At 44.4% G+C, this 135,396-nt stretch overlaps 1 protein-coding gene and 1 pseudogene across 1 annotated transcript; both read left to right on the top strand.

Moving 5' to 3' along the window:
- Positions 1–3,488: 3,488 nt before the first annotated feature.
- On the top strand, positions 3,489–4,125 carry LOC101003393 (annotated as a pseudogene).
- A 10,547-nt stretch (positions 4,126–14,672) lies between these two features.
- On the top strand, positions 14,673–116,434 carry SLC16A2 (solute carrier family 16 member 2). The gene is made up of 6 exons (XM_003917894.5): positions 14,673–15,272; positions 102,960–103,104; positions 106,958–107,408; positions 108,348–108,491; positions 111,754–111,982; positions 113,868–116,434. Exons 1-6 carry the CDS (start codon positions 14,849–14,851, stop codon positions 114,086–114,088), a joined length of 1,614 nt encoding a protein of 537 aa, XP_003917943.2. The 5' UTR covers positions 14,673–14,848; the 3' UTR covers positions 114,089–116,434.
- The last annotated feature ends 18,962 nt before the right edge of the window (positions 116,435–135,396 follow it).

The following is a 135,396-nucleotide window of genomic DNA, read 5'->3' as shown; positions in this document are numbered from 1 at the left end:
AAGTGCTTATGTGAGCTCTGAGGAGATACTTATATGGCCTAGGATATGGAGAAAGCTTCAATGATAAGGTGACATTTGTGTAGGACCTTGAAAGTAGAATAGATTTTTAGTAAATAAAAAGGGAGGTGAATCACCTACCAGAATGGTAAAAAAAGTAAAAAAATGACAATTCCAAGAGGATAACTAAATGTTTGATAAATACATGAAAAGATACTCAACCTTTTAATCAGGGAAATGCCACACTGTCATCTGCTACCAGCATAGATAAAATGAAAAAGACAATACCAAGTATTACCAAGGATGCGAAGCAACTACTAGTGAGGGTGCATATTGAACTAATCACTTTAGAAAACTGTCAACATCTACTAAAATGCAGATATGCATGCCTTATGACTTAGTTGTTCTACTCCTAAATATACATCCATATGTATATTTATGCATACATGTGTACAACATACATGCATTGTTGTACAAATGCATACATATGTACAACAAAAGACGTGTTTATAGCTGCACCATTCATTACAGTCAAACATTGGAAACAACACAAATGTCCGTGTCCATGTAGTACATTCCTTCAATGAAAAATATGCAGCAATCAAAATGTATGAACTACTGCTAGACACGACAAGGATGACTCTCATAAACTTAATATTGAGGGAAAGAAGCCAGACACAAAAGATTACACAATGTTTGATTCCATATATAAAGCATAAAAATTGATACAACTAATCTATGCTATTAGTATAAGGAGGATGGTTACTGTTGCAACAGAAGAGGTTGTAACTGTAAGTAGGCAGGAAGGCGGCTTCTAGGATGCTGGTAATGCTACATTTCTTGATATGTTTGCTAGGATATAGGGATTGATTAAATGGGAGTGTTCCATTTGTGAAAATTGAGTGAGCTTACATATCCACTTTTCTATTTTTTTTGAGACGGGAGTCTTGTTTGTCACTCAGGCTGGAGTGCAGTGGCCAGGATCTCAGCTCTCACTGCAAGCCTCGGCCTCCGGTTCACGCCATTCTCCTGCCTCAGCCTCCCAAGTAGCTGACTACAGGCTCACCACCTCGGGCCTCGGGCTAGTTTTTTTGTATTTTTAGTAGAGACGGGCCACCGTGTTAGCCAGGATGGTCTCGACTCCTTTCGACCTCGTGATCCGGGCCTGGCCTCGGCCTCCCAAGGTGCTGGGATTACAGGCTTGAGCCACCGCGCCCGGCCCATATCCACTTTTCTAAATAAAAGAGCTAGAAATAAAAAAGTAGGAGCGAAAACAATCAAATGGGGAAATGTAAGTCTTTTCAGCAAATGGTACAAGAATAACAGGCTATCCATATGAACAAAATGAACCTCAACTGTTACCTTAAACCATATAGGAAAATTAATTTGAGATGGAACATAAGCCCAAACATAAAAGCCCAGACATAAAATCTGAAGTCATAAGGCTTTGAGAGGAAAACATAGGAGCATATGACTTGGGAATAGGCAGATTTCTTTATTTTATTTTATTTTATTTTATTTTATGTTATTTTATGTTTAGTAGAGACAGTCTTGCTATGTTGCCCAGGCTGGTCTCAAACTCCTGGGCTCAGGTGATCCTCCCTCCTTGGCCTCCCAAATTTCTGGGATTACAGGTGTGAACCACCACACCTGGCCGAAGATTTCTTAAACAAGTCACACCCAAACAAGAAAAATTGAAAGACTAAATTAGACTTCTTTAAAATTTAAAATGTCTGCTCATCAGAAGACATTGTCAAGAAAATTATTATTGAGTTTGAGAGTTCTTTATATACAAATTATTTGTCTGATATATGGTTTGTAAATACTGTATTGTCTCCTCACATAATTTTACTCATGTATTTGTGTGCTCTATGTCACTTTCTATCCTGTATTTTAATTTTTTTTGAGACAGAGTCTCGCTCTGTTGCCCAGGCTGGAGTGCACTGGTGCAATCTCTGCTCACCGCAAGCTCTGCTTCCTGGGTTCAAGCAATTCTCCTGCCTCAGATTCCCGAGTAGCTGGGATTACAGGCACCTGCCATCATGCCCAGCTAATTTTTGTATTTTCAGTAGAGACAGGGTTTCCCCATGTTGGTCAGGCTGATCTTGAACTCCTGACCTCAGGTGATCTGCCCGCCTCGGCCTCCCAAAGTGCTGGGATTACAGGTGTGAGCCACCGCACCCAGCCCTTGTATTTTAATATTAAATATATTTCTTCTAAAATAGACAAACAATAGACTGAGAGAAAATTTTTGTAAAACATATCTGACAAAGGAATGGTATCAAGTATATGTACAACTCAATAATATAAAACAAACAACCCAATTTTAAAATGCACAAAATATTTGAACAGATGCTTCAAAAAAGATGTATGAATGGCGGGCCAATAAGGATATGAAAAAAAATACTTAACGTTATAAGTCATCAGGGAACTGCAAGTTAGAATCACTACACCCCACTAGAATGACTACATTTAGTTTTAAAAATGAAAATACTATGCATTAGTGAGGATGTGGAGTAACTAGAACACTTATGTATTGCTGGTGGGAGTGTGAAGTGGAACATCTTTTTAATCGGTTCTGGCAGTTTCTTACATAGTTAAACATACACCTTAACCTATGACCTGATGGTTCCAGTTTTGGGTATTTACCCAAAAGAAATGAAAATATGTCCATTAAAAGACTTGCATATAAATGTTCTTAGCAGCTTTATTTTTAATAGGCCCAAACTAGAAACAACCCAAACGTCCATCAATTGGTGAATGGATAAACAAATACAATGGAATTGTATTCAGCACAACATGGATGAACCTCAAAAACATTATGCTGTGAAGGATCTCAGACTCAAAATGCTACCTACCTACTGTATAATTCCATTTATATGGAACACACACAACTAATACATAGTGGTTCTCTCTGTAGGATGAGGTGAGGGTGAATTTGACTGAGAAGGGGCATGAGAGAAGTTTCTGAGGATGATGGTAATGTTTAATACCTTGACAGGGGTTTGGGTTATATAGGTGTATGCATTTGTCAAAATTCAGCAAATATTCCCTTAAGATTGTGTATTTCAGGCTGGACGCGGTGGCTTATGCCTGTAAACCCAGCACTCTGCACTCTGGGAGGCCAAGGCAGGCAGATCACCTGAGGTCAGCAGTTCCAGACCAGCCTGGCCAACATGGCAAAACCCCATCTCTACTGAAAATACAAAAATTAGCCAGGCGTGGCAGTGTGCACCTGTAATCCCAGCTACTCAGGAGGTTGAGGGAGGAGAATTGCTTGAAACCGGAAGTTGGAGGTTGCAGTGAGCAGAGATAGTGCCACTGCACTCCAGCCTGGGCAACAGAGCAAAACTCGGTCTCAAAAAAAAAAAAAAAAAAAAAAATTGTATTTCAGTGTATGTAAATTTTAGCTCAAAAGAAAACAAATGCAAAAAATGGAACTCTAGTTAACAATATACATACACTCTTCCTAAGCCAGCGCTCAGCAAGGAGAAGACTATGTTCAGTTCAAGGGCCAAGATCGTGAAGCCCAATGGCGAGAAGCCGGACGAGTTGGAATCCGGCATCTCCCAGGCTCTTCTGGAGCTGGAGATGAACTTGGACCTCAAGGCTCAGCTAAGGAAGCTGAATATTACTGCAGTCAAGGAAATTGAAGTTGGTGTTGGTTGGAAAGCTGTCATAATCTTTGTTCCCGTTCCTCAGCTGAAATCTTTCCAGAAAATCCAAGTCTGGCTAGTACACGAATTGAAGAAAAAGTTCAATGGGAAGCATATTTTCTTTATCGCTCAGAGGATAATTCTGCCTAAGCCAACTCAAAAAAGCTGTACAAAAAATAAGCAAAAGCATCCCAGGAGTTGTACTCTGACAGCTGTGCATGATGCCATCCTTGAGGACTTGGTCTTCCCAAGCGAAATTGTGGGCAAGAGAATCCGTGTGAAACTGGATGGCAGCCACCTCATAAAGGTTCACTGGGACAAAGCACAGCAGAACAATGTGGAACACAAGGCTGAAACCTTTTCTGGTGTCTATAAGAAGCTCATTGGCAAGGATGTTAATTTTGAATTCCCAGAGTTTCAATTGTAAACAAAAAATGATTAAATAAAATATATATTCACAGTAAAAAAAAAATACATAAGTATTGGGGGAGGGATGTGTGCCGATATCTTCAACTTACTTTGAAATGTATAAAAAATAAGTGGCTGGATCAATGGAAAGGTGGATAGATGGACAGATATGTGATGAAGCAAATATGGGATTTTTTTTTTTTTTAATTGAGAAGGAGTCTTGCTCCGTCACCCAGGCTGGAGTGCAATGACACGATCTCAGCTCACTGCAACCTCCGCCTCCTAGGTTCAAGCAATTCTCCTGCCTCAGCCTCCCAAGAAGCTGGGATTACAGGCATGTGCCACCATGTCCTGCTAATTTTTGTATTTTTTAGTAGAGGAGGGGTTTCACCATCTTGGCCAGGCTGGTCTCGAATGCGTGACCTCAGATGATCTGCCCGCTTTGGCCTCCCACGGTGCTGGGATTACAGGCATAAGCCACCGCGCCCAGCCAGGAAATTGTTAATGGTAGAATCCAGTGGTGAGTATATGAGTGATCACTGTAAATTTCTTTTAATTTGTTGCAGAGGCAGAGGGAGCAGTTAAGAAAAAGAAGACCAAGTAGACTTGGGGATAGTGACGTGGGAGAGAGCTCTGGGAGACTTGGGCTTAAATCTCATTATGGGAGGTAGTCTAGGAACCAATTGGAGAGTTTAACAGTGTCAGGATAATTAGGGTCCCAAGGTGGCACAAGAGTTCGGACTTTACCCTCTCAACAGTGAAAAATCATCTTAGATTTTTAAGCTGTGTATGGCATAATAGGAGGCAGTATGGCATGGAGAAATGTAGGCAGTTAGGAGCTAAGGAGACAAAGGTTCTGGTCCCATTCACAGTATGTCCTTGGGTGAGTCAATTAATATCTCTAGGTTTCAACAAAATGTACTCTTCTTCCTTTGTCCCCTCCTCCATCCAAAAAGAGGCCCTGGAAAAACTAAGTTTAATTAGGCACAGAAGGAACTTCGTAAATATATACCCAAGGAGAAAAATAAACTACCTCCTCCTTGTCCCTCCGCTCCACGCGACTCTCTTGCCCCTGCCCCTTGCCCCCTTGCCCCGATCCATTTGAATGATTTTTCTTGCCCTTTAACTGGCTTTCCTCATCTGCAGGATCAGCAAGTTGGACTTGAAACATGGCCCTTGGGACAGAGCATACTAGTTACTCTACTCCAGCTCAGCTACTGATACCTGATTCTAGATTTAAGGCCCAGCAATTTTCATTCTTCTAGCTCTTGCTGTCTAGAAACTTACTGTGCAAGGGTCTTGGGGTTCCTCAGGCCCTAGGTCTGTGGCTGTCTTAGAGCCAGAGAAGTCACCCTTAAAGAGGTGGGCCAGGGTCTGAGAATGCAGGCACACAAAGTACATACACTACTAGCCTTTCCTCAGCTATCCTGAGCCCCACCGTGCCCCATCCCCAGGTCTCCCCTCATCGTTCCCTCCTATGGCCTGTTTAGCAGTTAGTGTCTACCGAAGACCTGGTACCAGGGGAGTTATCTTTCTGGATGTATATAATGACTGATCTTTTTATTTAGACTGTGACTTCTTAGAAGGCCAAATGAGTGGGAAATAGGCAAAAGGGTGTTGTAAGGCCAGGATACTTCCTAAATTGAAAAAAAAAAAAAAAAATCCTGCCAAATGCAATACCCCAAAGCTTTTACTAAAAGAAACCTCTCCAGATGGTGAGGGACTCCAGATTTTATCATATCTCTGGCACTTCACTTTCCCCATGAAGTTTCTCACTGGCTATTCTCCTTTAACTGCCTGGCCCCGGCATGGGCACAGAACCTCGTGCTCCTTAGAACAGATAAGACTAAGCTGAGGCCGGGCACAGTGACTCACGCCTGTAATCCCAGCATTTTGGGAGGCCGAGGCGGGCGGATCACGAGGTCAGGAGATCGAGACCATCCTGGCTAACATGGTGAAACCCCGTCTCTACTAAAAATACAAAAAATTAGCTGGGTGTGGTGGCGGTCACCTGTAGTCCCAGCCACTCAGGAGGTGGAAGCAGGAGAATGGTGTGAACCTGGGACGTGGAGTTTGCAGTGAGCCGAGATTGCACCACTGCACTCCAGTCTGGGAGACAGAGCGAAACTCTGTCTCAGGAAAGAAAAAAAAAAAAAAAAAAGAAAGAAAAGACTAAGCTGAAACACTAAATAAGACATTAGTAAAGAGAAGGCGATAACATAAGGCAAATGAACACTAATAGCATTACAGAGCTAGATAACCTGGCTTCAAAGATAAGGCCTGCTCCCTGGGGCTAGCAAGTCCTGGTGTATAATAGGTGCCGAATACATATTTGTTAAATAAATAAATAACTATCCACAGTGGAAATCACACACTTCCTGCCCTCAAGGAGCTTAAGTTCTAGTGGGGAGACATGTCAAAAGGGGCATTTTAATATAATTGTATAAGTGCTGTAATAGAGAAGTATAATGGTTAAAAATCACAGACTCTGAAGCCAGGCTGCTATAGTGTGAATCGTAGGTCCTTGGGAAAATTATTTAATTTTTTTCCTTGTCAATTTCCTCATTTATAAAATGATGTCCCTAGCTCATATATATGTCTGTATGTTGTATCACTTTCCACAATGATTTGAGGTAATTACAAGGAAAAGTGTAGATAATTTAGATGTAACGTTAAGTAAATCCTTTTCCCTCTTTAGGCTTCAGTTTTCCCATCTGTAAAATGAGGAGTTTGGACTTTGTAGAAGGTCCCTTCCAGCTCTGATGCACTATTTTAGATTTTGGAATTGGACCAATGCCAAAGAACATACCAGGGCCGGGCGCGGTGGCTCAAGCCTGTAATCCCAGCACTTTGGGAGGCCGAGACGGGCGGATCACGAGGTCAGGAGATCGAGACCATCCTGGCTAACACAGTGAAACCCCGTCTCTACTAAAAAGTACAAAAAACTAGCCGGGCGAGGTGGCGAGCTCCTGTAGTCCCAGCTACTCGGGAGGCTGAGGCAGGAGAATGGCGTGAACCCGGGAGGCGGAGCTTGTAGTGAGCTGAGATCCGGCCACTGCACTCCAGCCTGGGTGACAGAGCGAAACTCCGTCTCAAAAAAAAAAAAAAAAAAAAGAACATACCAGGTTTTCTTTTCTCTTTTCAATAAAAGCTATCTTCAAACTATCTTATTGCTAACATTTATTGAGCACCTACTACATGATGGGTGCTGTACTAGGTGCTTTCCATACTTTACTTCTAATCCTCACAACAAACCTAAAAGATAGGCCTCATCTCTATTGTTTCTCGATGAAGAAACCAGGGCTTTATTACATCAAGTGGAGACATCAATTTATTTATCTACATATTGAACACCTTCTTTGTATAAGGCATCATGTTAAATGCTAAGGATACAAAAGCAAATAATGCTGATTCTATGCCCAAGGTCAGTCTATCAGAAGAGATTGAGATGTAGTAAGGGCAAAGCCCATCTTTATACTGCATCGTAACCATGTACCCAAGTCACCTCTGTTCCAGTCCTACAAGGGTTCCACTTTTCAGAATGGGGAAATTCTTAGCACAATATTTAGCACATAATCGGCTTTCAATAAATATCTCTTAAATTATTTTTTATTTTTTATTTATTTTTATTTTTATTTTTTTGAGATGGAGTCTCACTCTGCCACCCAGGCTGGAGGTGCAGTGGTGCGATCTCGGCTCACTGCAAGCTCTGCCTCCCGGGTTCACGCCATTCTCCTGCCTCAGCCTCCTGAGTGGCTGTGACTACAGGCGCCCACCACCACGCCCAGCTAATTTTTTGGATTTTTTTAGTAGAGATGTGGTTTCACCATGTTACCCAGGATGATCTCGATCTCCTGACCTCGTGATCCGCCCGCCTCGGCCTCCCAAAGTGCTGGGATTACAGGCCTGAGCCACCGCGCCCGGCTGAAATTATTTCTTGAAATGAATTAATAAAAGGCTAAAATAAAATTCATTAAATTTCTCCCTTGGATAGGGTCAAGAAACCAATACATCACACATTTTCTCTCACTTCAAGCTCTGCTGTTCTATACTACCCTCAGAGGGTTAAGTATTTTCTATCTCTTTCTTTTCCATAATGCTCCTGCTGCTTCCGTCATCTTTCCCCCTCTATGCCTGCTCTAATAATAGACAAACTATTAAGCAGACTGCTTCCTTGGCATTCAGGAAGCAGGCTCCATGCACATAGCCAATTGATTTGTTTTTAATGTACCTATTATTATGAATAGGCTTCTGGCTCAAGCTGAAATCCGGCTATGTCCAATATCCTTTACCCTCCATGCTTCCACTTTGGCCATCTAAAGGTGTTGACGTTCGAATCCATTTCCCAGTAACATGGGTTCCTATCAGTACTCTTCCTGATTACAGGTAACAAAACCAAAGCCTTCTCTGTCTTTGGACTTCTTTTGCCACTATCAGAGCATCCTGGCTCCTTCTCACAATCCATCCCACTTGGCTCTTGAATCCAAGGTGATGCTGTGTCATCAGAACTCTTAAGTTACCCTTATAAAGATGAATCAATAAAAGGAGTAAAGGATAGAAAGATTATGTACTCATCTTCTTGAGAATGCTCTCATCATCCCTTCTCAAGTAGTTAGAATGATTTAGGGACAGGGCAGGGAGATGATGTGAATGATCTAGTGAATTCCATTCCAGCCAGAAAATCCTATTGGAGAATAGGAGAGGCCCAAAGCAAAGATGCCTAAAATAGAGAACTTCAGGGATAGAAAGGACTTTCAGAGGTCATCTGGTCCATGGAATCCCAAGCACTAATCTGCATACCCATGACAGTCTGTGACATTTTCATCAGTGTGCTGACACCCACGAGAAAAATTGTTATCAACTGACATATCTTGAGAAAGCCTTTTCTGAGTAAAAGACTGTTCTTTCCACACTTTCTAGATTTTGATGTTAAAATATCATTTCAGTAATAACATGATAGTGAAGAAACATGTCTTTACATGACAGAAAGTTGGCATTACGTTGGTCCCCAAAGTTTCTGGAGAAACTTTAGAGAAATTTTACTGGTCTTTCAGATTGAAATTTTGGGGAAGCATTGTTTTGGTTTTCTGGTTTCCAAACCTGGCAGTGCATTAATATTACTAGGGGCCTTGTCCAAACTATGTATTCCTGGGTCTCACCCCAAGATATTCCAATTCAGCAAGGGTAGAGTAGGACCTAGTAGCTGGTGCTTTTAGAAAAGTCTCTAGGGGATTTTTATGTGCAACCAGGTTAGGGAACCACTGCTCTGCTTTACCCTCTAAAGTGAATAATCAAGGGCATAAGTAATTGGAATGATTCCATTGCGGGCTCATTTCTGTTAGAGACAGAAGGAAAGCACATTCTGTAACCTGCAATATGAATGAGAGACATCTGCTAGGGTTTTTCCAAGGTCCACAGTCAGACAAGTAAAATAATGTAAAGGGCTACAGAAACCATGCCTTACTTACTTGTGAGCATGAGCCAAGCTGATTAATCTACACATGGTAGTAGTATTCTCTAAAGATCTGTTGTTGATGATGTTTATTGATCAAGCATGATTTAGAGATTTATAGAGGAAACTTCATGCATCTTAAGACACTAGCCCTATTTCTACAACTTTACTCTCAACCTTGTCTCATCTTTTATATACTTCTATCTCAAAATGTCTTCACCCAATTTAGTAGAGTTACATTCAATAAATGGCAGTTATAATTATTAGTAGTTTCTACTACAATGTAAGCTCCATGAGGACAAGAACCATTGTACGTCCCCAGTGCCTAATATAGTGAATGGTACACATAGTTGCTTGATAACTATTTGGGAAATGAATGGCTGAGTGGTATGAGAAAGGCAAGTGACATGCTTCCTCAGTTCAAGACTAACTCTGCTGTCTGTTTTGTTTAACCTACTCTGGAGAGTCAAGAAAGGTATAGAATCTCAACTGGAAGATAGTTAAGGGAATGGTTGGTGAAGGCTGAGAGACCAGCAGGTGCCCATAAGTCATGAAATGGTGGCTAACCAGTGTGTTGTAGCATGGTATGAAAGGGAGAAAAGGATGGGAAGAAAATGACAGGGAGTAATGCTAGAGTGGTTGAATATGAGCCTATCAGAAACAGGCACAACGTCTTTTATGTTTGTGTTTGGTATACAGTACAGAGCCTGACACATAGAGGTTCTCAGTAAATGATGAATGAATGAATGAATGAATGAATGAACAAATGAGGTTGGTCCCAAGGCACAAAGGACCTTTCATGCCTGGCTGAGGAATTTAAACTTGAAAGTCAAACGGAGAATCATTGAAGATTTGTAAAGTAGAGGAGTGTCATGATTAAAATAGTATTTTAGAGTTATAATTGACAGGATTGTTTGGGGGCCAGGGGGAAAGAGACAGGAGGCCACAGGCACTTCAGAACTGATTCAGCTCCTAATTCCCAATCTCCATTAACACTATACCATCCTTTCCTTTACTCAAGCAAAAAACGTCAGTTTCTTCCCTTTCTCTCATTACACAAATCTTTTCTGTCAACTCTACCATAACAATGATGGACAGAGATATCCCTTTGTCTCCATTTCCATAGTCAGTGCCCTATTTCAGATGATCAGCAATTTTTTTTTCTTTTTTTGAGACAGAGTCTTACTCTGTCATTCAGGCTGGGGTACAGTGGCTTGATCTCGGCTCACTGCAACCTCTCCCTCCTGGGTTTAAGCCATTCTCCTGCCTCAGCCTCCACCATGCCCTGCTAGTTTTTGTATTTTTAGTAGAGATGGGGTTTCACCATGTTGGCCAGGCTGGTCTCGAACTCCTGACCTCAAGTGATCTACCCACCTCGGTCTCCCAAAGTGCTGGGATTATAGGCATGAGCCACTGTGCCCATTCCAGATCATCAACTTTTTTTTTTTTTATTTTTTTTTATTTAGTCTATTGGTTCATTTCCTTACATCTTGTCTTTCCATGCCATCATCTAAACCAGCAGTCGCCAACGTTTTTGGCATCAGGGACTGGTTTCGTGGGAGACAATTTTTCCACGAAAATTGTCCCAGGGGTTGAGGGGGATGGTTTCAGGATGAAACCATTCCACCTCAGATCATCAAGCATTAGTTAGATTCTCATAAGGAATGCGCAACGTAGATCCCTTGCATGTGTAATTCACAATAGGGTACGCACTCCTATGAGAATCTAATGCTGAGGCAGATCTGACAGGAGGCAGAGCTCAGGTGGTAATGCTTGCTTGCCTGCCGCTCACCTGGTTCCTAACAGGCCATGGACCTGGTATCAGTCTGTGGCCCGGGGGTTGGGGACCCCAATCTAAACTATCACCAAAATGTTCTTTCTAAGATGCAGTTCTGATGTTATTCTCCTACTCAAAAATCTTCAGTGGTGATCTTGCATTATATATCAATAATAAAGCCTTTACCTCTTAGCATGGCATTTAATAACTCTGCAAAGTAGTTTGTAGATAAACTGAGGCTCAGAAAGGGAAAACAAATTGCTTAGGATCATACAGGCATGCAGTGGTAGAACCAAGGTTAAAACCCTGGTCTCCTGATGCCAGTGATTTAGCCATTATAAAGCACCTTCTAAAGAGGGGAGAAATGGCAGGTATTGCATATGTTACTAGAATGGTGAAATGGCAGTTACATAATTCTGTCTTCTGGGTGGGGCACATACTTTGAAACTCACACAAATGAGCAAAGATCCCTGTTCTACCTCTAACTAGCTTTGTAGACTTAAAACAAGTAACTTAGTCTCTTGGAGCCTGTTTCCTCATTTATAAAATGGGAACAAACCATCCCAATCTTATAGTAATGTTATGAAGATTATATAAGATCTCATATATAAAGGGCCTACCACAGTGCTAGATTCATAGGAGATTCTCAGTGAGGGTCATCACCCACCCATACTCCCATTCCAGTGATCTAAAAACCAGTTTAAATAGTGAGGGAAGTAGAATTAAGATAGTAGGAATCTAGATGGGTGCAAGATTCCAGGGTCTATTCCTAGTTCTGGGGTTGGAAATAACTATTTTTAGGGTCTCAATCAGGTTCTCTGCAAGTGGATACCAAACTAGTGCTCTCCTGGGGCAACAGGTGGTCATATGTATGGTGAGACCCCTGATCAAAAAGCAAACCTTAAGCCCTGGTGCTTGTCACTCCTCGTAGCTGAAGCATTATGGATTTTTATTAAAATGCAAATGTTTCCTAGGAGAGGCAGACGCCATACATATTAACTTTCTGGCCTGATTAGCCTTCACTTCCCTCTTTCTGTGAGTAGAGTCTATGGCTCTGTGCTTTGAGCTCAAGGCATGCTCTGATGTAGGGGACCACCTTCCCCCACCCTTGGCCTTTTAAAATCCTACTCAGCATTCCAGGCCTTGCTGGAACGGTGGCTCACACCTGTAATCCCAACACTTTGGGAGGCCGAAGCAGGTGGATCACTTGAGGTCAGGAGTTTGAGACCAGCCTGACCAACATGGTGAAACCCCGTCTCTACTAAAAATACAAAAATTAGCGGGCGTGGTGGCGCACGACTGTAATCCCAGCTACTTGGGAGGCTGAGGCAGAAGAATCGCTTGAACCAGGGAGCGGCGGTGGCAGTGAGTCGAGATCATGCCACTGCACTCCAGCCTGGGCTACAGAGCGAGACTCTGTCTCAAAAAGAAAAAAAATTTCCAAGCCCATCTTGAACATCACCTCCTCCAGAAGCCCACTGTGATAGTTCTGCCAGATCCTGCCTTCCTTCCTCTGTGATAGTTCAGCCAGATTCTGCCTTCCCTCCTTTGTCTCCTCCCAGGGAGCCTCAAATCTTAGAGTCCTTTGGTGAAACAGGGAGCATGAAGTTTCGTTATATGGAGACCTGCCTTGAATTCTAGCTTGTCCTTGACTTGGCCCATTATCTTAGGCTAATAAATGCCTTGACCTCGTTGAGCCTCAGTTTTCGTGCAAAAAAAAGCAGGCAATAATAAACCTTAGGGCAATAAGGGACGTGCTCTATTTGGGCGATGCCTTCCCTGCTGAGTAGTGTGGCCCTGTGATTTGTGAATTTGACTGATTCCTCTTATATGGCACCGCAAGTCCCTCAGGACATCTATATCCTTCCTCCCAGCTGGGCCAGCCCTCAGGTGCTTAATGACTGTATTTACAGGCTTCTAGCTCAGCCACGCATCCCCGGAGCTGCATCACCTCTGGCTATGCAGTCTTTCACTTATCAGGAGTGTTAATGAGATGCAGGGTAGAAAGGTCTTGCCACTCGCCCGCCCGCTCGTGGAAGCCGAGTAGATTGGTAACCACACCACGACTTCACGTTTACTGCATTAGACGCGCAGACCCTTAGGGGAGGCAGGGCTTCCCAGTATCGCGGAGCGGGCCCTGAGTGCAGAGGCTGGGCGCCCCTGCACACCCCTGCTGAGAGCCTGGCCACCCGAAAGACAGATCCCCCACCTTTCCTTCTTCCTGACCCGGCGCGCTTCCTGGGGAACAAACTCTCCCTTACCCTCAGCGGGGCTGGGGCCTCAGTCTGCGACATACAGTGGGACTCCTATGTCTGCATGCCTGAGGTGGGCGGAAGGGGGCGGTGGGTGCTGGGAAGACATCCGTCCGCTTGCAGCTCCGCTGAGTCTCCAGCACCTGAAAAGCCGCGGCCAAGGCCCGAGGGACCAGCCCAGCCGAGATATTGGGGGCGGGGCAGCCCAAGCCCAAACTGGCGGCTGGACCCGGCTCCAACTCGTCCCTCCCCAGTCCGGGACAGAGAGTCGGGAGGAGCTTGAACTGAGCTTCGGCTCCCGACTGGGCCTGGGCCCGGCTCCCACTGGTGCCACTGCACCTCCCTCCCTTCCTGGCCCAGCTCCTGGCCCACACTCGGCCCTAGCCCGGCCCAGACCCGGCCCTCTGCGGCTCCTCTGGGCTCCAGGTTGGCGCAAACAAAGCCCTGATTGACTGCCCGGAGGGGCGGGCCTCGCTGCATGGCCGCCTCCTCCCCTCCCAGGCCGCCAGGGATTTGCCGGGAAGGGCGGGGGCCGGGGTAGACTCCCGGGGGTGCGCAGGACCGCAGGGGGCCGAGTCCTCTGGCTCAAGAAGATTGTGTTCACCCGCTGTCCGAGGCCCAGGCTGTCCCCTCAGGTCGTCCTCCTCAAGTCCAAGGAGGGACATGGGAGCTCCTGAGGGCAGGGTGGGGTTCCTCGCAGGCCAGCTGTCGTCCTAGGGTCCCCGGGGCCACCTCAGTTGCGGGCTGCTTGTGAGGAAGGAGGGAATGGGAGCAAAGAACAGGAGGGGTCTCCCCGAGGCTAGGGGTTGATCAATGTCGGTTCTAGAGCTTGCGGGAAAAAGAGGACAGGAGAACAGGATAGTTTGTGCTCTTTCTTTCCATTTTAACTTTTCCTCTAACGGGCGTCCGGGCAAGAACAGGGTTCAGTAGTTTGGGAAGGGAGCTCGGAGAGGCAGTGGCGGCTGGAGTAGGTAGGCGAGTAAAAGGAGGAGGAAGGGCTGGGGAGAAGAGCGAGGCTCTAGCGGCTGCCTGTTGAGGGAGGAAGAGGTGGGGGGTGTGGAGGAGGGGGAGGAGAGAGAGATGACATGGGGAGAGGAGGAGGGGGTTGGACGTGGGAGGAGGAGGAGAGGGCTCGAGGGACCGTCTGTCGCGGGACGGGCTGGCCAGCTGGGGCGCGGAGCCTGGAGGAGGAGGCAGCGCCAGCGGCAGCAGCAGCCCTCCGAGCAGCAGCAGTTGCAGCAGCAGAAACAAGTACCAGCCACACAGCGGCTCCTCTGGCCCAAGCAGCCACAGTCCCCCGGCCGCGATGGCGCTGCAAAGCCAGGCGAGCGAGGAAGCAAAGGGGCGCTGGCAGGAGGCAGACCGGGAACGGCCGGAGCCGGTGGGTAGCCCAGAACCGGAGCCTGAGCCCGAGCCTGAGCCCGAGCCCGTGCCGGTGCCCCCGCCCGAGCCCCAGCCGGAGCCCCAGCCCCTACCGGACCCCGCACCCCTGCCGGAGCTGGAGTTTGAGTCCGAGCGGGTGCACGAACCCGAGCCCACGCCTACGGTGGAGACCCGCGGCACCGCGCGCGGCTTCCAGCCTCCCGAAGGTGGCTTCGGCTGGGTGGTGGTGTTCGCTGCCACCTGGTGCAACGGCTCCATCTTCGGCATCCATAACTCTGTCGGGATCCTCTACTCCATGCTGCTAGAGGAGGAAAAGGAAAAAAATCGCCAAGTGGAGTTCCAAGCAGGTGAGTGGCCCCGCACACCCCACTTGGCATTTTGGGCAAAGGTGGCTGCTCCCGCTGCCACCGACCCCATACCTCCCGGTCCAAGGCGCGCCTCCAATGCACTTCTCCGACTCCTCCCCTTACCCCTTGCCCCTTGCCCCTTTCCCCTTTCCCATGACTCTGCTAGGGTGCGGGTTGCGGGGCTCTGGGCAGCCTCGACTGGGGAGACTAGGTGCAAGGCTTCCCGGGGGTACGAACTGGGACATTCATTGATCATTGGCAAGCAATGGACTTTTTTGGCCCTGGGACAAATCCAGATGCACCTTTCGGGTTTGTTTAAGGTACCTTTGCCCGTGTGTGCTGGGGGAAAATATTTGCAGGACTTTTTTTTTTTTTTTTTTTGGAGGTGGGGAGAAGTCATGAGGAGAGGAGAAAGTTGAGAGGCGGGGCGGGGTCTGAGAGAAGCACTGTAACGCGGATCTCCGCAGCAGCCCCCCACCCCCACCCCCCGGTTCCTTTGGGGAAGCGGAGGTGTTTTCTGTTAAAAACACTTTAGGAATCCTGATGACTATGAGCGAAGAGTCAAACACATGGCAGGCGTGCGTGTCTGTAGGAGAGAAAGGGAGGGAGGGAGTTAGAGTGGGGGTGTGCGTGCTTCTCTGGCTGCTGCAGTTACGGCCCAGCCGTGCCCGGCAGTCCTCTGCCGCCCGGCAGGAGTGAACGGATCTCCGTGCCCTATGAGCCGAGCCCCAAAGCGGGTGGGGAGGCGGTCTCCGCAGTCTCCTGCCAGAGAGGCGTGAGGCGGCAGGCAGACTGGGCCCTGCTGCTCACTCCGCACCGCCCCCAACCTCAGCCCTGCCTTTCCCCGCACCCCGCGCCTCTCTGCTACCGGTGGGGTGCCTCGTTCGGCCTACAGCCTGAATGCCAGACCCGCCACTCCAGCTTTCGCCTGGGGCTGACTTGATCTCAGAGTTGGGGGGCATAGCCCTCGCTCTCCAGGCCAGTGGACGCAAGACCCCAGGCGTGCGCGCTCTTCGCATTGAGGCCGCCTGTGAGCTGCGAGAAGTCAGAGGAACCATCTCGCTTTCCCAGCAAAGCCGCTGGCGAAATCCCTCAGCAGTTCTGGTGAGGGACTCAGACGAAGACGGGGGATTGGGATGCCCTCTCTGGCAAGGCTTGCTCCCTCTCGTGGCTCCTCAGGACAGCTCGACTCTTGCCACCAGCTCCAACTTCACAACTCGGAATATGTGGCTTTTCGTAGTGTTGCCCTAGGACTGAGGGGTTCCTTCCTCTCGCCAACCTCCAACCTCCACGTATTTCTCCTGCCATTTGAGGGGACCTGGGAATTACTAAGTGAACATAGAAACCTTGAATTCTGTAGTGTCCACCTGTGAATTCCCTGGGCCTTCTCCCACCAATTTCAACTGAGGACTTGTGGTTTTAGTTTGCAGCTTTGCTGGACTTCCCTGGCGGAAGGGGCTTTGGGGATCTTGGTGCCTCAGACCTTGTTGATTCATTGGCACAGCAGCAGTGTGCAGGCCCCGCTGAAGATAGTTCAAGTGTGCGTCAGTGGCTGTCAAAGGAAGTCTCTTGACTACCCAGGCCCACTGTGATGCTGGAGTGGAGGGGTCCTGGGCCAGTGTAGAGCAACTTCTGCAGGGAAGATGGCTGCCACACTCACCCCTGGGATCACCTTTTTTCCTGCTTTGATGCAGTTCAGGGGCCCTTGGGAAAGCAGGCAGTGTAGGGACTCATGCTGTTGCCTAGGTTACCGCCAAGGGCACCTGCTGAGCATTGCCCTGTGGTTGAAGGCAGGCTGTTGGCCTTCAGGATCAGTGAGTGGCAAAGTCTGAGTGAAACTTGATGAGAAGCAGTAGAGGCTAGGCTGAAGCTAGGCCCTGGCATTTATATGGTGTGAGGAGGCCTAGATCTGTGATCTTAGGAGTGTATAATAAAACTTGGAAAAACCACTATTTTACCAGGAAGAGGCTCACTGCTGGGGAACAGACTTCAAAGTAGGTGATCATAGGGGACTCAGGGGGAGGGCTGGCTGGGACTTTCCGGTCAAGACCTCACAGTGCAGCTAGAGGGTGGGGGTGGTAGTGGGGGTGCAGTGGGATATGCAGAGGTGTGGCTAGTGCATACTCTAACACAGACCAGGTCCACTGAGGGGCTGAGGTCACTGGTTTAAAGTATAGTGAGTATAGGTCAGGAAGAAACAGAAAGGAATTTGGTATGTCCCTAGGGTCTCAAAATACTTTGACTTGGGTCCTTGCTGTAGTGTATCTTGAACTCACTGACATTATTTTTGATACTAGAGGCTCTCAGGGATACCACAGTTTTTATTTCGGAAAAGTCAGGAACACTCTACCACATTATGGAGCTCCTAGAAAATCTCATCCTCAGTACTACCTTTCTTGAGCCCTTCAACTTTCCCAAGCAACCATTCAGATCCTGAGATTCTGAATGTGTCTTTGCCTGAAGACACTTTCTGCTGTTTACTCAAAATTTTCCCAGCCATCTGTGCCACAGCACTGGTGTCTCAAAGGGATAGAAGAAGCTAATCGAAGTTTGTATCATTTTTATCAGCCAGTATTTGTCCAATAGCCATTCTGGGAGAAACAGAATGTACACCCCCACACTCAAAGAATTTGGTGTGTAGTCCATTTTTATTAATGTCTGACATGACTTCCATCTCTAAAAGTCTATGAATTTAGTGTTTGGAGGCACCTCGTAACCCAATTTCTCTTTGACTAGGCCTAATATCTTCACAGACCTAAAGCTGTGTTGATTGGCTTAATGGGCGGAAGGTCCTGCAGATGATTGGGATTGTTGTGAGGAAGCCCCACAGAAAGGTAGTTTTTTGTACTTTATTTTTAGAGATGGGATCTTGCTCTGTTGCCCAGGCTGGAGTGCAGTGGCACAGTCATATTTCACTACACCCTCAAATTCCTGGGCGCAAGCAATCCTCCCACATCAGCCTCTCAAGTAGCTAGAACTACAGGCATGCACCACCACCCCCGGCTAATTTTTATTTGTTATTATTTTTTAAAAAAACAGACTCTTGCTGTGTTGCCCAGGCTGGTCTCAAACTCCTGGCCTCGAGCAATCCTACTGCCTCAGCCTCCCAAGTAGCTGGGAAGAAAGGTAGTTTTGATGTTTGAGGAACAGCTCCACATCAGAGTGCCTCTGGGCATGGGAAAAAGCCACAGAAATTAGAAGGGAAATGGGATTCAGGCCTTACTAGAGCATACAATGTGCAGTTTTTGTGGATCCTTTGATGTATGCAGTTTTGTGGTGTCACCAGCTGTATATCTTGTCCCCTCTCTTCACCAGTTTTGGAGGAAAGCCAACTTTCCCTGGGTCCTAGGCTTGGGTGGATTGGCAGGCAAAAGGTTCCTGAGAGGGAGGCAAGTAATCAAAGTCTGGTTTAGTGAAAAAAGAGAAAAGATCAGGAGGGAAATGAGCCTGTATTTCTTGCCAAGATCATGGGAAATTTGGGAGTTCCCCAACCCAGACCAAATAGCAGACAGGACAGGAGACAACCAGGCAATTCCGTGGAAAGTAGAGGCCCAAGCATAGCTTCCTAGGGTGGTAGGAGGGCCTTTTTGGAGAAAAGAGGGGAAAGAGAAGCAAGATGCCATTGGTTGTAGGCCCCAGCTCAATATTGGGAGCCTAAGTGAGTTGGAGCTGCAATAGGGTTAGGATTGGGAGTTCAGAAGACAAGGAAGAACAAGCCAGAGTTGCTAACATTGGCTCTATGCTTAAGTCTTTTTAAAAGTACTCCAGAGTAAAACTTGACTGCCAGTCCACCACTGAGCCATAAAATATGGAAGGCAGGCCGGGCGCGGTGGCTCAAGCCTGTAATCCCAGCACTTTGGGAGGCCGAGATGGGCGGATCATGAGGTCAGGAGATCGAGACCATCCTGGCTAACACGGTGAAACCCCGTCTCTACTAAGAAATACAAAAAATAGCCGGGCGAGGTGGCAGCGCCTGTAGTCCCAGCTACTTGGGAGGCTGAGGCCGGAGAATGGCGTGAAGCCGGGAGGCGGAGCTTGCAGTGAGCTCAGATCTGGCCACTGCACTCCAGCCTGGGCGACAGCGCGAGACTCCGTCTCAAAAAAAAAAAAAAAAAATATGGAAGACATTTTTTTGTTGTTGTTGGGCAGTTTATAAGCATGGTCCTTGTAAGCTCCCAAGGGGGGTCAAGGCTGAGGCTTTCATTACCAGAGAAAGGGACAATGGTCAGGAAGGTTCACTACTAGGCACAAGATAGTTCAGGCTGATGCTCCACTCTGATGGAAACAGAATTTTCTAGGCATGGGGAAGAATGATACACACTGCCTTTGGGTGAACCAAGGGTCCCAAGGATGGGTGGGGCCAGGTAGAGCAGGCTGTCTTTCTCCTTCCCACCTTAGAGATTCATTGCTCAGTGTCTCACTGGACTGTAACACTAAATTGCTGACTTTGGGAGCAAAGTATATTTTGAGCAAATCTGCCCATCTCTTGACTTCAGCTGAAGGCTCTTGACTCCTGTCCAGCAGAGCTAGATCAGGTTGTCTTAGCACCTGCTGTGGTGCTTCAAGCCACACAGCCCTTGGCCAGGCATCTCTCAAGTTGTTCCCCTGCCTCCTTTCCAACCAAACGGGATCTTGAACTATGACCATGACTCATACTGAAAGGGATGAGAATAAGAGATTGGGTCATTTGGAGGCCAACCAGGAGGATGCTTGTTTGAGTTGGGGTAGCTGGTTGAGGCTGGATGCCTGGCTCACTGTCCAGTGGCCTCAAATGCTCATTCTAAGTCTAAAAAAGCAAGACCCAGGGCCAAATCTGGACTCCCCAAAGCTGGCGGTCTCAGTGATACCAACTAGGTAGTAACTATGACTTACACAACTTGTGCCCCTAACTTGTTCTGTGACTTTGGACAGGCACTTCACCTCTCTGTATCTCAGTTTATCTATCTATAAAATGAGAGGGTTTGACTAAATAAACTTTCTATCCTTCTAAAATTATGTGATATCTTATTCTTTACTATTGATATGTCATACATTTTGACTCATTTAAGCAAATAAAAGTTTGTTAAGCTGCCTGAATGACAGTGAGGATGGGTTGGGAGAAGATTGGGAAAGCAAGGAAAAGCCATCATTTCCCCACGTCATTTGTATTTAAAGACTATGGGGCTGCCCATGGGTATAGATGTGTTTAAAATTTACCCATTCCTTTTTACTCAGTATGTAAGGGCAACCCTGCATGTGGAGCTGCTTCTTCTAGAGTGTCCTGGTTGGTATGGAGCTGGGTCTCCAAGAGAACTCCCTCAATTTGGCCTGCTACAGGCAAGCAGGGTGGGTCTGTATGCTGCTGTTTTCCAGCATTTGAACCTGTTCCTCAAAAGCATTAAATTATAAACATTTCCTCAAGCCGCAGTTTGGACCCCTCTTCTGAAATTTAATTTCTCACAGCACAGTCTTATTTCTCTGAAATGCATAGTCAGTGTGACCTTGATTTGCTGTTACTTCCAGCTAGCAGAGGAAACGGATTCCTAGATGGGGTTCCCTTCAGAGGTCTTCAAACAGGGCATTTTGTTAGCTGGCTCAGGGCCACTGCCTGGATCCTGCTGTGGTGGGGTTGGGAAAGGTTGCTACTGTGATCCTGGAGAAGGCCCCATTAGATGTCCACAATCCCTGGTCAATTGCAGCATCAGGGCTTAACTGAGAGTGTGCTTAGGGAAGTAGTAGGCACAGAAGTCTCTTTCCTTTTCCTTGGATGTCATTGGCAGTATTGCCTCAAGCCCATGAAGAGTAAACAAGCAGCTGGACTGTCAACATTTGTAGAATTACATAAAGCATGCCATCTCAACCTTTCGAGCAGAGCAGTTTCCCAGGAAGATGCACTGCTTTTCCCACCAGCCTCATTTTATGGTTTTGTTGCATTTTGAAAAGGTAAAAACTATTCTTTTCAGATTGTGTGAACTATGGAGCGGGACGTCCTGTCTTGAAAGGAGTTGTCTCACCTGAGATTGAATGATTGAACCCTAGAGAAAAGGCTTTGTTCTACACATATACACATGTGTGCACGTGCACACACATACATACACATCCTATGCCCTACACCCTAAGCCATAGATTATGAATATTCTATCTGAAGTAAGTCATTTCTCATCTGTTCATGGAATTAGGTGTACCAGAGGCTTCTATAAAGATTATGCCGGGCCGCCGTGCTCAAGCCCTGTAATCCCAGCACTTTGGGAGGCTGAGTGCAGGTGGACCAGACCATCCTGTGGGCTAACACACAGTGAAACCCCCGCCTCTACTAAAATACAAAAACTAGCTGGCTGTGTGGCGGTGGCCTGTAGTCCCAGCTACTTGGGAGGCTGAGGCAGGAGAATGGCGTGAACCCGGAGGTGGAGCTTGCAGTGAGCTGAGATCTGGTCACTGCACTCCAGCCCGGTGACAGAGCAAGACTGGCCTCAAAAAAAAAAAAATAAAAAAATAAAAAATAAAAAATAAAAAAAAGGTCACGAGTGGCTCAATGCCTGTAACTTCAGCACTTTGGGAGGCCCAGGCGGACGGATCAATGTTGTCATGAGGATCGAGACCATGGTGAAACCCCGCCTCTACTAAAAATACAAAAAATTAGCCGGGCGCTGTGGCGATTTCAGGGTCCCAGCTACTCAGAAGGCTGAGGCGGTGAGAACGGCTGGAACCCGGGAGGCGAGTTTGCAGTGAGCCCAGATCGCCACTTCACTGCACTCCAGCCTGGGCGACAGCGCGGGAGGACTGGCCTCAAAAAAAAAAAAAAAAAAGATTATGCTGTACTAGTGCAAAGGAACCAGACTAAGAAGCTTGCTAGGTGAGGGTGATGAAGAGTATGGCCAGCCTGGGTTGTACCTCTTGAGTTGGACCCATTTGCAACTCCCCAGCAGTGGGACTGGGAAACTTTATTGCAAGTTTTTTTCTGCCTTCATCCTCCTGTATCTCTCCCAGTATTCAAAGATTACTGGGAAGCGGGTTTAGGCAACCCCAGCTCTCTCTGGCTTTAGGGGTGACAGAAGACTAAACCTAGGGAGATTTCATCACCTGCCTGAAGTTGGGTGCTACGGTAGATAATGTGAAATCGCTTGACACCTCCTTGTGGGTGGGGAATGTGGCCTGTTTGGGTAGCTTGAGGAAGTGCAGCCTCTTCACCCTAGGAGTCTCACCCTCTTTTATCCTCTGCTTCGCTCCAGTTTCCAGCATTGGTGGGAGAAGGGATGAAATTGGCTGTCCCAATCACATATTTTCTCAGCTTCTCCTACTTCCACAATGCATTTTTTATCATGTTTGCTATATGTGCCATACCCTTTTCTCCCAGTATTGTTCTCTCTCTTCTTTTTCTTCCTACTGCTCAGTTAGAGGAACAATTGGGGTTTGGGATGTTGTATAGGCCCAACTCCTGCCAGAGTCACAGGCCCACTCCTACACATCCTACAGAGGCCTCCCTTCCCCCTTTCCCCTTCCTTTCCTCTCTTACTTTCCATTTTCTGGGTGAAGGGTGACTTTTGATGGAGCACTCAAGAGTGTGGAAGCCATCACCTCTGGATTTTTTGCATTAAGATAGCTGCTATGACACCTTTTTTGTCACTTCCACACCTCTTTCCACAGCCCTAGTAACCCAGCTCAGGAGATAGTATTGTAGAAAGTCTTACTCAATAATATTCAACAAATGTCCTCATTACTTGTGTTCCTTTCTTTTCAAATCCTGACTATCATTGTCCCCCATCTCCTGGGCCAACTGAACTTCCAGAGATTTCATATTGGTTTTTGGTAGCTTCAGTGTTTCTGGTTCATTCTGTTTTGAGCCCCCGACATCTATTTTCTTGCCAAAACTGCTGCACAATTGGTTGTAGAGGGGTCAGAGAAGGGAGAAGACAGACATTTAAGTCCTAACTAGAGTCAAAAGTGCCTTTACAGGAAGACTGCTCCAGCCCAGGAGGTTGAGGCTACAGTGAGCCATGATCACACCACTGCACTTGTCTCAAAAACAAAAAGAAAGAAAAAGAAAAAAATAAGCCGGGCCCAGTGACTCAAGCCTGTAATCCCAGCATTTTGGGAGGCTGAGGCAGGAAGATCACTTGAGTCCAGGAGTTTGAGGCCAGCCTGGGCAACAAAGGGATACCCTGTCTCTACAAATTTTTTTTTTTTTAAATCTAGCCTGGCATAGTGGCACATGCCTGTAGTCCCAGGTATTTGGAAGGCTGAGATACTAGGATCACTTGAGCCCAGGTAGTTGAGGTTGCAATGAGCCATGATCACACCACTGCACTCCAGCCTGGGTGACAAGTGAGACCCTGTCCAAAAAAAAAAGTGCCTTCAGGGAGGGTGGAGCTGGAGGAGCGAAGCTCCCAGTTTAGTTGCTCTTCTGCTTTTACACAGCTGAAGGGGAAAAGGAAGGGAAATGTTGCCAAACAAGCAGTGCCCACACCATCTTTTTCCTCAACTTAACCCATGGATCTGCTCACCCACCCGCTTATCCAGACTGGAAGGATATATGCATGCACTCATGTGTCCAGACCTATGTGTGTGTGTGTACAGCAGGGTGTGCGATGTCTGTCCAAGCCAATTAGCACAGTTACTTAGAATATGGTGCCTATGAGACTGAGGTCACAGGTTCAGTCACTTGTTCAAGTAACTGAGCTTCATACAAAGAAAAGAGCTATTCCTTTGTTCATGGCCCATGTCACTTGTGTGGAGCTGTCACTAATGCTAGGGGAGACCAGGTAGAAGAATAGAGATGACTTCTTATAAGCCTTCCCTGCTACTGGGAAAAAAATGTGAAGCACACAGCCTAATGATGGCTGCTCTGCTGCATTCCACGGTGGAGTTTTGCTGACATTTACCTCCTTACATCTGCCTAATATTCACTCTAATAAGTATAATAATAGTGGTGGTAGTAATAGTAATATTAATTGCTAACATTTATTTTACATTTAGCAATTAAGTCTGGGCAAGGCACTATACTAAGCACTTTACATGTACCAACTCATTTTAGTTCTCAACAACCTTATGAGGTAGGTACCATTATTTCCTCTATTTCACAGATAAAGAGAAGCACACAAATTAAGTAACTTGCTCAAACTCATAGCAGATAATGGCTGAGCCAGGATTTGGACCCAAACAGTCTGAGTTTAGAACTCTTGCTTTTAGACCTCACCTAAGACATAGTGAAGATGTAGGGGGCAACTACCAAGGGAGTTGCAGTTTTTCATTCCTGTACCTTCCGGCATCCTTATGACTCAAGGATAAAAAGAGATGACCAAGAAGGGGTTAATAAATCAAAAGATTGATAGTTTCATGATACATGGCATACTCCTCTAACTACCCAGTTTACTCTACCCAGATTTGTATGCAAAGGGTCATAATTCTTGAGTCCAAAAAGTCCATAGAAACTCTCTTCAAAATGCAAATCAAAACCGCAATGAGATACCATCTCACACCAGTCAGAGTGACTATTATTAAAAAGTCAAAAAATAACAGATACTGGTAAGGTTGTGTAGAAAAAGGAACATTTATACACTGTTGGTGGAAATGTGAATTAGTTCAGCTGGAAACAGTTTGGAGTTTGCTGTTGTTGTTGTTGTGGTGGTTGTTGTTGTTTTGAGACAGTGTCTCACTGTCGCCCAGGCTAGAGTGCAGTGGCGCGATCTCAGCTCATTGCAGCCTTGACCTCCCAGACTCAAGGGATCTTCCCACATCGGCCTCCCAAGTAGCTGGGACTACAGGTGCACACGACCATACCCAGCTAATTTTTGTATTTTTTGTAGAGATAGGGTTTCTTCATGTTGCCCAGGCTGATCTCAAACTCTTGGACTCAAGCCATCCACCCTCCTTGGCCTCCCAAAGTGCTGAGATTACAGGTGTGTGCCACTGCACCCAGCCTCAGTTTAAAACAGAACTACCGTTTGACCCAGAAATCCCATTACTGGGTTCATAGCCAAAGGAAAACAAATCATTCTACCAAAAATGACACATGCCTATGTATGTTCTTTGCAGCACTATTTACAGTAGCAAAGACATGGAATCAACCTAGTTGTGGTAGATATACAACATGAAATATTATGCAGTCATAAAAAGAATGAAATTATGTCATTTGCAACAACATGGATGCAGCCAGAGACCATTATCTTAAGTGAATTAACAAACAGAAAACCAAATACTGCATGTTCTCACTTACAAGTGAGAGCAAAACATTGAGTATACATGGACATAAAGATGGGAACAATAGACACTGGAGACTACTAGATGGGGAAGGTTGGGAAGGGGATGAGAGTTTAAAAACTACCTATCAGGTACCATGCTCGCTACCTGGGTGACATGATCATTCATACGCCAAACCTCAGCAACGTGCAATTTACCCATGTAACAAACCTGCACATGTACACCTGAACCTAAAATAAAAGTGGAAAAAGAAACTGTCTCTTCTTGTTTAGCCCTGAACAAGTCACATAACTTTCTGGGCTTCAGTATTCTTATCTACAAAATAAGACAAACAGTATCTACTTTAATAAGACTATGAAGGGTCAAATGAAAGTGTGAGTATGTGAAAGATCTTTGTAAATTACGAAGTGGTTATTATTATTATTATTATCCTTTTCCAGCCTCTAAAAACAGAGTCCCTATACATTTCTCTAAATGTTTCTCTAAGTATTTCCTCCCCATCTCCCACCTTCCCACTCCATATTTTCCATCTCCCCACTGTATTCTTCTGCAATTTGACCCCTGTGTCCTGTAGCTAAATACTAGCTGTTTTCTTTGTTCCTCAGTTCTCTGAGAGCCCAGGGAGAGGAGGGGCCAAATCCTAGGTCATATACATTCAAGGAAGCAAGGCATGTTGAAATATTTACAGCACTTGGCAGGAGCTCACAAACCTCCCTACAAGTCAAGGACTGAGTTTTTTTAGTAGGAGTTGCTAGGGGTTGGGGGCAGATGGTGGGGTGGAGTTAGGGTGTCACTTCCTCCCGAGGATCTCTCACAGAGCCTCTGTTCTCCTGCAGGTAATGAAGAATAAGGAAAGGGATATTTAGGGTCAGAAGGTCTGGGCCAGGGGACATCAAGCATAGAAGGAGCTTTGCTCCTTTGTATTCAGCTTTGGAGTGGGCCAGTTTCCTTGTGTTCTAAACAGGATAGCCCCAGAGAACAGAGGCCACAGAATTGTGGCCTTCACAAAGAAGGACTGCAAAAGCAGTTTTGATTAAGCATTTCAATGGCCACTAAGGGAGTTTTCGTTAAGACAAGCTAGTAGGCAAATCAGAACAAAAATGTTTTGCTTTTTTGTTGCAAACAACAAAACAAAATTCCTAAACCCGTCTTTAAGACTAAGATTTCAAATATACTAGGACTCACCATATTGATTTTCAGTAATTTAAATGCCTTCTGATCTGGAAGGCATTTTAGAGATCACATAATCTTACTCCCTCTGGTTCCCATCTTAAAGGTGGAAAACAGACCTGGAAATACGTGACTTTAATCAGCACTGTGGGTAGACGTTGGTTTGTCAGAGGACTGGGGAATAAGGGGTAGGCTGCTGTCACATTAGGAGTTCCCCAACTCAATCACTGGCATTCTTCTTCCCTTTCTCTCTCCCTGAACTTTTCAAAGTCAATCCTCAGGCACTACTTTGTGGAAAGAGACGGAGACAAAATTCAAAAGGTATGATGGTGAAAAGTCTCTTTCCCAGTCCTATCTCCCAGCCACCCTGTTTCCCTCCCTAAAGGCCACCAGTGTTATCTGGTGTGTCCCTTCAGAGATACTCTGTATACGTACAAGTAATTGTGTGTGTGCACACATGTGTGTGTATACTCTACCCTTAATACTTTCAACTTTTACTATAAAGAGCACACAGGCCAGACGTGGTAGCTCACACCTGTAATCCCAGAACTTTGAGAGGCCGAGGTGGGTGGATCACTTGAGGTCAGGAGGTTCAAGACCAGCCTAGCCAAAACGGTGAAATCCTGTCTCTACTAAAAAATATAAAAACTAGCCGGGCACTATGGTGTGCACCTGTAATCCCAGCTACTTGGGAGGCTGAGGCAGGAGAATTGCTTGAACCCAGGAAGCGGAGGTTGCAATGAGCTGAGATTGTGCCACTGCACTCCAGCCTTGGCAACACAGCGAGACTCTGTCTCAAAAAAAAAAAAGTACCCGTGCAGATTTCTTACGTGGGTAAATTATGTGATGCTGAGGCTTGGGGTCTTAATGATCCTATCATCCAAGCCATAAGCATAGTACACAACAAGTGGTCCTTCAGCCCATGCACCCCTCCCTCCCCTGTCTAGTGATCCCCACTGTCGATTGTTCCCATCTTTACAATCATGTGTATTCAATGTTTAGCTCACACTTATAAGAACATGTGGTGTGCCCTACTTTTAAAGTACAAATGGTAGGCTACCATCCACCTTATCCTCCAGCTTGCTTTTCATACTTCGAACTATATTTTGGTACATTAAGTTCATAAAGTTTTCACTTTTTTAATGATTGTACCATATTCCATTTTATGGCCATATCACAATTTATTTAATAAACACCTTACATTCAGGCTGTTACTAACCTTTGACTATGGGGCTTTAGTGTCAAACAGTGCTAGATTCTGCTTACTTTCCGAATGACTTGCCTTGACAAAGTTTTTAAACTTCTTGGAGTCTAAGCTTTCTCATACATAAAATAAGTATAATAATACCATCTGTCATTGCTGGTGTGGAGATTAAATGAGATGAGGCATGTAAAACATCTAGCATACAGCCTGGCATGTACTAGGTGTTCACTAAGTGTTTGTGCTCTCCCTGCTCACAAGCCCTCCCTATACCTTCCACCTCCAATTCAATTAATACTGGTTCAATTCAAGTCAATAGGTCTTTGTTCTATGTTAGGCTGGACCTTGGATGCACCAGAGAAGGAAAAGCGTCCCTCAAGAAGTGTATGATTCCTTTGAGAAGACATAACACACCAAACAACTACAGTTGTGCTAAGTAGTTAAAAAAAAAGTGTGTATATTACACTGAATGCAATTTTCATGTGGTGATCTAGAAAAAGAGAAATGATTGTGAGGGCATGAGGCATCAAGGCCCTGGTAGAGTTGGAATTTGAAATAGGATTTAGCTAAGTGGAGAATTGGGCAGTGGCAGAGTCGGGGCTGAGAACTGGACAGTTCGGCTGTTGCTTGGATTCTGGGTCTTTGCCCTCTGGCAGCCTAGTGAGTCACTGTTCCCCATTAGGCCTTACCCAGCAGGTGGGGTGGAGTGGCATGAGGAGAGGAAAATACTGAGGACATTTGGGGAGAAGGACATGGGGAGGGGGAATGTTTGGGCACTGGGCCACAGAATGAGGTGCCTACAGATGGTTTGTGGCACAGCCCACTCAGCCCACACCACCTGCTCTTCCATGTCAGCCACCCAAGTGCATTTCTAAGAGGTCCAAGGAAAAGAAGAGCATAAGTAGCAGCAGCTCTCAACCCCTCACTCTGTGTCCCAAACAGGTCCCCAGACCCGTAAGCCCTAGGAGAGGAAAGAATATTGAATGATAATAATCCCCTCTGTGTGTGGGATATTGTAGTTTACATCTTAGTTTGCATTGATACTTGCAACAGAGGCAGTTATGAAATAAAATACCCAATTGAATTTCATTATGTGCCAACATCTTTGGTCACATCAAGTGCTATGTTGGGAGTTTCTGGAAAATGAAAAGTCAATGTGGTTTGTATTAGTTAGGGAAAAGTTCACTGCAGTGAAGGACTGTATAGAGATTCATATTCCCACTTTACGGTTGCAGAAAGTGGATAGCATTTTCATTGAGGGCAAGTGAGTGCCCTGAGCTAATACATTTAATATTTAACAGATTGAGCCCAGGAGTTTGAGGCTGCAGTGAGCTCTAATGATGCCACTGCACCCTAGCCTGGACAAAAGAGCAAGACCCCATCTCTAATATTGGATCTGGGACTACAACCCAGGCTTCCCAATTCCATGTTCTATTGGGGGAAGAAATGTAGAAGCTACCTGAAAGGTGTAATAAAATTTTTCCTAAACTTAGTAGTAGCTTAAAGTTTAAGTGTATGGGTAAGAAGCAGTATAGTATGATGAAACAAAGAACTGAGAGTCTAAAAGTTCAGGGGCTCATGAAAGGAAAGATCTGGGCATAAATAATGCCTGCTGGCTGGGATCAAGAAAGAGCACTGGACTAAGAGTCAGGAGACCTGGGTTCTTGTTCTGGCTCTGTTACTGGTTATTTTTCTGACCCTGCCAAGTCCCTTCTCCTTTCTCAATTTCAAATTTCTCCACTTATGAATTGGGAAAGTTGAACTTCCCAGAGACTTCGTGACACTTAGAACCAATGGTACCTGTAAACCAAGGAGGCCTTGGGAGCTTCCTGACAAGGGGCTGAGGGTGATGGAGAGTGGTGAGGTCGTGAGTGGAAGAGAACTTCTCTGATGAAAATGGAAAACAGATCCTCTCAAATTTGAGCAAAGGTGAGTTTTGGAAAGGGTATCTATCTCATAGTCTCTATCCTATATCCTTGGAGAATTCTATCCAAGAGAGGGGAAAAAGAAAGTGTGTGTGTGTGTGTGTGTGTGCGTGTGTGTGTGTGCAAGTGAGCAAGAATCTCAATGCGAAGCTGATATTTGGTGGGACAGATTGTGATATGCTGAGTCAATATCTCTGGAAATCTCTCTTTAATAATCTCCACTTTAAGATCACTTTTCTAAGATGTTGGTTTTACTTTTAGAAAGGGGTTTGTGTCTTATGGGTAAGATACTATTGAAAGTCCCCCTTTCATGGAGCCCACTTGAGTGAGCCACGCTGTCTGGATTAATCCTGGCTCCACCATTCATTAGCTGTATGTTGTGGTAAGGCACTTAAACTCTCTGTGCCTCTATTTCCTCATCTGTAACAGGAAGATAGCAAGAGTACTTACCGTGTAGAGTTGTTAAATGAGTTGATATCTGTATCTATATATGTATCTTTAGCTAGCTAGCTTAGAACAGTGCCCGGCATATGCAAAGTACTATGTAAATGTTTCCTATTCTTATTATCTACTGAGTAGACTACACCTCATGCATCTATACAGCTGGGTTTCAGAGAGCAAGTATGACCCCCAAGTGAGCCCAAAGGAGCTCAGTATTACGCAGTCAGAAATTTAGGGGGTTGGGGCTTGCTTATCAAGGTACCTTCTGGGCTGTTCTGATGTTGGCCACACCTAGGACCAGATTAAGATCTTTAGAGGTTCTAAATACTGTTTTACTGACGGCCAAATTCTGAAATAATTAAATCTATGTTTTTCTCATTTGATGGTGGTCCTGCTTCACTGGTGCCCTAAGCTCATGCTCATCCATCTATTGGATAATCCTGTACTGGCCACGCCAGCCTGTATGCTCCTCCCTATGCTCTGGAGGGAACCAATGACTAAGAGGGGCCTACACATTCACAAAGAACAGTTTTGAACCCAAGCAACTCCATCCACAGCGGGGTGCCCTGCATCCCAGCTTCTGAGAGCTTAACCTGCCAAGCCTCGTGACCTTCTTGCCGGTTGGGACCTCCCATCCTGTTACTTGGAAGGATGGTTTATCTTCTGGGGCCAGGGGAAGAGAAGGACAAATGCCTGGAAGTCCAAATAAGGTCCCCTGCAGGAAGCTCTAAATATTAGCAAGTTAAAGTTCTAGTGACAAGTTCAGATGACTGAACATGGTCATGATACAAAAGAGGAATGTGTGAGGCTCTTTTGCCTCCACATGACAAGGAGATCAAGCTTCTCCCCTGAACCCTAACTTGTTCAAGGATTTCAGATCAGTGTTCCTGGAAAACTTGGAGTCACTATCAGTATCTTCATTACCCTACACATCTTCGCCAGGTTCTAACCATCCAAATGGTGAAGAGCACAGTTTTATGTTCCAAGAGCCAGTGTTTTTTGCCTTAACCTAGATATTTTGCCTATGGAAAAACTAGTCAAAAGCAAGGTTTCCTTAGATCCACTGACCAAATAGCTGCAGGGACCTGGTGGCCTGGATAAGGGAGGTCAGCAGGACTCCAGACAGGTTTATGCTGCCTTGCCCAGGGATGTCGCCACTTACATTCAGGCCTGCCTTCCTCACAGAATATCTCAAACATGGAAAGCTCAAGTGAAACCGGTCAGACCAGATGTTGAGAGCCTGCAGCTTTTAGGAAGAGAAGATAGATAGATCCACAGGCAGCCAGAAGAGAGAATAGGGAGGTAAAAAACCTAGTGTTCCAGCTCCTAATCACAGGACCCCCACCCCCATCACACACCTATGGGCTCCAGCATATCACTTGCTTAAGAAGGCAATGGCTCATCTGTGTCCCATGAGTACATCTGGTTATTATCTTCAGGTGAGACCACCCAACCTAAAGGCTACTTTCCAGGCCATGGCTCAACAGAGACTAACATTTGCCTTGAGGCTCTCTTTTTAAAAATGGAATCTGTTTTTAGCACTAACGGAAAAGTTGGCCTTGGAGTGGGAAGTCATAAAGAAGACCCCAACGTTCAACTCTCCTTTGCCTCACTTTTCCACATGCTTTGTGGTATAGGGTAAGGCACAAGATCTTATAACAGACAGACCAGTGTTAGAGTCCTGGATTTGCCATTTACCTGATCTGCAATCTTGACTAAGTCTGAGCCTCACTCCCTATCTGTGAAAAAGGGACAACGGGAGCATCATAATCCCTACCTCACAGTCTTATGATGAGGTTCAAATGAAAAGATGGATGTGAAAGCCCTTTGAAAACAGCTTTGAATTATCATCATGATTACCACATACATAAGTTTATCTGTAGACTTGCACATGTGCTTATGCATGTATAGCCAGATTGATATACCACCCATGACACACACATGCATAAGCAACCACTTATATGTACAAAACTACACATACATCTGATCTTAAGCCTGAACTCATGACATAGACAATTAAAAGTGCATACACATACACATTTATCCACGTGGATATCCTTTCTCCTTCTCTCACACACATATACTCACACAGACAAATGTATATGTATCTCTGTAAGTGTGTGCGTGCATATGTGCATACATCTACAGCCTCATAGCTATACATGTGAGTGTACCATACCCTTCAGCTTCTCCCTAGACAATCCAGTTTTCTGGGGGTCTGACAAAGGCCCTGTTTGTAAATTCCTCCACTTGATACTGATAATATCCCTTTTGCCCTTGCTGACGCTCCTTCTCTGCCTCCACTTTGTTTGCAGAGTAGCACAGCTGCTGCAAAAATTCAAGCTGCAGTATGTGACATACACATGTCTGGAGAACATGGATCCTTGTCCAGTTGCTCTTTGAATAGCACTACGATTCTAGCCTGCACAACATATTTATAGCCATGTTTGCAAAGAGCTGACAGCATTTTCAGACTTTTTTCAAAACGTTGTTAATCCAGCCACAAAAATAGTCACTGGCCCACATGCCCCAAAGCTAAAAGAAATTGGGCAGCATGCCTAATGAAAATTAGTCACAGAGCCTCAATGAAGTTGAAGTTGAATCAAGCTCTCTCTCTCTCTCTCTCTCTATCTGGCTTGCTCTTTCTTTTATTTTCCTTCCTTCCTTCCTTCCTTCCTTCCTTCCTTCCTTCCTTCCTTCCTTCCTTTTTTTTGAGACAGGGCTCACTCTGTCCCCCAGGCTGGAGTGCAGTGGTGTGATCATGGTTTACTGCAGCCTTGATCACCTGGGCTCAGGTGATCCTTCCACCTCAGCCTCCTTGTGTAGCTGGGACTACAGACATACACCACCATGCCTGGCTAATTTTCTTTTTTTCTTTTTTTTTTTTCTTTTTTTTTTTTTGTAGAGATGAGGTCTCACTGGTCTCAAACTCTTAGGTTCAAGTGATCCTCCTGCCTCAGCCTCCCAAAGTGTTGGGATTACAGGTGTCACCCACCACACCCAGCCTCACTCTTGCGCTCTCTCTCTCTTTTCCCTTCCTGCCCTCTCTTTGCCACTGCTTTTTATTCTAAGGATCTCTAAGCCTAGGGTGTGTGTGGTAGCGGAGTGGGGGGTGGTACCATGAAGTATATTTGCTTCAAAGAGGTGCTGGGGTCATTAGAGCCTAATGTTTTGGAGAGACAGGGAGGAGGAAGAGGGAAAAAAGAGGGAAAAGTAAGGGTATTGAGGATTATAAACAAGAGGAACATAGTTGGAGTATTAAATGAGGTGAGACAAAAAGGAGAAAAGTTACACCCACTTTGAGGCCAACTAGAATTTTGGTGGCTGGATAACTTCTCAAACCAAATGGCAGAGTCCTTCAGCCTCCCCTCAATCACTAGAATGTGGGCTAGAAAATTGTTTTGCTTATTTGCAAGGTTGGAACAAAAAAGAATTCTTAGTGATAGAGCTGAAAAGTTAAGCATGGTTAGAGAGCAAGATGGTTTCTCAGGAAGAGAGAGGCCTGGGCTTCATGTAATAGGCTCATCTTAGATGGCCCAGCCATGACCAGGGTGAGGAGGGTTTTAGAGAGGGAGTAGGATTATCATATCATTTATTGTCCAAATTGGGACACTTTTGAGGGTAAAAGAGAACACTATTAATACTTTTGTTGGAACCACAGGCATAAACTAGAATTGTCCCAGGAAAACCAAGATGTGTGTTCACTGTAAGTTTAGAACAAATTGCTCCAGCTTGCCAGGAAAGGGCAAACTATAAGGGCTCCTCGCAAGACGTCTTTTAAAAAGGTGCGTATGTGTTTTGTTTTGTTTTGTTTGTGTGTATGTGTGTGTGTGTGTTGGTTTGGGCAGTAGAGAGTAGGGCAGGGAGATTATTCAGCTTTTTCAGCCTTGGGACTGGAGATTGTTTACTCTGAATATAAATTTCTTTTTCTTTCTTTTTTTTTTTTTTTGCTGCTGTACATAAATATGTAATGGAGCTCTTAGCCAAGTGTGTTTATTTCCTGGTCAACTTCAGAAGAGAAGAGAAGAGAGAGAGAGTCAACTGTGGTGTGTGGTTTTGTGTATTGTGTGTATGTGTTTGTGTCAAAGCTGTGAAAGTATGTATGTATATGAATGGGATTATAAGTATATCCAATTGTGTGTAACTATGGGCATGCATGTAGATGTGGATGTGTGTGGACGTGAACATGGATGTGGTAAGAATAAATGAGGGGGTGTGTGTGTGTTTGTGTGTGTGTGTGTGTGCACCTGCATGAGCATGGATAGGGTAGAGTCAGGTCTGACCCCTGGTTCACTGAGTTGTGGACTCCTTAACTTTCAAAGAGCAATCACATAGACGACCACTTCATTTTACACGTGAGGTAAAAGGCATGTGTAACGAGACCTACACACTTTGGTTTTTTTTTTTTGAGACGGAGTCTGTCTCTGTTGCCCAGGCTGCAGTGCAGTGGCACGATCTCAGCTCACTGCAAGCTCCACCCCCTGGGCTTTTTTTTTTTTTTTTTTTTTTGAGACGGAGTCTGTCTCTGTCGACTAGGCTAGAGTGCAGTGGCATGGTCTCGGCTCACTGCAAGCTCCGCCTCCCCAGTTCATGCCATTCTCCTGCCTCAGCCTCCCGAGTAGTTGGGATTACAGGTGTTCGCCACCACGCCTGGCTAATTTTTGTATTTTTAGTAGAGACGGGGTTTCACCATGTTGGCCAGGCTGGTCTCGAACTCCTGACCTCAGGTAATCCACCTGCCTTGGCCTTCCAAAGTGCTGGGATTACAGGCATGAGCCACCACACCAGGCAGAGAGCTACACACTTTTACAATTTGCTTGGCAGTGATTGAGAGTATACTAGCAGCAGTCACAATAATCCTGATTGGAAACCAGCTGCTAATCCATGCATTGGAATAAAAGCCCAATATTTATTTAAGGTTTCTGCAAACAATGGGTGCTTGTCAAGGTGGAGTGAGGGAGCTGCCTAAGAGTAAGCTTGAGGTGTCTATAGGCCTAGACTTGAGCAGAAGGAGATTTGACAAATGGCTGATCCACCAGGCCTGTCTCCCTGAAGGACCATGTCCAGCAGTGGAAACTTTCCAGGGCTTTGAATATATTCAACTCTCCACCTCACCAACACCACCACCTAGAGATGTGGTTTGCCTTGGAGACAAACCTTGATCTCTATTAGAGATCCACTAGAGGCCTTCACAGGATGCAGGCCAGACATAAGCTGAAAGTGTCCCCAGACTGGGCAATAAAAGACAGGAAAGCCTCCCCTCACCCCCAGTCTCTGACCTTCCTGTACCTGTCCTCATCACTTCAGGTTCTGGGACAGGGGAAATGGCTAGAGATGCCCCAGGAGTGTCAGGGTTGGCTGTTGAAATGGGAATTTGCAGCTGGGCGTGGGCATGCCTGTAATCCCAGCACTTTGGGAGGCCGAGGTGGGTGGATCACCTGAGGTAGAGAGTTCAAGACCAGCCTGACCAACATGAAGAAACCCCATCTCTACTAAAAATACAAAATTAGCCGGGCGTAGTGGCGCGTGCCTGTAATCCCAGCTACTCAGGAGGCTGAGGCAAGAGAATCGCTTGAATCCAGGAGTCAGAGGTTATGGTGAGCCGAGATCACGCCATTGCACTCCAGCCTGGGCAACAAGAGTGAAATTCCATCCCCCCCAAAAAAGAAAAAATAAATAAAAGAAATGGGAATTTGTGCCCCCAGGAGAAGGGTAGGTGGCAGCCATTAGCCTCATTAGTGTTGGCCGAGGAATTGGTCATGCAAGGTAGAGTAGCCCATTGCTAATGAAGCTGAAATCCAAAACCACAAATGTTCATTTCTCATCTGAACAAATTCATCTTGCTTGAACCTCTGTTTGGGATGTACCCATTTGTCTGACCAGTCACGCAAAAGATGAGACAAAGGAGTGTGGGGTACTGCAGCATAACTCTGAGAAAATAGTCCAGGTCTCATGCCCTAGTGATACACCAGTTCAGGTTCAGCCAATATTTATTGAGCATTTACTATGTACCTAACATGATGTCAGACTTTTACGTGTATTAATTATTTCATTGAATCCTTACAATAGCCCTGTGAAGTAGGATTAGTCCCATTAAGACACTCCAAGAGAGCCGGACACGGTGGCTCACTCCTGTAATCCCAGCACTTTGGGAGGCCAAGGCGGGTGGATCATGAGGTCAGGAGTTCAAGACCAGCCTGGCCAATATGGTGAAAGCCCGTCTCTACTAAAAATACAAAAAAATTAGCCGGGCGCGGTGGCACGCGCCTGTAGTCCCAGCTACTCGGGAGGTTGAAGCAGGAGAATCACTTGAACCCAGGAGGTGGAGGTTGCAGTGAGCTGAGATTGTGCTACTGCACTCCAGCATGGGCGATAGAGGGAGACTTCGTCAAAAAAAAAAAAAAAAAAAAAAAAAAGAAAAACAAGAAAAGACACTCCAAGAGGTGAAGTGGCTTGCTCAAAGTAAAACAGCTAGGAGTGGGGAATTGAGAATTCAGTCTTAACTCTGCTTGACTAAAAGAAATTACTGAGAGCCTACTGCTTGCTAGACATTATGCTAAAATGTTTCCATGGGTTATCTCACTTAGGCCTCAAAATAGCTTTATGAGGGGATATTCCTCCCTTTTTTTTTTTTTTTTCCACACATCAGAATATTGAGGAACAGAAATGTTAAGTGACTCATTCAAGGTCAAATGCTAGTATTCACAGTAGATCCAGGATTCAAATACAGACCTGTGACTCTCAAGCCTAGGATCATCTCTTCCCTGCTCCTCTGAATATCTGATTCCATATCTAGATGATTCCTAAGGCCCCTTCCAGCTTTGACATTCCAGAGGTCAGCAACTCTATGGTAATCCTTCCCCATGAACTCAAGCAGCCTTGGGTCCCTTGGCTGTAATCTGCCATTCTCTCCTCCCCACTAGGCTCTCTCCATGTGTGGCGTAGAAGAAGAGTGGGCGAGTGGCTCCCAGTCAGCTTGGGCTGAGTTGGCCTGGGGATCTGACTCAGCTGCCTCACTCCTGGCCCCAGGACCCAGGTGAGGTACTTCTGTAACAGTATCCAGAAGGTGCTCTGGGTTCTAGGCCTGGGCCCTGTAACTATCTCCTTCCTGAGAAAAACAGGAAATATCTCCTTAAATTGGTAAATGAGAAATTCCTGCAAAATGGGCCCAGAGAAACCACTCCATTCCTTGTGTGATTGTGCCTGTGTTTGTGTGCATCCTTCTGTGAGTGCATTATACAGCTAGGAGGACTTGCAGACAGAGGCTAACCTTGATTCTGCATTGTCCACGGCCCTCCTGGGTGGGCTGAGATGAATATTTCTTCCCCTGCCCATCCCATCATACCTTTTCCTCTTGGAAGCTGCTGATGGATTTTCTATCCCTTTCTGCATCTTGAGCAGAAGAGGAAGGCAGCTTGGCTCACAAAGTAATACTGACCAGAGTCTGGTACCAGGTGTGTATGTGTGTGCATGTGTGTCTGGGGGCAGGGGCAGGAGGAGGTGGTGGTATTAGGCTGGCTCCAGCAGAGCACTGCTTAGGGTCTGGAATAAGCTAAGTTGCTTGTGGAGGCAACATCTGAGGGAAAGGAGTTTCCCTGGGAGACCCCTGAGTAGCACTTAGAAAATTAATATGGGGAAGGGGCTGTGGTTCAGATACAAAAACCACTCCTTCTTCATCTTCCCTCATCCTCATGCTCTCTGTATTCCCTCTCCATACTGCCTCCCTCTTCAATCCTGGCTGTCCTGGCACCAGATCCCGCCCCTGACTCCTCTACCCCTGTTATTTGTTACAGGGGAAGGAGCACACCACCAGGAATCAGAAAGCTTGGGTTCTACCACTATCTGCAAATTTTACCACTATCTCCCTCCCTGACTTTGGGAAAGGTGCTTTACTGCCCTGAACCTCAGTTCTCTCATTTGTAAAGACCAGCCTGGTTTTTAAAGTTTGACACAGGGTTAAATGGGGAAAATATATGGAAAAAACATCTAGGAGATTTCTGTTGCTTGTTTTGAAGATCAGATGAGAGAATGACCTTGAAATACTTGGTGAGCCCTAAAGTGCTGTTCAAAAAGGAGGAGTTGTTATTGTAAATATTCCCTGCTACCTGACTGCCCTTCCATATACACAATAATGCAAATTTACTCAACCTGGTTAATGTCCTGTCTGCCTCCACTGTTTGCTGTAAGGACGAGGTGATCATTTGCTTCTGTAATGTCTATGTCCATGACAGAGAATCACACAGGATTCTCACAGAGTCCTCTTTCCTCTTCCATGGACAAACATAGCTGGGCTTTTCTGCACAGAAAGGCCTTGTCATCACACCCACAGGAGCAGTGACAACCTCAAATCTATGCAAACCAGTAAGAGAGATCTATTTGGGAAGATGCAACTTGTCTCTGGATATTATTATTAGCCTATTATTTCAGATAAGGAAATTGAAGCGAAGAGAAGTGAAGTAAAGGGCACATAGATAATAAGTGGCAAGTTCTAAGTTGTGTGTGTGTGTGTGAGTGCGTGCACATGTGTGCATGCATTGAGGTGGGTAGGAAGTTTTTCTGGAAGCATATGAGAGGCAAGGGATCTGGATTCGCTATTAAGATAACCATCAGTCTCCACGAATCAAATAAAACCAGGCAGCAAGCCTAATAAAAATTAGGCAATGGATCAAAAAGATACTGACTGTGCACTACCTTTCTGCCTCCTTCTCTATTCGACTTGTGTTCCTGCAAGAAGATTTATTTCATTTCACTATATATAGCACATTTTGCTAGATGCTATGATAGGAGTGGGTTAAGGGGAGATAGAGAACGATGTCTCATGTCTGTATGTCTTATGTTATACTCAGTTGTTAGCTCTTACTGTTAGAGCTAACAATTGAGTATAATGCTTTATAAGGAGAGATATAGTGGTTCTAGCACCTAACACAATACACTATACATCATCAGTGCTTGATAAATTTGTACTGAAATGAAATGAGGGCCAGGAGTGGGAGAACATGGGCATGTTTCGGGAAAGGCATTGTGGGCGAGAGGGGCCAAGTGGTTCATGCCTCTCACTCCAGGCATGCTGGGCAAAGCCAGGATCCACTGCTGACTTCTCAGACCTTATTTGCAAGGCTGCTTTAACGGTGTTTTGTGTTTGGGTTTGTTTTCTGACATCATTGTTCTTAGCAACCAAGGTCAGATTTTTAGCTTTTCCTTTGACTGCTAACCATGCCCCTCTGCCTAAGAAATCCCACAGGAAACCTCCAAGCTTCACTTTGCTCCTAGACACCTGGCAAATGACTCTCCTACTTCCTTGCCCTGTCTACAGACTCTGATTTTAGTTGTGGGGGCCAAGATTTTTTTGCCCCCTCCTCTTCCCCTGGGACCAATCAGGTTTCTGAACTCCAGGGTAGAGCCACACTCTCACTGATCCTCTGTCCAATTCTAGAATTCCCAAAGCATGGTCTGCCTCATCTGTGCTCCAGGTGCAACTGGGCAGGATAAATTTCTCACACATTGGTCCTGTCCTTCCCTGGGAAGCCTGGCCTTCCAACTACCACTTAGCTAAGTCAATTCTCTGCTTTAAGCCTGGGCACGGTTGCGCACATGTGTAATCCTAGGACTTTGGGAGGCTGAGGGTTGAGCCCAGGAGTTTGAGAACAGCCTGGGCAACATGGCGAAACTCCATCTCTGCAAAAAAATACAAAAATTAGCCAGGTATCAGCACATGCCTGTAGTTCCACCTACTTAGGAGGCTGAGGTGGAAAGATCTCTTGAGCTGGGAGATCGAGGCTGCAGTGAGCCATGATCGTACCACTGCACTCTAGCCTGGGTGACAGAGTAAGACCCTGTTTCAAAACAAACAAACAAACAAACAAACAAACAAACAAAACAAAAAAACAACCAAATAAACAAACCAAAATTCTCTGCTTTATTCCCCTTCGTGAGAAAAGCTGGCAAGGTGAACAGACTTCTCTCTTGCTAGCCCACTGCCATCTTTGGATAGGTCAGGCAGATAGAATCTTGAGTTCCAGTAGATTCTGCCACATAATTATCCAGGATTCAATAATTTAAGCTTACCTACCTCTTATGCAAAGACCAGGGTACTGATGAAGTAAACTTGCAGCAGAAGAAAATTAAGAAAAAGAAAGAACTTCTCAACTTAGGATTCTAAAGCACCGTGACAGATACAGTGCTCCTTAAGCCTTTGGGTTCAACCTTCTGCCTCTGGCCACGCCAGAGAGATGAAGTTCTCTGTGGGAAGTTCAAATTTTGGCCTAAGGCCTGGGTGAAGATGAGGATGACAGAATGACGGAGTTACCTGTTTGCAACAGAGAATGCATTCCTCCCCACCCTGTCCTGCCCCAACATGTAATTGAATATCTTTCCTTTTGCCACCCCTCAACAGGCTTTTGCCCTTCTCTTCCTAAATAAGGTTATTAAGTTATTGACTTATTCAAATAAAAGATTGTCCAATATTAAAGAGACATTAAGTATGTTCTTTGAGTCTGAACACGTGGTCAATTTCAATCTTTGTGAGTTTTCACAGAGGCCCACTAACTCCCTGTGTGAAAAAAGTACCCAGACGTAAGTCATATGAAGGGAGTCGCATGATAAAAAGCTTTTTGGAGGCCTGGTGTAGTGGCTCATGCCTGTAATCCCAATACTTTGGGAAGCTGAGGTGGGAGGATCACTTGAGGCCAGGAGTTCAAGAGCAGCCTGGGCAACATAGCGAGACCCTGTCTCTACAAAAAAATTTAAAAAGTAGCCAGGCATGGTGGCTCACACACCGTAGTCCTAGCTACGCAGGAGGCTGGGGTGGGAGCATTACTTGAGCCCAGGAATTCAAGGCTGTAGTGAGCTATGAAGGCACCATTGCACTCCAGCCTGGGCAACAGAGTGAGAACCTGTTTCTGTGTATTTAAAAAAAAAAAAAAAAAAAAAAAAAAAAAAGGCCAAGCACAGTGGCTCATGCCTGCAATCCCAGCACTTCGGGAAGCTGAGGTGGGTGGATTTCTTGAGGCCAGAAGTTCAAGAACAGCCTAGCCAACATGACAAAACCCCGTCTCTACTAAAAATACAAAAATGAGCCAGGCATGATGGTGCATGCCTGTAATTTCAGCTACTTGGGAGGCTGAGGTGGGAGAATCACTTGAACCTGGGAGGCGGAGGTTGCAGTGAGCTGAGATCCCACCACTGCACTCCAGCCTGGGCGACAGAGTGAGACTCTGTCTCAAACAAACAAACAAACACACAAAAAAACCTTTTGGACAGTGACAGTGACATTGATATGATAAAGTACTTGGTCCAAACCTGCCATACAGGGCTAGAAAGTTCTCAGCAGTCATCCACCCCAACAGTTCCCAACCCTAGCTGACTATCAAAATCATGTAAGGAGTATGTTGAACATACAGCTTCCCTGGGACTCATGAAACCTACTGAATCAGAATTTCTGAGTTAAGGCCCCAAAGTCTGTATTTCAAACAATCTCATCAGGTGATTCTGATAATAGGACAGGTTTGGGAACTATTCGTCTGGTTGAATCCTTTGGATTTTTTTTTTTTTTTTAATGAGGAAAGCAGCCTCAGAGGGGCAGGAGCCTACAGCAAAGTGGCCAGACGGGAAAGTAAGGGCAGAGCACGTCTGCCTTGCTTCTCATCATCTCCTCTTTGCATAGAACACCTATATTATGTTCTCTCACCCTTTCTGATCAATTACTTGTCCTTCCATGTCTCTAGAACTGTGAGTACTTTGATGGTAGGACCACGTCAGATCCATCTCTGAGGACTCAGTCCTTGAGCTTGATCCTTAAAGCTAGGCTCCCAACTTACTAGGCAGGTATACATTCTTAGACCCTATGCCTCTGTTTCCAGGGACTATGGGTTGGGGCAGGAGTCATAGTGTCCCCTTTCCTTCAAAAAGCAAGGCAGGCTGCAAAGTTTGAAGTATGTGTGCTGACAGATCTGTCCAGAGCTGTGTGGGAGCTGTGTGGGAGGCCAGTTTTTGTGCCGAGGGAGCTGGAATGTCCAGTGGCACCAGGTTACCTGAAGCTTGGGCTGGGGCTGAGTGTTGATCTCAGGGGAATTTTGGCATCATTCCCATTACTATCGCTGGCAGCAGCCTTACGGGCAAGGATAATGGCATGCTTTGAAGAATGCCGCAAATGTCAATTACCCAGCATTGAGACAGCCTCTAGGAGTTGTTCTTTCATGCCCACATCTTTAGCTGTGCTTATCACTCTCATACCACTGTGTTTCACCCTGCCTAATTGTGCAGGCCTGTCCGGAGCCTTGGTCTTCTGTTCTTGGAGCCAGGATAGGAAGTAGAATAAAAAGATGGCTGTGGGTGGCAAGGCAGGACTAACTGTTCGGTAGTTTGCATTTTTGTGCGTTGAGATGAGCTTGTGCCAAACTGGGGAGGGAAGTATGAAAGAAGCATTGACTGTCATTAGACCTGGGTTCTTACCTGTCATGTTCATTTGCTGTATGGCTGTGGACTAGGCCCTTACTCCTCTAAGCCTCCATTTCTGCACCTGTGCAATGAGTAGCTTGGACTCACAACCTTTCTGTTCTAATTGAGTGATGCTTATTTAAGAGCCAAGCTGGAGGGTCAGGGGTGGGTACCTAATGAGTGATGCTCATTCCCTGCCCTCATTCATCGCATATCTTGAATCCAGTCTTGGAAAAGATATGTTGTTAGCCCCAAAGTCTCAAGATATAACCTCCAAAGCAACTTGCATAGTATATTTGCACCCTGCTGTGCTGGCTTTGTGCTGACAATGTCTCAACACAGCCTGGCTCCACTGCACTCTGGTTATGTCAACTTCTCAAAGGCAGTCAGATGCAATTGAAGACTGCTTTTCCCACTGGATGTGGGAGCCTGACAATGTAACTAACTCTGCTTTTCAGGGTCTCCTCCCTGGTCCTCTCTTGTTCAGCTCTGCAGCATCTGTGGGGCTTCTCAGTGCATTGACTCCTTTAGCCACATATCCCTCTAAGTAGGTTACCTACTGGCACTGGCTCAGTGCCAGCAGGCTGTGGTTTCTCTGACTGGAAAGGCCTTGATTCATCCTTGTTATGCGGAACTCTTTTAAGTTTGGCAGCTGTTTTACTCTGGGAATTTCTCCTCTGCCTAACCCTTCTCCCCTCAACAACCTTCCTTCCCTTCTTCCTTCCCACCTCCCTCAAAATCCCCTAGGGATAATGGGATGATCTTTGTCTTGAAACAGGGCACCACAGACTACCAGGAAGATCCATCCTTCCTCCACCACTACTGACAGCAACAAGGCTAACTTGGGGAATTTTAGCAACGCTCAAAGCCATGACTAATAAATAGATAATTTAAGCAAAACTCATGCACTTGCTATGCTAGCAAGCATCAAGACAAGTCCTTTAGTCACCTCCTTCCAACCAAATTGCTTTCCCTAAGCCCTTTCTATTGACAAATTATGGACCCTCCACCCCCATTATATGCCCCAGGGCCTAGCACAAGGGCTGGTAGGCACATAATAGATGCTCAATAAATACTTGTTGAATGAATAACGGCTGAACAGATGAAGACTAAACATACCTAAAAGCTAAAGGAAATAATGCTAGCTGAGTCAGGAGACCTGGATCAGCCACTAATCCATCTTGTAACCTTGAGTATGTTCCTCTCTTTGGGTCTAAGTCTCTTCCTCTGTAGAATTTTGCACTGAACTCAGTGATCCTTTAGGGGTCTTCCATTTCTGGCAGTTCATAATTCTGTGATCCATACTCTTGTACCAAATATCACTTGGCGCCACCACCCCCACCCAAAGAAGTAAAAGAAACTTCCATCTAGTCATCAGATAGTATTGGGATCATGTTGATAGGGAAAAGAATATAACTTGGGGTTTTGGAACAAGCCAATATCAGAGAAGCCACTGCTTCTCATTATGCCAATGGGGATTGCTGATTAGGTCTCATTCCTATGACTTAAAGGCACAACATTTAAAGTCCTCCGCTCCTTGCCTCCTCTGCCTTGTCTTTGATGTCCCATGAGAAGTATGTTGACCAAACAATGTCCCCTGGGCTCTGGTAGTGGTTGGAGTCAGTAGGCTGTTGGAGATCTGGGAGTCCTAGTCATTGCAGAACAAAATTCTTGTCCACTGTTATAAGCACATAGGTCTTGATTTTAAAAGTCTTATGCAATCATAAAAATATACACAGACCAACCTGCCGGGGATTAAAGGGAACTAGGCAGAAAACCAGAAAAGGTAACAATCTCTCTTAGTTGGCCTTTCCCTTCTCGTCTCTCTGAATTGGGTTTCCATGGGGCCCTATGGGTAAAGCATACGAACTTTAAATACTTTTTTAAAAAACTTAAAACGACATTTAAGAGACCTCCAATATTGGAAATCTTTTATTCTCTGATTCAAAATATGTAATCGGTAGACAGGTGGTTTGTTTTGTGTGTGTTCTTTTAGTGTGATGAGTCAGGCTGAAGCTGGGATTGGGCAGTGACTATGTGAGTATGTGGTAAATTTCAGAGGGCAAGTGCTATTTCAGGAAAGGCAAGCATATTTATCAGACAAAGAATGTATGAAGCCTAAAACATGTGTTCAATAATTTGAGAAACTGGTCACTCATACCTCCCTCCTCCTTGACACATACAGTTAGGCTTCATGATCAAACATCAGATTTAGGCTAGATAATCTTTGAGGTTTGTTCCAGTTCTGATGTTTTTTCTCTGACTGTGTGCGATTATTCAGACTTGCAAGTGCACTTTTCCAATGAATCCCCTGTGGTTACTTTCAATGTTTTATTCCAGGCAAGGAACAAATGACTGTAAAGTGGCTAAACCTCAGTAGGCTTGGCCATAAAGTAATATGGAAAATTGATAGTTAGTGATGGGCCATGAACTATGAAGTAGGGAGAACCCTTTGGATCCTCAAGACCCAATAGCTCAAAAATAGATCAAGAAGGAAGTGTGAACATGAGGGAAAATTGCTTATAGTGATGTGCCTATTTGCATTGAAATGTCATCCCCTGGGGGGGTCCCCCCACCTGTCATGGGACAAATGTCTTATAGGAGAATGTGACAGCAAATGTGCCACACTGATCAAATGCTTTTGGCATACTTGAGCCTTCCTGGTGTTATAAATAGGAGGGAATGAGCCTGGATTTAAATATGTCATGCTTTCAGAAAGAGAAGGGATATACTACCATTAGTAAGGGGCTTAGAGGATCCTATAGTTAAGAACCAAAGAGGCCCTCTATTTCGAGAAGGGAAAAGTTCAATGACCCTGTCCACTATCAGAGCACAATACGAGCTAAATTACTAGCAGTGGGTTGGTCCTTAACCCCTTTGGATTACAGTGAAATGATGATAATAGAGTTGGCAAGCCCCCAAGGCGCCCTCCAGACTGGACATGCATTGAGGTTGGGTCAGCCAGTTTCCACCACACTTCCAATTGCCAGTGTACTCTCCTCCTTGAAGCATTACCACTACACTCTCAGCAGGGTGGATTTGGGAAGTGGCCTGGAGGATGGCAGGCCTTCCCTCTCATCCTGCTGGGAATAGTCTTGTCCGTGCCCATTCTAGGAAAGAGAAGCAGAGAGATGCCCATGGCTCAGGTACCCTGTTGAATCGGAGGGTGAGCAGTGAGCAACACAGAAGAGTGAAGGCCTAGGGCATATGGGGACTTCAAAGGTTATCTGGTAAAATGTTTTCAAAAATGTCCATTATAACCCATGAAATTAATTTAGAAGGTCACAATAGGCATTTTAAAAATAATATGCATTAGAAAATTTCAGAGTTTGTCACGCAGAGTAGGGATAATTAGTTCTGTGAAATTTGCTTGAGGTATATATAAAGATTATATATATAGTTTTAAATATATATCAGTTATATATGTGTACATTTTACATCATGACACATACATGACATATACATATACATTATTGCATATATAACTATACACAGATATATAAATATACACAGGTCTTCCTTCACTAATGGTCACTGACATAGTTTCAAGTGTCCTCAGTTTACAGTTCACTCTCCTCTGGACACAGTCAAGTTGATTCTAAAGTATGGGGTCCCAGAACCTCAGTAGCCCTTCAAGGTATAGTCTACTCAGAGCAGAGGAAAACATGACTATCTCCTCATTTGTTCTGACCAAGTACATTTTGAACAACTCAGTTCAAGATTTCCAATAAGGTAGAATCTCACAACTTGATACTCATTGAACTTACAGTTGCCTAAAACTCCTAGGTATCTCTCACACATGTCACTGCTAAGCCCGAGCTCCCTTATCCTACTGCTGTGCAGGTTGCTTTTGTTTTTTTGTTTTTTTGTTTTGTTTTGTTTTGTTTTGTTTTGTTTTGAGACAGGGTCTCTCTCTGCCACCCAGGCTGGAGTGCAGTGGTACGATCTTGGCTTACTTCCGCCTCCTGGGTTCAAGCAATTCTCATGCCTCAGCCTCCCGAGTAGCTGGGATAACAGGTGCCATGCCTGGCTAATTTTTTAATTTTTGGTAGAGAAGGGGTGTCACTATGTTGGCCAGGTTGGTCTCGAATTCCTGACCTCAAGTGATCCATTCACCTCAGCCTCCCAAAGTGCTGGGATTACAGGCATGAGTCACCATGCCCGGCGGCAGGTTGCTTTTTAATCCTAGTACAGAAATTGTCATTTATCTTTGTTAGAGTTTACCTTTCACCTTGACTCACCTTTTTAAAATCCATTTACACATCCCATCCATGACCACCTCTATGCTTATGTAAATCTGGTTTCATTGGCTCAGAGGGAGCTGCATTTAAACCCCACATAGCTCTCTCGCAGAAGGTCATATTTATTTTTTTCAGACCATTCCCTTTAAAAAAAAAAACTGTTTTTTTTCTATTTATTTATTTAGAAATAGGGTCTCACTATGTTTCCCAGCTTGGAGTGCAGTGGCTATTTATAGGCACAATCCCACTATTGATTAGCATGGGAGTTTTGACCTGCTCCATTTCTGACCTGGGCAGGTTCACCCCACCTTAGGCAAGCCAGTGGTTCCCCGCTCCTGGGAGGTCACCATAACGATTCCAAACTTAATGCAGACACCCAATCGGCACCAAGTGATCTTCACATGCCTCCCAAGTAACTGGGACCATAGGCATGTGCCACTGTGCCTGGCTTTTAACTATTTTTTTATTGATACATAATAATTGTACATATTTATGGGGTACTTGTGATATTTTGATATATGCATACAATGTGTAATGATCAAATCAGGGTAATTAGGTCACCTAAGACATTTATCATTTCTTCCTATTGGGGACAGACCATTCCTTTTATTGCTCATCTACTATTTTTCTGACTACCACGATGCCCCCATTCAAGCTAAGCCAGTGTCCTCTCTGTTTTCTTTCCTGTACCCGAGACACAATTCTACCACTGGGCTTTTGACTACACTAAGCCTTCACTTATGATACCCTCTTTGCCATAATCTGTCTTTCATGACCCAACTTAAGTCATTATATCCTCCATGATTCTTTATTCAGTAGCTCTAGATCATATTGATTTATCCTCTGGATTTGTAAATTTCAACTGTATTTCTTGTATATTGCATCACATTTAGTTTTGTATAAGAATATATATATATATTCTTTTTTTATTTTTTTTATTTTTTTTATATATATATTCTTATAAAAAATACATATAAATGTCTTATTATCTGCATTGTAAGTGCATGGCTGAGTCACACAAGTGGGCACTCCAAAACCAGAACGCCTGGGTTTGAATTCAGATGTACAATTCTATAATTTAGTAGTTGCATGTACTTGTGCAAATTACTTAATCTCTGTATGTCTCAGTTTCTTCAAAATCAGGATAGCAATAGTATGTGTTGCATAGGTTTGCTTGGTGTTTAAGGGAATTGATATATCTGAAGTACTTCAAACAGTGCCTGACACATATAAACACTCAATAAATATTAACTATGATTATGATTATATACTATATACTTTCATATATTTTATCTCGGGGGATGTTAGAGCAGGGATTGTCATCCCCATTTTACAGATGAGTAACTAAAGTTTGAAAGGTTAAGTGACAGTGTAAGGTAACATAAGTGAGCTGTCTCAGGGTTATGTAACTATAAAGTAGAAAATACTAAAGGCAAAAGACCCCTAGGAATTTAGAAGCTCTTCTGGCTGGGGAGGGTAGGGAAGGCTTGCTGATGTCAATGAAGAAGCAATGAAGAAGGGGCAGGATAGGGTCAGCCTTGGTAAGTGCCCATCCAGAAATTTTAGTCAGAGAGGGCTCAAGTGGAGTAAGGTGTAGTGGAGGAGGTAGGGTGTGGATCCTCCTACATTTCGCTTCCAGTACAGAGGGCATGGTCAGAGGCAAGAGGAGAAAAAATCTGAAGAGGAGACATCTGGGCATGGCAGCCATGTGGGGAGCAGTAAGTAGTAGTTTTGTGGTATGTGCAGGAGTATAGTGTGTGGGAGACAGAGGAGAGCCTGCAGTGGCAAGACAAGGCTTTGGGCCTGTGTTCCAAAATACCTATTCACAAAATCCATGAATATTTGGCTACTGCTCTGGGCCCTTAGAATCCTTGGTTGATTCGCTCTGGCAACTTTATCAGATGAACCAGCTGACCTCTTTGAATGGCACCCACTGTTCACTCAGTTGTGTTAGGCTGTGGGGAACTGAAGAGAAGGAAGAAGCAAGGTCTCTTTCCCAAGGAAGTCCCAGTCTAGGTAATTGCCTATAGTTGATTATGTGTGAGTTATGGTTGTTGCATGGAGAAATTAATATTTCATTGACTGTGTTCTAATTCATAAGTAGGGCTATCAGGGAGAGACAAGAAGTAGATAAAGAAACTGCCAGGTGGCAGGAGGGCACTGGCTGGGGAAAAGAAAGTGCAGAGAAGGGAGGTTAAGAGTTGGATTGAAGGTGAGAGAAGACATTTTGCTTCCTTCCCAACTGGGCAGCTAGCCATCCTTAGAGTCCAGTGTGTGGGCCAAGATTCTTGACCAGGCCTGAGCTTGGAAAATGGTGAATTGAAATATGAATTTCCATGTACCTTTCTACCTTAGTTCCCTGGGTCTTCATCTGCCCAGAGGAGATAAAAAGAATGAATAAGAGAGCAGTTGAGGTGATTTCAACTCCGTGGGATGCTGCTGCAGACACACTTGAGCTGTCATTATTATGGGATGAGAAAACTGGATGTCAAATTAAAATTATTATCACTGTGCAACTACTACTACTACTACTACTACTACTACTACTACTACTAAGAATAATAATAAACTCATGTGATGCTGCCAGCATTCTAAAGAGCCTACCTTTGGGCACTGCCCCTGCTTCATGGGTTCAAAATTGAGGAGAACCTGAAGACTGTTTCCATGCCTTTCAATCATGGATCTGCATAGGCAATTCCTTAGGACTAGCCCTTCCTAGTGAGCTGGGTTAGAAGTGCTCTTTTGCAACCCCCTGCAAGCCAAGCCTTGTCTGTGCAAAGCCACCAGGTCCCTTCTGTCTGATACATTTCTAGAATGTTAAAGTACTTAGAAGGACCCTTAGAGGCCATCAAGTCTGACTCCTTTATTATACTGATAGAGACCTGAGGGTTCAGAGAGAAACAGGGACGTGACTAGGGTCACACAGTAATCCAGTGGCAGAAACGGCCCTAATCCAGGTCTCCCAGCTGACAAGCCAGCATGCACTTTCCACAGTATCCATTTCTCTCTACTTCCCATCCCTCTATCTCCACCAATTTCAGTCACTTGAGTTGTTACTGGTGGTTCTCAGCCCCAGTAGCCCATCAAAATCCTCTGGGGAGCTTAAAAAAATACTGATGTCCTGGCCCTGCCCCAGACCAACCGAATCATTGTCTCTGAGAGATTGAGTGATTTTTTTTTTATTATATTTTAAGTTCTAGGGTACATGTGCACAACATGCAGGTTTGTTACATATGTATACATGTCCATCAATGATGGAGTGATATTTTTAAAAGCTCCCTAGGTGATTCTAATGTACAGTCAAGATCAAGGATCACTGTTCAGGAGAAAATTAGCCTCATGTCTATGAGGAGACATAAAGGACAGACTCCCAATGAAGCAGACTTCCCAGCCTCCATTTACTTTGGGCCACTCTGCACCTCAGTAGGTCCCCAAACTCTGGTATGTGGAGGACGTAGGATTCTGAAAGTATGAATTTCAGGGTCACCAATGCTGTCCTTGAGCTCCATTGACCCTCTTGTCATTGCCTTTCCCCTCATGCTAGCTCAGCAGTATTTTATTTCCAGACTTTTTACTTTTTCTTTACCCATCACAAAGGCCTCTGAGGAGACTGCCTGCCTCCAGTAGGCACAAACAATTTGCCCCAGCTTCTGCCTTTTTTGGGAGACACACACACACACAGACACATACACAAGGAATGTCTCTTCTTTGGCTTCTTCCAGGGGGCTTGTACTGAGTATCTAGAACCACCTGCCAGCCCCCATTCCATCTGCTTGCCATTCCCACACATAGAGCTTGCTTCCTAAGAACCAGTCTTTGAGAGACAGCCAGCACAAAGCAGAGAGAAGGGAGGCACTGGGCACTGGGACGCCTAATGCTGTTCAGCATTTTGCCTCTTGTCTCGCTAGCTATGGGCCCATAGTTATGTATAAACTTGACTTGCCCAGGGATGAGTAAGTACAGATGTGTACCTTTTTCCACACCACCAGTGGTCTTTCTTTTTTCAGAATATAGGATTCACTGAAATATTCCACAAAACTAAACATTAGTCGTACTAAAGAAACAAAACATCCTCTTCGACGCATTACATAAACCTGCCCTCAAATAATCAGGCTAGAGGGGATTATCAATAATGTTTGGCAATATATAGTCACTTTGTTTGTTTAAGTGGCCTCCCCCTCATCCTAGCTTTATTGGCGCATAATTGACAATTAAAATTGTATATATTTAAGTTATACAATGTCATGATTTTATATACATATACAGTCTGAAATTTACCACAACCAAGTTAATTAACACATCCATCACCTCAAATAGTATTGTTTTGGTGTGGTGCAAACACTTAAGATTTACATTTTTTTTTTTTTTTTTTTTTTTTTTTGAGACGGAGTTTCGCTCTTGTTGCCCAGGCTGGAGTGCAATGGTGCTATCTCAGCTCACTGCAACCTCCACCTCCTGAGTTCAAGCGATTCTCCTTCCTCAGCCTCCCAAGTAGCTGGGATTACAGGCATGCACCACCACACCTGGCTAATTTTGTATTTTTAGTAGAGACGGGGTTACTCCATGTTGGTCAGGCTGGTCTTGAACTCCCGACCTCAGATGATCCACCCGCCTCAGCCTCCCAAAGTGCTGGGATTACAGGCATGAGCCACCATACCTGGCAAGATTTATACTTAACAAATTTCAAGTACACAATACAGTACTATTAACTACAGTCACCATGCTGTACATTAGACCTCCAGAACTTGTTTTATAACTGAAATTTTGTACCCTTTAGCCAATATTTCCCCATTCCCCACAACCACCAGCCTTCAGTAACCACCATTCTAAACTCTGCTTCTATTAGTTTAACTTTTTTAGATTTCACACATAAGTGAGATCATACAGTATTTGTGGTCGTTTGATGCCCTCCCTTGGTAAGATTTTTAATCTTCCCTCTACCTCTTTCCATCTATGACTCAGTGTTCAGGAATTTCCTTGTTAAATCTCCTGGACTGCTGTTCTATGGGCTTTATTTATTTATTTATTTTTTTGAGACGGAGTCTCGCGCTGTCGCCCAGGCTGGAGTGCAGTGGCCGGATCTCAGCTCACTCCAAGCTCCGCCTCCCGGGTTCACGCCATTCTCCGGCCTCAGCCTCCCGAGTAGCTGGGACTACAGGCGCTGCCACCTCGCCCGGCTATTTTTTCTATTTCTTAGTAGAGACGGGGTTTCACCGTGTTAGCCAGGATGGTCTCGATCTCCTGACCTCGTGATCCGCCCATCTCGGCCTCCCAAAGTGCTGGGATTACAGGCTTGAGCCACCGCGCCCGGCCTGTTCTATGGGCTTTAAAATGTAAAATCAAAACTAGAGGAATAAAGAAATCCCTTTGGGCCAGTGTTGTGAAAGAATAACTTATTCTGTTCAGTGCAGTGGGTGGTGGATGGACTGGAGTGCCCAGAAAGCCCAGCTGGATCCCCTTAAGCCAGTTATAGACCTCTGCTCTGGCCTTTACCTGTAACTGAGCCATGACTCTGGTCTTGATCAACTGTGTTATTTAGCAGGGTGTGGTGGCCCTCAGCATGCATATGTACGTGTGTGTGTGTGTGTGTGTGTGTGTGTATCTCAAGAGTGTTCCCTGCCTCCTATCAAGTCTAGAAACAGAGGTATCCTGGGAAGAAGAGGCTGAGACCAGTGCCGCCTCAGGGCTGGAGTTGAGCTGAAGTCATGGCTGTCAGCAGACAGAAATGCCAACTAGTGGTGGCCTCCAGTGCAGGCCTCCTCTTGCAGGGAGAGGCTGTACCCCTGCCAGTCCCTGGAGTTTTGGAAGAGAAAACACTCATTGAAGGACAGAGTTTGAGTTCCTCCTCCCCACTGGGGCTCTGCCACTTAGAACTGTGTGACTGTGGGCAAGTGGCTTAGATACACTCTGTTTTCTCAGTCATCAAGCAGGTACACTTAATACCTATCAGTGCAGTTGTGTGTAGTAACGCAGGTTAAATATATAAAGGGGAGGTGCTCAAGAAAATGTTAGTTTCCTAACCCTTCCCTATCCTAGTCCCAATAGTCACACCCACTGTGGGAAGAAAATGATTGCATCTGACACTCTCTCCAACTCCTACCCCACCTCCTTGGCCTTTCTCCAGAATCGGGTGATTAAGAAGATAGAAAAGATAAGGAATATCTGGAGCACATAAGGGTCCATACATTCAGGGTACCTGTAAGGGCTTCTGGAGTATAATGACTTTGGTCAACAACTAGCATGGGTGGCATGAGCATGTTAGCCCATAACAGAACAAGTACTGGGATGTCAGGGCCGTGGAAGGAAAGAGCCAAGACTCAAGGTGGTCTGACTTCAATGCATCAAGCAGAGGCTTACTGGTCCCTGTCCTCTCCTGTTCTCCTTTTTAAAGACTAAAGGTCCCTGTGGGTATGGGGAAGGCAGCTGCATCTGAGAAAAGAAGTAATACAGTAGAAGCTAAAGATGGAGTTCTGTGGCACCCATGAGAATGTTCCTGGAAGACTCCCAACTACAGGGAGCATAAATGACCAGGGGTCTTGGTCTTGGCTGCTGTACTCTGAAATCATCCCAGCATTGTACTGAGGTCACACCTGCTACATGGCCAAGATACTAAGATACTAAGGTGGGCCTGTTCTTGGGAGACACAGAACTCCTCTGAATGCCAACTGACCTTGGTTTCATGAATGAATGATGGTGTTGCCAAACTTTCCTTAGAGTGCAGGGCAGACTAGGAAGCTTCCATCCAACCTTCCCTGATCCTCTCTTTCACTCAGGGTCAGACTTACATTGCAGTCTCACGTCTTTCCTAGCTTTCGCAGACTTCCTCTCTATCTGCTGTCATTTCTCTTAATAAATCCCTGCATATGCAATCCCATTTTATTATCTACTTCTCTGAGGTCCCAGACTAACACAAATTCTGACCAACATGAAATCAAATGTATTGGCCTAGAGCCTGGCCTGTACCCAGGGTCTAGACTTGGGCCCACTTTTAGAAAACATTCAACAGGTTTTTGTTTGTTTGTTTGTTTGTTTTTTGAGACGGAGAGTCTCACTCTGTCTTCCAGGCTGGAGTGCAGTGGTGCAATCTCGGCTCACTGCAAGCTCCATCTCTCAGGTTCACACCATTCTCCTGCCTCAGCCTCCTGAGTAGCTGGGACTACAGGCGCCCGCCACCACACCCAACTAGTTCTTTTGTATTTTTAGTAGAGACGGGGTTTCACCGTGTTAGCCAGGATGGTCTCGATCTCCTGACCTCGTGATCCACCTGCCTCGGCCTTCCAAAGTGCTGGGATTACAGGCATGAGCCACTGTACCCGGCCAACATTCAGCAGGTTTCTAAACATTGGAGAAATATCCCTAAAGTTTGGAAAGACTTCGTGAGTGGTATAAATGTATTGCCCTGCTTTACTCTGAATGAATATCTCAGACAAATAAGTTTCTTTTATTTAATGTACCAACTCAGTGTCTTATATGCCTTCTTATGGAAGATATTTCTTTAATCTAACTATAGTATTTCCCAGGAAGCACTCATTTTCTCCTGTTCTCCATTTTGGACTGAGAGTCAGAGAAATCTAGCTCCAGGTTTGCCAGTGGCAAACCGTGTCATATTGGACAAGTCCCTGTACTCTCTGTAACCTTCCCTTTCTGAACCTCAGCTCTTATTTTTTTGTGACTACCACTTTTTCTGTTTCCTCAGTACCATTCCTCAGAACCAGTGTTCAAGTTTTCCTAAAGGACATTGGTATGTTAGCAAAGGAGAGAGAGAGAGAGTGTGTGCGTGTGTGTGCGTGTGTCTGTCTGTCTGTGAAAAAGAGGGAAAGAGGGAGAGGGAGAGGAAGAATTGGAGAGAAGGAAAGAAGCGGAGGGAGAGAGAGGGTGAAAGACATCTCTGTGCAGCTTATTCCCAGCTCTGCTTGGCGGTTCCCTCACACGCAGTGCTAGGCAACACACATGGTGACCTACTTTTGCAAGAAGGTTCTTTTTTGGAGTTACAGTCTTCTTTACCTTCCTCCTTTGCCTGGGATGGGTCTGCCACTAAACAGCAGCTATAGATGTAAGGAACAGAGGATTGGTGGCTCTGGTATCATTACCAAATTTTAAAAATTGTAAGGATGAAAAGCATTCCAGCTCTTAGCTTTGTGTTACCAGAAACCACTCCAGAGATTTGAAACTTAATCACTTACAACTCCTCCTAGGAGGAATTCAGGCTTAATCCCATCTCCATCCCCATCTAGAGAGGCCAGGATGCTTTGTTCCAAGCCCCTGAATCCCTCAAATCTAACCTTGTCCCCTGCTGTGGCCACCACTCTCTCCTATTTCTTTGGAGTGTCTCCTGAGCCTTTCAGCCCAGTCCAGGCCAGCTCCTTAATAACTGCCCCTCCCTGTGAACTCCTTCTTCCTGCCTCCTCTTCCGTCCAGTGGCAGAAATCCTACCTCTGTTGGCCCAGCGTCTTTGAAGAGGGTCCTGAGATGCCCCTCGGAGTTTGGGTAGAGCCCTTTTTTTTTTTTTTTTTTTTTTTTGAGACAGAGTCTTGCGCTGTGTCACCCAGGCTGGAGTGCAGTGGCGCGATCTCGGCTCACTGCAAGCTCCGCCTCTCAGGTTCACGCCATTCTCCTGCCTCAGCCTCCGAGTAGCTGGGACTACAGGCGCCCGCCACCACGCCCGGCTAGTTTTTTGTATTTTTTAGTAGAGACGGGGTTTCACCATGTTAGCCAGGATGGTCTCGATCTCCTGACCTCGTGATCCGCCCGCCTCGGCCTCCCAAAGTGCTGGGATTACAGGCTTGAGCCACCGCGCCCGGCCTTGGGTAGAGCCCTTGCAGGCATCCAGAGAACAACTGGAATCAAGGCCCTTTGTGCTTTCTGGTTCCCAAGCTCCTTTGGGGCTTGAGGTTCTCTTCATTAGCAGTGGATCTGAAGTATTTGTTTCTCGAGTAGCCTGACTGCTAGTGTTTCACCTAGAGTTTTTGGTTATAGTTTGGTGTTTGTTTGTTTGTTTGTTTTTGAGATGGAGTCTCGCCTTGTCACCCAGGCTGGAGTGCAATGGCACGATCATGGCTCACTGCAACCTCCGCCTCCTGGGTTCAAATGATTCTTCTGCCTCAGCCTCCCGAGTAGCTGGGATTACAGGCACCTGCCACCATGCCCAGCTAATTTTTGTATTTTCAGTAGAGATGGGGTTTCACCATGTTGGCCAGACTGGTCTCGAACTCCTGACCTCGTGATCCGCCCATCTCGGCCTCCCAAAGTGCTGGGATTACAGGCGTGAGCCACTGCGCCCAGCAGGTTTGGTGTTCTTACCCAGCATCTCACAACTTCTGTACTGAGCCTTCTATAGATCTTTGAAAAATGGGCTTCTCCAGAAGGTAGGGGGAAGGTTCACAGCCCTGGGAGACCATGACCAAAGGGAAACAGGATTGAACGGGACAGAGGAGTAATTGTGCTTAGGACTAGTGTAGCAGAAATTCATTAGGGGGCTCAAGACATCTGTGAAAAAACTGAAGCAAAAATCCCATCAAAATAAAAGCCCTTCAGAAACACTGCCCACAGACTCAACAAAGGAATCTGGCCTGAGAAGCCCAAAACACTTGGGCCACCAACTTCTGCTTCTTTCTTGTGAGACCACATGCAGGTCTCTTCATCTCTTTATGGTTCAATTTACCCACTTATAAAATGAGGGGCCTGGACTCTATCATCTTTTGGGATAGTGAAAAGGTAGCTTGCCTGGGAAAGAAGAGATATGCACAACTCTAGAGATTCTTCAGATTTTTCCAAGGACTACTGCAGAGGGAGAGGATGGGAGGGACAAAATAAGTGAGAAAAAAAAATCAGTGGAGTTTTCAGTAGGCTGACAAGTGCCTCCATCACATCAGAGCATTCCTGCTTTTATATTATTTATGCAATGCACTTCAGTATAAAATTGCAATTGGAAAGGAAAGGGGGTTCCATGGATTTAGAAAGGTTTTAACTTTCTAACTTCTAGCTGCAAGTGAATCTGAAAAAGTAAGAGTGTAGTTTTTATAGCTTTTGTAATGATGATAGAAATAGAGAAGAGGGGTCGGGCGCGGTGGCTCAAGCCTGTAATTCCAGCACTTTGGGAGGCCGAGACGGGCGGATCACGAGGTCAGGAGATCGAGACCATCCTGGCTAACACGGTGAAACCCCATCTCTACTAAAAAATAAAAAAAAAAAAAACTAGCCGGGCGAGGGGGCGGGCGCCTGTAGTCCCAGCTACCCGGGGGGCTGAGGCAGGAGATAGGCGGAATCCAGGCCAGCCCGGGCGACAGAGAGAGACTCCGTCTCAAAAAAAAAAAAAAAAAAAAAGAAATAGAGAAGAGGGTTGAAAATAAGAATATTGAGTTAGTTCAACAGGATCCACTGCAATTAATATTTTTTGCTCTAAATCTGATTACTTTTTAGAGCTTATTAAGGCATAACTGATGTACAATAAACTGCACATATTTAAAGTACATTATTTGGTCAATTTTGACAAATGTGTATATTCATGAAATCATTGCAGTAATCTAGATAATGAGCATGTACATCATCCTCAAAAGTTTCTTCATGTCCTTTTTTAGTTCATCCCTCCCTCTACCACCATCCTCCGGCAATTACTGATCTGCTTTCTGTAACTGTAGATTAATTGGCATTTTTAGAATTATTTGTATGTGGAATTATACAGTATTTACTCTTTTTGTCTAGAGATTTTCCACTTAGCATAATTATTTTGAGATTCAGAATAAGGTGTGTATCAACATTTTAATTCTTTGTATTGCTAAGTAGTATTACATTGTGTTGATAACACAGTTTGTCTTATCTAATTACCTGTTGATGGGCAGTTGGGTTGTTTATAGTTTGGGGCTGTTACAAATAAAGCTGTTCTGAACATTTATGTACAAGTTGTTTACAAGTACTTTTAAAATTTAACTAATGACTTCCATTTTCAAAATGTTTCCAGCAGAAACTGACTTGGGAAATGTTGCATTTGTGTGTCTCTTTGTACTCAAGCTATTTTTTGGCAGTTTTTGTTGTTGTTATTTTATATCCTTTGATGTTATTACACACTGTTGATCCTACAGTTGCACCTCCCCAAGCATTGTGAATAGGTTTCTGAAAGCCTGTGTAAGAAGAATTTCAGTTGAATAATGTAAGACTTGTATAAGGAGTTTTCTTGAGGGGGACTGAAAGGCAAAAGCCCTTGTAAATATTTTATATTTACTAAAACAAACCACTAAATATAATACCAAATAAAGATGGTATTAATTTCCTTTTAAACCCACTGGCCTAGACAAAGGCTAGAGTCTTCACCCAGCTAGGGGTGACTGGAAGTCCATAAGTGGACAAAAGACACAACCCTAAAATATTCTGTTTCAGACCTAGGCTAGGTGTGGTGGCCTGTAATACCAGCACTTTGGGAGGAGGCTGAGGTGGGAGGATCACTTGAGGCCAGGAGTTTGAGACCAGTCTGGGCAACATAGCAAGATCCCATCTCAACAACAGCAACAAACAGACCTATTGCTCCTCCATGGAGCCAGGGAACATGGCAACACAGAGGATTCCCATCTCTAGTACTGGGCTGGCCTATGGCCAGCAAACAGCTGTTGTTTCAGGAAAGGGGTTCAGAGAGAAATTGCATGGTGTGAAAAACTGTTAATGAAATAGGATATGAGGTCCATCTCATGTCTTTCTTCCAGTAATGCCCAAAGAAATGGCCATACTTGTATTTCACTCTTATTTTATTTTATATTTCCTTAATAAAATTTTAAAAGGTTTCATGGGGCTATTTGGAAACCAAGGATGACTCTTTAGGCCATGAGGAGAGTGTGGCATGAGATTTTGCCACAGTATGGAAAGGAGAAGCCTGGAATGAGGAACCAAGCACAAAAGCTTTGTCCTGGGATCTGGAGTTCCTGCAAGTGTCCTTGAGAATGAACTACTGCAGAGAAAAGCAGGGGCAGAACCCTTCAGAGAGCATTGGCTTATCAGCTGCTACAACCTGATGAGCCAATCAGGTTCTTGCAGCTCTTGTCCACCCTTCACACTCTTTACCTGAGCCTCAAGGCCAGCTTGAGCAATATTTCGCTCTTCTGGGCTCTTCTGGGCTGCCCAGGGAGTTGGGGGTGGTGCTGAGCCCATTTTGTGGCTTGGAGACAGTGTGTGTGCACCAGGGTAGTCCCCACTAGAAGGCAGGAAAGAGCTGGAGAGGGTTGGAGAAAGGCCCAGTAAGAAGCATGCTGCAATTTTCTTCCACAACCAACCCCCAAATTGGGGTGACAATTCCAGGGAAATGGGATGCATTGTTCTCTACTTGCTGCTAGCCTCTGGGCGATGAACAAAGTAGTAAATTGGCCCTGTGAGGGAGGGGACACAAGGGGGAGGTGGTGGAGGATATGGGGACCAGGAGCCCCTGGGGCTGACTGATCTGCTTACAAACATCAGAACTTCCCCTCTGTGACCCTCCCAGCCCCCAGGGAATGAGAACTGTTTTGCTCTCCTAGATCAGAAGGAACAAGATGTCCTTATCTGGTGGGAGAGGGCTGGTCAATACCACCTCCAAGGAGAGAAGAGAAGGGAACCAAGAGAACTGCAAGCCCAGCAGGAGGCATCATTCTTGGGGAAAGCCTAGAAAGAAGCAGGCAGGCTCCATCCCAGGCCCCCAGGGTTTCAGGAGTCCGGATGGGCGGTGGATTCAGACTCCATACTCTCCCACCAATGCTTCAAAGCCCTGGTGCTTGTGGCTGGTATGAATTTTTTGCTTTTATTGTGTTTATGAGCTTTTTCTAGACCTGGCTTCTAAAAAGCTATGAAAGCCAAACAGCTGCTCAGGCTACAGCATTCTCCACCCCCTTTCCTGACTCCCTATTTGCCATTCCTCTGATCTTCCTTGAGCATCTGCTTTACTGTGGGAGAATAGCCATCCCTCGGTATATGTGGGAGATTAGTTTCAGGACCCCTTGCAGACACCAAAATCCATAGATGCTCATGTCTCATGTCCTTTATAAAAAATGGTGTAGTATTTGCATATAACCTATACACATCCTCTCATAAACTTTATATCACTCTAGATTACTTATGATACCTAATACAATGTAAATGCTATGCAAATAGTTGTTATACTATATTATTTAAAGAGTAATGACAAAATCTGTACATGTTTAGCACAGACACAGTCATCCATTTTTTGTCAAACATTTTCGATCTGCTTTTGGTTAAACCCACTGATGCAGAACCCATTGATAAGGAGGCAAAAGATTCTGTCTGGGGTCTGCTGCAGACCCATGCTTCTTCCAGGGCTCTCAGTCTCTGTGACTTTCCTCATCTTAAAGTTGCCCTTTTGTGTCTGGTAAAAACAACGTTGCCCTTCCCTGAATTAATTTACCAACCTTGGTCCAGAAGCCCATGGCTTTGTCACAATATTCAATACTTAGTGATGCGGCCCTAGAGAGGTTTTAGACCTTCAGTCAAGGTTCTGGTATTTTTTATCTGATTCTACCTACCCAGATCATTTTATGGCCACAGAACCAAATGGAGCTAGACACTTTTCTGGCACAACTGGTGAGTTTTGTTCAATTCAACAAACCTTTCTTGAGCACCATGTCACCATATACCCAGATAGCTCTCAGCCAGAGAGAGAGGTATAAAGCCCTTTAAGGGCCCACCCCTCTCCTCCATCTTCCTGCCTTTTCCTGCCCTTCTGCTCTTCTTCTGCCCATATAGGCTCAGCTCTATCTAGAGAAAGCTAAGCTGGAAAGTGGTAAGGGGCCTTAGATATAATCTTTTCAGAACCCCTCATGATATAGACAGAGAAAGCAAGACCCAGAAGAGTAAGAAATTTGACCTAGGCTACACAGCAGATTAGCGGTAGAGCTTGGAGTTGGGGGTCTAAGGCTAAGGGGAGCTTCTAAAACAAAGAGAATATCCCAAGTTAGTATGTGCATTGGGGTGGATGTGGGAACATGTGAAAAGCAGGTCAAGACCCATAACCTAGACTTTGTGGCCAATCTAGGGTTGGTTTGAAGGTTACTTTGTAGGGTCCTAGCACTCCCGCCCAAAGTACGTCTCAGAAACAGAAATGGTACCTCTGGGTAATTCTTTTGGAGCTTGAAGGCTGTGCACATTTAGTTTTCAAAAAATAAAATCCTAGTATAGGCAAAGCCTTGTAGGAACAAAGCCCTGAGGGAGGCAGCTCAGAAAAGACAATTAAGGAAACCCCCAGGGAGAGCCTTTGTAACTACATAGTACACAAAATTCTACCAGTTTGAAAAAGGTATTCTTGCCTCCTTCCATATATTCTACAGACTGATTGTTGTCAGGCATGCTCCATGACATAGAAATCTGACTTTGTCAATGCCCAGCCCAGAAACCAGTCATGAATCCCATAGTCCTGGTGAGATTAGATTCAAACTCCTGGCCATGCCATTCAAGTTCCTGGGCAACTTTCCCAGGATCATCTTTTCCCACCCAACTCTTACCTAAACCACCCACACATACCTTCTTCATTCACACCATATCATTCACATTTCAAGTCTCCAAACCACTGTTCATGCTGTTCCATCAGCTTGAAATGCCTTTCTCTACTTTTTGATTATTAGATTATCCTTCAGGGCTCAACTCAAAGATCACCCTCTATTCTGTTAAACTTTTAAAAAAATAGCTTTATTGAGGCAAAATTTATTTGCCACACAATTAACCCAACTAAAGTATACAATTCAGTGGTCTTTAGTAAATTCACAGACTTTATAACCATTACCACAATCAATTTTAGAACATTGTCATCACCCGCAAAGAAACAGGTACCCTTTAGGCATCCCTACCACCACAATCTCCCCATCACCCCCTCACAGACCTTGGCAAATACTAATCCACTTTCTGTTTCTATAAATGTGCATGTTCTAGACATTTCATATAAGTGGAATTATATAATAAATGGTCTTTTGACTGACTTTTTTTCACTTAGCATAACGTTTTCAAGGTTCTTCTATATCATAGCATGTATTAGCAACAAATTTCTTTTTATGGCTGAATAATAGCTATTGTATGGATAAACTGTACCACATTTTGTTTATGCACTTACAAATTCATGGACATTTCGGTTGTTTCTACTTTTTGGCTATTATGACTAATGCTGCTAGGAGAAGTCCTGTACAAGTTTTTAAATTAGATGAACATTTTTATTTGTCTTGGTTATATACCTAACAGCAGAATTGTTGGATGATATGGTACCTCAATTTTTTTAAATTTTCAATTTAATTTTTATGTATACATAATAGTTGCACTATTTATGGGGTACACGTGATATTTTGATACAAGCATACAATCTATAATGAGCAAATCAAGGTAACTGAGAAATCCATCACCTTAAACATTTATCATTTATTTGTGTTAAGAACATTCTAATTCCATTCTTCTAGTTATTTGGAAATACACAATTTTTTTTTAACTATAGGCACCCTATTGTGCTACCAAACACTAGATCTTACTCCTTCTATCTAACTATATTTTTGTAACCATTAGCCAACCCTTCTTTACCCCCACGCCCCATTACCCTTCCCAGCCTCTGGTAACCATCACTCTACCCTTTACTTTCGTGAAACCAATCAACCTTTTTAACTCCTATATATGAATAAGAACATGCAACATTTGTCTTTCTGTGCTTGGCTTATTACACTTAATAGAATGACTTCCAGTTCTATTCATGTTGCTGCAAGTGACAGGATTTCATTCTTTTTTATGCCTGAGTAATATTCCATTGTGTATATGTTATCACATTTTCTTTATCCATTCACCTGTTGATGGGTACTTAGGTTGATTCAATGTCTTAGCTATTGCATATAGTGCTGCAACAAACATGGGAGTGCAGACATCTCTTGGATATACTGATTTTTCTTCTTTTGGATATATACCCAGCAGTGGGAATGCTGGATCATATAGTGGTAACTTTATGTTTAATATTTTAAGGAACTGCCAAAATGTTTTGCAAAACAGCTAACCCATTTTACATTCCTACAAACAACACATGAAGATTTCAATTTCTGTACATCCTCACCAACACTTATTTTTGGTATTTTTTTTTATAGCTATCCTAGTGGTTGTGAAGTGGTATCTCATTTTGGTTTTGATTTGCAGTTCCTTGGTGAATAAGATGTTAGGTATCTTTTCACGTGCTCATTGGCCATTTGTATATCTTCTTTAAAGAAATGTCTATTGAAACCCTTGGCCTGTTTTTTGTTTTTAAAGACGATTTTAGGGCAGTTGTAGGTTTGTAGCAAAATTGAGCAGAAGGTGCAGACATTTCCTGTATACCCGCTACCCCCCAGCACGCACAGCACCCCCACTATTAACTCCTTCACCAGAATAGTACTTTTGTTACAATTGATGAACCTACATTGACACATCACTGTTACCCAAAGTTCATAATTTACATTAGGTTCACTCTTGGTGTACATTCTGTAAGTTTTGTCAAATATATAATAACGTGTCTACCATTTTAGTATCATACAGACTAGTTCCACTGCTCTGAAAAGTCCCTGTGCTTTACCTATTCATCTCACCATCCCCTGGCAACCACTGATCCTTTTACTGTCTCCATAGTTTTGCTTTTTCCAGAATATCATCTGATTGGAATCATACAGTATGGAGGTTTTTCAGATTGGTGTCTTTCACTTAATAATATGCACTTAAGATTCCTCTATGTGTTTTCATGACCTGATAGCCAATTTCTTTTGAGTGCTGAACAATACTCCACTGTCTAGATGTACCAGAGTTTATTCATTCACCTACCAAAAGAAATCTTGGTTGCTTCCAAGTTTTGGCAATTATGAATAAAACTGCTATAAACAATAATGTGCAGGTTTTTGTGTGTGTGTGTGGACATAGGTTTTTGACCCACTTGGGTAAATACCAAGGAGCACAATTGCTGGATTGTATCATAAGAGCATGTTTAGCTTTGTAAGAAACTGCCAGACTGTCCTCCAAAGTGGGTGTACCATTTTGCATTCCCACCAGCACTAAATGAGAGTTCCTGTTGCTTCACATCATCACCAGCATTTGGTGGTGTCAGTGTTTTGGATTTTGGTTATTCTAATACGTGTGTAGTGGTATCTCGTTGTTTCCATCTGCAATTCCCTCATGACATATGATACTGAGCATCTTTTCATATGCATATTCACCATCCATATATATTTTCTGGTGAAGTGTTCATTTAGATTTGCCTTTTAAAATATCAAGTTATATATTTTCTTTTTGTTGAATTTTAAGAGTTCTTTGTATATATTATTAACAATTCTTTATCAGATATGTCATTTGCAAATATTTTCTCCCATTCACTTGATAGTGTCTTTCACAGAGCAGAAATTCTTTTTTTTTTTTTTTTTTTTTTTGAGACTGAGTCTGGCTCTGTCGCCCAGGCTGGAGTGCGGTGGCCGGATCTCAGCTCACTGCAAGCTCCGCCTCCCGGGTTCACGCCATTCTCCTGCCTCAGCCTCCCGAGTAGCTGGGACCACAGGCGCCCGCCACTTCGCCCGGCTAGTTTTTTTTGTATTTTTTAGTAGAGACGGGGTTTCACCTTGTTAGCCAGGATGGTCTCGATTTCCTGACCTCGTGATCCGCCCGTCTCGGCCTCCCAAAGTGCTGGGATTACAGGCTTGAGCCACCGCGCCCGGCCAGAAATTCTTAATTTTAATGAAGTCCAGTTTACAAATTGTAACTTTTATGAATTGCGCCTTTGTTGTTATATATAAAAAATTACCACCCAAGGTCACTGAAATTTTCTTTTATATTATCTTCTAGGAATTTCAGAGTTTTGCATTTTACATTTAGGTCTATGATTAGTTTTGTGTGAATTTTTGTGAAGGGTGTAAGCTCTGTGTTGTTACTGTTATTTTAGGATTAGGAATGAATGACAGTTATAATCCTGTGACCTCATTTCTCTGATGGCTCTAAGAACAGTGGTTTATTTTTCAGTTTGTTTAGCTTTTTATTTGTTGTTAAGACAGAATGATAACTTCCAAGCTCTTTACATGCCAGACTGGAAAACCTTTGCCCATTTGTAAATGTTATTTGTCTTTTTATTGTTGAATTATTAGAGTTTTAAATATATATTCTGGATACTCAACCCTTATCAGATAAATGATTTGAAAATATTTTCTCTCATTCTGTGTGTTGTCTTTTCACTTTCTTACTGGTGTCGCTTGAAGTACAAGTTTTTCATTGTTTTATTGTGGTGAAATATACAGAACACAAAATTTATAATTTTAACCATTTTAATTGTACATTTCAGTGGCACTAAGTACATTTACGTTCTTGTGTAGGTATCACCACCATCCATCTCCAGTACTTTTTCATCTTCCCAAACTGAAACTCTGTAATTTTTAAACAATTACTCTCCATTTTCTCTTCTTCTCAGTCCTTGGCAACCACCATTCTACTTTCTGTCCCTATGGGTTTGATGACTCTAGGTACATCATGTAAATGGAATCAGACAGTACTTACTTGTCTTTTTGTAACTGGCTTATTTCACTTAGCATAATGTCTTCCAGGTTCACCTATGTTGTAGCATGTGTCAGAATTTCCTTCCTTTTTAAGGGTGAATAATATTTCATTGTATATACACACATAGATGCATACATATGTATACATATACATTTTGTTTATCCAATCATCCATCAGTGGACATTTGGGTTGTTCCCACCTTTTGGCTATTGTGAATGATGCTGCTCTGAACTTTAGTGGACAAATGTCTGTTTGAGTCCCTGATTTCAATTATTTTGGGTATATACCCAGAAATATGTTTTTAATTTTTATGAACTCCAATTTATCTAGTTTTTTTTTGTTGGTTGTGCTTTTAAATTATTTCTAAAAGACTACTGCCTATTCTATTTACTTCTATGCTTTCTTCTAGGACTTCTATATTTTTAATTCTTATATGTAGGTATGTACTTCATTTTGAGCTAATTTCTATATATGGTGTCACGCAGGAATTCAACTTCATTCTTTTGTATGTGAATATCTAGTTGACCCATCACCATTTGCTGAAAAGACTGTTTTATCTGTATTGAATTATCTTGGCACCCTTGCTAATAATCAATTCACAGTAAACATAAAGGGATTTTTTAATGGACTCTCAATTTTGTTTCATTAATCTGTATGTTCATTCTTATGCAAGTACCACACGGTTTTCATTACTGTACCTTTGTAGTAGATGTGAAATTAGGAAGTGTGAATCTTCCAACTTTGTTGTTCATTTTTCTTCTTTCTTTTTTTTTTTATTAAAAAGACATTTATTCAGCATCATAATCAGACTATTACATTTAGCAATTAACAGCATGGGTGCAAAAAAAAACTACATTAAAACCCTTGGTTGGAATGCTTTTCACTTTCCACGGAACAGAAACTAAAATAACCTGTTATACAATTAGTCACAAATACAATCCTTGAGTTTTTTTCCCATACATTGAGTATTTGTCTAAAACATGTCTGCTTTGTAGCAGTTAGGCCCTGCCACCACTGTGCTTGGCTAAATTCACAAATCCGTTGTAACCTGTAGCTTCCCTGCCACTTCTCTGGCTCTCCTCTCCTGCTAAGCTTTGTGTCCTAATTAAAATCTGCCACTGCCACAGCTACGGCTACTACTGGAACCACCATAGCCACCTTGGTTTTGTGGTTTGGCAAAGTATTGGCCTCCACCACCATAGGGGCCAGAGCTTCTGCCTCCAAAGTTTCATGGGTCCAAAATTTGAAGACTGATTGTTGTAATTGCCAAAATTATTGTAGCTTCCACCACCTCCAAAATTGCTTCCATCATTACCAAATCCATTATAGCCATCCCCACTGCCACCATAACCACCACCACCATGGCTGCCACCAAAGCCACCACCACCACTGAAGTTTTCTCCACGACCACCACCTCCATGACTGTGACCAAAGTTTCCAGAACCACTTCCACCTCTGGCTGGATGAAGCACTAGCCATCTCTTGCTTTGACAGGACTTTCCTAACTTCACAGTTGTGGCCATTCACACTATGGTATTTATGAATGACAATCTTATCCATGGAGTCATTGTTGTCAAAGGTTACAAAGGCAAAACCCCTTTTCTTACCACTGCCTCGGTCAGTCATGATTTCAATCACTTCAATTTTTCCATACTATTCAAAATAATCTCTTAGTTGATGTTCTTCAGTGTCTTCTTTAATGCCACCAACAAATATCTTTTTCAAAGTTAAGTGGGCACCTGGTCTTTGAGAATCTTCTCTTGAGACAGCTCTTTTTGGTTCCACAACTCTTCCATCCACCTTGTGTGGCCTTGCATTCATGGCTGCATCCATCTCCCCCATGGTGTCATATGTGACAAACCCAAAGCCCCTGGAGGGCTTGGTGTTTGGATCACTCATTTCCACACAGTCTGTGAGCATTCCCCATTGTTCAAAATGGCTCAACCATTTTGAGCCATTTTCAGGTTGTTTCAAAGCTCAACCCTCCAATGAAGAGCTTCCTCAGCTGTTCGGGCTCTTTAGGAGACACTGACTTAGACATGATGGCAGGGAGAAGACAGACTATAATGATGCTTCCTCAGCGGCGTCCATGGGCAGAAAGCCGTTGTTCATTTTTCAAGATTGTTTTTGCTATTCTAGTTCTCTTGCACTTTCATACAAATCTTAGGATCAGTTTGTCAATTTCTGCAAAGAAAATGCAGCCAGGGTTTTTACAGGGATATTGTTGAATCTTTAGGTAAATTTACAGAGATTGCCATCTTAATAATATTAAGTCTTCTGATCCAAGAAAATGGAATGTTTCCACTTATTTAGATATTTTTTAATTTCCTCCTACAATATTTTGTAGCTTTCAGAGTATAAGTTTTATACTTCTTTTGTTAAATTTATTCCTAAGTAGTGTATACTTTTTGATGCTTTTGTAAATGGAATTGTTTTAATTTTATTTGAAAATTGTTTATTGCTGGTATATAGAAATATAATTCATCTTTGTATATTGATTTTCTATCTTGTAACTTTGCTAAACTAAGTTATTAGTTCTAGTAGGTGTTTTTGCAGATTCCTTAGTCTTTTCTATATAAAAGATCATGTCATCTGCAAACAGAGGTAGTTTTATTTTTTTCCTTTTCCAATCTAGATGACTTTTATTTCTTTTTCTTGTCTAAATGTCCTGGCTGAAACCTCAAGTACAGTGCTGAATAATAGATATGATGACAGCAAACAGTCTTGTCTTGTTGTTGATCTTACGGGGGAAGCAGTCTTTCAGCAGTAAGTATGATATTAGCCTTGAGATTTTCATAGATGACCTTTATCATATTGAAAAAATTCCCTTCTATTCCTAGTTTGTTGAATGTTTTTATTGTGAAAGAATGTTATATTTTGTCAAATGCTTTCTCTACATCTCTTGAAATAATCATGTGATCTTCTTTGTCTTTTATTCTATTGAGATAGTGTATTACATTGGTGGATTATCAAATGTTAACTCAACTTTACATTCCTGGGATAAACCCCATTTGGTCATGATTTATAATTTTTCCTATATGTAACTGGAGTTAATTTGCTAGATTTTGTCAATGATTTTATTTTTGCATCGATTTTCTTAAAAGATATTGGTCTGTAGTATTCTCTTCTTGTGATATCTTTGGCTGACTTCACAGGATGAGTTGGGAAATGTTCCCTCCTGTTCTAGAAGAGTTTGTGAAGAATTGGTATAATTATTTTCTAAATATTCGGTAAAATTCACCAGTGAAGACATTTGAGTTGGGGGTTTATTTAAGGGGAGCAGAGTATTTTAATTACTAATTCTATCTTTTTACTTGTTACAGTTAAATTCAGATTTTCTGTTTCTTGCATGGATTTTGGCAGTTTCTGTCTTTATAGAAATGTTTCCATTTCATTTAAGTAATTTAATTCAGTAGCACACAATTGTTCATAGTATTTCTTTATGTTCCTTTTATTTCTGTAAAGTTAGTACTGATGTCTCCTCTTCATTCTTAATTTTACTAATTTGCATCTTCTCATTATTTTTCTTGTTAAGTCTAATTAAAGGTTTGCCAGTTCTGTGGGTCTTTTCACAAAACCAACTTATGATTTCATTTGATTTTCTCCGTTGTTTTTTGCTCTATTTTATTTGTTCCTGTGAAGTTTTTATTATTGTCTTCCTTCTGCTTGCTTTGGGTTTAGTCTGCTCTTCTTTTTCTAGTTTCTTTAGTTGCAATATTAGGTTACTGATTTGAGATGTTTTTAAATTTTTTTATTGAGATAAAATTCATAGACCATAAAATTCACCCTTTAAAAGTGTACAATTCAGTGTTTTAAATGTATTTTCAATATCTTGCAACCATTACCATGATCTAATTCCACAACATTTCAAAACCGCCAAAATAAACCCTGTAACTAATAGCAGTTTCTCCCTTAGTGCCCCAGACCCTAGCTCCTAATGACCAATATCTACTCTCTGTATCTCTGAATTTTCCTATTCTGGATATTTCATATAAAATATTTTTGGTTGACAGTTTTTTCCTTTCATCATTTTGAATATGTCATCCCTCTATGCCTTTTAGCTTCTATTCTTTCTCGTAGAAGTCAGCCATAAATCTTATTGGAATTCCTCTTATACGTGATAACTAATTTTCTCTTGCTGCTTTTAAAGTTTCTCTTGGTTTTTGGCTTCTGACATTTTGATATGGTGTTTCTGAAGTGTTTCTCCTTATGTTTATCCTATTTGTTATTTGTAGAGCTTCTTAGAGGTGTAGATTAATAACTTTCTTCAAATTTTGAAAGTTTTTCTTATTTTTGAATATTTTCTTCTGTTTATTTCTCTCTCTTCTCTTTTGGAATTCCATTGCATGTATATTGGTGTGCTTAATAATGCCTCACATTTCTCTGAGTCTCTGTTCATTATTCACCATTCTGTGTCCTCAATCTTCTTCAATTTGCACAATATGTATTGATCTATCTTCAAGTTTGCTAACTTTATTTCCTGTCTACTGTTGATCTCTTCTATGAAACTTTTTGTTTCAGTTATTGTATTTTTCAACACTAGACTTTCTTATGATCTCCTTATTGATTTTCTATTTGATGAAAATAATTTCTCACAAATTCTTTTAGTTTTTTTTTTTTCTTTTTTTTCTTAGACAGGGTCGCCCTGGGTCACCCAGGGTGGAGTGCAGTGGTACAGTCTTGCCTCACTGCAGTCTTGACTTCCTGGGCTCAACTGATTCTCCCATCTCAGCTTCCCAAGTAGCTGGGACCACAGCCATCTGCCTCCACAAACAGTTAATTTTAGCTAATTTTATTTTTTGTAGAGATGGGCGCTGTGTTGCCCAGGCTGGTCTTGAACTCCTGGACTCAAGTGATCCTCCTGCTTTGGCCTCTGAAAAGTGCTGGAATTACAGGCATGAGCCACCCTGCCTGACTCTTTCAGTTCTTTAAGCATAGCTTCCTTTAGGTCTTTGAACATATTTATAAGTAGCTGCTTTGTCCTCTAAGTTCAACATCTGGCGTAATTCAATGAAGTCTATTTCCCTGCAGCATACAGCCTCTGTGTCACTCCTCAGAGGTCACAGTCTTGGGCATGTACACAGTATCTACCACCAGTGATACTGTGATTTTAACTGGGCTCTCTGTCTCCTTACCTAAGATCCTCTTTGAGTTTCTGGATGATCTATCTCTAATAATATCACAACCAGCCTATTAGCCTCCACTTCTTAATTCCATTAGTGTTTTTAAACAATGCCCTGGGATACAAATGTTTCCACATTAAAATTGCGTCTTTTCAAGTCTTCAAGGCTTGCCCAGACCCTAAAAGGGTTCTTCTTAGTTTTTTCTCTGGTTCTCTCTGTTAAACTTCTAGCTGGTGAACCATTCTGCAGCTACTACTAGAATCGTAGAACTTCTGGTGCCCTCTTGATTGCTCACCACCAAGATTGTCGTTGTTCCTGATAATACCATAGACAAAAACTTCTTCACTCTCTTTTCCAAATAAAGATAGACTCCTTGGGGAGAGCTAAGGAGCTCTCCATTCTTAAAACTCATCTCACCTCATGGACAGAATCTCTGCTGTACTACACTAGACATTAGAGGTAGGGAGAGCAGCTTCTTTCTTCCAGAATGACACCCCTGCTCTATGAGCAGGGTGCTGGGCAGGAATGGTAGCTATGGCTTTTCTCAACTTGTTTTTTCTAGCATTGAACATGCACCCTATGAGTGAGCTGGGGCAGAGTGATCAGAGACACAATATTATTGGCCCACCATGCTTGAGGTAGAGATTCCGTTTTACCAATGGGAGCTGACTGGGGGAAGGGCTTCCCACTCCTCTTGGCCTCACCTAAGTGGAATAAAACTTCTGCAACATGGAGCTTGGTATTAGACGATGAGAGATTCCAGCAGACTACCCTCCTAAAGTCAAACTGTTGCCCTGTACTGGGAGCTAGAGGAAGAGAGAGCTCCATGTTACTGACTACACCCAACTAGAATAGAATTTCCATCATGCTAAACTAGGGGGTAGGGGTGTGTTGATGAAAAGAGTCAAACTCTGTAAAATATTTGAAGATATTTATTCTGAGCCAAATATGAGTGACCACAACCTGTGACACAGCCCTCAGAAGGTCTTGAGAACATGTGCCCAAGATGGTGAAAGTGCTGTTTAGTTTTATTCATTTTGGAGGGGCATAAAACATTAATCAAATACATTTAGGATATACATTGGTTTGGTTCAGAAAGGCGAAACAACTTGAAGTTGGGGCTTCCAGGCTATAGGCAAATTTTTAAATTTCCTAGTTGACAATTGGTTGAGTTTGTTTAAGAACCTGGGATCAATAGAAAGGAAATGTTTGGGTTAAGATAAAGGATTGTGGAGACCAAAGTTTTATTGTGCAGAGGAAGCTTTTAGCTAGCAGGCTTCAGAGAGAATAGGTTGTAAAATGTTTCTTATCGGACTTAAAGTCTGTGTTGATATTAATACCAGAGAGGTATAATGAGGCATGTTCGACTCCCATTTCCCATCATGGCCTGAAACAGTCTCTTAGGTTAAATTTTAAAAGAGTCCTGGCTGAGGAGGAAGTCCGTTCAGATGGCTGGGGAGCTTAGAATTTTATTTTTGGTTTACATTTTCCCCTTTTTGGTCAAGATTTGGCAGAGGAAACATTAAAGGCCAGCAAATCTTTATTTTATCCCATAGCGTTGTCAGGGTGGCATGGCTGCCTGCACCAGGTCCATCCTGTCCCTTTGTGGGGCTCCTTATGGCCCAGGGCCTTAAGAGTCAAAAGACTTATAGCCGATTAATTGTTCTAGGCCAGATAGGAATGGATGTGGACAGGCATTTATTACCTCTTAAAATTCTTATTTTGGCCGGGTGCAGTGGCTCAGGCCTATAATCCCAGCAATTTGGGAGGCCGAGGCGGGCAGATCACCTGAGGTCGGGAGTTTGAGTCCAGCCTGACCAACATGGAGAAACCTCGTCTCTACTAAAAATACAAAATTATCCGGGTGCGGTGGCGCATGCCTGTAATCCCAGCTACTCAGGGGGCTTAGGCAGGAGAATTGCTTGAACCTGGAAAGCGGAGGTTGCAGTGAGCCGAGATTGGGCCATTGCACTCCAGCCTGAGCAATGAGAGTGAAACACCATCTCAAAAAAACAAAATATATATATATATATTTTAAGGAATATATACTTTTTAAGGAAAAAGCCAACAAACAAAAAAAGGCAAAGTTACAAAACTGACTTATTTTTAACTTCTATGTGTTGAGCTACAGTAAGCTTAGTTTTAGTTACAGACTTTCAGTAATTCGCTAAAGAAAACATAAGCATTGTTCTAGAAAAACATATATGGATATCTATATCTATATCTGTATCTATATCTATCTTTGCAACTTATAACTGGAAGTATTATACCCAGGAGGCCTTATCACAAGGTATCTTTATCCTAATGTTACCAGGGGATCTTTGTTCTTAGAGCTCCCAAGATTGTGGCGGGCTGCTCCCAAGATGGGGCAGCCGCTCCCAAGATGGCAGCAAGCCTTTTGTTCTATGACCTGGGGTTCTTGGCCTCATGGATTCCAAAGAATGGAACCTTGGGCCATGCGGTGAGTGTTATAGCTCTATTAGAAGCCGTGGGTCGTGGAAAAGAACTGTGGAACCCAGCGAGTAGTGTTCACCTCGATTAGGACGAACCCGGTCACTTAGCCATGCAGGAACAATGGCGAGCCTCTAGCCCGATCCGGAGCAGCAATGGGCGCCTGGCTGGATCAGAAGCACAGCAGACACCCTGCCAGATCTGGAGGGGTGGAAGTCAGTGGTGGGTCTGCGACGGTGGCAAACAGCATTGGTGGACGACGAGCAAAAGCTCAGCTTGAGCAGTAACAAACATGGACCAGAAGAGTGTGCAGTTGCAAGATTTAATAGAGTGAAAACAGAGCTCCCATACAATGGGTGGGGACCCAAAAGGGGTTGCCCACTCCCAGCTCGAATGCCTGGGGTTTATATCCCAATCATTGTCCCTCCTCCTGTGCTCTCAGATGATAGATGATTTGACTATTTCTTTACCTCCTGCTTTTGGCCTAATTGGTATTTTAGTGAGCCCTCTTTACTACCTGATTGGTCAGGTGTGAGCTGAGTTACAAGCCCCTTGTTTAAAAGTGGGTGCAGTCACCTTCCCCAGCTAGGCTTAGGAATTCTTAGTCAGCCTAGGAAATCCAGCTAGTCCTGTCTCTCACTGTCAGTAAATATTTTTCTTTAATTCTGTAGGAAGCAGAAAATTATTTATGGTTGGGGTGGATACAAATGTGACACATAATAGTTTAGAAGGCTTGTTTTATCAGCTGTTTAGGCATCCTTGTATCCTCTTTGATTTGGAGGGTGTGACCTTGACCTAATTTTATCCCTCAAAACTGGCCCTTAAAATTCCACGTGCTCATCATCACTGGCCATCAGAGAAATGCAAATCAAAACCACAATGAGATACCATCTCACACCAGTTAGAATGGCGGTCATTAAAAAGTCAGGAAACCTCAAGTGCTGGAGAGGATGTGGAGAAATAGGAACACTTTTACACTGTTGGTGGGACTATAAACTAGTTCAACCATTGTGGAAGACAGTGTGGCGATTCCTCAAGGATCTAGAACTAGAAATACCATTTGACCCAGTCATCCCATTACTGGGGATATACCCAAAGGATTACAGATCATGTTGCTGTAAAGACACATGCACACGTATGTTTATTGCTGCACTATTCACAATAGCAAAGACTTGGAAACAACCCAAATGTCCATCAATGACAGACTGGATTAAGAAAATGTGGCACATATACACCATGAAATACTATGCAGCCATAAAAAAGGATGAGTTCATGTCCCTACAAAGGACATGGATGAAGCTGGAAGCTATCATTCTGACCAAACTATCACAAGGACAGAAAACCAAACACCACATGTTCTCACTCATAGGTGGGCATTGAACAATGAGAACACTTGGACACAGGGTGGGGAACACCACACACCGGGGCCTGTTGTGGGGTGAGGAGGAGGGGGAGGGATAGTATTAGGAGATATACCTAATGTAAATGACGAGTTAATGGGTGCAGCACACCAACATGGCACATGTATACATATGTAACAAACTGCACGTTGTGCACGTGTACCCTAGAACTTAAAGTACGATAATAATAATAATAAATTACACTAAAAAAAAATTTCATGTGCCCACCTCTTCCATGACAGTTCCTGGGCCTAGAGGGAGGGTGCTTGTATAGTGTTAGCAGCTGGACATTTGCAGTGAATAACAGATCCGGTCCCAGTGGAATACCAAATGAGGGAGAAGCATCTCTGGTCTTTAGAATACAATGATTTTGGTTTCCTTGGAAATAAAACAAGGAGAGATAAGTAACATTTATAGTTTGACAATTAAAAGAGTATTTGTGTGTCAGAACAGAAAAAGGAACCTATTACATCAGGGTACCAACTAAAAATATGAAGAAAAATTATAATCTGGTACTCTCTAGGATTATTGTAGCCAAGAAATAATCCATGATTCAATCTGCACTTTAAAAAAAAGTTAAGGTTGAAAGTTTTACACTTTCCTTTGAAATAATTTTCCTAGCCCCCCTACTCTTTTTTGTCTATTAAAGATAAATTATAGTAAGACCAATTTGTGTGCAAAGTAAGTTTTAGGCTTATTATACTTGGCCTGATTATTTACATAAAATGCAGCAAGAATTTATTGTCCATATAGGTTTTAGGTTGGCTTTGCTGGAACTTTACCTAAAAATATACTATTTTAGTTAAAGTTTTGGTAAAATAACAGGTGTCTCCAATTGTTCTGTTTTAAAGGACTTTTATTGAATGTATGCAAATAAGTATATTGTTATAAAATCACAATCTGAATTTTGGGAAACTTAGAAAGGTACATCTGGTTACAAAAACATACTTCACCCAGATAACTCAAAAGAAAAAAAATTTTCGACTCTTCCTTAATCAGAGCAGCAGCTTTCAAACAAGATGTTTGTTTATCTTGGAAATGCCATTCAGAAGCCAAATAGTTCATGAGAGCTGTCTATCAGGAACTGTAAAATCTAGCAACTCCTCACAGAGTTAGAATTAGTAGTCCTAGGAAAGAGGCTCCCTTCTTATCAGTAACACCTCTTTATATTCCCAGGTAGCAAGATTCTATGTAAACCATTTTTATTTTATTATGGAACTCTTTTGGGCAACATTATCTCCATTAAAATAGGGATAGCTTCAGTTAACATTCCAGATTCAGACAGTAAATGCCCCTCTAATGGAAATTCTCTAGTTTAGTCATTGTCATTGGGAAGTACTCACAGTCTTTTGCCATTACCCCCAGGAAATGCTCCACGAAGGGCTTTAAAGTGGAGGATTTGTCTGGACTAGCACTCCAACTTCTACACTTTGTGGGCTTAGGCAATTTTACTAGTTCCCATTTAGTGTGTCCAATTACCATTTCTCAAAAGAGGAGATTTACATGCCTTCAGTTTATAGTAGAAAACGGGAAACATCCCCCAGTCAGATGCAGTACCCATTTAGGTAAAGGGGTTGCAACTACGTTACATAAAGCTTGTTTAAACATCTTAAATTTTGTAATTCTATTAACCTGTAGGTTTTTATGTTCTGGTCCCAGGAACTTTATTTTATTTTATTTTATTTTACCCTGAGATCATTGTTCCCAGCAGAGAGTTGCATTTGTAAGACCCATTGAGGGACAACAAATTCTATAAGGCTTCTCAAACTGTTCTATGATTCTGTGGGAGGGGCACCCATGTAAAAAGGGGTCCCTTAACCCCCAAATTTACCATGACCTGGGTAACAGGCCTGTTCGGTGGGAGGACATCCCAGTCATTATAAAGCTAGTTCCACATGGCTACCATATGAAACATATTAACTGATTCATCTGGGGTGTTCTACTTGGTGTTTTATAGGGAGAGCTGGGTAGTCCCCTTTACAGGGCAAACAGACCTTACAGTGGCATTTATCTGGCCCACTACACTGATCATTCTCTCAGAAATAACCCCCTGTGCATTTGGATCACATATACTTATCAGTGATTGTTTAATAGTGAGTTGTGGGTCCTGCATTAACCCAAACAAGCTCTTAGTTTCTGCAGCATTTAAAATTAAGGATTTTGTCCTTAAAGTGGTTATTTTTATAATCCACTATAGTAAAGATTATTTTTAAGAAGTAGATGATACCAATTTACAAAATGGAACAGTCCCTTTACATTATACTCTCTGGTTTTAAAAGTGACTTGGTTTTGCCCTTCCTCCACATCGACTTTTTGGTAGCCACAGGTCTCAGAGTTAACTTTTGTTGCCCTGGCATAATTGTTCGGGGTTTTTTTCCATTTAGTTTTATCTGTATAATTTTTCCTTCATTTTAAAGCAACTCTTAAATAGTTTAGAAACAAACACATTTTTTTAAAGAAAAATCAACATCCTTGTGTTTTATAAACTTCACCAAAAACATATTTTATGCATTTACTATTTTAACTTGTAGTAACCAAAATTCCCTGTGAAAATTCTCAGTTATGTTTTAACATAACATGACTTTCAGATTTTAAATTACTGGAGAGAGTTGAGATTAAATTTACCAAATTAATTTTACCAAAGATTACCAAAGTCATGTGAATTAAAAGGCATCTGAGCTAGCCTCTACCAGTCTAATAAGCACTTACTTTCAAAAAAATTACTTGATTAGAGCTCTTCCGTGTAGTTTGGTAGTGAAATGTTACTTCTGTATGACACATATAAAGAGAGAGATATAACAGGCATGTGGAATAAAAAGGCAGGTCCAAAATATATTTTATTTGCCTGTTTTTAAAAAAATTATCTCCCTTACTTTAGGTAATTAATAAAAGTTACAGGAGCCAACAAAAGGTGAAGGAGAGAGCTATTATCCAAGGCCTTTTTAAAAGAGAAAGAGTTGAACCTTTGAGATGTTTTCTGAAGACTTTTAAACAGACAGATTATAGAACTTAAAAACTAAAAACTTCTTGCATTAAGAATAAGTCAGGCCGGGCGCGGTGGCTCAAGCCTGTAATCCCAGCACTTTGGGAGGCCGAGGCGGGTGGATCACGAGGTCAGGAGATCGAGACCATCCTGGCTAACATGGTGAAACCCCGTCTCTACTAAAAATACAAAAAACTAGCCGGGCGTGGTGGCGGGCGCCTGTAGTCCCAGCTACTCGGAGGCTGAGGCAGGAGAATGGCGTGAATCTGGGAGGCGGAGCTTGCAGTGAGCCGAGATCGCGCCACTGCACCCCAGCCTGGGTGACACAGCGCGAGACTCCGTCTCAAAAAAAAAAAAAAAAAAAAAAAAAAAAGAATAAGTCAATATTTTAAATAAAATATTGTTTTAACCAATTATTTAGTTTTGCATTAGTGTATATTAGTGTATATATTTTTAATACCAAAGACTCATCTCTAGAAAGACTATTATAATTTCTTCTTGCAATTGCAGTCAACCAAAATTATACAACCCTTTCTTTTAAAACAAAAATTCCTTTTACTTCAACATTGACAATACTCTGCATAGACTATTCACAACATGCTCTGGATTTCTGCTTTGTCCTCTGCTATGTCTTCTCTCTTTCTGAACAACTCCAGTAATTTTATTTTAGGACAAAAATTCACTCATACAATCTTTTTTGAGACGGAGTCTCTGCTCTGGCCGCCCAGGCTGGAGTATTGGCATGGATCTCAGCCTCACCGCAGCCTCGGGTTCAATGCCTCATCTCCTCCCGCCCCCAGCCTCCCAGCTGGATCTCACAGGCCTGCCACCTACCTCGCCAGTTTTCTGCATTTTTAGAGAGACGGGTTTCACTGCGGTTAGCCAGGATGGTCTCATCTCCTGACCCTCGGATCTCGGCCCATCCTCGGCCTCCCAAAGTGCTGGGATTCAGGTTTGAGCCATCACCGCCTTTGAGATGGAGTTCTTTGTCTCAGGTAGGAGTGTAGTGGCGGATCTCGTTTTTACTGTGTGCTCTGCCTTGCCGGTTTCCATATTCTTCCTGTTTTGCTCTTCCTGGTGATTTAGGAAGTTTGCGATGAGGTGCCCAGCTAGTTTTTGTATTTTTAGTAGAGATGGCGTTTCACCATGTTAGCCAGGACGCTCTCGATCTCCTGACCTTGTGATCTACCTGTCTCGGCCTCCCAAAGTGCTGGGTTTACAGGCGTGAACCACCACACCCGGCGTCACCACACAATATTCTTATGTAAAATTACTTTCATTTTTACCTTCTTTACTGAAAAATACCTCTTTATATCTTTAACTTTCTTTCCATCTGTTATTTTCTGGTTCCTTTTACCTTGTTTTATACATAACCCTTAAATAAACTTAGAATTAGATGAAGATATTTACCTTTATATAAGAACACTTTAAAAAATGTTTTACTATAGTTTTTAAATTGGAAATGACTCAGATACTTAATATTTATTAATAACCTTAGATCCTAAATTATATGATGTTTGTTTACAATCATTTCTTTCATTATCTTTACCTGATTGGTTGATTGATTTAATAGTTTACCTAGATTATTTACAAAAACTGTGACAGTCATTCCTTAAGTTACTTCCCGGTTAACCTTTTTGATAGCTGTGAATTTCAGGTGTTTCCTTAAGTAACAACCTTAGGGTTAAATATAAGGGTATTTTTACCAATAACTCAGGATTTAGCTGTTTTCATTAAACCAGCAATATTCCATCTTACTTATCAAAAATTATACAAGCAAAGATCATTCTGTCTTTGACTGGGTTTTATAGTTTTATAACGCTTATAACTAATCGTGTATTCTGGAGGAATAAGCATGAAAGCACTTGATCAATAAACACAAACAAAATTGCTAACAATTCTTAAAACATTTCTAATATTATTTTACCAATAATTTTAAAGCCAACTTATTTATTAAAGATTTTACTCAAGTGATATGAACTTCAAAAAGCATTTGACTAGTCTTTTTTGATAAAATATTTTATTTAAGCATTTGTTTTTCTTTAAGCCAATTAATTAGAGCACTTTTCTATATTTTTAGTAGTGGAACATTGTTTACACAACATATAAATACATAGATGTATTAGGCATGCCAATAGAAGTACATCTTATAGATTCATAAGACCTCACTGTTTCCTAACTTAGACTTTTAAATTCTTGATAACCTGTTTCATCAACCTAGACAGTTGTCAGCTAAATAGCCCTACATTTGCCTATTAAAGGAAACAACTCTTAGGTGAAAAATCAAATAGCAAAATTTACATCTCAAGGTACCAAGAGAGAAAGCCTGGTGTGCTAGAGGAAAATTAAAACAGATTTAATTTGCCAATTAAACATAAAATTATAGAAGTCTATTATAAAGGTCTTTTAAAATACATATTCACATACATACACACACAAGCACACACACACACACAAAGATCCTATAGCTTTTACTTCAGAACTTTAGCCATGAAATAAATACAAATTCTCTGGATTGCAATGAAAAAAAAAAATAGTTAGATCCAAGTAGTGGTTGTTATCTCAGTAGAAAGGTAACAGCAGATTTAAAGCAGGCAGAAAAGAAAATAGAGGAAAAGAGAACTTAGGAACTTTACAGTTTGCAGATTGACCTTAGGATTCTTTTTCCTTAACGTAAATGTGCACAACGACCATACTATTTTCATTTTACATAAACTTTAGCAAGTAGAGGTGCCATAAAACCAATGGAGTGCCCCAAAGGGGGTAATTCTTGTTTTCTCCTCATTCTTAGATTATTTGTTTCCCACACTTTTTTTTTTCTTTTTTTTTAAAAGAAAGGAGGAACTGAGCTGTGGCCTGGGGCTTGTGTGGAGTGGGTTGAAGTGGGCTGCTTGCAGGCAGGACTTCACAGTGTGTCACCACTGAGTCATTGTGCCCTCTTACTTATCTCACTTTTCCTCTCTGGAGGTCTAAGCCCCTCCAGGAGGGCTCAAATCGTGGAGTGACCAGCTCCTATAGGTGTTTCCTGAATAAGCCTTTTTTAAAACTAATTTTGTTGGGGGTTCCCTGTAGGACCACTGCACATCATGGGGGTTAACCCCCACCAGACACTCCCATGAGGCCCCTGGTCACCCAGGGGCACCTTTTACCTGGGAGAAGCAAAAGTATTTTCTCTTCAACAGTTTCTCATTTACCTATAAAAACAACAGTATAATTTATCATGCAAATGCACACAGACAAGCCAAATTAAGATTAATTTTGGGAGAAAATGCAATGGAGAAGATTATTTAGAATGCACCTCTGAACTGGAAGTAGGATCTTTAAACAACTTCCTAGGAGAAAAATTTAAAAGCTCTGAATAAATCAAGTACCATTAACCAAAGGGAGGGTCAAGGCTCAGGAGGACTTACCAGTTCCACCAGAGGAGAAGCTTGAAGTCAGGGAGGCTTCAATGGGCCTCTGCTGGTACCTTAGCTCTGGGTTTGGGCAACTTCCTTCATGGTCCTGAGTCTTCTCTGAGGTCCCACGTTGGGTGCCAAATTATTGTCAATGAAAAGAGTCAAACTGTAAAATATTTGAAGAGACTTATTCTGAGCCAAATATAAGTGACCAGGGCCCGTGACACAGCCCTCAGAAGGTCTTGAGAACATTTGTCCAAGATGGTCTGGGTGCAGTTTGGTTTTGTACATTTTAGAGGGGCATGAAACATCAATCAAATACATTTAAGATATACATTGGTTTGGTTCAGAAAGGTGAAACAACTTGAAGCTGGGGCTTTCAGGCTATAGGTAAATTTTTAAATTTCCTGGTTGGCAATTGTGCTTAAGGACTTGTGATCAATAGAAAGGAAATGTTTGGGCTAAGATAAAGGATTGTGGAGACCAAAGTTTAATTGTGCAGAGGAAGCTTTTAGCTAGCAGGCTTCAGAGAGAATACATTGTAAATGTTTCTTATCAGACTTAAAGTCTGTGTTGATGTTAATACCAGATAGGTATAATGAGGCATGTTCGACTCCCACTTCCCATGGTGACCTGAAACAGTCTCTCAGATTAAATTCTAAAAGAGCCCTGACTGAGGAGGAAGTCCATTCAGATGGTTGGGGAGCGTTAGAATTTTATTTTTGGTTTAAGGATGGGAGCAGGTTATGGCTCAAATACCAGAGACTCTTGCTATTCTTACCGAGACTTATTAGAGTTTCTTGAATAAATGTTCCTTCATTTGCTGTAGACAATTAGGACAATTTCCAGAGAGTTTGAGTAGTTGATATTTAAATGAATTTTGCCAGTTGCAGTTTTTCCTTTTGGGTCCACAGGGCTCCTCATACTCCTATTCTGGAACTGGAAGCCTCTCTGTTAAGTTTGTAAACACTTCCTCCCCCCCAAACACAGATTTCTTCAATCTCTCTAACCCAAAAACACTGCCCTGGGACAGGATGTCCCTACATAAACAGGACAGTGGCAGAAGCCTGGAATATTTAAGGCCCAAATTGGGTCTACACATTCTTGGCAAATGTATCTATCCTAGTGACTTGCCATTTAAAAAGGCTAAACACAAGGTGGGATCAGAAGGGAGCAAGTGAGGCCACCCCCGCCCACCACTTACTCCCTAACCTGAGTCTCTCCCCTAAGAGATGAATAGAGGTGGTGGGAGGGGGACTCATAGAAGAGAGAGGCTACAGCTCTCTATAGCAAAGCAGACTGGAGTAGCTCCATTTGTCCCCTAGGCAAGGAGCCTCAGGGAGGCTGACTTGGGTTTCACAATCAAAAGTGCATTCTAAGGGTAAAGTACATAAAGGGCTGCCTCAGGAAGAAGTGAACTCCCTGTCATCACTGAGGTTATCTAAGTAAAAGGTAGAGGGCCACATGTCCAGGACCCTCTATTATTCATCTAGAGTTAGAATCCGAGGACCCTTGGGAGACCATTGACCCTAAAATGCATTGATCCTGTGTTTGGAGAAGGAACTCTGCCCAGCTTTGTCTAGCCAAGTCAGGTGATTCCCAGGATTTTTGACATAATAAGAGTTCAGAAACACCCCAGGGACCACAGGCCTTTCCTGGGGTTTTGCAAAAGAGCAGAATTAGCATTCATTACTCATTCATTACTGCTCTAATCAGCATCTTAATTGCCAGTCTTACTCTCAGTCTTTATACTGAGTACTTGGTGCATATTCACTCCCCACCCACGACTTTCAGCTAAGCTTGGGGGCAAACATGAGATTCCCTAGACCATCTGCATTCCACCTTCTCTCCCTCCTGCTTTAAGAGAGCTCAGGAAATTGGTTTTAATCCAACAGGCTCCCGTTGCTTAGTAACAGAAGCGCCTGCTCCTAGCAACCAGGAGCCTCAAAGATGCTGCAGAAAGAGGGGGCTGTCTGGGCCCTGCTCTTGCTCAGCTATAGACAGCTGGCCTCCCCGATGTTTTCCTCATTCAGCACAGACACTCTGTCTCAGATGCCTGTTCTTGAAAAGCTGATCTCTGGGGCAGCTGCTGACCTCACCCCACAACCAGACTGCCTGGAGTCCCTCTGAATCCCACCTCCCAGGCCACCAGGAGGCAGCTCATGATCACAACAGGGTGGCTCTGGGACGTGCCCTCACTGAAGAGGGACAGAGGTAACCAACTGTGTTGGTTTCTTAAGTCTGGCCTGGTGGGTGAGAGTAGGGTGTGCCACACAGGCTCCTATAACCCTGGGTGAGAGCAGTTCCTGCCCAGGGTGGTGGTTGGGAAGCATGTTGTAATCCAGTCCATTTGAGCGTGAAGAGAGGCAAGAGACCATATAAGATAATTCCCTGCTAGAGATCAGGAAACTGAGAGTCAGGACAGGCTCGGGCCCACACAGCCCTTCGGTGACAGCCGGGTCTGAAGCAATGCCAGAACGTGGGGCTCCCCAACCTAGTCAGCACCCATGAGACTGCCAGCCCACTGTGCAGCGCCAGAGGCTTCTGTTTCCCCTCCCCAAAGGACAGGAAGAACACGTTTCTCCACTGCCTAAGAAGACCCCAACCCTCTTGCCTTCTGGGATGGCCCCAGTTCAGGGTGATCACCAATGCAGATTTTTCCATTTGACGAGCTGCTTTCCTAGAATTGTTGAAATAATAAGAGTTTAGAAGTACCCAGGAGAGGTCTGTCCAGAGCTCTCTGTGGACTGGTGCTAATTGGCATCTTCCTTAGTCACAGATCTCCCTGACCTTCACAGGAGGTGCAGGTGCGTGCATTCCCTCTCCGTCTCTCTGGGGCTTCAAGCTCTGAAAGTGGGGCTGTTCCCTAGGAGTAAACCACGGAAAGTGGGGGTTGTGAGGACCTTACCCCCATTCCCTTCCCCTCACCCCTGGGCCAGACTCTCAGGCAGGAACAAGCCTTCCGACTGTGAGCTTCTTTCTTGCTTCTCCCCTCCCTCTCCCCTTTCTTCCTCCCAAGAAAAGGGCTTCTGGTCTCTGCCTTCCATTGCCTGGCAACCAAACCAGCTGCCACAGGCTGAGAGGAGCAGCACAGATGCTGCTCAATGAGGGGCTGAAATGAGGGGGCACAGTTGCTGTCTCCAGTCACAAGCACCCATCGGCAATGGCGCTGGTGCTCACAAATTGGATACAAAGCTTTTCTTACATTTGCCAGTGTTATGTGTATTTGAAAAGTCTTCCAAAGGACAGTCATGCCACAGTTGGGTAAACTGCTCCACCATTCGCTGTTTCATATTTAAAACATATCGTTATGGAAAATTTCAAGCCTATACACAAGTGGAAGGGCATAGTGAGCCCTTCTATACACAGCAACCAGCTTCAGCAATTATCAGCGCCTGGCCAGTCACACATCATTGGATCCATAAGTATTTCAGTATGGAGCTCTAAAAGATAAGGACCCCTTTCAGCATAACTACAGTGTCGCTACAACACCTAAAGTAATTAGCAATCATTTCATAATAGCATCAAATACCCAGGGAATGTCTAAACTTTAAATGTTTCATGTCTCATCAATGTTATGGAGGGTTTATGTTATTGTGTTTTTTCCACTTTATTGTAGTCAGGATGTAAATAAAGTCCACACATTAATCTACGAGTTCCTCCTCAGGAATATCCTGAAATTACAAGGAACTAGGATTGTCCTGGAAACCACTGATCTGCAGGCTCTTCCTGAGACCCCTGTGAGCTCCACTTTGAGTTACAGAAGGTATCGTTAGTTCCCAAATTTTGAGATGAGACTGAGATTCAAGACAGTGAAATGAGGAGCTCAGTGTCACCCAGCTACTGAGGGACTGGGTCAGGTTGTTAACTCATATCAGGAGTCCAAACTCCTATGTGTGCCGTGATGACCACACTCTGACACCCCTACCTGCCCTACCTCCAGAAAGGTGAGGGAAGCCTTTAGGAAGGGGGCAGTAAAGGCCTCCACCACTCCTGCCCCTACCCTCATACTGGTCCAGGTCCTACCTGGGATCTGTCAAGACCAGTGCAATCCCACCTTCTGTGATCTCCCTAGCCCATTTCTCTCCTCTCAGGTGACTGCCCTTGCGTGTGTGTACCTCAGTCTCCCCCTCACCCAGAAGAAGCCTTGATTCCTAAATATCTGTGCCCCACACCCCAGGTGAGCCCTTTGGAAGCAGCTCCTCAAAGATGTGCTGACTGCACGAGTGAGGGGCCTTCTGTGTGTGTGTGTGTGTGTGTGTGGCAGGGGAGTGTGCACTACAAGTACAGGAAAGTCTTTGGGGAGAGATCCCAGACCCCAGTCAGGGAGCCAGCCATCAGACACCCCAGAGTGACGTGTCCTTTTTGTCCTCAGCAGGGGCAAGGGAGGGTCCAGGCAACATCCTGGGCCTGAGCATCCTGAGGATAGGGTCTTTGGCCTCACCTCTCCCTCCCATAGGCCTTTTACCCTCTGGGGGCCACAAGGAGTTCTCATCTGTACAGCAAAGACACTTGAGAAAATCAGCCGGGCTGTCCTGTGGTTGAAGGAAGCCTCTCAGCTTGGAGTAATGGAAACTGATCTGGCCAGAGAGTCCTAGCATCAGGTCTTGGTCTCTGCTCTTACATTATGCAGCTCCGTGACCCTGGGCAGGGACCTTCTTTTGTGGGTCTCAGTTTTCTTATCTATACAATGAAGGGGCTGGACCAGCTGCTCTCTGGGGGCCCACTAGCTTCCAGGTTTCTATAATCTCCAGGAAAAGGAGACCCATACTTTCCTTGGTAAGTGGTTTCTGGTCTTAATTACATTTACTGTCAGGAAGGTCTTCCTGCCTGCTTCCTTCTGTCTCTGAGCCTTCTTTCCTCTGGCTGAGGCCCTTGTCTAGATAAGTATGTTTATTGTCCCAGAAGTGCCTGGGCGGGCAACAGACATTTTCCTCCCCACAACTCAAGTCACCATGGAGGGAGAGTGGGGTCTAGACCCCGCCAAGTCCCTGCTCCCGATCCCCAAGCTGTTCAGGAGGGGGCAGTGTTCAGGCCACAGGTAAATGAGAGATCATGGAACCGACTGGCTCCTTGCTCTTCAAGGAGCCCAACTCCCCGATCTTCCAGATAAGGAAGCAGGAACTTTCCCCAGGAAACACAGAGCCGGAGAAGGGAACAGCTGGGAACCCCTCAGGAGGGATCTTTCCTGGGCAGGGGTGGAGATGGTGAAGAGGAGAGTCAGTCACCTAAGGAGCAGAGTTGGGGCATTAACTAAAACCAGTTTATCAAACACATCTTCAGGGAGCTCCTGGGGCCTCCTCAGGGAAAACAGAAAACACACACACACACACCCCACAGGAGAAGAGATTACAAGCATATCTGACTACCAGGTACCTGAGATGGGACTCTTACTTGACCATCCCACCCAGGGGCCATGAGTCTCCCAGCAGCTTCATGTATTCAACAAATGGTGACTGAATTACTGGACATCAAACAGTAAACAAGAGGGGCATGGTCTCAGCCCTCTCTCTCAGGAACTTGCAGCCTAGCTTGGCAGGGGGCAGGTGCTCAAGAGAGGATTCTGACCCAGGGAGCTACCCCAGGCTGAAGTAAGCCAGGGCACTGTGGGAACCCAGAACAGCCCATCTCAGGTGCTCAAGAACCATTCTGTGCTGCAGGCTGTGTCCTGGTGAAGCTCAATTAGACCCTCTGCTTTGTCACAAGGACAGAGAACTATCTGTGTCCTGGGTTCTTGCCTTGGTATACCAAAAGAATCGGATCACACCTGGGCTTGGAGAATGAATGCAAGGTTTTAGTGAGTGGAGGTGGCTCTCAGCAGATGGGGGAAGCCAGAAGGAGCTAGAGTGGGAAGGTTTTCCCCTGGAGTTGGGCCGCTCAGTGGCCTGGGCTCTCCTCTGAGTGTCCCAGCCAAACTCCGTGTTGTTCTGCTGGTCAGGGCTGGTCGGGGCCTGCCGGTATGCCACTGCCTGTCGATGCATTCCTCTGGACATCCAGCTACCGATGTGTTCCTCTGCTGATGTGCTCCTCTTTGTGTTTAGCTGCCTGTGTCTTTTTCTGCTGATCTGCTCCTCTGACGTCCCGCAGCTTGTGCCTGCTAGGGTCTCAGGGTTCTTATAGGCACAGGATAGGGGCATGGCAGGCCAGGGGCGGTCTTGGGAAATGCAACATTTGGGCAGGTAAACAAAAATGCCTGTCTTCTCTTAGGTCCATAGGCACAGGTCCGGGGTGGAGCCTTAGCCAGGGACGAGGCCCTTAACCCCTTGTATCATTTAAAGGGTCCACACTCTTTCCTTCTCAGCACTTCCATATCACTGGCTGTGCTCATTTCTGGGGGAGTCAGTTCTGGTTGCTTAGAGATGGTAGCCTTAGGGAGCAATTGGTCTCCCCTCTTCAGGACAAAGAAGGTTGAGGATGTGGATGACCTTCCAGCGCTTTTTGTCATCTCAGCGAGAATTGGGCAGTTTCTGGGGCTTGGAGTAGAGCTGAGGCTACCCTTCTTTAGACTAGGGGTTCTCAAAGTTTTTTGGTTTTGGTTCTCAACTTTTTGGGGTTGGTACCCCAAAGCTCATGGTTAAAGCTTCAGTAGTTTTTCCAAGCAGAAATTGCATATTGAAACTGGATGCCCTTTCTCTTGCTGGCTGTGGGGATGTAAAGTATGGGCTGTAGGGCCTCAGATAATGGCACAATTTCTGTCAATTGTTATGTAAAATATTTTCTTCTCCTCCCTGCTGATGCAGAGGGCCAAAATGTTACCTTCTTCAAACCAGTGTCTGATTTAGCTTTCATTGACATTGATAATGAACATAAAGGTCCCTGAGCAAGGCTGCCCCTTTTGTACATCCTTGCTGCTCTTCTCCTATGTATGGGGGTGGGGGGGTGGAAAGACACTGGAAGGAAGGGGGAATGAATGAGAAAATGTCCTGTGGATTCTATATTTAATGTGTTCAGTGACATGCAGAGACGTTTAAGTGGGATTTTTGTAACCACCTTTGCAAAATGATGACAGTAAGAGAAATCTGACATAGCTGAGTCTATCTTGCTTCTAACCTCCAAGCAGTCCTTGGTCACTCCTGGGTATAGGCCAAGCTAACTTTGGGAGGAATTTAGTTTATGGTTTAACCTTAAAGCAAGGATGATAATAGCCTTTTCCAAAACTAAGCAGCCTTCGTAAAACTAATGAAAGGCCACAAGGTTAAGATTATGAGGAGCCTGAATTCTGCTAAGATGTAGGGTATAGTTAGACAATAACCAACCATTGTTCTGGAGGTCACAAGATTTGTAACTTCTCCAATTATTCCTGTGGATAACATCACTATTGTAGAACCTAAGATTGGTCTTCTGAGATATTTTTCAGACTTTTACATTCTGACAACCAACCGACTCCACCAGAAGTGGACTCGAGACTCATGACCTAACTGATCCTGTGCAACCCCCTCAACCAGAGGCAGTCTCAGCACATGACCATAGTTTTCCACACCTCTATGATTGGATCCCAAATCAGTCAGCAGCATGCATTCTCTAGTCCCCTGTCCACCAAACTATCCTTGGAAAAACTCTAACCTCTGAGCCTTTGGGGAGACTGATTTGAGTAACAACTCTGTCTTCTGCATGGCTGACCTTGTGTTAATAAAGCTTATTTCTCTACTGCAATAGCATGGTCTCAGTGAACTGGTTTTGTCTGTGCAATGGGCAGGAAGAACCCACTGGTTGAGTGCACTTTCAAGGAAATACTAAGGAAATGCCTTGTTTTAGCTGCCTGGTGAGTCCCATTGTTTGGGTTTCTGGGTCTTCCTCTTTTCAAGGCTGGTTTGTAAATCCTGAGCTATTGAGGGGCTGTATGTTTTCTCAAAAGAGCAGATGGGCCCTCTGGTCCCCGGCATGACCCCCTCCTTCACTGACTCTTCATCCACCTGGGGGTTTTTGCTCTTGGCTACTGGGTCAGGTAAGGGGCCTGTGCCCATGGAAAACAGTGGGTCTCCAGTCCTTTGGGGCTCAGGGTTCCACCTCCCTTCTCTCTCCTAAGCCAGACTCCACCCCAGTCAGACTTTGGATGAGGGAGAAGGCACAAGCATGGTGGCATTGGCAACAAATCTCTTTGGAATCAAATTTTAGTCAGGCTCTTCTAAGTCCTCTTCTTGACTGTATCTGGACCTTGCCCTCATCCTTGCCACACCTGCATAGCCCCAATTTGCAGTAATCCGGCAAAGTCAGTTCAGAGAGAATCCCCTCATTCTTAATATCTAATTACTCTAGTCTGCTCTCAGAAAGAGTCCTGTTTGGTCAATCTAACAAGAATCCTCCCTATCCTTGATGTCTCTTATCAATTGCACCCCGTGGCTGCACCCGTCACTACTCTTCTCCTTGACCAAGCATTCCCAGCCCCACAGAATTCAATATTCAGCTCTTCCTCAATATTCAGAATTGGGCCCAGTTCCATACTGAGGTTTTCTTCTCTTGTAATAGTTTCTTTTTTCTTTTCTTTCTTTCTTTGTTGTTGTTTTTTTTTCCAGATAGAGCTTCACTCTGTCACCCAGGCTGGAGTTCAGTGGCCCAATCTCAGCTCACTGCAACCTCCACTTCCCAGGTTAAAGCAATGATTGTGCCTCAGCCACCCAAGTAGCTGGGATTGCAAGCATGCGCCACCACATCTGGTGTTTTGTACTTTTAGTAGAGATGGGGTTTTGCCATGTTGGCCGGGCTAGTCTCAACCTCTGGGCCTCAAGTGATCTGCCCACCTTGGCCTCCCAAAGTGCTGGGATTACAGGTGTGAGCCGCCACACCCCATCGTCTCTTGTAATAGTTTTTGAATAAAATATTTTTCGCTGGTATTATCCAAAAAACCACCAGGATGGCTACATAGTGGAAAGGACAACTTTATTAGCAGTATCGGTCTGCAAGCCGGGAAGAGAAAGTCTCCAGCAAAGAGAGAGCTCAAAGGCACTCTCTCTCCAAAGAACGGAAGGACAGATTGGGTCTTATGCCTCACAGGACTGGTATTTTACACATTCAGTAGGTTTGAGGGGAAAGCTATACATATTTATGAGAGGAGCCAAGCGCATGCACATTGGCTAAACATGTATGTAGCATACATCCCATGTTCAATGTGGGGTGAGGTTTTGGCATTAAAATGAGGTAGAATTTGGCTTTTTATGTCAAAATTTAAATTATGGGACACAAGACAGTTTGTGCACATTCTCCATAAACTGGCTAAAACTGGCGTAAGGTCTGCCCCACCCCCTCAGACTTTGGATGAGGGAGGAAACACAGGTATGGTGACATCCTGTCCCTTATTTCTCAGAGCTGATAATTGAGGTCCAGGGAACACAGGGCACTTGACCCTCTTCCAGGAACCAGAAAGCTGGAAACTCCTGTATTACTCAGTTGCTAGTAATTTAAAACAGTGCTTATTGCAGGGCTATTATCTGGAATAGAATGTACATTTTTAAAAATTTTTCCATGAGTTATTAGGGTACAGGTGGTATTTGGTTACCTGAGTAATTTCTTTAGTGGTGATTTGTGAGATTTTGGTGCACTCATCACCCAAGCAGTATACACTGCACCATATATATAGTCTTTTATTCCTCGCTCCCCTCCTTCCCCCGAAGTCCCCAAAGTCCATTGTGTCATTCTTATGCCTTTGTATCCTTATCGCTTAGCTCGCACATATCAGTGAGAACATACGATGTTTAGTTTTCCAAAAGGTACAAGTTTTTATGAATCTCTCAGAGGCAATTATCAACCTCAATGTAATTCTGAGCTTCCCCCTTGCACCCTGTTTACTTTGTTTCACAATTGGACAAAATGAGTTCTAGAGAACAAAGGTCATTTGCACAAAGTTCTACAGCAATCAATTGCAGAACTTAAAGTAAGGTTCTCTTAATAATAGGTTTCCTTTATAAATAGAATGACTGGATGTTCCAGTTTATAAATATTGTCCCATTCTAATTATTAAAATTAAAAGTCCTTCTCAAAATTAGCATGGTACATATAATAAAATACGTTTCCCCCCTATTTATATGCCATTAATTTTTCTTCATATATTAGATTGGTGCAAAAGTAATTGCAGTTTTCGCCATTGTGAGTAATGGCAAAACTGCAATTACATTTGCACCAACCTATAATGTTTCATATAGTCTTTATGATAACCCTACAATGTGACAATTTCTCTCTCTTTTTTTTTTTTTTTTTGTGACGGAGTCTTGCTCTGTCGTCCGGGGGGAGTGCAGTGGCGCAATCTCGGCTTACTGCAAGCTCCGCTTCCCGAGGTCACGCCATTCTCCTGCCTCAGCCTCCCGAGTAGCTGGGCTACAGGCGCCCACCACCACGCTCGGCTACTTTTTTTGTATTTTTAGTAGAGATGGAGTTTCACCGTGTTAGCCAGGATGGTCTCAATCTCCTGACCTCGTGATCCACCCACCTTGGCCTCCCAAAGTGCTGGGATTACAGGCATGAGCCACCGCGCCCGGCCCAATTTCTCCCATTTTACTGAGTAGGAAATTACATTTGAAACATTTTAGTTACCTGCCTGAAGAAATATAAATGGTAATATAAATGGTAAATGGTGAGCCAGGCTTCTGATTCAGGTTTTGTGGTTCTAGAACTGGGCACTCAGTTGCCATATTATTCTTTAGTGTCGACCAAACTCTCCCCAGAGAGACCTGTAGTATGACCAGAACAGTTTGGCCTCTACTTGTGCCCCAGTGGACATGATATTTACCTGAGATTGGCAGACAGTACAGAGAACAAAGAGCCTAAGGTGGGAGGAGGGCAGAAGGCTTACAATCCCCAGGCCTGGTGATGAAAAGACTTTTCAGAGGCAACTGATGACAAAAGCACTAGCCAGTTTCATGGGGAGGTTGTAGAAGATGTAACTATAACCCTGGAGCAGGTAGGGCATGGAACAAGAACCCAGTGCTGCCACTGCTGTTTCTGATGGGCCCCACCTCTGCGCCAGCAAAAGTTACCACGTGGACACCATTAGCCAGAGCCCAGACCAACCCCTGGCCCACTGCATGGAAAGTGCTTCTGGGGTATTCCATGCCTCAGGCCTAAGGGTACGGCCTCAGCAACTCTCTTCAAAGTGTTCCCCCAAATCCTGTCTGCCCTCCACAGGGACGGGAGGGTACAGAAAACATTTTTGGGGTCCTGTGTTCAAGCACTATCTGGGATCTAGGTATAGGCTTAAGCATTAGGAGATATACTTAATGTAAATGATGAATTAATGGGTGCAGTACACCAACATGGCACATGTGTACATATTAACAAACCTGCACATTGTGCACATGTACCTTGGAACTTAAAGTATAATAATAATAAAGAATATATTAACTTGAGCATAAAAAAAAAACCTTGTAGTCCTTCTCAGCTATCACCTCTCCCCTCTGCAGACAGACTCTTGTCTCTTTTGATATCTTAAATCTTTGTGTAGTAGAAAAATACAGTGTATTACTTTAGGTTCTGGTACTAACAGATTTGTGACTTTGGGTGATATCATTTAATCTTCCTGGGCCTCAGTTTCTCCACATGTAAAATGAGGAGGTTAGTCTAGACGTGCACTGTGTTGTTACTGCAAACTCTTGTGTATGTGATTCAGTCTTACCTCTGCTACCATTCAGTAGGTCCCCAGACCAGGCTGCTTCCTACCCTCCCTAAAAAATTCAGACACCAGCCTCGTCAGTGGCAGCTTCCAGTCCTGCCTCCATACCCTTGTGGATATAATAACCACAGTCATAGTTTTACATTCCACTAGGACTTGTGTGGGTTCTCCAGTACCTAAAGGTCCAAGTGCATTTCTTGACCTTGTCATTCAAAGATCTCTACACTCAGGAGTTGGTGGAAGGCTCACAACATGTTTATTTTGTGAGGTTCTCTGGATATATGTAAATGAAGGAATGCCAAAATACAGTCTTAAAAATTGTGGTACTTTTGAAATACTTACTTTTAACAACTAAACATTGTAACACATATCATGGAAATACAATGCAATAGATGGCATTCACAAGATAATTACAGGATAAAGTCTATACTAGAGATCTTTTGTGAATGAGAACTCTAGCCAGATGGTCCCTCTAACCTTCTTCTGCTGCTCTTCTCATTCCCCACAATGGACCCTGACAATCGACAATAATAGTTAATCCGATCCATTGCCTCTCAAACCTGGCAGTGCCCTCACCACATGGTGCAGATGCAGCTAGTCAAGCATGGTCCACGGGCTGGCATTTGGGATCACCAAACAGGCTTCCTTTACATGTGTGTTAGCCTTCTGCTTGGACTGGCCAGATCTTTGGATTACATTACTCCATAGTCACTACAACCCCTGCACTAGCCCCAAATCCTGGCAGGTTCTTAGTGTTGATTTCAGAGCTGAGGACCTGGGTGGAAATGTGTTTGTAACCTTTCCTGTACTCCTAATCTCTCCCCACCCTCTTTAGAGCCATGTAGTTACCAAAGTAAATGGGCTTAGAGTGTCTGAGTGCTAGAAGAAAGAGCTTTTCAACACAGTGTTTGTCAGAAAATGGAAAAAGGCTTGGAAGAAGCTTCCCTGAGCAAGAGTGTTTCATCTATTCACTGGACAGACAGTTATGTAGCACTTAACTCTGGGCCCTGCCCAAGGCCAGGGAAATAATTAATAAATGAAGCTCAACTGGAGGTCACTCTTCTGGTGAGTCACAGAGATAAGGGCTCCTGTTATCTCAGTCCCCAAAGAAGAACAGAGTGTTGGGTTTCTTCCCTCTGGAGCTCCCCAGCTGATCCCTGAAGTGCCTTCGCCTACATCCTCCTTTTAAATATGTTTCACCAATTCTTTCAGTCATCTGACTAATGTGTGCTCACCACCTGGCTGGATGTGCCAGCATAAGTCATCACAGTCCAGAGCTGCCTGCTACTTACTGCACACTGTCCCCATGCCATACCAACACCATTCCAACTATCCCATTTCTCCAAACTAGATGTAGACACATCACCATGTTCTGGGAACTCTGAAGAGGTATGATGATGGGGCAGAAGCAGATGAATATTTCTGGCAACACAGAATCCAACTCATGGTGCCATTCTCTCCACTCAGCACTGGGTATAGCAGTTGGATAGCTTAGCCTTAGAACCTGGCCTCTTAATCCTATTTGCTATTCTTTCACTGTACTGTGCATCTTGTCAGGAAGTAGAGGCTCTTGAATAGAGCCATCTCTGCCCCTGTGTCATTCACCTTATCTCTCTTCCTATCTACCCTTGACCTAGCTTTGACCCTTATTTGACTTTGCACCATCATTCCCTCATTTGAGCTTTTGTTAGTTCCCCATAATAACAGGAATTTATGAAAGCTTGTAATGTATTTGGAGAGTTTGGCTCTTGGAGTACCCCATCTCTCTCTTTCAACTAAGAGGAGGATAGCTCAGAGAGCTTGGCTTTCAGCAGCCAAGGAGTGAGGAATCTGGTCTCACACCTGAATTATTTTCTGAGCAATCTGCTATACTACAAAGACATTAGCCTGAGTGTCTGGGTAAGGAGCCAAGGCACTAATTGAGTATTTGATTAAAAAGACTTTGAGGATGAGGAAGTTCGAGGGCCAACAGATCCAGGATAGTGCTGGAAAAGCAGAGTTCTGGCCTTGTGCTGCCCAGGTACAACAGAAATCTAGTTAGATATGGGTGCTTTGAGGAGGAAAGTAGGGGTGCCTGCTGAATACAGACATATGTTCACTTAGATACAGGCCTTTTGGGGCCAAGTCTCACTCCATGATACCATAGGAGAGGGGTAGGCCTTGTTACTGCTGAGAGGGGAAGATTAAGGTTGAAAATAACTCTGGGAACCACTGAGGAAAAGTGTGAATGGTATAATAATTATACCATTGAATTATATGAATTATAATAGTTCATCCTCAAAATCCAAGGATCTGTTGAACACAAAATTTATTAGTCAGGAATCAGATACTTGCTCAGCACTTATGCACTGTGGGTTAAAAATAATGCTTTCTGGCCGGGCGCGGTGGCTCAAGCCTGTAATCCCAGCACTTTGGGAGGCCGAGGCGGGTGGATCACGAGGTCAGGAGATCGAGACCATCCTGGCTAACATGGTGAAACCCCGTCTCTACTAAAAATACAAAAAACAACTGAGCGTGGTGGCCCAGTGCTACAGTCCTTCGGAGGCTGAGAATGGCAGGCAGGTGGAGCACCCAGTGAGCAGGGTCGCGCCCTGCACTCGCCCTGGGCGGACAGAGACTCAAATCTCAAAGAAATAATGCTGCACCGTTGGAATGTTATAGGGTTCCACCTCAGTTTCAGTGTTTGAAGATAAGTCTGTACATTGCCTGTTGAAATCCACCCAACTCTCCCACACCATGTCAACAAGCTGCAGTCTCTTTGTCTTTATGTAAGAGCAGGGGTAATTATAGGGAAGAAAAGAAACTCCTAGCTTTGAGTCCAAGAATTGTTAGAATTCTAGAAAGCCTCTACCTACTCTGCATTTTCCAAAATGGGAAACTGAGTATAAGAAAGGCAAAGGATAACCAATAACACCCAATAACACCCATCTATTATCAATATGGTTATAATTGTCATCATAATTGTTATCATGACTATTAGTTCTTCTTTTTTAATATGGTCATTGCTTGATTATTTTTCTCTTACTAAAATTTTTTGATAACCTATCCCACTAACAGTCCCTTAAGTCACTTCTCTTATATAATGCTATTCTTCTTCAGTCACAATCTAGTTATTAGATTACCTTTCTCTCCCTTTATAGAAAATTTTCTCTCACTTGGAGTTTCTGACCTCTCTGAAAATCTTTAAATAAAAAATTTCATTCTGGCCTTGAACCATGAGGTTCATAAATTTTATTACCCTACTTTTAAAAAAAATGTGTTCCCTACTCTACTGTGAGATCCTTGAAGTCAAATACCATATGTCACTCATTTAACATCTTGAATGCCTATGGGATAGACATGTATCTGGGCCAGAGAGAATGTTAAATAACTGTTGAATAAATTAATATAACATATAAATTACTTCACTTTTAAATGTATACATTTAGTATTAAAAACTATATTAAGGCACTTTTCTCTATAATTCCAATGAAGTACAGCTAAAAATGGTGGACTTTATATCTAAAACAAATGTAACAAGATTGAAAAGTGGAGAGAAGGCAGATGGGCTAGGAAACTTGGGATCTAAGGAAAAAACGTAACAGAAAACCTGAGTTTTCTTTTTGCTTCACATATCTTAGACCTGGAGCTGAAGAAGCCAGCAACCAAGAAATGCCAATGGAAGCAGACAAAAAAAAAAAAGTTTGATTTGTCTAGCCAAAAGACAGGAAAAGGGGCAGCCTAGCAAAACAAAAAACCTTTAAACAATAACCCCTCTACTCCAGCCAAACACCATGGGGAAAAATGCACCCCACTTGACCTTTGCCAACAAAGGCCTACTGGGGAGCCAAGACTTCTATGCTCACCCAGCTGTAACGAGGTGCTCCAACCTTCCCCCCTCCCATGCTGAGGTGGTGTCAGAGAAAACTTAGTAGGGAGCCAGGAATTTCTTCCCCTCTCAGCAGTAACAAAGCCTACCCCTCCCCCATGGTGTCAGTAGAGACCACATAGGGAGCCTGGACTTTCACCCTTGCAGAGTATAACCTCCAACCACCGCTCCCACTCCTGGCAAGGTGCCAAGGTGGTGTCAGTGAAAGCCAAGTAGGAAACTGGGACTTTCACCATCACTCACTGAGGTAAGACCACATGGGAAACAGTAACAAGGAACTCCTACTCCTCCCAACCAAGAAGATATCAAAAGAAGCCTAGTAGGGATCTTGAATACCCACCCCTGCTCAGCAATAACAAGGTACCCTTCCTTCTCAGAGTGTCAATAGAAGCTAAGCATGGAACCTGGACTTCCAACCCCATCTGGTAGTAATGAAGTGGTCCCTCAATGGCACAGTATCAGAAGAGGCCTGCTAAAACACAAGATTTAAATAAGATCCAGAGTCTCACATCTAAAATTCCCAGAATACAATAGAAAATCATGAATCACACCAAGGACCAGGGAAATCTTGACTTCAACAAGAAAAGACTATCAACTGACACTAACATGAAGATGACACAGGAATTGAATTATTTGGCAAGGATTCTAAAGCAGCTATCAAAAAATGTTTTAACAAATCATTACAAGCATACTTGGAACAAATGAAAAAAATATTAAGTCTCAGCAGATAAATAGAAGATATAAAGATGAAATAAATGGAAAATTTTGGAGCTGAAAAATATAGAACCAAAAATAAAATAAGCCCACTGGATGGGCCCCACAGCAGACGAGAGAAGACAGAAGAGGAATCAGTGAACTTGAAGGCAGAACAATAAATAATTATCCAATCTGAACCACAGAGAGAAAATAGATTGAAACAAATGGAAAGAGCCTCAGATGCCTGTGAGGTTATAACAAAATATTTAACATTTCTGTCATCAGAGGAGTCCCAGAAGAGGAAGAAGGCAGGGCTGAAAAGGTACTTGAAGAAATAATTGCTGAAAACTTCCCAAATCTGGTAAAAACATAAGACTGTAGATTTAAGAAACTGAGCAAATCCCAAAGAGAATAAACTCAAAGAACTCTATGACACATCATAGTCAAACTTTCAAAAACTAAACACACACACATGCACGTGCACGCACACACACACACACACACACACATCTTGAAAACAGTAAGAGAGAAATGACACCTTAACTCTAGGGGAAAAACAATTAAAATGACAGAAGATTTCTCATCATAAACCATGGAAGGCAAAGTGCTGAAATAAAAACTCTCTTAGCTCAGAACTGTATATCCAGTGAAAATGTCCTTCAGGAATGAATGAGGAAATCAATACATTCTCAAATGAAAACTAAGAGAATTTGTCACAACAGACCTACCCTAAAAGAATAGTAAAGGAAATTATTTAACCAGAAAAGAAACAATAGAAGAAGGAATCTTGGAACATCAGAAAGAAAGAACAGTGGAAAAAGTAAAATTATAAGTAAATACAACAGATATTATAATTGATTTATTATAATAAAATAGATTTCTTCTCCTTTTGCATTGTTTTCTTTTTCTTTCTGTCACCCAGGCTGGAGTGCAGTGGCACAATCATGGCTCACTGCAGCAGCCTCAACTTCCTGGGCTCAGATGATCCTCCCACCTCAGCCTCCTGAGTAGCTGGGACTACAGGTGTGCACCACATGCCCAGCTAATTTTTTGTAGAGATGGAGTTTTGCCATGTTACCCACGCTAGTCTCAAACTCCTAGACTCAAGTGATCTGCTCACCTTGGCCTCCCAAAGTGCTGAGATTACAGGCATGAGCCATTGTGCCTGGCCCCTTTTGTGTTTTCTAAATTAGGTTTAACAGTTGAAGAAAAATTATAATAATGCCTAATGTGGTTATTAATAGATGTAGAGGAAATATTTAAGACAATTTTATTATAAATGGGGGAGGGTGAGGAGACATAAGGGAGGTTAGGTTTCTACACTCCTCTCAAACTAGTAAAATGTCGGCCGGGCGCGGTGGCTCAAGCCTGTAATCCCAGCACTTTGGGAGGCCGAGACGGGCGGATCACGAGGTCAGGAGATCGAGACCATCCTGGCTAACATGGTGAAACCCCGTCTCTACTAAAAAATACAAAAAAAAACTAGCCGGGCGCGGTGGCGGGCGCCTGTAGTCCCAGCTACTCGGAAGGCTGAGGCAGGAGAATGGCGTGAACCCGGGAGGCGGAGCTTGCAGTGAGCAGAGATCCGGCCACTGCACTCCAGCCTGGGCGGCAGAGCGAGACTCCGTCTCAAAAAAAAAAAAAAAAAAAAAAAACTAGTAAAATGTCGACACCAATAACGGATACATATGATGTGATACCATTATATACATATAATGTGATTTCTTTGAGTACATTTTTCAGTGGCCACTAAAAAAGGTATACACTTAAAAGCACAATAAAGAAAGTGGAATTCTAAAAACTTTTAAAGTAACCCACAGGCAGGCAGGATAAAAGAAAACAGAGAAAGTAAAAACAGAAAACAAACAGGAAACAAAAATAAAATTGCCCTAATGTATCAATGAGTACATCAAATGTAAATGATCTATATGTATCAGTTCAAAGACAGAGATTGGCAGAGTGGATAGAAAAAAAAAATCGTGACACAGCTATATGTTGTCTACAAGAAACTCACTTCAAATATGTATTTCCAGGGAATTATGCTGGGTAAAAAAAAGAAAGTCAATTTCAAAAGGCTACACATTGTATGATTCCATTTATATAACTTTCTTCAAATTCATGATTGCTAGGAGTTATGGGTGGTGGGGAAGTGGGCTGAGTGTGACTGTAACACAAAGGAGATCTTTGTGGTGATGGAATAGTTCTGTATCTTTATTACAATGGTGGTTTCAGGAATCTACCCATGATTAAATGATATAGAACTATATGCACATATTGTGCCACTCCCAATTTTCTGGTTTTGATATCATACTATAGTTACATAAAGGGAAAGTCGGTGAAGAGTTCAAGGCACCGCTCTGGACTATCTTGGCTATTTCCTGTGAATCTATAATTATTTCACAACTTAAAATGTTTTTTTTTTAATCAAACAGATTAATTTTTAAAAGCTATATCAAACATAATTTAAACTTTCTTTGACTGTACAAAAAATTCCTTATAAGAATAATCATCAGTTTTCATTCTATCATACACATTCAGAAGAGCCAAGTAATAGTGAGTTCTAGTTATAAAATGTCAGTAAAATGATTTGCTAAATTTAATTATTTTTTTCTCTTTGACAATACAACTGAGCTACTTTTTTACTCTGGCCAGAATAAAGATACATATCTCATAAATGAGATCTTGCACTGGCACTTTCTGCTTTCCTGCCTTCTCCCTGCCTTTAAAAATAACATCAGATTTATTGAGATATAATTACATATGGTAATATTCACCCTTTGTATATGCTCAGTTCTGTGAATTTTGACAAAAGAATACCACCACCATAATCAAGATATATAACATATAAAGCTTAGGAAAGAGAGACTCAAGATGAAACTTGATAACATTTTCATTACCCCCAAAAAGTTTCTTCTGGCCCTTCTGTAGTTAATTGTCTCCCTCATCCCTCTTCCTGGCACCTACTGATTTGTTTTTCTGTCCCCATAATTTTGTCTTTTCCAGAATTTCCTGTAAGTGGAAGGAATAATTTGAGTCTGGCTTCATTTACTTAGCATAACGCCTTTGAGATTGTTCAAGTTTCAGTAGTTCATTCCTGTCTATTGCTGTGTTGTATTCCATTGTATTAATGTGTATTCATTTGTTTATCCATTCACCAGTTGAAGTACATTTGGGTTGTTTCCAGATTTGGGCAATTATGAAAACAAGCTAGTGTAACCATCTAGGTACAGGTTTTCGTGTGAACATAAGTTTTCATTCATCTTGAGCTAATATCTGGCAGTGGGTTTTCAGGATCATGGTAAATGTATGCCTAACTTCACAGGAAGCTGCCAACCTGTTTTCCAAAGTGAGTACCGTTTTGCATTGCCACCAGCAGCGTATTACATTTCCAGTACCTCCATATCCTCCCCAGTACTAGGTATTATCATTTTTTAAAAGCCTTTCTTTGCTGGGCACCATGGCTTACGCCTATAATCCCAGCATTTTTGGAGACTGAGGCAGGTGGATCACTTGAGGCCAGGAGTTTGAGACCAGCTTGGCCATCATGGTGAAACCCCGTCTCTACTAAAAATACAAAAAATTAGTTAGGCATGGTGGCGTGAGTCTGTAATTCCAGCTACCCAGGAGGCTGAGGCACGAGAATTGCTTGAACCTGGGAGGCAGAGGTGGCAGTGAACCAAGATTGTGCCTCTGCACTTCAGCCTGGAGACAGAGTTTTACTCTGTCTAAAAAAAAAAAAAAAGAAAAAGAAAAGAAAAAACCCTTTCTTGGTAAGGGCTGTCTCATTGTGGTTTTAATATGTGTTTCTCAACTGATTAGTGATGTTGAGCATCTTTTTATATGCTTAATTACTATTCATATCATAAATGTATGTGCACATGTGTAATTGTGTAATCTCTGTTCTTTTGCCCATATTTTAAGTTAGATTGTTTGCTTTATTATTGAGTTGTGAGACTCAACTCACTCTTGTATGGTGGATACCAGCCTATTGTCAGATTTTGTGTGCTGCAAAATTTTTCCGTCTGTGGCTTGCCTTTTCATTTTCATAACTATTTTTGAAAAGCAGAAGTTTTCAATTTTGATCAAGTCTAATATATCAAATATTTTCTTTTATGGATCATACTTTTTGTGAATATCTACAAAATCTTTGCCTAACCAAAGGCCAGGAAGATTTTTCTCCTATATGTTCTTCTAGAAGTTTTATAGTTTTAAGTTTTACATTAAGTCTATGATCCATTTTGCATTGATTTTTAAACATGATGTGATTATTGATATTTATTAAGTTCTCTTATACATATAATTATATTTGACACCCAGGCTGGAGTGCAGTGGCGTGATCTCGGCTCACTGCAAGCTCCGCTTCCTGGGTTCAGGCGATTCTCCTGCCTCAGCCTCCTGAGTAGCTGGAACTACAGGCACCCGCCACCACACCCAGCTAATTTTTTATATTTTGAGTAGAGATGGGGTTTCACTGTGTTAGCCAGGATGGTCTTGATCTCCTGACCTCGTGATCCGCCTGCCCTGGCCTCCCAAAGTTCTGGGATTACAGGCGTGAGCCACCGCACCCGGCCCTGATCTTCAGCAGATCACGAGGTCAGAATATTGAGACCATCCTGGCCAACACGGTGAAACCCTGTCTCTACTAAAAATACAAAAAAAAAAAAAAAAATTAGCCGGGGGTGGTGGCGGGCGCCTGTAGCCCCAGCTACTCAGGAAGCTGAGGCAGGAGAATGGCAAGAACCCAGGAGGCGGACCTTGCAGTGAGCAGAGATTGGGCCTCTGCACTCCAGCCTGGGCAACAAAGCGAGACAACGTCTCAAAAAAAGAAAAAAAGAAAAAGAAATGTTTGAGGCAGGTGCAAGCAGAAATTTTAATCTCCATTTCAGATGAGAAAACTGAGGATTAGAGAAATGCTGTGTGACTTCTCAAGATCTCACAGCTGATAGGAGATGAAATGGCAAGGTAAAAGGTGAAATTGTGATAAAAAGTTAAGGTCTCCTGCTGTCCCAGGCTAGTACTTTTGAAGCCAGGCAGAGAGGGCTCAGGGTAGGGCTCCAACAAAGTAAAGATTCCCAATGGGAAGCTGAGCAACCTATTTGGCACTGAGGTAAGAGACACAGCCAGTTGACTAGCCCCAGACTGACTTCCTTTGGCCCACTGGGGCTCCACAATTGGAGACAGCCAGAAGTTGGCCCAGTGCCTAGCTCATGTGTCACTCAATGAATGCTCTTTGAGGATGATGATGAAGAGTTGGAAGTGTTCAAAGGAGAGTTCTGAAATTAATTTCAGAGTTAGAAATTAAAGCTAAGAGGAAAAGTTAAGGGAACTAAGATTATTTGGCGGAGAAAAGAGAGGCTCAAGATGACACTTGATAACAGCCTTCAGACAAAAAAAAAAAAAAAAAAAAAAAAAAAAGCTTGAACTTTCCTTCTGAGGGCTGAGCAAAGGGAAACGGACTGGAAGAATCTAAGTAAAAGGGCAAGTTCCTTTCTCCTTAGTGAGGATTGTTATAGACACTTAAGAGCCTTTAGAAACAGGATAACATCTTCTTGAGTTTGAAGTCAGGAATTTGCCAAACATGGGCTCTGATGACGGATTTCAGCTTGAGGGTTACATGACTCTCTTGCACAGTGGCCTTAGAAATCTTTAGGTGGCCCATGAACCTGCCTTGTATCCTAGTACAATTCCAGGAGGCTTTTGTCTGTGGCCTTCTCTGCTCCTTAGTCTTATCATCTTCACAGGGTTGTTCTAATGCGGGAGACAAGCCTGACCTTAGCTCCTGAAAGCTTAACCCCAATGTTTTTTGCCCATGAAGCCAAGTGGCTTAGAACCTAAGGCTATAGATCTGGCTTAGCATCCCCAGAAAGGCCTGAAATATCGACTAGTCCAAATCTTACCCCAGTGATAGAATCCCCTGTTTCGTATCTAGTCTCTTCTTGCAAAACTCTCTGATCATTGGGGACTAGCAAGCTGGCAATGCAGACCAATGCAATGCCCCCTGTGAAAGGCCAGAGAAGAAGAGCTGAGATACCAGCAGTACCACTAGGCACTACACTAAGCTAAAGTGTCTTTGTGCTTGTTTTCTCTGCAGCATGGGTAGGAGCCCTTGCGATGGGTATGATCTTCTTCTGTTCTCCCATTGTGAGTATATTCACTGACCGTTTGGGCTGCCGAATCACAGCAACCGCGGGGGCTGCCGTTGCTTTCATTGGCCTCCATACCAGCTCCTTCACCAGGTAAGGCTAGGAGTTGGTGGTTATTTCCCCAAGGCTGAGGGTTGTTTTTTTCTGGGCTTTAGCTAGGGTTACTTTTCTCACTGCAGAATCCCGTGGCCGTGGCCATGTAGGGCCCTAAAAGATCCTGCACCCTGGATTTAGAATCCAGTGAACTCATTTAGGTAGGTTCCCCAGGACACATTGGTAGGAAGTATCCCCAGAGAGGACCCAAGAGTTCCAAAGTGGTAAGAGTACTCTAAGCCTGATAGTTCATAGAGCTGGGCCCAAGTCCAGTTTTGGCCACTGAATGGCAATAGAACAACTGATGAGTACCATTGCTCTCTCTGTGCCTCAATTTCTACATCTGTAACATGAGGGGATTTGACCATATGGTCTTTTTACGTCTCTTTCAACTCTGCTATTTGATTCCCCTTCAGTGTGCCACACATCTCACGACCTCACTTTCCATCCCAAGACTGAGCTTCTCAAGTGAGCCCATGTGAACACCTAGCACAGGATTCCCAAAGGAATCTTATGCTGAAAAAGAGGTCAACTGAGCCCAAGGATGTTTAGCATTTCTGACTCTTTTCCAGATAGCTCAGGCTGCTGACATATGGATGATTTGGGACAGACAATGATTTACATCATGGGCATCAGAAGGATGATTAGCAATATCCCTCACTGAGATACAAACCCAGAACCCAGCTACCCAGCTAGGCCTGGGCTAAATGGAAACCCTAGTCCCACTGGTTCCACTGGCAGAACTTGGCAGTGTCAGGTGAGAAGCAGGCTCTAGGTTCATTTTCTGCTTTCTTTTCTGCCAGCCTGAAGAATAATGTGTGTAGGGTAAGGGAAAATAAATACCCTATACCACAGCCTGAGGAATACGGAATTCCTAAAGAACTCTGTTGACTTTCTGCTAAAGACACTTTAGAAGTTATGGCACCTCCTACTTCCAATCTGCCTGGGCCATTTTAGGGGAATGCCAGCCTGGAAACATGGAAATGAGAAATGGCCATGGTGACATGTCTAGGATGAGGTCAGAGCTAACTTGTCAGAGACGTGCTTTCTGAGCTGAGTTACCCAGAAAAGCACCATGGCTCTCTAGGCCTAAGGTTCCACTCACAGTAGAGAATGATAATTGTGTTTTGCCTTAACTGGGCCCTGTGAGATAAGCCAACTTTCTTTATGACTTGAGCATTTCCAGCTGCCCAGCCTACCCTCCAGCAGAGCTTGGATTTGGTCTGCAGTCATTTCTTGGCTTCGTCCCATCCAACTGGGACAGAAAAGGGAAAATCCATGTCCTGCCTGGAAACTACTCAGCACTCCCAGGGCAGCAGCTCCAAACCTTTTCAGAACCCCTCTGGTGGTCAGCCTCATTCACCCCCAGCAAGCTGGTGCCTGGCTCCTTGTGGGGAGGAGCTAGGCTTCAGAAGCAGCTCCAGTCTCAGCACTACACAGCAAACGTCTGTTTTTTAAGACCAAACAGAGCAAAGTGTAAACGAATTAGCAACATATGGATCCCATTTCCCTTCCAATCCACATGGGCTCAATTACAGGAGGGGAAGGAGCTCAGATGTGGTGTTTTCTTCTGGCACGCTTCTGTAGGCACATTGGAGTAGGCGTTCTATTCTCCAGCCCCTAACCTTCTTCTCTACCCGCTTTGTTCTTTCTGTAAGAGGATCTTCAGAGCCAAGAAACTTTCTGGATGGCTTCACATCCAGTGGAAAAATGGTTCTGCTCATGGTTAGAGCTCCAAATCATCCTTCCTGTTGTCTCACTCAGGGCTCTGAGTTCCTCCGAATGACATGGAATGGGGCAGGATGCAGACAGGGCTGGTGGGGCTTTGGAAAACCCAAACAATGGGTCTCCAGTCCTGGGGCCCAGCTAGAAGTAGATCCACCACACAGCACCCTAAACCAAATCCTATGTTTTGCCCCCACTGGCCCCTTCCCTGAAGGTCTAACACAAGGCCCCTTGGATAAGGCCCCCAAGCCAGGCCAATCCCATAGGGTACTTACAATCTAATGGGTACAGGCCCAAAGGAACCTGACAGAAGAGGAGCAGTTGGCTTAGCTATGTGTTCCAAGCAGAGACAACTCTTTCAAAACCAAATCCTTGCTCATGTCCAGTGAATACCAGCAGATGGAAAGCAATAATGATAGCTAACTTAGAATCATAGGTGCTAGCACCACATCTTCTCTGTAGCTTAGGCCCAGTCCTTTAGTATGAGGACTGGGTCTATCTCCAGAGAAGAACCGCCTGACCAAGAAGAGTATTAGGTAATTTAGTGGCCAGATAAGAACTATTGCAAAATATATTGAGGCATCAAAAAGAAAACAAAATTCTTTACTAAGTTGTGCCAATATTATCTGGGGGCATATGGCTGGCCAAGCTGACCTTCCTATTGCCTTTCCCTTTCTGACCCTTTACTTTATGTTTCAGAGGCTTATGGCCACAGCAGGGCCTATGAGTTTTTTTTTTTTTTTTTTTTTTTTGAGACGGAGTCTCGCTCTGTCGCCCAGGCTGGAGTGCAGTGGCCGGATCTCAGCTCACTGCAAGCTCCGCCTCCCGGGTTCACGCCATTCTCCTGCCTCAGCCTCCCAAGTAGCTGGGACTACAGGCGCCCACCACCGCGCCTGGCTAATTTTTTGTATTTTTAGTAGAGACCGGGTTTCACTGTGGTCTCGATCTCCTGACCTTGTGATCCGCCCGCCTCGGCCTCCCAAAGTGCTGGGATTACAGGCGTGAGCCACCGCGCCCGGCCGGCCTATGAGTTTTAAGCCAGGACCTGTCTTACTTGGCCAGGCCCACAAATTCTTTGAGGCTCCACTTCCTGTCAAGGAGCCAGGCTACTCTAGGGAACAAATCTAAACCATATCCAGAAACAAAGGCAGGACTCTAAAAGTTAAAGAGACTCCTACCGAATGATCCCCACGGAGATCATCCAGGGCCTAGTGTAAAGGGTCTTGGGATATGCAGACCTTCGGCACGGTTGAGGAGAGCGTATGTCTCAGAAGATCATCAGCCATTCTCTGAAATATTAATGGCCTTAGCATGGAGAAAGACACTGAAGAGTCCCATGGAAGGTTTCAATCTTCCAGGATTTTGACTTCTTGCAGACCTTTGTTGCTACCTGGGATAAAGCTTTGGCCACCACCAATAGTAAAGTGAGACTATTCTCTCTAAGACAATGACTCCCTGTAGCCCCTCATCCAGCTTTTATATGGGCTAGTTCTGGCTTTCCTTTGAACAGTCCTCTTTGATGGGGTGCTGTGAGTCATGCTAGAGTCACACAGACCTGGATTCAAGTCCAAGTTTTGCTGATTCCCAGTTACGTTACCTTGGGCCAATTATTTTACCTCTCTGAGCCTCTGCTTCCCCATCTGCAACACAGGGATCAGAAGGCCCTCTTCTTTGTCTGCTCTGAGGGTCAGTGGCAAGTGGGGCTGTGGGTTAAGGGTGGAGGAATGAGGCCGGGCGCGGTGGCTCAATCCCAGCACTTTGGGAGGCCGAGACGGGCGGATCACGAGGTCAGGAGATCGAGACCATCCTGGCTAATACAGTGAAACCCCGTCTCTACTAAAAAAATACAAAAAAAAAAAAACTAGCTGGGCGATGTGGCGGGCGCCTGTAGTCCCAGCTACTTGGGAGGCTGAGGCAGGAGAATGGCATAAACCCGGGAGGCAGAGCTTGCAGTGAGCTGAGACCCGGCCACTGCACTCCAGCCTGGGCGACAGAGCGAGACTCCGTCTCCGACCGATGTGGAAGCAGAAAAAAGGTGGAGGAATGGAAGTCTCAGGAAGCTGACAGGGGAGGGCAGGTAGATTGCTGGTCAGGCTGCTGAGGACAGCTCTTGGTGTTTCTCCCACAGCTCCCTAAGCCTGCGCTACTTCACCTACGGGATTCTCTTTGGTTGTGGCTGTTCCTTCGCCTTTCAGCCATCGCTCGTCATCCTGGGCCACTACTTTCAACGCCGCCTGGGTCTGGCCAATGGTGTGGTGTCTGCTGGGAGTAGCATTTTCTCCATGTCCTTCCCCTTCCTCATCAGAATGCTGGGGGATAAGATCAAGCTGGCCCAAACCTTCCAGGTGCTGAGTACCTTCATGTTTGTTCTTATGCTGCTTTCACTCACCTACCGGCCCCTCCTGCCCAGCTCCCAGGACACCCCAAGCAAGAGAGGTGTCCGCACCCTGCACCAGCGCTTTCTGGCTCAGCTCAGGAAGTACTTCAACATGCGAGTGTTCCGCCAACGCACTTACCGCATCTGGGCCTTCGGGATTGCTGCTGCTGCCCTTGGCTACTTTGTTCCCTATGTACACCTGGTGAGGAATACCAGGGTGGGCCCACCCCACCTGGCCCCAAGAAGCTACCCTCAACCTGCCTAGATTCCAGAGGGTGGGGGTGGGAGACATTGAAAGGGCAGAGCTGGGACCTTTGGGAAAATAAACAAAATATTGGTTGGAGAGATCCAGAGAGGGAAAAAGAGAGGCTGAGGGAAGACCTTAGTGGAAAATGGGGGCAATTCCACAGGGGGAAGCCCATGGACCATGGCTTCTCCCACAGTAAAAATTTAGATAGATTTTGAGGAGATACGCATTGCCAGGATGCAGGAGACCGGCCTGGGTGACCCAAGACAGGATTCTGTGGAATGCTGGTCTTTGTGGTCAAATGATTTTGTTTAGGAAGTAACATATACTGGATCTCTCTAACTTCATAATGTGTAGTAATCCCTTAAAGGGACTAAAAAAAATTTGTAGGAAAGAAACCCATTCAGCTTTGTTTAACTAACCATCCACCAAACTTATGCAGCTACAGAACTGTTGGTTGTAGTCCAGCTGTTATCCTCCACAGGCTTCATGTTTCTTAAAACACACTTTGGAAGAGTTGCCTGGAAGCTGGTGGATTCTTCTCCCTTGGTGATTTGATGTTGCCTTAGGCTGTCAGTTTGGGGTAAGGGAATGGGGAGATGGTAGAGAAACCCTTGGATTTTCTCAATCATTTAGGCTATTTTCTGTCCTGCTGGGGCTTAGAAGGGGCGTGGATGTACCCACCCTCCTCAGCTGTTGCTCAGAAGTCCAGAATCCAGAGAACCAAGGGATAAGCAACCAGAGAGCTTGTCATGGAGGTAGGGCTACAGGAGAGGGGGTTTCTGTCCTGCTCCAGGAAAGTAACCAGTAGAGGATTCTGGATACGCCTACAGTTAACCAGTCAGCTCCTCTTTCTCCTCCTGTTTCTGGGGGTCCTTGTGCTATGCTTTTCAGATGAAGTACGTGGAAGAGGAGTTCTCAGAAATCAAGGAGACCTGGGTGCTCTTGGTGTGTATTGGGGCTACCTCAGGCCTTGGGCGTCTTGTGTCAGGCCACATCAGTGACTCCATCCCTGGACTTAAGAAGATCTACTTGCAGGTGAGTGTGACCACCTGTCCACTGTGAGGAGAAACAGCCTGCCACAAATGCAAGGTTATCCACAGCCTTTGGTATAGAATGGTAGCTTGTTGTGTAGCATGGGAAAGTCAATCAAATTTCACCTGCTTTTAAACAAAGAAAATCATCCTCGTTCTGCCTCTTTTACCAAGATTGAGTGAGGATTCTGTGAGAGCAGTGTATATGGAACCTATTAGAACACATGTAAAGGAAGATTTTATTAATAATGGCTCTCCATGCTCCAAGGCTATTTTCTGTGTGAACTAGGCTCTGGTCCGGTCTGAATACAGGCCACTGTTCAGGCTGTCAGTCTTTGTCTACCTGGCAGCAGTATTGCCTTTCTTACCTGACTTATGATCCTGCAGGTGGGTTTATGAAGACGTACTCAAGTGCAGAACCCTGTGAAGGGGCAAAGATAGCCCCCAAAATCAAGTAGTCACAAATAATCTATCAGGAAGGTGATTGAGTTCTGACTCGTTTATCTCCTGGGAAAGCCCTAAAAGCACTTGCAAGGGGTCCTGGCTACACTCACAGTGGTGATTTCTCTGTCTCTGATAGCCCCAAGTGCTCTCCTAAGTACCCTCAAATATCTTGGATGAAAATATGATTAACTTTTCCTTAACTTTTTTTGCTGTTAGATTGCAAGAGTTGGTAAATCTGCTTTGTCAGAGGCAGGGTTGCTTTTAAGGTCCATCCAATCCAACCTCATTACAATGGTGGAGAAACAGAGGGAAAGGCTCACGCAGACAGTAGTAGCAGAGCTGAACTCCTATGCAACACACTTCTTATATTCTACCTTGCCCTAAGTGATGGCAGAGCCAAGTCTCAGAGATAAGTGACTTGACTAAGTCAAACCAAGAGATAATCTTGTGATTGAGATAAACCAATTGAAATTTTGAATTCCTGTGCAAATATCAGCACGTGCTTTATCTGGGTAGCTATTTGCATAGTAGTATGTGTGGCTTTCCCAGCCTCACCCACATGACACCCCTGTGAGTCTTCCCTGCCAGTATTAGCAGCTCCAAGATGCCAAAGAGTTCTGGAAATCAGGGTAATCTGGCATTGGGCCAGGGCTTTATCTTGAGAAGAGACAGCAGCCCCTGCCTAGTCATATAACTCATGTGATTCTTATCACAGTCCCTAGGAGAAAGGTAGAGCCTCAGCAGCTTTTGCTTTCTGTTACACAGTTGGAGTTCCAAGGGACAGGGAGGCATTAGCCAGTTAGAGGCCAAGATAGGCTTAGGACCCAGTGCCTCTGCTGACCACCCACCCACTGCTCCTGCCCCTTTTCCTTACTCTTACTTCACTGAGTTTTACCACTTACAATAATATAAAATAATCCTAGAACATTATAGCTGAAACGTATCTTCATCAACTAGTAGTTCAACTTCCTCATTTTACAAATTCAGTGTCTTGGGCCAAGAGCACAAGACAATGGATGAACTTCTTTCTCTTGAGTTTGTTAAGATACTCCATCACAGGAATTTACCTCCCTCTCTCCCTGCATGTAATGCAGGAGTACAGGCCTGGGGGAGGAAAGGAGTGTACACACCTTCAGGTTCTGAAGAGCTATCTACTAGACTCTGTGGCTCCTACTGTTGGTAAAGACAGGCACATGTCTCTGGCATCAAGCCCCTGGACAGTCTGCTGGAAAGGAAATAGTGACAGGCTGCAGGACAGCCTCACTTTGTGCCAATTCTTGAGGCCTGTTTCTCACGTCCAAGAGGGATTTCAAATTTCTGAACCTTGGCAAAGCCTCATGGAGGATGTTTAACAGACAGCTAGATACAATAGGTAATACTTAGACCTGATTAAAATCAGTTAATAGGGTTCTTTGTGTTATATAATGGTATTAACTTTCAATTTCCATAATGGGCTTTATTGATAGGTGTGTCTGGTTTTATCTTATTGTTGCGTGTGAATCTCTTAAAGGAGAAGCTCAGGTACTGGGGTTCTTATTCCTAGCTTCTGCCTAGCTACCTCAAAACTGCCTGGGCAAAGTTCAAAGTCTCCCAACAAAAAGATGTCCTCAGATGGCATTATCCTCTCCAAAAACCAACTGATCAACCTAACAAACCCACTGCCAGCAACAACATAGAAAATCTTTAGGGCACCAAATAGCCATGTCCCCCACTCCTTCCGTATGTTCTTGGCTAAGTTGGCTTGCTGGTGTGAACTACTGGAAAATCCTTGGGCCTATTAAGGCCTTGATAAAGAGATCAGATCTTAGCCCTGACCCTGGGATGACCTGGCTCTGACCTGGCTCTACTGGCTGCAGGGGGTTGGCAGCAGCGGGATGGGGGCGGGGTTCTTTTCTCTGCCTGCAGCCCAGGTCTTCAGTCTAGCTGGCCAACACAGGTTGCAAATGAAGACCAGCTGTGTTTGCAGTGGCCCTTTTCTCTGTGGAGAAGGAAAAAAAAAAAAAAAACCTCTGGAAAGGCAGTTTTTTCATTTTGGAGTCATTTTGCTTAGCCCAAAGAAAGCCCAGTGGCTAGTCAGTGTTCCTGGGCTGGCTTCATTCTCCCTAGACACACACCTTCCCAGTGGCTTGGTTCCCGTACAAGGTTCCTTTTTTTGCCTTCTCAGGGTGTCCAGTTGCCCAGAGGCCCCCAGAGCCATGTGTCTGAGAGGTCTGAGCTAGGCAGTGCAGTCCATGTCCTAAAGCATAGGAACCTGGGTGAACGTCCCAATAGTTTCCTTTATGCCAAGCTATTTTATAAAATCAGCCCCCACAAAAATGGGCACTGGCTCCTTCCCCATTTCAAGAAGCTGTGCCTTCCACTTACAACCCCATCTGATCATCATGCAAGCCATCCTCATGCCCTCCCTTCCCTCTTTCCATACTTTACTTGGATCTGAGAACACCAGTATGGCCTGATCCCAGACCCTGATCCCTGGGTAAGCCAAATACAGGCTCAGAAAGCAGAAACAACAATTCCTTTTATCTTAGGGTCTAGTGCAAAGACAAACTTCTTGAGGCCAGGAGCCAAGTATCCCCCAACTTTTTTTTTTTTTTTAATCCCGACAGAATCACAGTTAAGTAGGGCCTTTCTTGGACTTTGAATCCCTCAGTGCAAGACTTAGAAAGGGCCTAACTATTCAGTCCAACTGCTCTCTCTGTTGACACCCTCTCCCTCCCATCACCCCATTGTATAGATGGAAGAAATGAAGACTTGAGAAAGGAGATGTGATGCTATGTGGTCTTGGCTGGCCAGCACGTGACCTCAGGCCCTTGTTTCTCCAGGTCCTTTCCTTCCTGCTCCTGGGCCTGATGTCCATGATGATTCCCCTGTGCCGGGACTTCGGGGGCCTTATCGTCGTCTGTCTTTTCCTGGGCCTTTGCGATGGCTTCTTCATCACCATAATGGCCCCCATTGCATTTGAGCTGGTGGGCCCAATGCAGGCCTCACAGGCCATTGGCTACCTCCTGGGCATGATGGCCCTGCCAATGATTGCTGGGCCCCCCATTGCAGGTGAGACTGATATTCCAGGGAGGGCATGAATTAGGGAGTCTTGTTTTCCCTGGATACTGGCTCTCCTGAGCACCTCTTCAGGCCCCTTTTCCTCTTATCCTCTATTTAAACAGCTTTGTCAGAGTGCATGAAACCCCTTATCACTACTGGTGGAAGAGATTAAACACATGCACGGATCCATTCTGAGGGATGAATTTTCCATGGCGGTATATCTGTTTCAATAGGGTTTTATCTCAGACAGCATGGATCCTTCCAGGGGGATGGAGAGAAAAATGAGTTTGGCCTTCCGACGATTCCACTGATCTAGTATCCTCTCACTCTCTCCACAGGCATGTGATTATTTGCAAGGTTGGGTAGGAAAAGAAGAGAAAGCAATCTCTGGTTTTATTAAAACCTAGGGACATCCTCCTCCTCCTCTGCTGGCTTCTGAACTGAGCCTATAGAAGATATTTGATTAAAGTAACACACCAGAATTAAGCCAGTGAGGCTCACCTTCAGCAGGAAGTGTTGACTTGCCATCTTTCAGCACTCCTGGTTTCTCCCTTCATTTTCCCAGAAGGGCACTGTTGGTATCTCAGGGAACAGGGAACAGAAAACCAATGACAAGAGAACTCCATTTCTTTTCCTTTTTTTTTTTTTTTTTTTTGAGACAGAGTCTTGCTCTGTCACCAGGCTGGAGTGCAGTGGTGCGATCTCAGCTATCTTGGCTCATTGCAACCTCTGCCTCCCAGGTTCAAGCGATTCTCCTGCCTCAGTCTCCCGAGTAGCTGGGAGTACAGGTGCGTGCCACCACGCCCAGCTAATTTTTTGTATTTTTAGTAGAGACGGGGTTTCACTGTGTTAGCCAGGATGGTCTCGATCTCCTGACCTCGTGATCCACCCACCTTGGCCTCCCAAAGTGCTGGGATTACAGGTGTGAGCCACTGTGCCTGGCAACTCTGTTTCTTTTCTATAGGATTTATTGCAAACATTGATTCATGCATTAGCTTCTCCTAGGCTGGTGAGGTGGGTTAATTCAACAAATATTCTTCGAACACAAATTATGTGCAAGGTGATATGAGGGCACTGTTTGACAGTGGCAAAAGCTTTCACTCAGGCTCCCGGGCAACAGCCACACTACCCGTTGGGGGAAGGGGGCCTCTACTCACCTCCTGATCCAAACAGTGCCCCAGAATCCACATTTCTTTCCAATTTGCTTAACTCCTGAGTAAGCAAAAGGCCAAGGGCCTTTTTGCCTTTCCTGAATACTGTTTCTGGGCTCTGAGGTACTATGAGGTACCACACATTAGCTTCTGGAAATGAGTAGGGAAGGCCTTGCATCTCATGTCAAACATATCCTTGGTTTGGCAGCTTGGAGAAAACCAGAGGGCATAACCATATATGTAACTGAAAGGAACACATATAGCCTCTTGCTAGGACAAATGGAACTTCAGAGAAGGGTCACTTCAGAGAAAAGGAAAATAAGAACTCATCTGAAATGTACCACAGGAACCATTTGTTGGGTGGGCGGGGGTACGGGGCTGGGAAATATCACTGTGGACCAAGACAATACTTGGCCATCTTCTGTGGAGTTCTTTTAAACTAGATTTCCTCCTAACTCTGTAAGTAGGTGTGACTAGAACTTAGATTGATGAAAGTCATAAATGGAGAAACTTTAAGAGAAGCTTCATTAGCTCCTTTCATAATGAGCATTCACTCAAGGGCCTGCAGCCCCAGTGCCTTCGGGAGGAGTCACCTGCCCTTGAAGTTGAGGGAGCTCCTGAGTCAAGGCAATACAGGACAAGATTATCTGGATAGGCACTGTGAGGGCCCCTAGAAGGGGCTGAGAGCACCTTTGGACAGTAGGGCAAAGCTGAGCTTGACTTGTCTCTCTTGACTGTTTCAGGCCTGCTCCGAAACTGTTTTGGGGACTACCATGTGGCCTTCTACTTTGCCGGTGTGCCCCCCATCATCGGGGCTGTAATCCTCTTCTTCGTCCCTCTGATGCATCAAAGGATGTTCAAGAAAGAGCAGAGAGATTCCAGCAAGGATAAGATGTTGGCCCCTGATCCAGACCCCAATGGGGAGCTACTGCCAGGCTCCCCCAATCCTGAGGAACCAATCTAATGCCTTTCTTGCCGTTGTGTGCTCTTTCCCAGCTCTTCCCCTTCATCCCACCCTGCTCAGCATTTACATTTTTGCCACCAGCACACTTGTTCCCAGACCTGCGCACACAGCATTTCAGCCACCTGACAATCTCCTTGGAGCCAAAGCTCCAGATGTTCCAAACTCATTAACTAAATTCTCCCCAGAATGCCTTTAAATTTGCCAGGTCTTTTCTCCTCCCAGGATCTGGGAAAGCTTGGGGTCACCCCCTGGCCTTTGGAATCTCTCCATATACTTTCTAAGCCCTGGAGGAGGAGGAGGATGGGACCTCCTGGCCCCAGCTTGTTAGTCACCCACTATAATCAACTGCCAAAGGTGCTACCATGTCCCCAGGAGCTTAATAGGGTAGGCCCAAGTCTCTGTTTGCTGAGGAGGTCATTGCCATCCATATTTGGGAGCCACTGGGTAGAGGGGCAGGGAGGTAAAATGAGACAAGTAGCCTTGGTTAGCCTTAGAGTTGCTGATGGCTGTGGCTTCCAAGAACTGGGTACAGGCAGCGCCCTTATCGTTTGGTTCGTTAACAGTCTGCTCCCCTCTTCCCTTCCTTCTTTTTTTTTCCTCTACTGACTTCTCTCCATACTCTTTCCCCTCTATTTCTTTGTATGACTGTCATAGCCACATGGGTGCTTGGAGAAAGGAGAGACCCGGAACTTGGGCCAATCAACCTTACCTTGGCCCAGTCTACTCCTAACACTAGCATCAGTCCCACTCATCTCAGGCTGAGCCACATCTCACTTTTTGGCTCAAGCTATATAATCCCACACTGGAAGAGTAGAATAATATATAGGGAAGAAACCTTAAACACCACAGTGTTCCATGTTCCAGTCACTGATTTTTACAAATTTTACAGACCAAGGCATTAACCTCGATGCCCTCCCAGCTCCCCATTCTTGTATACACATGGCAAAATGTGAAGAAACTCCTTTCATCTCAGCAGGCGGAGGAGGACTGATGACACGAGCTGCCATGGTGGGAGGAGGGGAAGTGGACCAGCCCCATCTCTCAGTTTTCATGACAGGTCTATATTTCCACCTGGGCCAGGCCAGAAAAGGGACTATTTAAAAAAAAAACCCAATTCCCAGCCTGGATCCCAAAAAGGTACAGGCAGCAGTTGCACATAGGGTTGGACAATTTCTTTTGGGAAGGTGAAGCCATCCTAGCCTTTACCACCCAATGTGTCTCCCATGCTGGGCATCCTATGCCACTTTGCTTAGAGGGCATTAAAGGTGCCATGAAAGGTAGACTCTGAACCACTTTGATCCCTCTGAAGTAGGTGACTGATGCTTCCTTATGCCCAGGCTCTGGCAACAATCTTACTGAAGAACATTCCCAGTGCCCCTGGCTAGGGGCAGAGGGCACTGCCAGGCTGTGTTCAGTTAGCACAGCTCACCTCATTAGGAGCTCAGCCTCTCTCCTCACTCTGCCTCTGTGTCTCTTTTTCCCCTCTCTGAGCCTTTGTCTATTGTGTTCCTGTCACCCACCCTGTCACCATTTTTGCCAAGCATTCCTGGCTGTCACTTGGAGCCAACAGTAACTTGCCACCCTAAGCCAGGGTCATCCCAGGGCCAGGAGGATGAGGTTGTCCTGAGGGGCTCCAAAGAAGACAATAGTTCCCACTCATGATTTTCCGTTACAAACAGGCAGCTGGGGCATGGTTGGCCACTGATGATTTCATTCAAGGCCAAAGTCCTGAGCCCCCTCCGCTGGTCCCAGTCCAGCTCTTATCAACTCCCCAAAGGAAAACTCACTGGTTCTTAGCTCTGTGGGTAGGAAGGGGCCCTAGAAAGGGCCTAGTTCCTATCCTGTCAGTTCTAACAGTAGTGGAAGAGGATAATCTGGGCCCTAGGAGCCCTGTAACTCCCAGGAGAGACCACTGAAAATTCTGGAGCAACAATGCCCCTGCTTCCATTCCTCCCTGCCTCACTCTCACTGAGTCACCAGAGGGTGATTCTGCAGGACCTCTTTTGTTGCTCAAGGTGCAGATAGCTCTTAAGAATCAGGCAGTCGTCCTCTTCTCTCCAGATGAAGGAAAGACATTCATAGGTCCCAAATCTGCCCATTCAGATGTCACATAACATGGTGGGGTATCAATTTACTTCTTCCACACATGTGGATGTGCACATGTGAGCTTGTGTGCTTTTGGAGAGAATGTTGATTGGCAAAAGCAGCATAGTATTAATATTTAGAGTAGGATGCAGCCTCTTATGCACCACAGTTAAATCTAGAAGGAATAAAATTTCAGAGCTCAAGACATGGGACATTTAAATCCTCAAGGAGTTTGGAACAAAATAAACAGATCTAAAAATTCGGTTTGGGTATGTATGTTGCCTACAAGGGAGAAATAGTCTTAACCTGATTAATAGCAGGAAGTTTGACTTCAGAGCTGAAGTCTCATTTCAAATCAAATTTCTGCCAGGTTCTATGCTCTCTGTGAGAGCAGAAATTAGAAAAAGAGCTATATAGGGGTTTGGAGTTGGTCAACAATTTGAGATTGGATTTTTAAGCTCTGAAGTGGAAAAGCGGTTACTTCACAAAATGAAAATGTGCTTACTTGCTGAGATGGACTGGAGGCCCCACCAAGGCCACAGCCTTGCTACAAATGTGCCATACTGAAAACTGGCATTAGCAATAATCCTATTCGGTTCTCCTTCCCTCTCCCTTATGTTATTTATGGGGAACCTAAAGGGACTTACATGGCTGGCTGACACAGCCTGGCAGTGACAGAGCCTGGAATTAAGGATGATGCAGGAGACAGGCCTGTAAGAATGACAAAGCTGAGAGTAACCTTAAAGTCTCCCTTGTCCATACTCTGCATTGAATTTAAGTGGAGAGACTGAGGCCTAGAGGTAGAAGAGACAGCAGTAGGTTCACACAGTTCATCAGTGACACAACAAGATGAGACTTGAACTCATGTCATTGACTCTTCCAATACAGTTTACACCCCTGGTTTTACAGATGAAGAAACTGGCTCTAGGAGGGATAAATGACTTGCCCACTTCATTCAACAACTGTGTACCAAACCCATTTCCGTAAGTGTGTCAGCAGGACCAGCTCTGAGCAAAAATGAAAGTTTAGCAAAGTTTAACTTTTAGCATACCCCATGTCTTCATGATTACTCTCACCCGCAACTGACACATACTTTTGGTATTCTGTCTCCCAGTCACTCCAGACCTTCATGCAATCTTGGCTTGGAGACCTGGTTTCACCTACTGTCCCTCCACCTCCAGCAACCCAAGAGGTACAAAAAAGTCCATCTCCAAATGGCCACACACTGGGCAGGGCAGGGGCAAAGAGAAGTGACTGGTTTCCTGTTGGAAGAAGGTGGTTTACCACCCAGCTCTTGGCTATTGTTTCTCCTCGGACTCAGTGTAGACACCCTCAGGCTGGTTTCCTCATCTCCTCCCACTGAGGCTAATTACTCTGTCCCATTGCAGGGCCCCAGGCTCTCCCATCTAAGGTCTGCCCCGCCCCCACCCCCCAGCCCCTTCCCCAGCAACTCCAAGGGCCCAGTCTGTGTTTGATCACTCAGGATTATTAGATTTCAAAGCTGTGGAATCCCATAATTTTTATGAGCATATGCTCTCCTCCAGGGCCTTTTCATGTCTGAAAAGGCAGCCAGCAGCTCCCTGCTACTTCTCCACAGTAGCAGTGCAGGCCAGCTGACAAGGATTACAAATCCCTAGTGTCTCATAGCTGGCGCCTAGATAGGGTGGGTGACAGGTAGAATAAGAGCCCTTGAAGCAAGTTCAGAAATTCTAATAAGCCGAAATGCAGCAGAGACTGCAGAGGCACAAGGAAAGGGATTAGATACCCAACTCCTGCAGGGGTTCAGGAGGCTGTGCTTCAAAGTCCCTTTGATTCCTGCCTTTCAGCTCTCTCTAGCGGTCACCAAGCGCAAAGTTACATGCCTGGCTTTCAAGCCATTGAAGCAGTCTTTTCTAGAGACCTGCTGCGTGTCAGACACTCTGCTAGAATCCGGGAACTTCAGAATGAAAGGAACATAAGTAGAAAAAACAGAAGAACACAAAGAGTTTGTACTACCTAACTTCCAAGATACGCTTTTCTTCTCTGGGCGCCAGTGCCCAGAGAGTACCGACCTTAGCGCCAAAATTCGGTCCTCTCTGAGGCAGAGCAGGAGCCACCACGCCCCCAGTGAAATGGAGGCGGCAGGAATCCCACCCCCAACCCCCCTTCCTCTCCCCACGACTGTCCTCCCGGGGGCGAGAGTCGCCCGGAAGAACTACCCGCGCCTCAGCGTTGGTTTCCTGCTGAGCCCCAGCCGGATAAAATTAGTCGATTGCTCACACTAACAAGTGTCAGAGTTCGCGTCCAGCTGAAGGGGAGGGGACAGCAGCACTGGGCCGGGCCGCACTCCCGCCCCGGCCTGTCAGACCAGCGGACAGACAGCACCTGTCGTGGGCCTCCTCGTTCCCTCACTCCTGCCAGAGCCTGTGGCCCCGCCGCAGAGGCCGGGGACTATAGACCGGCGGGACTACACTTGGGAGCATCTTTCCCCAACTCTCGTCCCCGCAGAGGCCGCGCCGAGCCCACATGCAAAATATGAATACACTGAATGCCAGGGGAGGGGAAAAGAAGGTTGCACTTCTACTCTCCTTTCCCACCACACACCCACCCTCCACTGACCTCGCCACGACTGGGCCCTGGCATCAGGGCCTGGGGGTGCTAATCGACACTATTTCCCGCCAGGTACCCATGCCCACTCCACACTCCGGGACTGCCTGGGGATGGAGATGGCCCTGGCGGTCGCTCCTGGTCCTGCCGTTGGCCTCCGGCCTCCTTGGGCGGGGACGCGGAGAATGGGGTTGGCTCCTCCCCCTCTGCGGGTCTCCAACCATTTCCCCATTTGGGAGGGGTAATAACGCGGGAGCCCCTCCACGGAAATGCATCTGCCCCTGCTACTCAGACGGGAATCCGCCCGCCCAGTACAACCGCCCTTCCCGCCTAGGGGAAGGGGGCGGGAAGACCTAGCTTCGGGCCCTGCCAACTGCCAGCAAGTCAGACGGACAGACAGCAGCTGCCGCGTGTCCGAGCTCAGCTCCTCCTCGATTCCCCGCCCTCTACCTCCCTGCTCGCGCCACCGACACCAGGGGCCGTAGCGGCGACGGCGCCCCACCCCCAGCGCTCGGTCCGGAGCCCTCGAGGTGATCCAGGCTGGGCCTGTCGAGGATCCCTTACAAGCGGCGGCCCCCTATTCTCTCCCGACCAGCCTCGTCCCTAGCGTCCCAAGGGCGGGATCAGGCCGCTGCTAGCGAAAGGCCTACAGGAGCCCAGACTCGAGGCCCATCAGGATGCAGAGACTGAGGGCGGGTTCGGCCTCCAGGAAGCGCTCCCCCCGGGGCAGCCATCCTCCTCCGCCCTCCTCTGCAACCTCCAACCCCGGAAGGCCCTGCGGGGCCTCCCGCTCCACACAGTGGGTCAGCCCAGTGGGACTGCTTTCTGCCAAAGACTTGGCCCACCCTTCAAGCGCCCCTTACCCCAGTCTCCATAAAAACTCTTTCAGAACTCCGGAGAATCAACCATGCTGGTGGGAGCTCCCAGCTCAGGCCTACTCCCCAGTCTCACAGTTCCTGATCACACAGGGGAGTAAGCGGGATTTCCTAGGCTTCAGAACCGTCCTCCAATCCTGGACGGAGCCTCAAGAGTGGTGAGAAGGACCAGATTGACTCGAAAAGCCGCCCTCCTCAGTTTGCTCCTCTCCTACACTCCTCTACCCTAGTTTCCACCGACCTGCTTCCTTCTACGCTTGCTTAGTGTGGGGTGAAGGAGAGGATGGACAACCACCTTCACTCCTCCCCCCAACTTTTACATACACCCTCTGTACCCTAAGGTGGAGTCTCCTGGGAGGCAGGCAGCCTCCCAGATCCTTCTGCCTTAAGGCCTTGCAAAGGCAGAGTTTTCTCCAGTCAGTCTGGGATCTTCCAGCTCCCTGCCGCATTTGCCACCTCCTCCCACACTCCTTTCATCCTTCCCCGCAGCATATCTGGACATAGACCACCCCTCGACCCCGCAAAAAACAAACAAACAAACAAAAAACACTGAGAAATCTCCTCCAAACACCTGTGTGTGGACAAATTACAGTCCACAGTTATATATCCCTCATCCCTATATCCCTCATCACAATTGACCCTCCCCGCAACCATGGGAGGCAACTGCTCTTATGCCGAGTTATAGTTGGGGGATTGAGGCCCTGGGAGGAACTGAATATGGGTTTTGAACGCTTCTGCAAGGCCCTTTCCACCCTCCTTCACAGAAAGTAAGGAAGTGAGCAAATCTCTCATTTTCCCTGACTCCAGAAAACCTGCTTGCTGCTCCTGGAGTCAGCACCTGCTCCTCCCCTGTCCACTCTATCCCCCAATGAAGGCGCTATTTGGGAGTGGCACTACAGCCCCAAGATGGAGGCATGGAGCGCAGCAGAAGCCGAGCCACAGTCCTTGTGCACCCCCTGGACTTCCCCAAGGAGTGCATGTGGAAGAGGAAGTCTGCCTTTCTCTGGGAGTATGGGTCATTGTCTTCTAGGTTCCTCTCCCCCTTAACATGGAGGAAAAACTCCAAAATGAGCTTGCTTGTGCTCCACTCCCTCAGTCCTTCTCTCATGATTCAATAAAATTATCATCACTGAGGGCTAATTTCCAGGGCTTTGCTTGATGCCCACAGGCCACCAAAGGAAGAATTCTTTGGACTGGTTATTTGGGGACGGGAGGGTGAGGAGCAGCTCCTGGGAGGCTCTGTTTTCATGAGAAAGGATTTGCATGTCTAAGAGGTCAACACAGTTAGTCCAGGGCTTCCTCTCTTCCAGACTTCCAGCCCTGCATCAAGCTACAGAGAGGAAATGGCAAAGAGCAGCAACTATTATGCAAAAAGGTAAGGGAGCTCCCAAGATAGCCCCTGGGAAAAGAAAGGGGAAGAACATGTCTAAACCCCTGCCCACAACTGGGCATGGTGGCTCACGCCTGTAATCCCAGCACTTTGGGAGGCCGAGGCGGGCAGATCACCCAAGGTCAGGAGTTCGAGACCAGCCTGACCAACATGGAGAAACCCTGTCTCTACTAAAAATACAAAAAATAAATTAGCCAGGCGTGGTGGCGCATGCCTGTAATCCAAGCTACTCAGGAGGCTGAAGCAGGAGAATCACTTGAACCTGGGAGGCGAAGGTTGTGGTGAGCCGAGATCGCACCATTGCACTCCAGTCTGGGCAACAAGAGCAAAACTCCATCTCAAAATAAATAAATAAATAAATAAATAAATAAATAAATAAATAAACACCTGCCCACACACCTCAGTGAGGTGGACTTGTTCTGTATATGCCTCCCAAATGTGGCCTTTACCCTCCACCTTAACTTGTCTGGTCCCAGTTGAGAGACTCTTCATATCCACAAGGGAGTTTGGTGTTTTCTAGCAGCCCCTACCCCTCAGTACCACATTTTTGGTGGTCTCTAACTTTCCAGATCCCAGTAAGTTCTAGCCTAAGCCTTTCCTTCAGGGTGAATAGCTTCAAGCATCCAAGCCTGGTCCCTCCAAGATGACGACTCACTTGTCATCCACAAATGGTTGGGCCTAGAAAACAGGAGGAGTCATTTCAGGGAAAGTCGAGTTCCATGCAAAGCTAGTTCCTTTCAGTAGTTCAGTAAATAGTTGTAACTGATGAAATCCAGAAACACTTTTAATATGTTGACAAAGCACAGGAGCTTCAAACCAACATACCTTATTCACCTTTGTCTATCCAACTGATTTCTTCACAGATTTTGGTTAATATCCATATAATATGTTTGTTTCTTATGTATTTTCTTCTACAAACCATCAGAGGCTGCTAAATGTTTGGAAAACAATATAGGCTTTACCCCAATAAAATGAATTGGAAGAATTCCCAATATCATTGCTTTAGTTTGGGGTTTTGTTGTTGCTTCTATTCTGTTCAGCAAATCGAAACACGATGTTGAGTCTGAAACTTCCAGACAAAGCTGGGAGGCCCAAAAAAAAGAAAAACCAGAGAAAGAAAGGTGGAGATGAGCTCACAGATACAGGAACACAGGCATGACCACAAACCAGCAATGCATCAACTTTTGATCAAGGTCCTTTATGCAGTCTAAGGGTGGCAAAGGCACATTATAGAAAAGCCTTGGTTGGGCGTGGTGGCTCACGCCTGTAATCGCAGCACTTTGGGAGGCCGAGGCAGGCGGATCAGTTGATGTCAGGAGTTTGAGACCAGTCTGGCCAACATGGTGAAACCCTGTCTCTACTAAAATTACACAAATTAGACGGGCATGATGGCTCGTGCCTGTAATCCCAGCTACTCACTAGGCTAAGGCAGAAGAATCACTTGAACCCAGGAGGTGAGCCAAGATTGCACCACTGCACCCCAGCCTGGGCAACAGAGCTAGACTCCGTCCCAAAAAAGAAAAAGAAAAAAGAAAAGCCTGGTCTGCTCACTACTCTATAACCTGCATAGTAAGAAGCTCAACTGATGGTTGCCAGGGATTCCTTTCTGGAACTACCTGCTCATTACATTTTCCTGGAAACATGACCTACATGACCTTCGTGATATCATTGCTGCTTCCCATATAGTAAGTCTAATTTCCTAGACACTCCCAATGAAGGATCAATAGAAGGAGTTTATGCTCTGTTGTTTGTGGGATGAAGCTATCTCACCTAATGACCCTAAGTTCTTGGTTGGTATAGTGAGCTCCATGGAGAATTTACCATTTCAGGGAGTTTTGTTAGGTGAGCCTTTACCTGTGTTTCATCCTTGTGTCTTGAGTGACCACTGTTCCAGAGATTACTGACATTTCACCATGCACTTGAGGTGAGAGCATTATCCTCAGCCTCACTGTCAACCTACCTCTCCTTCTTGCTAAAGCTGGGAGCACACCCAAGATTCCCTAGGGCCCAGCTCACCGTTTGCTTTGGGGTATAGCCCTCTCGAAAACTTCAAATTTTGAGATGGGGGCAGCGGTAAAACAGAGAAACTTGAAGGGGAATAAAGCCATCTATGCCTAGCTGATCAACAGCTCTGCAGTTTCCTTTTTTATATGTTGGAAGTAAATGCTTGAATAATTGGTTATTTTGGCTCGACATTTTATTGCACCTTTAAAGAAGGATGTGTGCTTGAGATTGGGTGGGTGTGGCCTGAGTGATCTGGCAGTATACAGGTTGTGGGTGGAAGAGCTTAAGAACATACTTGTTTCTCTTATTCTGTGATCCTATGCCTTAGGGCTGTACTTTTTCCTTCTGATTAGCTTTCTGGGAGATGCTGAGTTGAATACAGAATGAATTTACATCGTGGGTTGCTCTGACTAGAGTGGTTTAATACAGAAATGAGCAGGGACTATGGATGTGGGGGTGGAAGGAGAGGTGAATCTAATTTTCCATATGAATCTGCATCATTTGTGCAATAGAACTGTACTTATGTCTGGATCATTGTCTTGACAAGGCTGGAATGAATGTAAAATGATCTAAGAAAGAGAATACTATAACCATGGGGTTAATTTAGGAACAGAGAAGGAACATACTCAGTGTTTTAGCAGCTGGAAAGTGTGGAGAGGGAGGGACCGAGGTTCCAGGAAACATACACTTAATTGCAACCTCCTCATTTCCACCAAGAGCCTCAATTTCATATGCTCTATCCTACTGACCTTCCCATTCACCTCAGGTCTCATATTTCACAATCAAGGTATTAAATACCTTTTCCCTTCTTGGCTGTATCACACTTATTTCTCATAATTCCCAGATTATATGACGAAAAAAAGCCAGGGATTTTGGAGAAGACTGCTATGTAAACTTAAATGCCCAGTGGCCCTAAACACCTGTGGAATCCAGCTAAGGACCAATGTCAGGCGGAAAAGAGCCTCATGACCCCCTCAGGCCCTTTTCTCTTTCCCATAGGATGGAGCAAACTATATGTTTAGAACAACAGAAGCTGCTGAGCCTAGGACTGAGAGGACTGCCACAGGCTGGGAGACTGCTAAGCCTTTGGTCATGGCCACAGACCAGGGAAGAGACAAAACTGAGGGACAGGCTGCTAATTCCTGACATTAATGTCATGGTCACTCTCTCCCATAATATAAACACTTGTTAAAAATTTCAGATGGTAAAAATAAAGAGTATTTCCTTCATACGCTCCTGACCCTTAATACTCCTGCAAGAGGTGACTGCCATGAACACTCCAGCCCATGCTCCCTGCAGAGATAGATATTTAGATGTGTAAGTATAGATGCATAGAAACATATTTTTCTTTTCATCTTCCTTATTTGAAGTTATATTCTACCTTGCACCTAAGGAAAGACCCGTAGTAGGTTCCTCCCGTATTAGGAACATTCATAGTATCTCTGCAAAGTCTGCCCCAAACAGACCCTTCCTGCTCCAAACATAGGCCTCTGCTCTGTGGGACCTCTGCTCAGCTTTAGCCAGGCATAGCCCAGGCAGCTCTGCTCATCCATGCACATTCTGAACTTGAAGGGACCATCTACTCTATCAACCCTAGGAAGCTCCTGATAGCACATAGACTCACCACTTCCTCCACAGAGAATATTCAAGTCAGTCACCTTACCGGTCATTGAAAAGGACATAGAGGACTCACTTCATCCCTCACAAACCTGATTTGTGCTGATCTCTTATAAGGAAAGCAGGAATCATTTTGACCTAGAAGACTGGATTCCCAGAAACATTAACCCTTAGCCCAGAAAAGGCCAGCAGACTGGTGGGTTTGCTCTTCTCTTTCTCTAGTTGGGCCTGAGAGTGGCCAAGAGATGAAGTTTACTAGCCTGTTAACCTGGCACATGATACCTGGGAGCTAGTCCTCCTGCTGTCTCCCAAAGGACTGTGGAAAATCAGAGCTTTTCTGGGGCTGCTTGTATCCAAAGGACTCTACTGGAAGTGATCTTCTCCTGGAAGAGGCTTAAAAAATTCAAGTACTGCAACCTGCTGCAAAGGCTCAGCATACCATCTTGGGCAACTGGCATGGAGTGACACATAGATCCCCACCTAGGATTCAGTTCCCAAAAATGAATCTTATCGTTCCCAGATTGTGAAAGCAAGGGGAGCAGTTGGATAGTCTTAAGCAAAAAAGTGACAGGATGGGATAATATATCCTTTAGATGCGAAGGCACTGGGGGGCTGCAGAACTCCCACCCCCACCACCAACACTAATCAATAATGAAGAGCCAGGGCTGTTACACCAGTGAGCTTTATTTCACTGTAGAATAAATAGTTATTTTCCTGATTATAACTAGTACATGTAAATCATTTTAAAAATTCAAACAACTTAGGAATGTATGTGGATAAAAATAGAGAACATTTAAAATTTTTCTACCTTGAGGTGACTGCAATTAATTTTCTGCTGACTGTGGTAGGCAGAATTTTGATCCCCATGATCTTCACTCGCTGGGGTTACTCACATGAATATGTTCCATCACATGGCAAAAAGGACTTTGCAGATGTGATTAAAGCGACTAACCTGTTGACCTTAAGATCCGGCAATTATTCTGGATTATACAGGTGGACCTCATGTGATCACATGAGCCCTTAAAAGCAGAGAATAGGAACAGAAAAGAAAGTCAGATTTAGGCCGAGTGTGGTAGCTCAGGCCTAGTAATTTCAGCACTTTGGGAGGCCGGGGCAGGAGCATCACTTGAGCCCAGGAGACCAGCGTGGGCAATATAGCAAGACCCCTATCAATAAAGAAAAAAAAAAGTAAGATTTGAAGTGTGAGGACTTGACATGCCATTGCTGGTTTGAAGATGTGAGTGCCATGTGAAAAGAAATACATGCAGTCTGAAGTTCTTAGGAGAAATGCCCTAGCTGACAGCTGGTGAGAAATGGAAACCTCAGTCCTACAAGAAATTAAATTCTTTTTTTTTTTTTTGAGACGGAGTTTCACTCTTGTTGCCCAGGCTGGAGTGCAATGGTGTGATCTCGGCTCACCGCAACCTCCGCCTCTTTGGTTCAAGCAATTCTCCTACCTCAGCCTCCCGAGTAGCTGGGATTACAGGCATGTACCACCATGCCCAGCTAATTTTGTATTTTTAGTAGAGATGGGGTTTCTCCATGTTGGTTAGGCTGGTCTTGAACTCCCCACCTCAGGTGATCCGACCGCCTCGGCCTCCCAAAGTGCTGGAATTATAGAAGTGAATCACCACACCTGGCCAAGAAATTAAATTCTGCCAACAACCTGAGTGAGCTTGGAAGCAGATTCTTTTCCAGAGCCTGCAGAAAGGAATTGCATCCCAGATTACATTTTGATCGCATCTTTGTGAGACCCTAAGCAGAGAACCCAGTTAAGCCATGATATTCCTGAACTTCTGACCCATGAAAACTGTGAGATAATAAGTATTAAGGTGCTACATTTATGCTTATATGTTATGGCAGCAATATAGTGACAGAAATAAAGTGACAATCCTTTAATACATCTCTTCTTCCATGCATATACACACTAACACAAATACATACTAAATTTATGTATAATTAACTTGTACATTGGGTTTTTGTGAACCAGCTTCTTCCTACACTATCACCTTTGTCCCCTTTAACCAATTATTAGTAATTTCAGGTTCATAATTTTCTACCTTTGTTTTTGGTGAAACCCTTATATCTCTGTGATATGGTGATATAACAAGGAATATATGTTTTGTCTCCTGTCCCTGTTGCTGGCACAGAGTTCCTAAAATTCTTCTAATTCCCTGAGTAATAGGAGTGTTAGGAACATTTTTGTTCAAATAACATTTTGTGGCCAGGTGTGGTGGCTCATGCCTGTAATCCCAGCTCTTTGGGAGACGAAGGCGGGCAAATCATGAAGTCAAGAGATCGAGACCATCCTGGCCAACATGGTGAAACCCTATCTCTAGTAAAAATACAAAAATTAGCTGGGCGTGGTGATGTGCGCCTGTAGTCCCAGCTACTCAGGAGGCCCAGGCAGGGGAATCACTTGAACCCGGGAGGCAGAGGTGGCAGTGAGCCAGGATTGCGCCATTGCACTCCAGCCTGGTGGCAGAGAGAGAGACTCCATCTCAAAAAAAAGAAAAAAAAAGAACATTTTGTTTTTGTTTTTGATCCTGACTTCTGACACAGAGCTCCTAATTCTTGGAATTTTCTGAGTAATAAGAATGTCTTTTGTTTTGATGAGGCAAGTTTTGGTGGGCTTCTGCATGGGGACTAGTCACCAGAAAGACCAAGCTGTGATAAAAAGCTTGGAACTTTCAACTCTATCTCCTATCCTCTGGGAAGGGGAGAGGGGCTGGAAAATGAGGTAATAATAGATCATGGCTATGTGTCGAAGCTTCCATACAAGTCCCTAAACTATGGTGTTCGGAAAGCTTTCTAGGTTGGCATTCAGAAAACTTCATGCCTGTGTGATGAAGCTTTTATAAAAGTCCTTAAACTATGGTATTCAGAAAGCTCCTAGGTTCACAAAGCTTCTGAAGTGTTCAGAAAGCTCTGAGGCATCTACATGCCAGGAGGTAGCACATCACAAATTTACAAGGACAGACGCTCTACACTCAGGACCCTTCCGGACCCCACCCTATATATTTTTTCATTGGCTGTTCATCTGTATCTTGTTTTATATCCTTTGTTAAATAATAAATCAGTAAATGTAAGCAAGTGTTTCTGTGAGTTCTGTGAGCTCTCCTAGCAAATTATCCAACCCAAGTCAGGGGTCATAGGATACCCAATTTAAAGCTAGTCAGTCAGAAGTGCAAGTGACAGCCTGGGACTTGTAATTGGCATCTGAAGCAGGGAGGATTCTTGTGGGACTGTGCCCTTAACCTGTGGGGTTAAGGGGTGGGGTGGGATGGGATAGGATGGGATGGGAGGGGATGAGAGGGGATGGGAGGGGATGGGATGGGATGGGATGGGATGGGATGGAATGAGATGGAATAAGATGGAATGGAATGGATCCAGCTGGTGTCTGCAGAGAATAAGAAAATTTGTCAATGTGGGAAAACCCTCATAATTGGTGGCCAGAAGTGTTATGTGTTTAGTGTGTGTAGTATAAGCGGAAAAGAAAACCTTTTGTTTTTATCTGTTATACAAACCCCAACACTCAGCAAATCAATTCACCTGCTGCAGGTATTCAATCAATGATCAATGAATAAATAATGCAATGGGCATTGTGCTTAGTTTGCTAGGCTTTTATTTTCTCTATATTATTGGACAATTAAGGCAATCCATGATATATCCATCAATTTTGTAGAAAAACTGAAAGAAAAGAGAAAAGTTATCTTTATACATTTTTCCTTTATTTATTTGGGATCAAACTATTTATTGGTGATTTTTTTTGGCACATTTCCAAGAAGCAGTCTATTTTAATACCATATAATCTATTCCAGATCATACTATGAGACGGAAGGTTTCAAAAAATAATTCCCTAATCTTAACCTTAGCCCTAAATCTAACCCTAGTTCTAACCCTATTCCTAACCCTAAGCCTAACCCCAACACCAACCCCAGCTCTAATCCTAATGCTAAACCCTAAACCAGACTCTGATCACAACCCTGACTCCAACTCCACCAGTAACAAGCCATGACAGGCTATGTCCAACCATTACTGATCTTGACCATTCATGACTGACTTTGACTGGTCTTGATCATCCATGACTGGTAGACTGGCTGTCACCAGCTCTGACTGGCCTTAACTGGTCTTGACTGGCCCTGACCAGCTGTGACTGGCTTGGACCTACTGTGACCATCCTTGACCAGCCATGACTAGCTTTGGCTTGTCTTGACCAGCTGTGGCTAGATTTCATCAGTCTTCACTGGCTGTGACTGGCTTTGATGCCCTGGACCAGTTTTAACCAGCTGTGACCAGCCTTAACCAGTTTTGACTGGCTTAGACCAGCCATGACCAGCTTTGGCTGGTCTTTGCCAGTTGTGACTACTGTGACTGGCTTTTACCAGTCTGAACATGTTGTAACCAGCCATGGCTTGTCTTGGTCAGCCATGACTGGCTATGACCAGCTTTGATTACAACTGACTGGTTTTGATCAGCTTAGACCAGCTATGACCAGCTTTGACCAGTCATGACAGAGCTTACCCAGTTTTGACTGGCTTACACTGGCCATGACCAGCTTTGACTGGTCGTGACTGGCCTTCATGAGCCATAACTGGCTTTGACTAGAATTGACCAGTTTTTACCAGCCATGACTGGTCTTGACCACACGTGACTGGGTTTGACTGGTCATGACTGGCTTTGGCCAGAATTGGCTGATTTTGATTGGCTTAGACCAGCTGTGTCCAGCTTTGACCTGTATTTACTGGCTGTGACTGGCTTTGACTGGCCTGGACCAGTTTTAGCCAGCCATGACTGGTCTTAACCAACTGTGATTGGCTTTCACTACCTGTGACCAGCTTTGATTGGCTATGACTGGCCTGGACCAACTGTGACTGGCTTTGGCCTATCTTGACTAGCCATGACCAGCTTTGGCCAGCTATGACTGGCTTTGACTAACCATGCTGGATTTGGCCTGTCTTGACCAGCCATGACTGGCTTTGACTGGCCTTGACCAGCCATAATTAGACTTCACCAGCTGTGACTGACAATAACCAGTTGTGACTAGCTTTCACAAACTTCAACTGGTCTTAACTGGTCATGACTAACCTTGACTGGAGTTGACTGGCTTTTCCCAGAGTAGACCAGCCATGACCAGCTTTGACTAGTTTTGACTGGTCTTGAACACCTTTGACTGACGTTGACCAGTCTTTACAGGCTTTGGCTGGCTTAGACTGACCTTGATGGGTCTTCATTTTTTTTTTTTTTTTTTTTTTTTACCAGATTTGACCCGCCATGACTGGCCTTGACTGGCAGTATCTGGTCACGATCCTGCTGCTTCCTGCCCAACCAAGCTCCTGGGACTCAGGGGCTGCACAACACTGTGGGGGTAGATGGAGGAGAGCAGAATGGTGAGGGTGCACCCGGGAGAGCTCACTGGTGGGGTTATACCAGAAGGGCCTTAGAGATCACTTCCTCTTGCAGATGGAGAAATAGGCCCTGTGGGTGTGGACTCAACTATCAGAGCAGGTGGCAGTGGAGAGACGCAAAGATACCTGCATGACAGGAGTAAGCTGGGGTGAGTGCAAATTTGTGCACTTTTCTCCTCCCTGAGACTTTCAGCTCCACAGAGCAGCCTCTGAAATACATGTAAATACTTGGTGATCCACAATCCAGACAAGAGTGGAAGGACCAAAGAAGGAGAAGACCAGGTGGAAATGTAGTAGACAGGCAAGGTGTTAGCCTGGAGGGATGCTAGTTAACCACAAGGTAATGATGAGAGAAGGGAAGGAAATAGTGAAACAATCCCAGCCCTCGCTGTAGCTGTAGCCAAAACCCTAACCCTAGCTTTTTGTTTTGTTTTGTTTTGTTTTGTTTCTGAGACAAGGTCTCACTTTGTCACCCAGGCTGGAGTGCAGTGTCGTGATCTTAGCTCACTGCAGCCTCGACCTCCCAGGTTCAAGTGATCCTCCTCCTGCCTCAGCCCCCCAGGTAGCTGAGACTACAGGTCCACACCACCATGCATGGCTAATTTTTATTTTATTTTATTTTATTTTATTTATTTTGAGACAGAGTCTCACTCTGTCACCCAGGCTGGAGTGCAGTGGCACGATCTTGGCTCACTGTAACCTCCGCCTCCTGGGTTCAAGCAATTCTCATGCCTCAGCCTCCCAAGTTGCTGGGGTTACAGGTGTGCACCACCACTCTTGGCTAATTTTTGAATTTTTAGTAGAGACGGGGTTTCACCATGTTGGCAAGACTAGTCTCAAACTCCTGGCCTCAAGAGTCTCAAATTCCTTGGTCTCCCAAAGTGTTGGGATTACAGGTGTGAGCCATCTCACATGGCCCCAGCTAATTTTTTGTATTTAGGTTGGTACAAAAGTAATTGCGGATTTTGCCATTAAAAGTAATATTTTTTTGGTACAGATAGTGTTTTACCATGTTGCCCAGGTTGGTCTTGAACTCCTGGACTCAAGTAATCCACCCACCTCAGCTTCCCAAAGTGCCAGGATTACAGACCTGAGCCACTGCACCTGGCCTTTAGCCTTATCCCCTTAACCCCTAAACCCTGACCCTAGCCCTAGCCCCAGCCTCAACCCTAAGCCTAACCCTAATTCTAAACCTCAAACCTGTTTATCCCTTAACCCCTAAAATCTAAATCCTAACCTTCTAATCCTAAACAGTCTAAATACTATATCCAACCCCAATCCCAGATCAAACCAAACATATCAAACAAAGGGATGACATCACAAGAACAGAAAACTACAGAACAATATCCCTTCTAATCATAGATGTAGTAAACCTTAACAAAATAATAGTAATATGAAACTACAGTCATCCCTCAGTATCCATGGGGGATTGGTTCCCGGACCCCTACCAATACCAATATCCACATGCGCTCAAGTCCTATAGTGAGCCCTGTGAAATCTGTGGATACAAAAAGTTGACCCTCCATATATGTGGGTTTCACATCCCACGAATACTATGTTTTTGATCCTTGTTTGGTTATGGATGTGGAATCTGCTAATATGGAGAGCTGAATGTATTTTTCAAGCCCTGTGGCCAGTGGGAAACCATTGCCGAAGTTAAATCAGAAGAGTGACATGGGCTGGGCGCTGTGGTTCACACCTATAATTCCAGCACTTTGGGAGGCCAAGGCAGGTGGATCACCTGAGGTCGAGAGTTCTAGACCTGCCTGACCAATATGGAGAAACCTCGTCTCTACTAAAAATACAAAAATTAGCCAGGCATGGTGGCACATGCCTGTGATCCCAGCTACTCGGGAGGCTGAGGCAGGAGATTTGCTTGAACCCGGGCGGCAGAGGTTGCGGTAAGCCAAGATCACGCCATTGCACTCCAGCCTGGGCAACAAGAGCGAAACTCCGTTAAAAAAAAAAAGTGACATGAGATTTATGTTTGTGGATCAGTATTTTGCCATTATCAAGTTGAGTTCACCAATAGTGGGCAGGTGAATCTGTGCTCCTCCCGGTGGACTACACTGAGGAGACCGTAGCATCAGGCCAGGGTGTTTCTGCCAAGAATGCAGGGTGTGTGTCTGCACAGGAGGAAACACTGGGCAAATCTAGTTTGGAGTCATCTCTGCTCTTTAGATCTACCAAGGTTGTGAAACTGAGGGACAGTTTCAGGAACAGTTCCAGAAAAAGAAAACTGGAGCTGAATGGAAAAAGACATTTTTTCTCCCAGTTAGGGCAGGTGGTGAGGTGAAATGGGTCTGCAGATTGGAATGTCAGGTAGAAATCTGGTACTTCCTGATTTGGGGATTATGTGATGGTTACCTAGGAGAGTATCCCTGCTTTGGGTAAAATATACTGGAGTATTTTGTGTGAAATTGGGAATCTGATACAGCAATAACCACTGGGGAATCTAAGAGAAAGGATAAACAGTACTTTGTACTGCTATTGCAGGTTTTCTACAAGTATGAAATTATTGGGAAGTAAACTACTTTTTAAAACAACCACGTCAATATCATGTCAGTAAAGCAGAGACAATATCAAACTTTGTTATAGAGGCTAAGCCTGACCCAAATCCACATCAGCCAAAGCTGTGAAACCAATTGCTCTTGTAAGAGTCTGAATGTTATATTAGTATTAAGAGGCCACTGTGTGGACATAATGTTAGTGGACACTATACCTTGGTTGTGGAGAAGAACCTTGAGGTGTGGTGGAAACAGCAGGATTTTTGATTTCCAATTTTCCACATGAAGCCCTTCCTCTCCTGGGTACTCTGAAGACTTACTGCCCCTCAGTAGTCACGGCTGCGAGCAGGAAGGTTTTTACGCACCATTGACGTTGTCTCCAGTTGTCCCAAAGCGAGACGGTGCCCCCTTAGGTCTGTGCTGAGGAAAACGAAACTCTTGTGTTTGAAGTTGGCTTGGTGCTGAACTCCGCAAATGGAACACAGGGCGCATCATGGGGTCAGAAAAGGCGGGTTCGCGCGCCCCCTGCTGGCCACCAGAGACAGTGAGTGAGTCTCAGCACTCACTGTGTAGCGGTAGCCGTGCGCCCCCTCCTGGCTGTCCTGCTGAATCAATTAAATTCAATTAAATCCCAGCCCTTTGGGAGACAGAGGCAGGTGGATCACCAGAAGTAAGGAGTTCGATACCAGCCTGGCCAAAATGGTGCAATCCCGTCTCTACTAAAAATACAAAATTAGCTGGCTGTGGTGGTGCGCGCCTGTAATCCCAGCTACCCCGGAGGCTGAGGCAAAAGAATCGCTTGAACCCGAGAGGTGGAGGTTGCAGTGAGCCAAGATGGTGCCACTGCACTCCATCCCGGGCAACAAAGTGAGACTCCATCTCAAATTAAAAAAAAAAGTAAATGTGCAGATTATTCAGTGCCGTAATTTTGGAAATGCAAACTAAAATGGAGCCCACTATCCTGGTTTTTAACAAAAATGCTGCAGGAACAAGTCATTTGAAACCATATGGAATGAAATAAACATAGATACAAACTTTAAAATTTATGCAAGAATTTACTCAGAATAGTCCGTAGACAAATTAGAAATGCAAAAGTATCAAAAATCTAGAAGAAAACATAGAAGAAAATCTATGTGACCTTGGGTTTGGTGATGAGATTTAACATACAATGCCAAGAGCTGATCCACACACAAAAGTTAATAATATGGATATTATAATATTAAAAATGTTATACATGTCTGTGATAGACCATGTTCAAAGAATGAAAACACAACTCACAGACAGGACAAAATATTTGTAAAATACATATCTGAGAAAGGATTGGTATTCAAAATACTCACAGAACTCTCAAAACTCAAAAATAAGACAAACAACCCAATTAAAAATGGGTAAGATATAGACACCTCGCCAAAGAAGATATGCAGATGGCAAAGAAGCATACAGAAAGATGCTCAATATCACATATCATTAGGGAATTGCAAATTACAACAATGAGATAGCACTACCAGGCGCAAGTGGCTCACGCCTGTAATCCTAACACTTTGGGAGGCCAAGGTGGGTAGATAACTTGAGGTCAGGGGTTCGAGACCAGCCTGGCCAACATGGTGAAACCTCGTCTCTACTAAAAATACAAAAATTGTTCGGGCGTGGTGGCACTTGCATGTAATCCCAGCTACTCGGGAGGCTGAGGCAGGAGAATTGCTTGAACCCGGGAAGTGGAGGTTGCAGTGAGCCGAGATCACGCTACTGCACTCCAGCCTGGGAAACAGAGTGTGACTCGGTCTAGAAAAACAAAAAAACAAGCGAACAATGAGACAGCACTGCACACCTGTTGAAACTGCTATTTACTAGACCTGCTGAACTAAAACAATGACAAACCATAAATTTTCATTCATTGCTTGTGGAATGCGTAACGATACAGCCACTTGGGAAGACAGTGTGAGACTAGAATATGCCACCACAAAATATGATTGTAGAACACTAGCATATGCCACTCAAAAATATGCCTTTTTTGGCATAAGGATTATTTTGAGCCGATTGTTTTGAGAAACTGCAGATGCAAGAGAAGCTCTGAATACAGAATAGAAGTTACCCTTTTATAAGGGAAATTTACATCTATAAAGAAAATCTTCATTTGCAAGGGTGTCTCTCCCTCAGTACCAAGAAAAAAGAATGATGACTAAATCATGAGAGATTCTTATCCATAGGGAAGACATTAACTTATATCTGCATAACAAACGTTACCCTTGTTTACTGTCCTTTTCCTGGTTACCTCCCCATTACCGCACCCCCACCCCCACCCCCACCTCTCTTTGTTTCAGTTGAACAAATTCATTTTTACTCATTGTACTCATTTTTCCTTGGGTGTCTCCCATGCGGTTTTTCTTTTTCTTTTTCTTTTCTTTTCTTTTTTTTTGAGACAGAGTCTCGCTCTGTTGCCCAGGCTGGAGTACAATGGCGTCATCTCGGCTCGCCGCAACCTCTGCCTCCTGGGTTCAAGTGATTCTCCTTCCTCAGTCTCCCGAGTAGCTGGGATTACAGGCATGTGCCACCATGCCCGTCTAATTTTGTGTATATACATATATATACACATATACATATACATATACGTGTGTGTGTGTGTGTGTGTATATATATATATATATATATTTTTTTTTAGTAGAGATGGGGTTTCTCCATGTTGGTCAGGTTGGTCTCAAACTCCCGACCTCAGGTGATCCACCCACCTCGGCCTCCCAAAGTGCTGGGATTACAGGCATGAGCCGCCACACCCAGCCATTTTTGTATTTTTAGTAGAGTTGGGGTTTCACCATGTTGACCAGGCTGGTCTCAAACT

The sequence above is a fragment of the Papio anubis genome, chromosome X, assembly GCF_008728515.1.
Source record: "Papio anubis isolate 15944 chromosome X, Panubis1.0, whole genome shotgun sequence".
Lineage (NCBI taxonomy): Eukaryota > Metazoa > Chordata > Mammalia > Primates > Cercopithecidae > Papio > Papio anubis.
This window is presented reverse-complemented; position numbering and strand designations above follow the sequence as displayed.

What these genes read in the sequence shown, in the direction of transcription:
- SLC16A2 (XM_003917894.5), top strand. Translation starts at nt 14,849, where the DNA reads ATGGCGCTGCAAAGCCAGGCGAGCGAGGAAGCAAAGGGGCGCTGGCAG. An exon ending in TTAAGAAGATCTACTTGCAG is followed by an intron (nt 108,492 to 111,753) that starts GTGAGTGTGACC and finishes TTGTTTCTCCAG; the next exon opens with GTCCTTTCCTTCCTGCTCCT. An exon ending in TGCTGGGCCCCCCATTGCAG is followed by an intron (nt 111,983 to 113,867) that starts GTGAGACTGATA and finishes TGACTGTTTCAG; the next exon opens with GCCTGCTCCGAAACTGTTTT.